General features: G+C 33.1%; 1 protein-coding gene and 1 long non-coding RNA gene across 2 annotated transcripts in view; one reads left to right on the top strand and one right to left on the bottom strand.

Moving 5' to 3' along the window:
- Positions 1-15,070, top strand: part of LOC142318076 (uncharacterized) — a 15,441-nt gene extending 371 nt beyond the window's left edge. Inside the window, exons 1-3 of the long non-coding RNA XR_012754817.1 lie at positions 1-64; positions 587-784; positions 14,359-15,070. The exon at positions 1-64 is cut by the window's left edge and continues 371 nt beyond it. This is a non-coding gene — a long non-coding RNA (uncharacterized LOC142318076). The remainder of the gene's footprint in view (positions 65-586; positions 785-14,358) is intronic.
- Positions 15,071-43,358: 28,288 nt separating this feature from the next.
- Positions 43,359-139,754, bottom strand: LOC142317468 (cholecystokinin receptor-like). Its single transcript, XM_075354035.1, has 6 exons — positions 139,527-139,754; positions 71,750-71,960; positions 57,550-57,717; positions 44,602-44,679; positions 44,414-44,565; positions 43,359-43,550 (listed from the first exon to the last, which is right to left on the bottom strand). Exons 1-6 carry the CDS (start codon positions 139,752-139,754, stop codon positions 43,359-43,361), a joined length of 1,029 nt encoding a protein of 342 aa, XP_075210150.1.
- Positions 139,755-144,179: the final 4,425 nt, after the last annotated feature.

The raw sequence follows: 144,179 nt of genomic DNA, 5'->3' as shown, positions 1-144,179 counted from the left end.
CGTATTGATGAAGATAACGCTCAATCCATTCCTGGTCCAAGTACAACTGAAAATTTGGAATCCGGTAAGTCAGAATTTCAAGTTATTTATCTGTTTGTTGTTTTATTTATTTTTAGTTTTCTTACTTTTACCTACTGTATTTTAATAGGATTTCAATAATTGGTTATTTGTTTTACTAATGTTTTGTTTCGCAAGAATATCTGTTTTTTTTTTTTGTTGGTACATATGAAAACTGAAATCAAATTTTTGCAAACCATGGCTCCCTATAATTTTTAGTGTTTCTGTACCAACAAAATTGTATGAGTTTATGAATGGCTAAGGAAACTTGAAGGGAGTCTGTATTTTTTTATAAATTAGTCTATTTTTTTATATAGGAGATTTTCCTTTGAAATCCGGACTGTTTCATCAGTAAATATATTTATGTCTTTGTACACATTTCATGTCATACGGCTGGCTCCCAGCTTTAGATTGTGTTTGTGTCAGGAATTGTCTTTAAAAATTTGTCTTAGGCCTAAGTTGACTTCTTATCTTTTAGTAAAAACTGAAAACTAACAAATTCTAATATTTTTTTTTTTTTTTTTTACAGACATTCTGAACAGGAAATAGTTCATCTTCCACCAAATATTTTAATTACTGCAGATGATACAACTGTGACCATGGATAAAAAGCAAGGCAAAAGATCCAAGAAAAGTAAAAACCAACAACCCGATTGCAAATGGAAGGAAGTAGCCACAGAGGAGAATAAATCCTCTGTTGTGGAGAATAAATCCTCCACAAGCTGAAGGTAAGAGACTGACTTGGTTTGGAAAGTATTAAGTATTAAATATTCTCCTATGTTTGAATTAATTTTCTTATTGTTATTTCTTCTTTTATTGCTTTTAAAATAACTCATTTTATACTTCTTTCTTTAAATGATCAATTTTTGTAAATATCATATTATTTATTCATCTTATAGTTACAAACCTTAGCAAATGAATTGGCATCCTACAAGTGTTTTTTGTTTGCTTGTCTTGTTCGAGTATTGTCTGCATTCTGGTGTTTCCGAAGTCATATTTTTAGATACCGCTTTCTGTCTGCTAAGTGTGAAGAAACAGTTCACTGACTCAGGGCTTGCTCATTATTGTAGGATATGTCTAAGCAATAGCTGTCTTTTGTCACCTACTATTAAAGGAAGTATCTTTCGTTAAGATGTATGATAACAGTGAATATTTAATGTTTAAATAACACCAGAATGACATTCTGGCGCCAGTGCATCCCTGGCAATTAGTAGACAGTCTGTACAATCTTGGAATTGTGATTTCAAAGTTAGAAGACTAATGACAAAAATATTATGTTAAGAAAAACAGAATTAATAAAATATCTTTTCAAAATAGGAAAAATTTAACAAATACAGCAGTACGGAAGTTTGCAGGTGTAAAAAAGATAGTATTTAATAAAACGAAACAGTTATAATGTACTAAGATTGAACCCTCTAGTAGATTTTTATGTTTGAGTGTACTTCTTTATGTTATTTATCTTCTTTCATTTTGGTACTGGTGTACCAAAATGAAAGAAGATAAATCTGATGGTACTTCCATAACTTTTAATTTATTTAAGTATGGAGGATATTGAAGATGATTACATGGATAGATAAAAAAAATGAAAAAGTAATAATGAGAGTAAAACAAAATAGAAAATCTTAGAGTAATTCAAAAGAGTAAAATTTATTGGGTGCAATGTAACATAAGGGTAGAAAATCTGATTAAAAAAATGCCAGAAGAAAAAAAAGAGAATTCAGAAAAAAGAGATCCCAGAAAGAGTAATTTTATAAACATATAAAAATAAGTAGGAGCTTTGAGAATTCAAAAGTTTAACTGGGAACAAAGAAGACTAGAAAAGGATATAATGCAATGGACATACCTATAACCAGATAACCGCATCTAAGTGTAAACAATAATAAGAAATAATATTATAATCAATAACAAAAAAAATTACATCTTTTAAAATTTTTTTTTCAAAATATATTTAAATTTTCCTATTTCTAATTTGTGAATGTGTGTGTGTGCGCGCGCGCGCGCGCGCGCGTGTGTGTGTGTATTCTTTTAACTATGTAACAATTTATGTAGTTTTTTTGTAACAAAGATGATGAATTTTGTAATCATTTATGTAAGTTTTCTTTGTAACTATTTCAAGATGAAATAGTTAGTTCAGTGTGAAATACAGTTTTGCAAACTTTTGAAATATTTGTTAAATAAATTAATTTTCTTTGCAACCATGAAAGTAGTACACTGTAGTTTTTCTTCTTCAATTTTTTGTAATCATTTATGTAAGTTTTCTTTGTAACTTTAGTTTTTTTTTTTTTTGTCAACTATAAAACAATTTCTTCTTTTAACTGTAGTTTTTTCTTTTTTAATTTTTTGTTACCATATATGTAAATAAATTTTCTTTGTAATCATTTCAGTATGATAATACTAGGCAGTAACACAGTTCTCTTCTTTTGTACAGATGTTGATAGTTTCACATTCCATAGTGATATACTGAAGTGATAGAATCAGTAAGTAAAAGGGAAATATCATCTCCTACTCTTATCCCAGTGTATATTATATCATCTCCTACCCTTATCCCAGTGTACATATATCTATATCAATATTTATCGATAATATATAAATATTATATTTGTTCCAGAATTTTAATTGTAATAGCTCTTGGTATTTGACTGATCTGAAAGACTGAGTCTGTCTTCAGTTTTGTTAGGTATCTCTGCAGCCAAACATTTTTGAAGAAATTCTATTGTGCTATGTTGGTTTTATATTTGTCGGGTATAATCCTAGAATATGATATCAGATGTGAGACCTAAAATAAAAAAAATGATTTCATTTCTCTTCTCTTAGGTTTATATACAGAACTAGGTTTGTATTTATTTTATCTATATTTTATACAGTTAAATTATTAAAGAAAATTAAAAAAACTATTTATACTTTTTTGACGTGATATAATTTACTCGTTCCTAGAATATGAATAATATTCCTAGAAAATTTGGCCCGTATTTAATTATTATTTTTAGAAAAAGATTAACAGAATTACCTATTTACTAGTCGCAGTATTAAGTGCACATTATACATTGTATTAAATTCAATCATAGCAATCTAAGAAAATTTTTTGTTAGGCTAAGTTCTGTTTGTTGATTACTTCTAATAGTTATGACAGCCATCCCTCTGGTCTACAGTAACTATCTTCAGTTAATCTTCAGTTTATACTAATATATTTAAATGATGTATTAATCGCAAATATTTTCCTGTTATTTAAGAAAACTTCATCTAAAAGATTACAGTATATTCTAAATTTTTATTATTATTATGAGGGGTGACTGAAGTCACATACAGGGAACGTATCAGAGAATAAAACGTCGCATAAAGCGACAGGATCTGCTGTGTTGTAGTTTCAGTCATCTACCGCTAACATTGCAAAACTCACAACTGACAGTATGCCTGCTTTTAAATCATGCTTATGAAATGTTTATGAAGATGAAACTGTTGATTGAAAAACAGTAAGTAGATGGGAAATAAAATTTCAGATATCGGAAGCTGTTAAAGCAAATACTGAAGATAAATCTCACAATAGTTGACTAGTTTCTGGAACTGTTGAGAAGCACCAAAGGTGGTGGATTAATCGATTCAAAATTACTATAATAATAACGCATCCCCACGTATAGATAGGCATATAAAAAGAACAAGAAGGACATTATTCCTCAACTAGGCAACCTTATCATAGTGGATGTCATGCAAACTTACAGGAAAGAACAAACTTGCAGAAAAAACATTGTGAAAGTATACTCCTCTAAAGAAGCAAATATTGTTTAATGTATCTTTTGTTTTTTTTTTTAATATTGATTTTAATCTGATTTAGTATTGCATAATGTAATTTTTTTTTTTTTTTTTTTAACCGAGTCCACAGTTAAGCATTACTTCAGAGGATGAGATGAATGATTTGTAGCGTGTGTGAAAATGCCATGCTTGACCGGGATTCGAACCCGGGACCTCTGGGTGAAAGCATAATGTAATATTACGAAATATTTCCTTTCATTCGCGAGTTATGACTGACTGTGCTTACATTTTAATCATTTTTTTTTTTTTAATTATTTTGATTTTTACCTTGCAGTAATACCTAATAATCAGTTACAATAAAAATTATACAATATGTATAATTTGAAGGTAAATATTAAATATCCAGCACCTGCTGAAACGTATTGATCTTACTTATCTTTTATTCTAACAGGGTAGTTTTAACATCCAAAGCATATTGTTGCCGTTAACATGACTAATAAATTTTATTTATACATTAATTTCGTAAAGTGATTTGAAATATGTATACCGTAGAAATAGAATATTTTCTTTTGTTACAAGAACCTTATATATGCAGTTTTGTTGTGTAATCATCTTTTTGCTGTTCTTTTGCCTCTTTGAAAAGGGTGTCCCCATTTCTTTCATTCCTACATTTCCCTTATTCTTCTTAAAATTCCATATCTATGTTAATTCATTAACTTTATTTTTATCTTACAATGTATTTTTTCAAATGTTATTTTCTTTGGCGAGATTAAATTATTTATTTTTTTACTATAACTTTCTTTTTCCACTTAACCACAATGAGTGATCGTTCAATAATACATCAATCCCATTTGTAAGTATTATGTTAGCTATAAGTTATTCAATATAAATATTTTATGAATTTAAAAAGAAAATAATAAATAAAATTCAAATTTCAAAAAAAATTCAGTTCAATTTTGCTTTTAAAAGTATGTATTAATACTATATAATTCAATTAAAAAAAAACCAGTAATACTAAAATGTAAACAATAACTTTTGTTTTTACAAAAATATTACAAACTACTTGGTTGACATAGTACAGAAAAAGTGTTAAGAAAATGTATGGAAAAAACAAGTTTTTTTAATAGAATTGGATATTATTACTGTTCAGTTGGTGGTTAGCCTGTGATAATCTCTACACCAAATTCTGAAACCATGCCACTTAATGAAATGTTTGGTGAAGGGGTTTACTAGTCTTAAAAAAATATTCCTCTTAATTTAATATATCATTAAGAGCAAATTGTAGAAGGGGTAGTTTTTCATTCTTATTTAGATCTTGAACTGTAGATCTATTTGTACATCTTAAAATTAAACTTTTTGAATTAGTTACATTAAAACCATTTAAAAATGTAACTTTGAACATTATTTTTGTTAGATTTACCAAGATTCCTAAAATTTGCCCTTTTTTTAATAATAAAAATGATTGTTTTAAAACTAAAAAAATAATTTAATGTTTTTTTTCTTATATTTTAATTATAATTTGAAATAGTAAGCCTTGTTAATTTATTTATATTATTTCTTTTTATTTAATTTGATTCATAGTATTGTATGTAGTACAAAAACAGTCAACGTATGATTACACAAATAGACAAAAAATTTTTTTTTAACATTTCTCTAAATGTGATGCCATTTCTTGAATTGCTTTTTTGCATACATTACAGATCTGTAAATACAATTTTTCTATCACCCTTAGTTTTAAATAAATTTCACTTCAAAAAAAATTAAGAGAAAGTATAGTAAAAATCTGTAAAATTTATAATTTTGCGCAGCCATACTTGTGTTAGAATGATTTTGCTGATTCTCTTCTTTTATAAATAACCTCAGGCACATCCCAAATTTATGTCCAACAGTAATCGGCTAGCATATTAGTATTCCATTTCCCTTTATAGTGTGGCTTTCCATCACCGAAATGTCTCAGTGGAAATGTTCACTGTGTTCCTTACTTCAGAGGTTGTTTGACTAAATATGGATGTTTCTAGCATGAAATGTTCATAATTCAGTCAAGAATGATATTTAATAAAACAATGAGTGTACTGTAAATATATTAGAATACGAATTTATACATGTATAAAAGACTTGAATGAATGATAATAAAAGTTACATAAAATAAAACAAATAAGATATAAGATTGTTAATGATGCCGCTAAACGGGCGAGTTGCTTACATCGCTGATATTGGGCGAGAACTGCACTGTCCAGCTAGTCTGTGTGTATACCCCCACTACTTGAGTGATATATATGCGCAAACAGAGGTTGTCCAAGAAAAAATCCAGATGGGATCAAAGACATATTACAATCCCATTGCTCTGTTTGAAGTAAGAAATTGATTAACAATATTGTGGTAATTGTCAAATTTTTGTTTGCCGAGAAAATGTTTGCAAACGTCTAAATAAAGGCCAAGCTGCACTTTCTACATTATTTAACATTGAGTTAAATACATCATCTTTGACCAGCTCTCTTATTTGAGGACCAACAAATATTCCTTCTTTAATTTTTCCTTCACTTACATTCGTAAATTTCTGTCTGATGTACAAAAATCCGGGACTACCCTTCTTCATTGCTTTTACAAAATTTTTCATTAGCCCTAGCTTGATATGAAGAGGGGGTAAAAATATTTTTTTGGGTTCAACTAAAGGCTCATGAATAATATTTTTCCCATTTGGAATTAAGTTGTCTTGTTTCTTCCACTCTTTGGTAACAATGTTTATCCCTAGCTCGGCTGTCACATTCGCAAAGAAAACACATGTACTTAGTATAACCTAAGTACATGCCTAACAAAGTAGCTATAATTTTCAAATCACGACATATGTTCCAGCTTTGTTTTTTATAATTTTTTTTCAAGAACGTCTTTCATTACATCGTATGCTCTTTCAAATTAATACCATAAGCGATTGGTATTGAAGCATCATTTGTTACCGTTGTGTAGTAGAATAACTTTTGAACTATACATGGACGAAGCTATGAAAAGGTGCCAGTCCTCAGGTTCCTAAGTGCAACGTAAGCACATCAATATTTGTGCAATAAACCAAGTTATTTTCCTTAATAAAGTAATGAGAAAGTTCTGTTTGTAGGCTTCAAAAGCCAGAAACTTTTGTATTTTTTTTAGGTAAATTTTAACAGTTCAGCTTGATTTTTGATAAATTTAAATCCCTAACCAATTCATTTAATTCATCTTGTGATATAAGATGTTAATTCATCTTGTGATATAAGATGTGGCTTATTGGAAGATAATTCAAAATCAAAATCAGTGTTGTCTTCTTCAGTACTGCCTGATTCTTCATCGCTGCTTTTAAAACTACATGCACGAGTGGCTCAGGAACTGGAATAATTTCACTGTGAGGTACAGGCCTAATTGCAGAATACAATGAAGGATATTTTACAGTACATTTAGATATTTTAGAAATTTCAGACATGCTTGTTAAATGAAAGTAACAGTCGGTTACATGATCCGTTGGTTCACGTCAAACGATAGGTACACCAAATGGTAAAGCCTTCCGTGTACCTTTCAGCCATCCTCTTATACGGAACATACATACTATATGAGGAGCCCATGTCTTATCCTGACCACCAATTTTACACTGAAAGTACAAACGATATGCTATTTTAATTAAAGGTATAATGTTTTTTCTATTTGTTTTTATGGTAAACTCACCACATACATAGCAAAAGGCATCCACCTCATTTACACAATTATGACACTCAAGGCATTATGACACTGCACTGTCAAACGTAAGACAGCAATAAGACTGAACAAAATTAATTCATTCCTAAATCCAGTGGTTACAAACATAGCTGTGTTTTCAGCCACATGTTTTGTGACCCGCACAGACATGATTAATTTTGTCTATGATGGCTCATTCTTCACTAATAGTTAGTCATAATACGTGACTATGATATGATTTAATTCTTTGTCTAGTATTGTTTTTTATAGCTTACAGGTTTTTAAAAAAGTTAAACAGTAAACAATGAGCTAACAAAATACAATATAGGAGCTTAAAATGCTAACTATACGTTGAAAAATGAAAAAAATCCTTTAATTAAAATTTAAAAATTTTTCAAAAATGGTGGGTGGTAGAAAGGTTCTGAGTTCAAATTTGTTTTCAGCATCAAAAAACAGTTTAAAATCATGTATTGCATTTTAGGAAACAAAAATTATGTTTATCAGTGTTATCATTTTCAAATTGTTTTTTTTAACTCAGGACGTCGAGAAATACAGTTAAAGAGGGAATAGATTCTGTTAGTTTGTATATGGTTGTCATCTATTTTAATTATTAACTTGGATCTTACTGCATGGAGATGTTGATGTTGAATTAATGAAAATTTTACTAGTATGAGTTTTGAACTCATAAAAAGAAAATATTTTTATCTCAAAATGGCTTATTTTAGAAACTACAAGGAGACGAAGGAGAAAGTTTGGGGCAGAAGTGGATGGAGACAGCAGTTTTATTGAAAACTAGGTATGTTGTAGCACTGTGTCTAAAGTTGTGGATGTGAAAATTTGATGAGAATTGATTGAGGTCTTCTTGAGTTGCTCTAAATATAAAATTAAAAAGTTTTTGCAGGGCAAGTTAGAAACGTGGTTCTGCAGTATCTATTGTTAGCAATACTGTTTGGCATATTTAGGTAGCTTTATGAACATTGAGGATCATAATGACTGTATGTGTTTGAGTGGGCATAAGGAAACAAAATAAAATAAGGAAAAGTCGTTCTTGCACAGAATTTTTCACAAGAATTGTTTTCTATTCTTCCAATGATATTAAATTAAAAACAGTAAATGCTACAATTTAGTTAAAAATATAAGCAAAAGAAATAAAGATAAAGAATAAAAACTTAATACTAAAAAAGTAAAATAAACTTGTATAACAGAACAAACTTGTATAACAAAACAAACTTATATAACAATGCAATCAAAAATTTCTTTACCAGCAACTGCTCGGGCTGTAAGTCATCTTTTCTGCAAGTTTCTTATAAAACCACTAGGTGGTGCCGACTAATTTGTGTCATGATAAACACATCAACCATTTCATTGTATTGCAAAACATTTGAGTGATGTATCAAGTTGATCATCAATTTGATAAGCAATGTGTGTATTATTCTAAGATGTGTGGTACTACTTTAAGGCTGGTTGTAAAATGCTCTTGATTTCTCCATCTACTTTATGTTGATGAATTTTCCATGTTTGGTAACTGTATGATGCATGGTGCTGTGGCCAAGAAACTGAGAAGTATTTCAGAGAGATTTAACCAGATTTTTACTATATCTGGTTCTGAAAATGTATCCACCGTTGATGCACAATCCCATTAAAGAAATTGATTATTCTGCTTTGGCCCTGGTCTAGTAAGGAATCAATACTGGCCATCATTTTCTTGCCTAATTCGTGAGATATTCTTTTTCTCTATCAGTCCATACTAATTTTGTTTTCTTCCTGTGTTTCTTTATAATGGACTAACAACAGTGACAGCATGATCTGTTGTAGACTGATCTGCAAAAGAAAATTGTTAAAAGAATGTAAATGACAAAATTCTGTGTGTCATTGTACTACTGTTTTCTATGTCATCATAAACATCCCAAAAACAGGTACAGTACAAAATTAACTAAAGAAAAATTTTAGCTTATGATTTAGGCTGTTTTTAATTTAGTTAAAGAAAAACCATGTGTACACTATAATTAAGATAATTGTTAATTTATAAGTAAGATATAAATTAACAATATAATTAATACAGTAGCTGTGTTTTTTTTCATAATCAATAAACAAAAGAATTAAATATAGGATTAGTCTAATAGTGAGAAATGTCCCAAGAAAGAAGGCCTTATTTTCATTATTTGTCAGCTTAGCAGCCCAGTTAGTGTAATATTACATTGTAATAATATTTTATTGAACATAAACATTTCCTAAAACATTTTTATTGAAATTATTACTTATATATATTTAGTTTATTAGAATTATTAATATTAATTAATTAAATGATTAATACTTTACAGTAAATAAAATCCGGGAAAAATCAGCACCTCAGGTGCACATTCCCAGAACACTGAGACAAGTTAACTTAGCACATTTAAGGTAAACATTTATCATGAAAATAATTTTTACTGCATACCTGTGTCATCAGGAATACTTGATGTAGTTGGTTTATAAGCTGACAGGTTTCATTTAAAACTGTAGTTTCCTTGTAATGTAAATTTTTATATTGTTTAGTTGCACCAAAATTGGTTTTCTTAAAGTCATTTATTTTCTTACGGTATCTCATTCAATTCTCTAATGTTTACTTGCTTCTTTATAAACAGTTCTCCTGGAAAAATATCTAATGAATAGGTTCTGTATATTTTCTGTATTTTATCTTTAAATTAGCTGCTTTTAATTTTAAACTGTCAATATTATGTCAGTGAATTTAATTTTTTTCAGATACCTAGCAAATGGAAGTATTTTTTCAGAACTCCAGTTTAAAGAGTTTAAAGTTTTTCAGATCTCCAAATGTTATACAAAGCATTTGTAAAGATATTTGGTTATTACTAGATTAAGTAAATATGCCGATCCCAGAAGTCAGTGATTGGATGAATGTAGCACGTGATTTTGAAAGGATCGCTAAATTTCCCTAATTGTATAGGAGCTGTTGATGGCAAGCACATCGGAATTACCAAGCCACTGGATAATGGTTCAATGGATTTTAATAATAAAGGTTATTTGTTACTGTTGTTTCATTTTAATGGCAGTATCAGTTGAAAATTATAATTTAATTTATTGAAGTGATTGCTTACAGGAAGGATTGTGAATCAAATTTATTTAAGGACACTTCATAATGGAACAACCTGCAACAAAACACACTGAATATACCTCCTCCTTCAGCTCTACCAAGTAAAAAAGAGAATGTGCTGAACGTTTTTGTGGCCGATGAAGTTTTCACATTACATTGACATTTACTTTAACCCTATATTAGTTGACAATTAGACAATCAAAAAGAATTTTCAATTACCTCTTAAGCAGAGCAAGACACTTCGTAGAATGTTTATTTGGAATAATGAGAAATAAATGAAGGATATTTCACCAGCCATTAAATATCTCTAGATTTTTCGACTTGTAATGTGAAGACGTGTTGTGTGTACTTCAAAATTTCATATATAATTAAACTAGATAGAAATTACGCCAATACCACCGTATATTTGGATTCAAACTCCCACTCCCACCATCATATGCAGTACAAGTTGGTATGAATGTGAACAAATTAAAGAAAACAAAAAAAGTGTTAATTGAAAAACAGAATTTTTCAATGCACCTAATAAACTATTTCATTTTATATTGATTATTTATTTTTGGATTGGTTTATTTATAATTTAATGTTTCTTTTTATTAACGTGTAATACATATTATCAATTAACAATATTATATTAATATTGATCAAACAATATTAAAATTAATATAACTTTGTGATTACTTTTTCTTTGTTATTCCATTGTAGCCTTGAAGAGTTAAGATTTTGAATATTTAGAATGTTTATCTTGTGGTGGATTCTTGGGCTGATCCTGTTTTTATATTCTCTTTTTTTCACAACATGCACATTTCAGTTGCATCATTCACTCTCAGTAGTTGAAGTGAGACATAAATACCTTTTGAATTTGTCTTTCTGAAGTATGTACAGATTCAGTAACAAATGGATTTCAATGTAGTTTTATTTACCATAAATTACTGTTATTTAAATGTTAATATATATCTCCCTATAGGATATTAAACATTTTTTTAATTTTCGTTTTTACATTATTATATTTTAATTATGTCATATATAATTTTACAGCTGAATATTTTATTTCGTAATTTTATAGTTGGTTAATAAAATGTTTCGTTTCTTTTTCAGATTGTGTAAATATTTATAAACATGTTTATCTGTGAACTGTTTTTGATTATGATTGTGTAAACATATTTTATAATCAGGTTTCTTATTAAACTCATATAAAATCCTGCATGTTTGGGAATGCTGGGATAACCTACATAGTTATTAGAAAAAAGTAACAATCAGAAGTTGTTTCAGGTAATTTATGTCACCATCAAGTATCAAGTATTTTCTGGTTGGATTCTTGTCCCATATTGTGCTACACGGTGTGAATTGAGCGAAGGAGGATTCCACGTGGTGCCTTGCAGTTCCCCTGTGCTTTTTATTACACAGTTTCAAGTTTACACAACTCAAAGTTTGAGTTTGAGCAATCACTGTTAGGATGAACAAAATGATATCAATGATTCATAGTGGTGAAACAGTTTCAATTCCAGTGCATCACACATTAGGAATCCGAGTACATCAATCAACCCTCATTCTGTACAATTTGACAGACAATCCTACATTAACCTTGTTTTTAATAGAATTTCAATTGATCTGTGGTAACTTTCACAATAAAACACTTGCTGTTTTCCCGATAAATGCTACTGAAAGCCCATCTGGATAGATGAGACCACCACGGTTTTTGCACCTCAAGAGCAGCATCACATTGATTTCAGTGATCATACTGTTTCTCCCAACTCTATCGTTCTTGTGCTGTTCAATATAGTTAATATATACACTTCTCTAATGAAGTTATACCAGTCAATTACTGTATTAGGATCTATACCTGATTCAGCAACAACATTTTATAGTGCCCAATTATATTAAAACGTTCGATGGTAATTAACTGAGGTTCGAATATTTTAGTAATGTACCGACACACATATTGACTTTCAACAGGCAAGTACAATGCCAAACAATAATCATTTTCCAAAAGACCTATGATGTGTTATGGTGACATGCCCTGTTTCACGGTAGATTGCCACGCTCTTTCAGAATTAGTGCGATATTCAGTGGACTATGTAAAAAAAATTGATTAATGCTTGTCATGATGATTTCCAAAGTTAGGCTATACCTTAGCCAGCCTCTATGCTGTGACTAGTAGCATCTCAGGCTTTCATCTGGAGATCCCATGTTCGAATCCCAGTCAGGCATGGCATTTTTCACACATACTATAAATCATTCATCTCATCCTCTGAAGCAATATCTATGTGCAAATTCTTCTTTGTTATTAGAATTTACATGAGAAACATTATTCGGTCAAATAGTGTTTTTCTTATAATTGGTTAAGAAAAGTTAAGTTCAAACAAAGTGTTTTGTCCATAACTAAGTTTCATTCATAGAGTGATTTTCCAACTAACAAATGGCGTGTCTTCATTTTCAATCAGCTGACTGCACATTTCATCACAAAGGAAACTGTTGCTACATATTTTCCTTTAAATTGTCTGTGTTGAACTAACATTATATTGTTTTATCTTTTAAAAGTGTATTTATTGAAATACATTTGAAAGTAATTGATATGAGTGACTCAAATGGAAGTTTACTTGGCGATTGCATTGTTGAAAACAGAAAAATTAGGTTACAGGTGGATTACAAAAAAGCTTTATAAGTAGCCAAGTATTCTGCACCAAAAAGAGTCTTTAATTCTTGCAAACATGAAAGTAATAGGTTTGCTTGCATTAAATTTAGGCCAAGAGATCTAAAAGTATTTCTCTAACTTCTTCAAAAAACCAAATAAAATAAGATAGAATTATTGGTACATTGGCCCCCACTTGTCTGGTTAAACTGCATAGGCCTAGGCCAATCGCTAAGAAAAAGCTAGTGGAGAACATGCAACTTATTTTTTACTTACTTTGTAATTAGGTAAAGTTCCAGTCTGCAAGAAATTTTTTCTCAGATGTTGGTCGTACTAGGCTAAAAAGTATTGTTAGAAAAGTTAACTCTGTGAACCCAATTGAAGAGAAAAAAGGGGGCAATAGGAAAAGCTACCCTAGTTTCACAAAAAAGGAAGAAGTGAGGAAGTTTATCAGAGATGGCTAAGAGGGACAGAGTCGCACTGTAGTAGGAAAAAATCAAAACGAATCAATTTATGTTGTGATTTGTCTATTAAGAAACTGTGTGGTATGTATAATGATCAGACATCTGAATAAATGAAAGTAAGTGGGCCAATGTTTAGAAGAATTTTTAACCAAGAATTCTGACTTCTGATGCATGTAGTACATGTTTGCTTACATAAAAAATTAAAAATGCACAATCTGGGTGTACATTAAAAATGACACGCATGGTAGAGAAAGAGAATCCACACTCAGAAATCCCAAACTTTTTATGATGATTTGAAAGCAGATGTAGAAGATTCTTACTCCCTGTGTGATGATTTATAGCAGTTGCTGTTGTTACAAAAGACTCCGATACAAGAAGCTTTCTACACAAGGCAGTTAAATTTATATAATTTATGTGTGCACAAGTGATTTCAAGATGAAATGTCCATATTTTTATTTTTGTTCATAAGACCAAGCTGGCAAAGGCAAACCAAGAAATCTTGTCTGCTTTGCTAAACCACCTGTCATTTCTTGATCTTGAAGGGAAAAATGTTCGTCTCTACTGTGATGGTTTTACATCACAAAATAAAAACAACATAGTTTTAAGAAGCACTGTACATTTCTTAAAAACTGTTAAAATGTGTATTAAAGATAATTTTTTTGTACTTTCCAGTGTGTGGCCATAGCTTCCTCCCTGCTGACAGAGTTTTGGCAGTGCAGAAAAGATTTTACGAAAAAATCAATAATCTTGACCATGGAAGAGTATTTTCAATGCTACAGAAAAATTGGACAAGTAAAGTAACTCGGTAAGGATTGGAATCTTTACAAAACTAAAAGATTAATTATATATTATGAAGTTAATAATTCTATCAGTAAGCTTAAAAGAATACAAAAAAATTAAAGAAGAAGGACATCTGATCGAAAGAACTGTCAACGATTGTTAAGTAACAAAGTCAGTTACAAATCATAAATTTGTTATTGTCAAAGGAATGAGAAACTATACACTTGAACATTAATTTTAATAAAATTTGTTTAGAAAATATTTCTATCAAACATGCTACCAGTAGTGAGAATAAAAATGATGTCAATAGTGTTCTTATAAAGATTTTTTTAATGAAAACTGGGATGGTACAAGGAAATAATTTGTGGTCATCAACAGCTGATGAAGAAGAGTGATGAAGAGTGTAACTGTCTAAAATATTTTTGACTAAATTTTTTGGCCTGTTATTCTATGACTTTCTTTTACCCTTCATTCTAATTTTTCCTTACCCTTCATTTTTTTTTCTAATAAGCTAATAATATTATGAATTGTTTCATAGGCCTGTGTGAAGTAATTTATGTTTGTCCATAATTGTTTGAATACTATTGCAAATGTACTACCTAATAAACAACTTGTTCAGACTAAGTTTTGTCCTAATGTGTTTCATTCAAAGCATGCTTTGTCTGTTTCATTCAAAACATGTTTTGCCCAATTTATTTTATTATTTTCTCAGATTCCTTTGACAGTAATATTTTAGTATGATGGTTAAATAAACTTAAAACAATGTCTTAAAGGAATGGTAGTATGACAAATTGATATTCTCCTTAAAAATATTTTTTGCGAATACTGTTGAGTACATAAATGGGACCAAACACTTTTTGAATATTACATCCTCAATTGTTTATACTCATTTTTGTTCTTTGCCTTATTTTTTATTAAGATTTTTATATTATTGTTATTTTTGGTTAATAATTAATTATTTAAGGTTCTCGGTTTTGTTTTCATTTTTAATTAAATTTCTTTCTATTTGGGATTCATGTATGATACTAAGGGTTCAAGTTGTGGCACCTAATTCTGGTTCTATAATTTTAGCTGGCATTTTAATAAAACTTAATGGCTGTGGTTTAATTCTTGATACAAAAAAATAATATCTACGTTATTTTGCGATGGAAAATTTCAAGTTTAAAGAATAAATTGTACACCCAATAAAAATAGTGTCCTAATCTAAAATAAATGCTTTGAGAAAAATCCAGTAGAAGTATTAGAACTGAAAAATAAAATACAATAAAATAATAAATAAAATAACCCAATTTTAGTAATATTTCACCAGCACCTTTTGTTGGATAGATATAAGTAACGATAGTATTTTCCCGAAAAGAACTCAGATTTCTGAATCATTCGGTATGAAAAAACACCTTTTTTAATTTTACTGAAAAATAATCTTGCAAAAGATTATTTTTAGTATAAATACTCTTTCTACAGAGTTTTTGTGAGAAAAATAAACAGATAATAATCAATTACTGATAGTTTGTCTTTATAATTTATATGAACTAGAAACAGACAATTAGACAAGGTGAGATTGACCAAATATTAAACAACATCTAAGCTTTTTATTAAACCTTATCTTTATGATTTGTCTTTATAACGTTTTTTGAGTTTGTTAGCAGTTCATATATAGTGCAACAGAGTTTTGCAAATTCTAAGATTATTACAATAGTATTTATTTATAAATTTATCTCAGATATATTAATGAAAAACTTCTTCTAATTACCTAATAATTTGATTTTCTAAAAAAAAAAATTTATAAGCTTAAAAATTCAACATTGACTTGCCTTGTGATGTTAATGTGAAGTTTCACCATAAGAAATTATTGAAATAAATAATGTAATAAATACAGACCTAATTTTTTTATGAAACTATGACATTATTTTAATAAATTTTTAATTAATGAATAATGTTTTCCAAATTATATATGATAATTTCATATATGATAATATGTTTAATCTTAATGATTACTGTGGTAATTTTAACAATTTAATAATTTTAATGGAAGATTTTTATTTCAAAATGGAGAATGAAATAAATTATTTTTTTCTTTAAGAATTAAATATATTTAAAAATACACTTTAACTTTGCAGAGGCTGTATTAAGACAAACAAAAATTAAGTTTGTTAATTAATTAAAAACAGCAGTGGAGATCCTTAAATAAGATCCTTCTTTTAAACCGAATTTTTATTTAGAGTTTTACAAAAAGTTTCTTTGTCTAGTTTTATAGAAGTGGATATTGGTTTCGGCAAAGATTGTTCATTTCTCTTCCATTAAAAGTGATACATGAAGTAATACCAAACAATTCAGCTTGTTCTTCACTATGATTAGTAATTTATAAAACAAGGGCAATCTTTTTAAACTACATATTTCTATGTGTATATATTTACCATAAAGTGAGCTCTTTTTCTTTCTTGTACTTTTTACACTACATTGTACTCCACAGTTATTCATAGCATTTCTGCCTTTCATTCAGAAGGTTGCGGGTTCTAATCTTTGTAAAGCTTCGTATCTTTTTACAGGCTGAAAAATTTGTCATGCAAATGGCTGGCAAAGTATGATGCAGTACTTTGCTAGCCTTTATAGCCAGTACAGTGTCTGTATCGTACTGACTGTGTAAGGTCATACATCATTACCTTACACAGCTTTTTCATCGCCATGTCAGTTTGCAGTTGGTAGATAACAAAATCTGTTTCAGTTCAAATATTAAGAATGTGACGTTTAGTTTTATAAAAAATAATTTCATTTTCTTACAAATCGATAACAGAAATTTAGTAACGTTTAGAAAACCTTTCTGGTAACCAAATTCTTTAATGTTGTTATTAACACAATATAATATTAAATGTAAACTTAAAAATGTATGCGTGTCGCTGAAATAAAATATACTTAAAATTTTACATTGTTTAATATCTTTTTTGTCTGTTGAAAAGTGAAATAAAAGCATTAAAACAAAACAATTTAATATAATATATGGGTATTGCTAACTTTTGAAAATTTATAAGTATCTTGTAGTATAGAGGTTGGAACTTTGTTGCTTATTTAAATTTGTAACCAGTAAATAAATAAAAAATTAAGATTAATTTTTTTATTACAATATAAGGCAAAATATAATGGAAAACATAATTATAAAAGATTAGAGAAGATTTTTTAAATATTTAATAAAATAGGTTCATAAACATTGAATCATTGAAAAACTAAAAAAAATTCCAAATTTTCTCAAATTTAGGATCCCAAATATCGATGAAACTTTTCGATTATAACATTTACTGAAATAAGATTTAAGTATCAAAATTTCCAAATTTTGAAAATAAAATCTTTTGATATTAGGTACTTTTCTTACTCCTTGAGTAAAATTTTTTATAAAGTGATCCCGAACAAAAAAAATTATTTTAAAAGAGAACTATTTGAAAATATAAAAAGAATAACTACTATTTTTATGAAAGTAATGAAAAAAATTGCATCTCTTTTTGGGCCTGGATTATAATTTTGGTGCATAGTTACTTCAATTTTAAAAGCTCTTTATGTGATTAAATTATTAATAAAAAAAATTAAGAGTTAGAACTAAAACACAAAATACATATATTTATATATATATATTTAGTGGTGGGGAATAAACTTTTTTTAAATGTTCATGTCTATGTTAACTCCTTAATAGATTTTTGCTTATTTTCTCTAAATGTAATGTTTTCTCTTCAATAGAGGCTAAAATAACAAAAAGAAAATTTTCAAAAAACTTTTCTGCAGTTTAAGTCCACAGTCTGTAATTAAAAAAAAAAAAAAATTGTCGACATTTCTTGATAACTGCTAGGTATAAAGTATAAATATTCACAAGAATTTTGAAAAATATTTAACCTGAAGGGAGATAGCAAAAGAACAAAAGATATATATATATATATTTCAAGTTTAATAGGTACGGGTTGATTCTATGATTTGTTTTTTTTTTGTTACTTATGTACACATTTTAGGTAATAAATTTGCTTTAATAAATTTTTTTCTAAAATGCCTCTGAAGAAAATATACATTTTTTTTGGCGACAACATTGAACCCTTTAATGAATTTTGTAAAAAATATATACACTTCTTATACAGAAACATTTGAGGCAAACTTGAAGAAAATCAGTTTGGTCAGTCCTGAGATACAAAGCCAAAATCATTGCGATATACAGAACCCCGACCATTTGAACATGTACAAATTGTAGAAGCATATACGAGTAACTTCATATTTGATTTAAGTATATTGTTTAATTCCACCGCTTCTCTGAACGCCGGCTGCAGGTATGGTATGTCCCAAGTGATTTTGTTATGGTCAGTCTGTACCCGTTATTGGTTTCGGTCACTAGTATTGAATTAATATCTACTTTAATAATAATTTATAAAAACAACTTTTGTATTATTCTTAAAATAAAAGACTAAAACTTATTCATTGTATTTAAGTCGTTATGTAAAATGTAAAAATGTACAACAGTGATCGTCATGTTTTAAAAAATTATGTCGACTTATCATCCAGTCCACAATAAAAATTTCCGTTATAGTAAAATTGAAAGCAAACGATATGGTCAACCCACTATTGTTATAGTTCAGAACTTGCCTGTATAATATATCATTGTCAAATCTTGTTTGTTCATTCATTAATTTATTATTATTAATATATATATGTGGTATTTTTCTAAGTTATTGGTACCTTGTATATTATTTGAAAAATCAAGAATTTCATTAAAATTTTCCGAATTATAATTATGGTTATTATTGATAATGTGTTTAGCAAAATTAGACCTTTCTATTTTCAAATAATTCTTGAATGGCATCATTTCTAACATATTTAACGACTTAAAACGTACTTGAAAGTATTCAATGAATATTCAAAGATTGTATTACTTACACTCGTCGCTAAGGTACGATGCTTTAGCTATTATTAAAAATCTTCCGATAACCAATGGAAATTATAAAATCGAGTTGCATATTTTAAATTACCCATTTTAATGCAGACCACATTTTAATAATAAAATCTTTATTATCTAAATTCATTAATGACATTTCCTCATTTGTCAACCTGAACCAATTCAAAAAGAATTCCAATCAATGCTGCTCAAGTAACTTACATGATTTATGTCAAAAAAAAACACAATACACTCATTTATAGTCTTAATAAACTGGTAAGCTTAATGATTCATTAAGTTTATCAAAAACTTAACTTGTAAGAAAACAAAGTTTTCTTTGTTAACTTCATCAACAAAGAAAGTGTTTCTTAAGGCACCTGCTCACAATAAGGCCAAGAAAGAAATTAAGCAAGATAAATTTAGATATAATGATTATTGTTCACAATCAAACAAAAATGTAATTCTTCCTACTACTGTTTGTAATGTAGATGACATTTCTGGACATAATCATTGAAGTAGAATCTTGTTAGACTCAAGCAGTCAATCAAATTTTTGCATATATAAGTTTGCTCACAAATTAGGACTTTCTCAATATTTGCCTGTTTCAGGTGTAAATAATGCATTAACTAATTCTGATTATAGTGTAATACTTACATTGCACTCATGATACAAAAACTTTCCATTTAAGGTACACTGTGCTGTTTTGTCAGATGTAACTAATAAACAACCTTCCATTACATACATTTGAAATTTCCCATCTTAATTTACCTAAAAACTTATTCTTTGCAGACTCTAAATTTAACATATCAAATAATATTGATATTTTAATTGGAACCCAATTTTGTTTAGATCTTAATATACTTTGTATTCAAAATCTAAGATATTCTATTATTCAAGAGACTAAGCTAGGATACTAGGATATATTCTTAGCGGTTGCCTTCATACTAAAATTAAACATAAGAATACTGTTACATCTCTTTTTACAAGTAATAACTCAAATCTTTCAACTATACTTGAAAATTTTTGGAATGATATTTTAGTAAATGAAACTACTACATGTGAAACATATTTCAACTTAATACTACTAGGAACAATCAAGGCAGATTTAACAGTTTCATCACCACGTAAATCTGATAAACTGTGGTTAGGTGATTCTTTCATCAACGCTAAAAATAGGTTCTTATAGCTGGAATGAATATTATGAAATAATTCTAATCTTAAAAGGGAATATTCTACCTTTACACAAGAATACTTAAGTTTAGGTCATAATGTCATCACTGAGTTCTGATGATTTATTAACTAATGAATTAGACATATATTACTTACCTCACCACCCAATATTTAAGCCCACAAGTCTTGACTAAAATGAGATTTGTCTTTGATGACTCTGCTAAGACCTTTAACGGTTTATCTCTTAATGATGCACTATTAGTTGGAACTGTTGTCCAACAGTTCTCCATATTACTCCATAATACTTAGCTTTAGAATTCATAATTGTCATTACTTCAGACATAGCAAAAATGTGTCATCAAATACTAGTTAAACATAATAACTAATTTGCAATGCATACTATGGCATGAATCTCCAGATCAGGAATTAGAACATTTTGCACTTAGAACTGTAACATATGGAACTGCTTGGGGTAAATCAAGGATTTCATCAATCATTAATAAATGTTTGACTTGTTTTCATTTCAACAGAAAAACTCAAGTGCAACAGCTAGGTCAGTTATCACCTTCCCGTCCAATGTATATCTGTGCAATTGACTATGGCTTTTGATTCATCATGGTGGGCAGCGGTCCAAAGCCTTTAGTAAATCTTATACTGCACTTTTTATTTGTCTCAGTACTAAGGAGATTCATTTAAAAGCCTCGGATTTGGCTAGTCATTTATCACGACATGCAAGAAATTTATTTCACGAAGAGGTATTCCTATCCAAATATTTTCTGATAATGGTTCTGCCAAGAATATTCTTTATGACTTACTAAATTAAATTCTTAAATTCTGAAAATTTAAAATCAAACAATCAAGTCTTTTCATCCAAACAAAACATATCATGGTCATTTACTCCACCGTCTTCGCTCCATTTTGGTGGCCTATGGGAGAGCACAATTAAAAGCATAAAATATCATTTACATTGCGTAGCAAGACAAACAAACTTACAATTTTGACACAGGTTTGAAGCCTGTCTTAATTCTTGTCCCATTTTCACTGTTTCTACAGATCATAGAGACCCAGTACCCCTGTCGTGTTATCGGCTGTCCACTTATGTCGTTGCCTGAACCTGATTACCAAAAGACTGAAATTAACCGCTTAGGGCATTGGCATTTATTCCAGAAATTCGTCCAATCCATTTGGTGGCAATGGTCTAAGGACTATCTTAATTATATTCAATAGAGAAAAATGTTTTCCTTCACGTAATCAGTCTATTAGAGATTTAATATTAATCTCCAAGGAAAACTCTTCACCAATGCAGTGGAAATTTGGAATTATCACTAAAGTTTATCCAGGTTCTGACCAATTAGTTTGAGTTGTCGATTTAAAGACTGCTAATGGTCAACTATGAAGACCTGTACATAAATTATGTTTGCTGCCAGTGTCTGACGATTAATTGAATATAGTCTATTAAAAAAAAAAAAATCTTTCATAACATATTACTAAATGATAATATTTTTAAAATAGTAATTTCATTGATTTGATATTGTACTTTATTACTGTAATTTATTAATATGTTTTTCAATTGTGATTCTTAGTATGTTCATAAATGTTGTGAATTATAATTTAATATTCCATATTTAGATCAATATATTTATATCATACTCAATATGCTCTTATACTTCTAACACTCTAATTATTATATTACATTTACTTGTACGTACTTACTATACACAGGTTCGCTCATACACAAGCAACACACACACACACACACACATACATACAACACACAAGTATTACTTTGTTATTTATTAAGATGCAATAAGTCATATAAGGTGCAAGAAGTCATTTACACTCAATTTGCCAATGGCATTATAATAATTTTAGCATCTTATCGTAATAGGTTCTCACAAACAACATACTTTTAAAAAATCCGATACCGTTCTGCATCGTGCATGCCTACTGCAGCACTCCTCCCACTAGGCAGTTAAATTACGCATTTTATTGTTGACGCGTTCATTGCATTAGTTTAGTTTTTTATTTGTTTGTGAAAAGTTTAATGTGTACCATGCCTCCCGAAATAAAGTGTCCCTTCGTGAATAGCTGACTATTCTGGAACATATTGTCGAGTTTGCGAGAAAAATATTTTGTGCACAAAAAAGTTTCAAATAGACCAGCAGGTCAAAACAAGTTTTCATATTGCAGGATTGCAAAGGAAAGGCCCACAACAACTTATAACAGCAGCAAGTAGCAGTGATTTCACTTCTGCTCCCTGTATGATCAAGGCAGCCAGAGCTCTCCAAGAATTTTTCCCAATTTGATTCATGTGATGTGCTTTGCTCACAGAGTACATCGACTCGCTGAAGAAGTACAATCCACATTTGGAAATGTAAATAAAGTGACTTCATCAAATAAGAAAGTGTTTCTTAAGGCACCTGCTCGCAATAAGGCCAATAAAGAAAGACTGCCAAATGTGTCTTTACCTCCTGAATCAAATTGTAACTCAATGGGGAACGTAGATTGAAGCTGTGCTTTTTTACAATGAACATTTTGAGGCCATCAAAGGTGGTATTAAATGACTTTAATAGTGCAGAGGCTATGGCAGTTTGTCAATCCAAGAAAGCATTTAACGATTCTAGTATAAAAAAAAAGTAGCTGTGATAAGCACTCATTTTTCAGACATACCTGCAAGTATTAAAAGGCTTGAAACTCAAGGTTTGGTGTTGACTAAATCTATTCAGTTAATGAATAAGATCCACCAAATGAACTCTGCATTGACAGAGGTATTCCTGTGGAAAATAAAAAAAAAAATTTGAAAACATTTTGAACAATAACCCAGGCTTTGAACCTTTGTGAAAAATTGATAGTTTTATTAATGGGACGGGTGAACTTTTACCAGAAATGATAAGTGCTAACATAGCACCCAAATTCAAATACTGCCCAGTTAACTCGGTGGATGTGGACCGATCCTTTTCCACTTGTAGAAATATTTTGAGTGATTGAAGACACAATCTTACTACTGAATATTTGGAACAGTACCTGATTGTTTACGTTTACAATAGTAAAAAAAATGTAAAATAATTATTAATTATTGAATTTATCGATATGTTATTTAACAACTTACTGATTGCATGCCGATTTTGAAATAAAACAAATAAAAATTATTATTTTTTTATTATTTAATGTTGCCTATTTTGACACTTTTCAAGCATATTTCAAGTTTTTTATATTGCATATAATCTAATCATTATATTATTATTATTGCTATACATTATCATTATTAATTTGTGATCACCATTGTTTAATTGCATATTGATTAAATGTAAAATAAACATATGGTGTATTCAGTTGTATTATAATATACTTGGTTTAACTGTTTGTTAATTGTAAAAAATGATTGAACCATATTATTGGTATAATTTATATTTGTTTTAATATAACATTTATGTAACTTATTATATAACTCAATTATATTAATGTTCTTACATTATAAGAAAAAAGAACTTCTTTTTTTGACAGGCAGTATGCTCAGATTCATTTACTTTCTTTTTATTCTTAATTAATGTAAATAAGTTACTGTCACGTTCCTCTTATTTGCTGAACCAGCTGATATTAATTATTATTCTACTCCATTGTTCTGTCACTATCGTTTAAAATGTTAACTTAAACATACCAAACAACCGTTCTAGCTAGACAGAATGATAAATATGTAATTTAAATGTATACTCAAACTATCTTCATATATATAAAATGCAATATAATTTAAATTTAATAAAGTTAATCTAGATACATCTCCAAATTAACTTTAATTACTGTATCATCTTTGCATATATATATATATATACAAATCACATAACCTTTCAGTGGCAAATGTGTGGTTACATGGATTTGAAAAGATCTTACAGAATTATTTTCCTTAATTGATCTATTAATTGTAATATTGCTAGCTGACTAATTGAAGGTATAGATATCTCAGAGCTAATAAATGATCAGGCAGTACGTCGTCCCACTGACATTTTAGCTTGTCGTAGTAATTGCATAGAATGCTTACATAAAAATACTATTGTGCCAAGTAAGCCTAATTCCAGCAATGACAGGCAGCACATTTCGTTCAGTAAAAAGATTACTTTTTGATTAATAAATTTGAATATCCAATTGTCACAATGATTATTCCATAAGATTTTTAATGTATGATCATTTTTGTCCTTATTTAATAGATGTTACAATTGGTATTTAATGGGAAGACATTCAAATCATTAGAGAACCACTTATGTAATGAAAAACCTTACTGGTTTAATAAATGAGTTATTACTGCCATTAACTTCTTGTAATAAGATCAGCATAAAAGCCATTTAATGTGGTTTTACAGGCAACTGGAAGTTGATCTTTATGTTATTCGTAAACTTCGCTATTTGAACAAGACACATGGTAGCTAGGAAAAATGAACTATTAGCTTTTAAAAACTTTCACAAAACTAAAGTGATGTTCTGCAATCCCTTATGCTTCTTTTATATTGCTGAGAGCATGACATGTTGAAACATATCATATGCATGCTCGAACATGAAGATCTTAAAGCAAATATTATGCAAGGAAACCAAATTACAAGGAGCACATACACATAAAGATGACCATGTAAATTGCTCCTTTCCAATGGGTTTAGTATGCATGAACTGTACAAATATGAGCAGTTTACAAGTTCTAACTTGATATGTACGTGCTCCTTGTAATTTGATCTTCTTGTGTAATATTTGCTGTAAGATCATCATGTTCGAACATGCATATGATAATTATAAAAAAAGGCATAAGGGATTGCAAACATCAGTTTAGTTTCGAATGCAAAGCGTGCATCTGGTACCTTTGTTTTTAAAAGTACAGTTTCATTGAAAATAATAATTGAGGTTTCGGTTTTTTATTATGCAGTCAACCAGTGTAATTTTAAATAATTTGGTTGCCCTTCCAGTCAGTTATCTCTGATGTCGTTGAAGTATACTGTTTACAATCTCTTCCTAAGATGACCAGGACATAGACAACTATGGGTTTTTTGTTAGAAATTACTTTTAATTATTTTAGTCTTAAATAGGATGATTAATTAGTCTTAAATATGGATATTTAGTTTTAAATAGAATGGTTTGAAATGCAAGTGTAACAAAAAATGGTTTGGAATGGTAATCAGATGATCTATATTATTAGATTTTATTAAAATGTTGTGAGTTACCTTGATTATGTCTCGATGTGACATTAGATGTATTTAATTTGTTGGCTAACATCTGGGATGTAGTTTTAGAATCTGAGTTAATAGGCATGTTTTCCAGTAAGTTGTCTACTATTTTAGAGAAATTCAACTAAATTCTGAAAACTGGGAAATTGTAAGCGAGATAATTTTTTCTTCCATATTCTGGATGTGATAGGGTCAATTTGGAAATCAAGTGCAGTGCCCTTTAACGAAGAATAAAGGTAATGTAGTTTTCGTATATCAAAAAGATAAGATCTTGAGCGGATTAGATCATTAAACATATTGAAATAATATTGCCATTCTAGTATATTACCATCAAATTCTGGTAACTTGATTGGCAGCAATTGAATTCGGTTGCCAAGCACATTAATGTATTTTGATATGAACTCTGGCTATCGGGATTATAGAAATCAATCATGACCTCAATTTACATTCACAAGCACACAAGTTGTCTTCATTATGAATCCTGTCATTAGCAAATTACGTTTTATCAAATAAAATGTTATCCCTTCTTTTGTGAAGAAAATGATAAAACAAATTCAGTTAATCTTGGTTTCCTTGGTTGGATATTTATAAAAATGAAAGTCAGAACACATGATATAAATTAGCAGTACAACCTTTAATTTTTATTTTTTTGGTTTACCAATTACATTAAATACAAAACAACAAAAAAATTGAAAGTAGGTAAAATACCAAAAAAGAATAAAAGCGAACAAAAAATTGGACTTAGCTTACACAAAGTTTCACTTAAAATCCTACAGTTATATCTCAGTATAAAAAGAAACACACACATACCAAACTACAGAGTGGCCACAAAGTCCATTTCCATAATGTATCATATAGGTATGTCATCAGGTGATTGTCAAGGTTTCAACTGCTTAATTTACTCAATACAGTGTCAGGTTTGTTCGAAATTCATGTTATTTTCAAGAGTTCAATATTCTACTAGTTTCACAAGTAAATATTTAATAGAAAAAGACTTATTATTATTATTATGTGGTTGCATAAACATACAAATACAAAATAAAACTACATAAACCTAACATGGTTTTGGTCCGCAAGTGGTAATTCTCCAAAAGTAGAGAAAAGTGGCTTTTCCACTTCGTCAGTCCTCAATTTGAAATGATCTGGTTGCCCCTCCAGTCAACTAAATATCGTTGAAGTATATCCTGAATCATTGATATCGTTAAAGTATCCTGTTTACAATCTCTTCTTAAGATGACTCCATTCAACACAACAGAAAATAATGAAAGAGGATCTCACGTTTAAACCCTTTAAGGCTGCTCTTGTTAATGAGCTTTCTAACTGGGATAGGTTGGAAAGAAACTTGTTGCAGAGCTCTTCTAAGGCATTTTCCTGATGTTCAATCACAGAAACCAGTTTCCTTCTCAGTGTACCATTTACCCATGTAATGTATTTTGGAATATGTGTTTGGTGTAAAGAAAATCTCAAAGTTTATGAGGAAATTACAGACCTTTCACTTGGAATGTAATGATGTGGACAGCACTATCTGATAGAACCATATTGTTTTTTTTTTAGGCAAATATTAACAGCTTTTCATTTCTTAACATGCTTGAAAATAATATTCTTTAGCTTTGATTGACTGGTATAGAATTAAATGGAGCTCCAGTTCATTTTGTTGTCAGTAATGGTCTTTTTAAATGAACATTTTGAAATTGGGGTGGATTAAAATTCACTAGCTATCAAAGTCCAGGATAAAGATCTGTAATGATTCCCTTTGGGACATAATGAAAGAACAAATTTCTCTTTTGCGACTAAGAATAGTTGATGAGCTGATAACCTTTGTCAAGAGACAAGTGTTTATGATTTTTATCCTTTAGTGTGGAAGAGAATGTCTAAACCACTGATCTCTATATAATTGGTTAGGATCCATGTGTTGGAATTGGTAAAATTTGAAGCGTAAACTAGTGCCACTAAATGAGTGGTAAAACTAAATAAAATGAAACGGCGCATATGCAGAGGTAGTTGTAAGAGTAGGGATAAAAATACATTTTAAACCGATATAGTATGTATTTTGAACACTAATAACTATATATACTATGTAACTGATATCTATATAAATTTTCTACAAGTGTCTGTAAATTTCTGCTTGTGTTGTGAAAATGACGTTTCTTTTGGTTATCTGACTTGAGTAAAATAAACATCCCTAACATCACGATTATAGTCTCGCAAGTGTACAATGTTTTTATTTAGTTCTCAGCTGCTCATTCTGTGGCGCTGGAGTATGCTTCAATATTGAACACTTAATTGTATTTTACGCCATAAGGATCCCTTATCCAGTTATACAGAGATCAGTGGTCTAAACACGCTTTATTACTGATAAAACTGTGTGAGATAATAAAGGATCACATACAGATGTAATTTAAAGTAAGTCTTATGTGCAAAAGAAAAATAAATGAATGACAAATAATTCGTCTATTTCTTTATATGGAAAGGGATTTTGTGGTCACAGAGAACTAGGTTTATCATATACATATACATTATATGTACATAAACCACACAAACGCATCCAAAATAGCAAACTTTAGGTGAGTTTAACTTGTTCAACTATCAACATGAACAAATTGTTGTAATTAACAGTAGTTAATTATCATGACAGTGCTAACATATTGCCTAATAAAGTATTTTATAATTCATAATGAATTAATGAATTTGAAAAGCACATGTGATTCGTTATTTTATAGTAAGCTATTTTGTTATGTTCATGGGTTATTTATAGTTGTAGAATACTGATAACATGTTCAGTAAAATTATAAATATGGTAACATAACATACATTTATAAAACTAGTTTTTTCTGGAGATTGTAAAAATGAAACTTTTTTCATTTCACTTCACTGTTTCCAATAAAACTTGAGCAAAAGCTCAACGTTTCAGCTTTTCCCATTGTCTCAACTGATGTATGTTTGTCTATGAATCAAACATGAACAGCCAAATAGAGGTTATACCTAAATTTGATAAAAAGTTTATCAAATTTATTCTCTTTGAAATCTTAGTACCTTGTACGTGTTAAAATAACTGGTGAAATGTCACCTCTAGTTAACATGTACCTTTTTTTTGGACTTATGATGATGATAAAACACATTTTGAAAGCAATCTAGAATTAATTAGTTTGCTAATTTAGACTAAAACATATCAATTTAATCTTCTGTTAATGAAGTTAATTTTATCAACATCCTTCAACAAAAAATGGATAAATTCCATAAAATGTGCTATAAATTATACATATATTTTTTTAATTTAAATAGGGACTCTCATAAAATTTTTCATTATTTATAAGTTAAAGTTTGATTTTGAGCAAAATATTTCCGAAACAAAATAAAATTTGAAACAATTTTACTGGGATCTTTTTCTAACGAACATGGATTGCATTCTCGCTTTTAAGTTTTTATCATATACTTGAGGATGTTGGCGAAAGATTTAAAAGATTTATTTTAAAAGTTAAAGGAATTTTATTTATTAACTGTTTTAGACATTTTAAATGATATTTTATTATTACTGTTGTAAATTTTTATCAATATGTGAAGATAATTGTATACAAATTATTACAGTTATGGAAATATCGTACTATTACCATACTGTTTACTATTTCTATTATGTTAAACATATGTTTGTTTCTTCATCCAATTTGGACTTTTTAAATGCAGCTATTAAAACTTATATTCATAAGAAGGATTAAGTTAAAAACCTTAAAATGATGGCTTGCATTGTAAATAATGTTACTGTATTGCTATCTTGTTTTAAAAAAATGTTTAATTGATTACACCACAGTAGGGGAGAAATAAAATTAAAATAACATCTTAAGACTTTGCTGTTCTGAAGGATCCTAGTATGAGAGTAAATGTGGTACAGAGTGTTGCTTCCTTCTTATTCTGATCCCTTTCAGACATGGTGAGATGGTGCGACCTGCACCATCTGCATATAATTGTGAATATAATTGGTGCGATCTGCATATAATTGTCATATCACCATCATACAAATTGCTTTTCCTAATTTTTTTTAATGAATAAATACTAGTTTTTATGCTGACAAATAACACACATACGTACACATATATTATATATATATATATATAAAACTTATATTCATAAAAAGGATTAAGTTAAAAACCTTAAAATGAGGGTTGCATTGTAAATAATGTTACTGTATTGCTATGTTGTTTTAAAAAATGTTTAATTGATTACACCAGATTTACATATATTTATATATATATATATATATATATATATATATATATATATATGTTTGTGTGGGGTGGGGAGGGGAAATAATTTGATGGGGACATTCTCCATAAAATTATTTAAGTTGGTATACAAAGATAAGATATTGATAATTAATAGTTATTTCAATGCTTTTTCACTCTCTTGAACAAATAAATATTTGTTCTGAATTTTTAAAATGTTTTTAAATTTTATTAATAACAATTCTTACGAAATAAAAGTAAAAAGGATAAAGATTTTATGTGTAAATGTAAACAGGTGAAGAATTATTAAAAAATATCACTGAAGATGAGCTTAGGCTCAAAAATGTTTTGAACGTAAAAAGTAAAGGTAAAAATGTTCTCTAATTCTGTACTTTGCGGAGGCTGAAAAAAATATTAAATTATATATAGTTATTTAACGTACCGAGGAAAAAGAAAGGAAAAAATGGACTATAAAAAATTTAATCTAAATAAATTACTATATTTATATATATATACATACATACATACACATGCATGCATGCATGCGCACACACACACAATATTTATAAATAATACATATTTCATAACAAAAATAAATAACTTTTATATTCTATATGTTAAAGCCCCAATAGTAATCTTCTGTTTTTCCTTTGTAACGGACAAAATTTGAAAGCATTTTTCCCAGCACTTTTAAATTGCATATATTTTACATTTGCCTATGCAGTTAATGCCAGTTGTTATCTTAATTTCATTATTAAAAAGCTTTTAAAAATGTTTTTCATCGTATTAAATGCTAAATTCAATGTAACTTTTACTTCAGAGATAAGCTTTAAATCTATGATTTATGTCTTGAACAACACAGTTGAATTTTTGTTAAGAATAGTGGTTTTAAAGTTCCCAACAGTTAACACAGAAAAGTATATCTGTCGGCACAAAAAACGTTTTTGGAGGATTTGTTTGATGCTTAACTGAGAGTAACAATGGTTTGTTAACCTTGTTTTTTAACAAGTGATTACATACTGAAGGGATAAAACAATCGTGAAACTGTTTCTAAAAAAAATGGTAGTAATCATTAAGAGTTTTTATATAGTGCTGGAAGTTGAATTAAATTTACATTTTTAAAACATCTAGGAAGTTTACTTCCTAGATATACTTCCTTTTATACATCAGTTTTTTTTTGGGGATAAATTTTTTTCTGATAGAAAAAATAACTTTTCATGAAAAAGAAATGGAAACATTATCTTTACAGTCATATGTCTGAATCTATAGCATAACAAAGCTTAGTAAAGTAAGAAGAACTGCATTTCATTTTTTTTTGGTGGTAACAATGCCATAGTTGTTTTATTTATGACTATAAATTGAGGTACTGAAAAATTTTTTTAAACTTTTCAGTTTTTAAAAAATGTTAACTTATCTCCCAAAAGTGTTAGATATTTTAATTGTAATGGTTTTCTTATTTCTATTTATTTAAATTGTCATTTTAAGGGTTACCATGTCATCCCTCTTGTATTTAAAGTTTCTGTAAGGCACACAGACAAGTCTTTCTGCTGCTGCATTTATAATTGAGAATAAATACTCTTTTTCATTCATAATTAGTGATTATTTTCTTACGATTAAAAAGATTTAAATTTCAAAATTCTCATGAATAGTATTTAAATTCAATCTTTGATAATATTTCACCCACACATTTGATAACTGATGAGTTTTTCTGTACTTTACATCTTGATATAACATCTGTGAGCTGTATTCAGCATAACATTCGTTGCTTGTCTTTTGAAAATTATCATTTGATTTTGTCTTTCTGTTATTGGATCTATGTTGCTTCTGAACTGTTTAAATAAACATTACGAGAAATATTTGATATATAAGAATACATGTTCTGTAAACATTCAAAAAAATTGAAATTTGTATGATTGATTATATATGATATCTGTTTGTGAATTGTATTACACAAAAATAAATGTATAACGTACAGTATATACAACAATTATGTACATTTATACATTATATTTAGTTTCAGTTAAAAGCAGCTGACATTGATGTTGCTTCATTTGATTGCTTACTTAGTCTGTGGCTTGTATGCCATGTATTTCGATGTCGCCATTGATACATTTCCACCTGAATAAACAAGGAAAATTAGATAGTTTATCAAGGAAAGATAATTTGGTTTTATTGAGATATTCTTAATTTTTTTAGCTGGGTATTAATTATGAAAGCAAATGATAAAATATCATTTTTATGTAATATTTCTTTGCTTTCATTTTTCTTTGTCGGTTCTATTTAATGTACAGTGTTTTTGTTTTTAACTGTGTGGTATTTATTCATGTAATAAACATAAGTAAATAAATGTGTGTAGCTAAAAAAAAATATATATATTGACGTAATATATTTTTCAAAACCAACATGTGGAAAAATTATTTAAAATAAACACATCAATAAACTTGGTAAATCAGCATACAAAAACGTTTTTTGGAGGATTTATGGGATGCTTAACTGATAGTAACAATGGTTTATTAATTTGGTTTTATTACAAGTGATTATGTACTGAAGAAACAAAATAGTTATGAAACCGATTGTAAAAAATGGTAGTCATTTGTCCACTTTGACTGAATTTTGATTTACCACTTTAAATCAAATTCTGCTATGTTTTTTTTTATTTTGAAATCTTGATACTTTAGTTTCCATGATCACCAGCATACAACACTATCATTGTCATCTGAAGTTTTACTCTGTTTCATTATTCTAAATAATTAGATATACTGCATTGCTTAAAACAATTCAGATGTTTCATCTCATGCTGTTTTCAACTGGAAACAAATTAAATTGAAGTTTCACTTTTTAATTCCATATGTTGTTTTTATTTCAACTGTTGCCATTATCACTTTATCACCCTTACTTAACATACTGCAATTTTCAGGATGCTACTTCCTAGAATGTTCCAGGTGTTATGGATGTAGAACAATCAGGTCTAAATGATGCAGTTTTAATGTTTTACAGCACTCTAAATACTGTTCATTAATAATTACTCTGTTCTTACTGGATTGGAGTACACATTACAATTAACACACATTAAAATTAAACATGGAGTACACATTAAAATTAAATAGACTGAAAAGAATATCCATTACAGTTCCATCAAGTTTAGGAATTTTGTGAAATTGCTAATAAGGAAATTGTGTTGTTTAGACTTAAAAAAAGTTCAGTTAATTCAAATCAACCATTATTTGGAAATCTCCCTCTATGAATCTTAAGACCTTGCCAATGGTGAGGGCGCGTGAGTGCTTATTGATGCAGAGTAGCTGGACCGAAGGTGCAACCATCTTGGAGAGGTATCTGTTGAGAGCCAGACTAAGGAATGATTCCTGAAAGAGGGCAGCAGCTCTTTCAGTAGTTGTTAAGGGCGTAAGTCAAGAGGACTTATCAACATTCTGAGTACTGTGAAGCTGGAAGCAATGGAAAACTACAGCTGCTTTTTTCCAAGAAAATGTAGATCTCTGCATTTTCATATGACAAAGATGAGTTGCCTTCCTTGGTAAAATATTCCGGAGGTAAACTAGTCCCCCGTTCAGACCTCCTGGTGGGGAATACTAAGGAAGGGGTCACCAGAAAATGATTAAAATTAACATTTTATGAGTCAGAGCGTGGAATGTTAGAAGTCTAAAAAAGGTTGGTAGGTTAGAAAATTTAAAGAGGGGAATGGATAGATTAAATGTAGATGTAGTAGGAATTAGCGAGGTTCGATGGGAAGAGGAAAACGACTTTTGGTCAGGTGATTTTAGAATAATTTACACAGCTTCAAATAAAGGGCAGGCAGGAGTAGGTTTTGTAATGAACAAGAAGACAGGGAAGAGAGTAAAGTATTTCAAAATGCATAGCGACAGAATTATAGTAATAAGGATTAAATCAAAACCTAAGCCAACAACGATTGTTAACATCTATATGCTTACAAGTGCCCGTGATGATGATGATGAGGTAGAGAGTGTATATGAAGAAATTGACAAAGCAATTAAACACATAAAAGGGGATGAAAATTTAATAATACTTGGAGATTGTAATGCAAGCATTGGAAAAGGCAAGGAAGAAAATATTGTGGGTGAGTATGGGCTGGGCAAAAGGAATGAAAGAAGGAATGACTTGTAGATTGACTTATATTTTTCTAATTATTAATGTATTATTCAATCTAGAATTACATTTCATTCTGTCATTATACACTCATCTACTCATATCTCTGCATCAACAATGTAATATTCATATAATATAAAACTGAAAATAAATATTAAAGGTGTAATCATTACGACATATTAAAAATTATATTTAACCATAAACTGAACAATGACTTTCATTTATTAGAAATATGAACTGGTAAATTTAAGATATAGAATAAATTAACTCAACTGAGGTATTACACCAAGGCGGTTAGTTATTCGACAGATAGTATGTGTGTAAACACACACACATATGTATATAAGACTTAAAGCACCTAAACACAGTAAACAGATGAGTTACATTTACCAAATTAATACAAAGAAAAAATTTTTACCAAATTAACTTCAAGATTACAAACAGTAACAATTTCAGTAATTTCTAAATTTTTAAACAAGTAATTTTAATGTAATTATAGAATTGAACCAATTAAAGATTTGGACCACTATAAGATTATAGTGGGATCCTATGAAACTCGATTCTTGGTATTAATTTGATGTTTAACTTACATGTTTACTCTGTTTTGGTGGTTTGTTTCATTTAATATTACAATTAGTTTAGCATAGTGGTCAATATAATATGTTAATGATTATTTGAATTTTTTACTAAGTGCTTTTGTCTTCCACATGTTATAGCGACATAAATATATCTTTCCATAATCTAATTAGATCATTCTAATTCTGCCAAACAGCTCTCTTAAACAATATTAATTTTTTTTTTTAAATATGAAAGTAGTATTGTTTATGTTTTAATGTATTTATATGCTCAGTATATATTTTTAACTCTTTATCAGTTGTTAACCATGAAGTCATAACACAGATATCATGACATACCTCTCTATTGAAGCATAGATGAACAAGATTCATCATGTCTACAATCCAGAACAACATAAGCTTATTGGCTTTGTTAGCCTACTGTTTTTAATAGTATAATCTCCTCAGTTAGTGTGATATTTGTATTAAGTGAACGGTGAAGTCTCATATTACTTTATAAGTGTGTAAATGTTTCTGACAGTTTTTGTGTGTGGGGAGTTCACTATAAAATCACATAAGAAAAACATTACTCCTGTAATTAAAAAAAGCTTATAAATTGTATTTTGTCTGTACAAAATCTGCGATCAGGATGAGACATGGCATACAATATGTAGTAATTTTACAGCAAACTTAAGAAGATGGCTAAAAGGCATACAAAATGCCTTGACCTTTTGTGTCCCTGTAGTTTGGCATGAATAAAAAGATCACTTAATCGATTGTTATTTCTATTGTAACTAATGTATCTGGAATTTAAGAAGTCTAAACTCGGTGAACAATATTCTTCTTCATTGTCAGGTACCCGTGAATCCTGTATGAAAACAGGTGTAGTTCACCGTGAATCCATTCCGGTTCCCAAAGTTCCTGAAAACTTGTTTTGTGAAAAGTAATGATGAAGAAGCAGACATAATAGAAGAGTACAATCACGATTTAAACTTTGAATTACAATGCAGTGAGCCGCATCTCATATTGTAAGGTAAGTTAAATGACTGTGTAAGAGATTTATAAACTTATAAAAAAATCAATCTAAACTTTAGGCTCAAGATTACAAGGTTGGAATTTACTTAAAACAAATACAAATCTCAGACTATCAAACCTGTCTAAAAGATTTTTGAGTACTTGCTGAAAAAAATTACTTATGTTATAATTAGGGCCAGTTCATTAATCTGATGAGTTGTGGCTTTTCATTGTACAGCCTAAAAGGAATTCCGCTTCACAGTAGTAATAAATGTCCTTCCATACTGATCTGTTAACTGTCGGGGTGTAAAGCTAGTTTGCCTCCACGTGGTGCACCCTGGGTAACACTAAATAAGCTAGCAGATACCGGCAGTCAGACAAACTAAGAAGATAGGTTCTCCTGACCACGCAGACACAAGCCTACAGTATTACGAACTGCAGGCCATGTTGTTAGATATACCCAACAGTCCTTTTCAGGATTTGCCAACAAGAAATCTTGGACCTTTGGTCCGAATTTACCACATAAATATGGAAAGTTTAAGTTATTCTAAGAGCCAGTATTTATCGAAACTACTGAAGAATGACAATATTGATCTTCTTTGTAATATGGCTTTTTTTTTTTCTTTTTTTTTTTTTTTTTTTTTTTTTTTAAACATCCCGGCCTCCGCCGTTAGGCAATGCGCAGGAATGTCGGAGTGTCGTGGCAGTCGACTGCCCCCCTGTCTTGCCTTTTCTTTGACGTCCCATCGGGGTCCTCTCAGTTTCATCAAGATGCAGCAGCCCTCCCTTCTGGACGACCACTACATCCCTCCACTGAGAGGCTACCCTTCCCGTCCCTACAATGGGTTGCCGGCTACGCTTTACGCGAAGCCGGCAAACCGCCGCGTCCCCCCTCTCATACCTAAGGGTCCCAAATGCATCATCGGAGCACCCAACTGGCCTTCATTCTTGCATATGAAGGAGCCAAAGCGTCCTCTGCATCCAGGCTGCCTCCCTGGCGCTGCACGGTGACCACGATTCGCCCCTTGTATTTTTTTTTTCACCCATCCGCAGGACACAACACAAGTAATAAAACACACTCACACCACCACTTAGCCGCCATCAGGAAAACGCACTTAAGCCTAGTAACACACCCATATAGAATACATAATTAATAAAAGTCTATTCTTCCCATCCGTCTCATTCTTCGGCTTCGTCACCGCTGGTCGTGGCCTTCCTACACACGGTCGCAGTGATCGTGTATGCCATCCCGCCAGCAATATAAACACAAAAACATAAAAAAAAGAAATGAAATACACACTACGATAAAATAAAATTCAGTAAACAAAGTATCTTCCCGCTGCTGCGGCAGCTCTCGTCGCAGTCAGCCACAACTATCACGTTGGCTGCGATTGCACTCCTCAATCAGCAGCAAAACACAAAACAACTCGATAAAATGAAATAAAATAAGATAAAATAAAACACAATCAGGATGATAGCGAAGAACCCTCCCTTCAGTTGCAGCCCATCACGTTGGCGTCTGAACTTATTCCTCCTTCCGCAATCCGCGGGCACGTTCGCTGTGAGTGCCCTCGTAGCCGTTAGCAGGAACGGAAACACAATCGATAAAATAAAATAATACCGCAATCATACGATACAAGGAAAATACATAATAAATGAAACCCACACTTCATGTTGTCTCTTCGGCGATGTCACCTCTAGCCGTGGCCCTCCTGCACACGGTCGAAGCGATCGTGATTGTCATCTCGAGCCGGCCGTAGAGTACCGACCACAGTGACAATGGAGACAATGAATTCACAAAACGATACAACACAAAAATAAAATATATAATAGAAGATACACACAGTATACTCGCTAGGGACATTGCTGCTTACCCGCGCCTAGAAGTCTTCTCCCCACTCTCTTCCATGTACCTCCTTCGTCTTCAGGATGCTAGCCACCGTGGTCTGTACCGCGTCCCATTCTCTCTTCCCTTTCGGCATGTGAGCTACAGTTGTTTCTGGAATGAGGCCATCTGTGCCGTGCCTACGCCGGACCGCAGCCCACCTTTCGCACTCGTAAAAGGTGTGCTCCGGCGTGTCATCCTGGCCGCAGTAGTAGCACCTCGGTGTCTGTCTTGAACCGATGTAGGTAGACCCCGAACTCCCCGTGTCCAGACAGGAACTGCGTGAGGAAGTAATCTACCTCCCCGTGCCTCCGCCTGACCCACGGTCCCAAGTCCGGGATCAGTCTCCTGGTCCGTGCCCCAGCCGTAGCCGTTCTCCACATCTCCTGCTAGTTGACCATCAGCTGCCTCCCGGCTTCCGCCTTCGGCGTTCCTTCGTATGTGGAGACCGGCTGCGTGGCCTGCAGCTCGAAGGGAGGCATCCCTGCGATGACTGCCACTGCGCATCCAGATACGGTGCGATACGCCGATGTTATGCGTATCGCCGCTCTTCTGGTAAGGGAGGCTAGCATCCGTACGTTCTTCTTTCTCGAAAGTGCCTCCTTCCAGGCCGGGACCGCGTACAGCAAGACGGAGGAAACCGCTGACAGGATCAGCCGTCGCTTGCTCGCCCGTGGTCCGCTCTTGCTGCCCATTAGTTTTTGTAGAGCGTCTTGTATCTGCTCGGCCCTCTTCGTGACCTCTCTGAGGTGGGTGTTAGACAGCCCGTTCTTGTCAATCCACACGCCCAGGTACTTAGCTCAACCGGACGTGTGGACCCGTACGTCGTCCAACATGAAGGACATTCCCCTCAGTCTTCTTCTGCCGGTGATCGAGACAGCCGCCGTCTTGTGCGGTGCCAGTCGTAGTCCTCTGTCCCCCAGCCATCTGCTGACGACTGCCACCGCCAAGTTTGCCTTATCTTCTACCTCCTCCTCCGTCCGTCCCGACACCATCAGCGCGAGGTCTTCTGCTTACGCGACCGACTGGCATCCTTCCGGGAGTTCTTCCCGCAGAAGGCCGTCGTACGCGATGTTCCAAAGAAGAGGCCCAAGCACCGACCCCTGCGGAACGCCTCCAAACATGTTGAAGTCATCTTCTCCTTCCTCTGTGCGCACCCGCAGAGATCTGTCATGCAGGTAGTCATTTATTACGGCGAACAAGTAGCCGCTGATCCCTCTCTCCCGGAGTATTCCCATGATCACTCCCCATGGCACGCTGTTAAATGCATTCCTGATGTCTAGGAGAATGATCAATGGGATCTTCCTTCGTCGCCACGCGCTTGCCGACTGAACTCTGGCCCACTTTAGCACCCGTCGGACGGCGTCGACGGTCGATCTTCCCCGAACGAAGCCGTACTGGTCTGGGGAAAGACCTCAGCCCGCCTCGATCTCCGACCGCAGTCTTTCAGCGATCAGTCTCTCATACAGCTTTCCCATCGTGTTGATGAGGCAGATCGGCCGGTATTTCCTGGTTTCTTCGGCTCCCGGTTTCGGGAGGAGGACCAACCTGGCCTCCTTCCAACAGCCGGGAAAACTCCCCGTGGACAATGCCCCGCTGAACATGTCTAACACCGTCCACGGATGCCTATCCACCAACACCTTCACGATGGACCCAGGGATGTTATCTGGGCCCGGGCTCTTCCGCAGGCTCATCTTCTTGGACGCCCACTGTAGTTCTTCTACAGTGAAGCGCCTTTGTTGATCACCAGCTATCGGTTCCCATTCCTGCTCTTCGACGTGGAAGAGCTCCGTTATCGCTGTGAGAGACTGTTCCCTTGTCAATGGGGTCAGGCGCCTACCAAACTTCTTGTTGACGATCTGGTAGGCCCTGCCCCACGGATCTTGCTCCAGGTCTTCCACGAGGTGTTGCCACACCTCTTGTTTGGCAGCATTAATGGCTCTACAAAGGCTTCTTCGTGCCGCGTGGAACACCTCCGTTTCCTCCTGTAGGCGCTCAGAGTCCCTTCGTCGTGCGCGCTGCATCCTCCGCCTTGCTGTTTTGGTTTCACCACGCAGTCTCGCAATGTCCCTGTTCCACCAATAAACATTCTTTACGCGTCTTCCAGTCTGTGGCCGCTGTTTCACACATTCCCCCTGTAGGATGGCCATGAATTCCTCGGGGGTGTGAACACGCCTACGGGCCACCTTTGCCGCCGTCCTATCCGCTACCGTCGCGGCCTGCTGTTCCGACGGCCTCCAGATAGGGTCCTGTCACTCTAGACCCCTTCCGCCTCCTTGTATTTCAAAAATTATGGCTTTGTGGTCGCTGGCAAAATCATCTTCTACTATCTGCCAGCCCACTATCCTTCTTGCCACCCTATCTGAGGCTGCTGTCAGATCCAACACCGATCCATCACCCCTTGCGTCGTATGTAGGCACCCTAGGCGTGTTCATGACCATCAGTCCCGCGGCCCCAAGCATTGTAGCTAGGATGTAGCCTCTCCGCGTGGACCGGCACCCTCCGAGTTCAGTGCATTCGGAGTTGAAGTCCCCGGTCAAAAGTACCGGGAACCCAGCCCTCCGTATGCATTCCTCCAGGTTTCCGATGAATTCTTCATGTCGATCCATTCCGCTGTTGGGAGAGATGTACCCATTGATCACCGTTAGTTGATTGATTGTCTACAGCCACGAATCCTCTACCTCTAACTACCTTCGTGACTGCAGACAATATTGATCTGGTCGCAATCCAGGACACACATTGTAACACTAAAGAACAATTGCAGAAAAGAGGCAAAATATCTGGATATGAATTACTTGGTACCACATATCATGATGCATACGGCGTCACTACTTACGTTAGACGTGATATAGGAAATGCCACTCTCATCTCCACCTCCACGGGCAATGAAATTCATAATGTTGTAGTTAAAATCGCAAGTATAATAGTGCACAATATCTATAAACTACCAGCTGTCTCACGGCCAATGTCAGTTATCCAAATACAACCTCATCCTGCGGTCTACTTGGGTGATTTTAATAGCCACCACGAGCAATGGAAATATAAGGATTGTGATGCGAACGATGAGGCTCTGATGGGATGGGCTAAGGATGAGAATTTTAGTCTTGTCTTTGATGCTAAAGACCGATTTACTTTTAAATCAGCAGCTTGGAGGTGGGAGTATAACCGAGATCTATATTTCAACTCAACTACAGCAAAATTCACCCTAAAGGTTCTCTGCGACTTTCTCCACAGCCAGCACCATCCAGTTATTACAGTGGCAGATAGCCAAATTTCACTCGTGACCTCTATACCCCGCCCTAGTGGAACTTCAAAAAGGCTAATTGGGAAAATTTTTCTAGGGATCTTGATAAATGCCTACGCTGAATACCACCAATCAGCAAAAACTGTAGCAGATTTATTGGAACAGTAACAAGTACCGCTAAGAAGTGCATCCCTAGAGGGTTTTGCAGAGAATATATCCCAGGGTGGTCCCAAAACAGCGAAGTTCTCTACCGAAGCTTCCTCGAGACGGGCAATCAGAAGGTGGTAGATGAGCTTCTACATAGCCTCGATGCTGCAAAGAACAGAAATGGTCAGAAACGGTAGGAAGCCTGAACTTTCAGACGTCGAGTCGTCATGCATGGACTCTGCTAAGAAAATTAGGAAGCGGATCTCCTATTCAGAGACAAAAAGCAAGTGTCTCCCCAAACATCTTAGCATCCCACATAGTGGCAACATCCAGAGCACCAAGAGACAGAGTGCACACAATTGAGATAAAACACGAACTAAGAAACTTGAGGAGGGAAGCAGGAGAGACTGAGTATGCCCACCCTTTTACACTTGAAGAGATTGAGTCGGCGCTCAAAGATGTTGCTTCAGGAAAAGCACCTGGATTCGATGGTATCAATCCGAAATTTTGATTAAACTGCGGAAAATACGCAAAACTTTGGCTGGCCAGATTCTTCAGTGACACAATGCAGACCAGTAGCGTACCCAGAGAGTTCAAGCAATCGAAGGTAATAGCCATTTTAAAACCAGGGCAATTGGCAAACTTACCTAAGAGCTGCAGGCCTATAACATTGCTATCAGTGACATATAAATTACTAGAAAGGCTTATCTACATCAGAATCTGTCAGAGGATATTTGATGTTATACCAATTGAACAAGCAGACTTTAGGCCAAAACGAAGTTGCACCGACCAAGTTTTCTCTCTCACAATGTACATTGAAGTGGGGTTCCAAAGAAATTTTAAAACCTCTGTTGCATTCGTTGATTTATCGGCCACTTACGACACTGTCTGCAGAAAAGGCATGATTTGTAAGGTCCTCCATGTAATTCCATGCAAACTAACAGCTCGCCTCCTTAATAACATGTTGAATGACAGATTGTTCCAAGTTACCATGGGATCCGATATAAGCCCACCAAGGAAACTCAAGAACAGCCTGCTACAAGGGTTGGTATTTGCGCTTCTCCTTTTCAGCCTCTATGTTGCAGACATGCCAGAGACAAGATCTAAAAAGCATGGCTACGCCGATGACTGGATGCTAACAACAAAATGTAGATCATTTGAAGAGTCAGAGGAGGTCCTGATGGCTGATGTGGAGAAACTGGGAAGGTACTTCTGGAGATGCCAACCAAGCCAACCAAATGCTAGTAAAACAGAGGTGTCATGCTTCCATCTGAGTAACAAGTTTGCTAATAGGGAGCTTAAAATTCTATTCTAGAATACTATTGCTCTTTCACAATAAGACACCAAAATACCTAACCGTGACACTTGATAGAACACTTTCATTTAAGGAGCACCTAATGAAAACTGCAGAGAAATTGAAAGCGAGAAACAACATTACACATAAGCTCTGTGGAACAACATGGGAAGCATCGGCTTCCACTAACTGTTATTGAAAAAAATTAATTATAAGATCATACTTGAAACTTGTGTGAAAAGTACTATATAGTAAAACAATGGAAGAAACTTGAAAACTTTACTTCTGGTGAAAAAAAAAAAACATTGTTCATGACCTCTGGTTAAACCAGAACAAATATTTTTATTACCCCTTTACATCAAATTAGGATTAATAAAAAAAAAAATCTGTAAAAGCTATAAAGGACAGTCAAGGATTCTTATACTTAAGGCAGAAATTCTCAAAAGTGTTGACTGATGTAAACCTCAATTCTTGGACAGTGTTTAAAAACACTTGCAAAATTTTTCTGGTTGTCCATCAATCACAGAATTATCAAAATATTTCAAATAAACTGATAAAGTCATACAGAGTTATGGCATATAAGGTCGCTAAAAGTCCATTTCCTGCATTCACATTTGAATTTCTTCTCTCCAAACTTTGGGGCAGTATGTGATAAACATGGTGAATGTTTCCATCAAGATATTTCAGTGCTGAATAACATTTACAAAGGCAAATATAGTGTTAATATGCTGCTTGAACTTTAATTTGAGATGTACCTAATATTATCTACAAAAGGAGAGCATCTGCTAAGAAATTTTAATGTAAGTATATAACATCCTGTGGCATTAGTTATAGTAACTTTTATAGACTTTTAACGTGCCCTATTAATCTGAGGGTGATAGGATGATTTTATTAGAAATTATTTTATTCAGAAATCTGTAATCTACACACAAAAAAAACAAAGCAAAGGTATCACACTTAGAGAAACATTAAAAACGTTTTATTTTGTATACCATTGTATTTATTTGTCTGTTTTGGACACGTAATCTGTTAAGTAATAAGTACTATATTATATTGCAAGTTACTTGATAAAATTGCACATTTTATTTTCAATTAAAAAATAATCTAATTTTTGAAATTACCTGGTGGAAAGGAAGTTGATGTCAGTAATTCGTTTTTGGCCGCCCTCTACGTAAGCAACCAAATAATTTGAGAAATGCTTTTCGGAACCCAGAATTCATAAAACAGTATGTTATTGAGTTACAACAACTTGATGCATATGCTAGTAACTGAAAATAACTCACTCCTTGAAAACTTAATACATTATACACCATATCCTGATCAAACAGTGCCACCTATGAACAAAATAGAATTATGACTTTTAACTGTTAATTATTTATGTGCATTATAAAAAAAATTAAATATAAAAGCTGATCTGTTTCATTGGTTTATTAATTCAGTTGAATGATTATAGTTTATTGTACTCAATTACTCAATGCCCATCCCAAAAAAGTTTAGGGACTTTTACCACAAATCTGAATTTGTGGTAAGGATGCAGAAACCTATTGTCACTGCATTTTGATATATGTTAAATTTCCATATGTCAGCCAATTGAGTTCGATTTAGTAGGAATAGTGGTGGAATTTATAGTATTGTTTTATTTTTTTGGAAAAAGTACTTTTAAATTCATTCTGGCTTGTACTTTTTCAACTCAGAACAAGCTCAAGATATTGTAATCTGACCTATTGAAGCTGGTTTTTACCTTATGCCTCCACATGTCAGATTTAGCTCTTACACCATGGAGCGTAAGAGAAACCCTTTACCAGGTCCCTGTAGTTGATTTTGTATCAGTGGAGCAATTTCACCTAGAATAATGTGTCAGGTGAGACAGATGACCACATTAAGGTATGGTTGATATTTCTACCATAAAACCAAATCTTTATGCAATTATAACCTTGGAAATGCTTCTACATATATTTTCATAAGGAAAATGAAATGCTGTTCCTATTATGGAAATTGAACCTGAGACCAGGTCATCTAGAAACCAGCTTGATACCACTACACTAAGGCTGACTACCCTCAGGTTTTGTGAGCCAGCTTCAAGTCTTCCTGTCGCTCACATGTAATGGACCTCTGCAATAACAGCTAATTAATGAATATGTCAGATGTGGTACTGCTGGTGACTTAAATTACCATTACGTACATTAAATTAGCTTACCGTATTTATAACATATAATGGTGTCCAGCAGATGAAAAATTCTAGTACAACAGCAAATAACATCTTAACAACTCTTTTCTTTTTTAAAAGTGCTTTTTCAGTGTTACTGCGACGTAACATACTTGGACTGCTTGAACCTGTAGAAATACTTGCTAAATGTGGTGGTTTGTTGCTCGTGTAAATTGTACTATTGTTACTTTTGAATGATGATCCTGTGCGTGATATATCAATGTGGCTACAACCATTATTAATTGATTCACCCATGACTGTAATTAGATTAAAAAAATTATTTTGTAATTAATTATTTATGAATTTTATTTTGAGTATTTTTAACAGATATAATAGATCACTAACATAAATATATTAAGCAATAAAATGCATAAAAATTTGCAGACTTAATATTGACTTATATGGTTAGATAGAATTATGAAGCATTATAATGTAGTTAGTTTCCTTTCCTCATCAGAATTAGTCTACAGAACACAGCTCTTTCCTTAGAAAAGGATGCATTATATTTAAATAAAAACAATATAACTGTATTTCTATTTTTAACTTACTGTTTCAGACTTTCTGTCCTATTCTTTTTATGGTTCTTATACATGTAATGAATATGAAGTATAACCACCATTAGTTAAGAGTTATTTTCACTAATATCAATGTTATTCTTTAAGATTTGGTTGCTGACATAATTTAAAAAAAGTACTAAATTTTTTAAAAACATTAACATTTATCAATATTTTTATTTTTGAACATCAAGCTACATGTAGTTTAAATGCATGTAGAAAGCATAAACTAGATGGATTAATGGCTTTATTACAAAATAAGCTTTTTTTTTTCTCAGCTCTCCTGGGCCGGACTGACTTGTTGGTATTACGCCACCCAGGGGAGTGTCTTTATACTCAAATAGGCCTTTCCGGCCTACCAGCTATATACTGGCATGGCAGGTCAGCCTACCGGTAGCTCTTTTTGAGAGTAATCTTTTATTTTATATGCCCCTTTCAGACACCATGCCATACCTGGAGTGTCATGACGTGGTGTCGAGGTATTTTCTCTATATCTTGTGTTTTATTATTCTATTATTCCCTAAACTATATCCCCAGGAGTCCCCAGTGGCTCATTGAAACGACACACCTCGGCATGCCGGCCCTCCCCACTGAGGCTGTCCTCCCTTCCCTAACCTAAATCAAAAACCCAGTCTCCTTTCGTCAATGTTTTTCTGCGATAAGATCTGTCTGGTGTAACACGCTATTTTCTTCCAGTTGGATTCCCGACTAGTCATAAAAGGTACTATAGCTTCGGGAGTCATCCCGTCGATCGCCATGTCAAATCTGAGGGCGGCCATCTCTCCTGCCAGGTAGTATTGATTTCATCTTTGGCCTCTTGATCTGCTCTGCCCTTCGATCTTTCGACTCTATATCTCACGATGAGGTCTATCGGCAGAATTCCGGCGAGAACACAAAGGGCTTCATAGGACACTGTCCTATACGCGGCCACCACACCTAGGAGCCCTCTCCTATGCACCCTCGCTAACTTCTCCTTGTTACGCCTGATATCTATAGCGTGACTCCATAGTATGGAACAGCATACATCAACGAGGATACTATCGTTGACACCAACAATCTGCGTTTTGATGCTCTAGGGCCATTCTGCGTTGCCATTATAATGTTAAGACTCTTTACCATTGCTTCAGCCTTTCTACATATGTTACTTATATGGTCAGTGTATCTACAATTCCTCTGGAAGGTAACTCCTAAGTATTTCAAACTATGCACCTCTTCTATAACTTTACCATTGATGAAAATAGTAATAGGATCCAGTACTCTTCTTCCAGTGAAGGCGATACACCTACATTTTTTCAATGACAACTGCAGACCCCTAGAAATCATCCACTCATTAATGATCTGAGTGGACGCGTTCGCCCTCTGTTGGACCTCAATTACCGTCCTGCCCTTAACTAGTATAGGGAGATCATCTGCATATGCCAAAACCTCAACTCCAGCAGGGAACATTCTGTGCACAGGAGATCATCTATAACTAGCAACCATAGCAGCGGCCCCAGGACCGATCCCTGTGGCACCCCACCTTGCATCTCAAAATGAATTCTTCCTTCCTGGGCTTCAATCAAACATCTTCTATCGGAAAGATAGTCCTCGATTTTCCTACATATACAAGGGCTCAATCCCTTTGTGGCCATTGCCCTGTTTATGTGACTCCAACTGATTGAGCCAAAGGCATTCTTTATATCAAGTGAAATCATTAATGGAATGCGTCTTGTGCGCCTTGTGCCTCTTCTGACTTCATTAGCCCAGTCCAAAATCCTACAAATGCCCTTCACAGTGGACTGCCCCCGCCAGAAACCATACTGGTTTGGGCTAATCCCGACTCCCTGTTCTAGTTCTCGAATAATATGGCCCGCCAGGATTTTTTTCCACGAGTTTCCCCATGGTATTCAAGGTATAGGCTTAGGGGTCTGTAAGTGGCGTCCTCTTCCATGGGTGCACCTTTAGGAAGGAGCACCAATACGCGGCCTCTTTCCAACACGCGGGGAAAACTCTTCTCTCCAAACCGTAACTGGCAACCTCTAATACTTCCCAGGGAGTCTTCTGGACTAAACCTTTGATCACCGCTGCAGGGATTCTGTCCGGTCCAGGGCTCTTCTTTAAAGCCAGACTTTTGGCCGCTAGTTGCAGTTTATCTATAGTAAATCTCCTGCTCTCACATGGTGTGGGTCCACAATCATCGGCTATCATGCTAGGGAACAATCTTGCCACATGCATTTCAGCATTAGCCTTATCCAAAATAGGTAATCGTCTGCCGAACTTCTTAGTTACTATACGATAAGCTTGGCCCCATGGGTCAGTATCGAGCTCACTGCAGAGATTATTCCAGCACTCTCTTTTCCTTTTCTTAATTGCTCTGTGAAGGGCCCTTCTAGTTTCAATATACCTTCTTGCTATATCCTGGTAATCTTCCCTACCATTTCTGAGAAGTCTGTTTTCTTCTCCTACGGGACTGGAGCTCTTGTCTCATATTCCCGATCTCGGTCGTTCACCAATATACATTACGTCTCCTTGCAGCATTACTTGCCACTCTATCTATCTCTTGTTTAATTATATTTGATAAAGCTTCAGGGCTCTGCTGCTGCCTATCTTTTAGTCTATCAGCTGTTCTATTGACTATTAGTTCAATTTGTTCCGCTGAAAAACTTGGTAGGGGAGGATACTCCACTCGCTCGAAATTCGCATCTCTCAGGTCTAGTATTGTTGTGCGGTGATCACTAGCTATATCGTCAAGGAGGACCATCCAGTCATATTGTTCACTTTTCCATCTATTATCCAGGATGGTCAAATCTAGCACCGACTGGTGGCCTCTTGCTACATAAGTGGGTGTGCCGTCGTTTATACAATGACAGCCAGTAGTCTCAAGCAGGTCCGCCAGGATCTGTCCTCTCCTGTTCGTGTAACTACTACCAGCCATCACCATTTTACTATTAAAGTCACCCAACATAACTAATCTCTTCGGTGAATTAGTAATTAATCCCTGTAGGATATCTACGAAGCGAGTAAATTCCGCAAGGTCTATGTTGGGTGACACATACACACCCACTATCATGACGGTCTCATTCTCCAATGCGACCATGCCCCTACCCCTAAACCTGAGTCTCCAGTGAATATTATGATTTATGACCATAATAGCAACATCCCCCTGAGTATCAGCGATCCAGCATGACTTGGCTGCCTCGTATCTATTCGGCTCAGCAACTGCAAGGAAATCAACTCCTCTCTTGACGACGACTCGTGCAATTAGATCATGAGCGAGGATACTCCTGTTCACATTAGTGAATAATGTTCTATACATGTTGGTCTTTCTTGCATTGCCAAGCACCAGTCCTATGTTCTCTGCTTCTGCAGTCGAGGCACTGCTTCGGTTCTCGACAATCAGCAATCTTATGACCTCGACCGCCGCAATTGAAACAGAGTTCCAACCTATCTGGGCCCTTACAGTCCTGACGTCTATGTCCTCTCCCCCAGCAACGATAGCACCTGTCTTCGTCCTCGCGTATATAGGCTCGGCAATTTATCCAGCCTATCCTGAGCCTTTGCTCTACGTATTTGCATGCTGCTCTATAGGAGGTGATAACCGTGACGTTCCTGGTCTCGCCAAAGCCTCTTCTGATTGATGATATCTTAAACTCTTCGTTTGGACCAACCCTGTTTGCAATTGCAGCCATCACCTCCTGTTCTGATGTTTCAAACTCTACATCTCTGATGTGGACAACAGCTCTTCTGGTGGCTCTACTCTTAAGATCAACATGCAAATCCCTAAGTAATGTGGTAAAGTACTCTGCATTTTTTGCACCCTCGATCCTTACATGTAACTCTTCATTACAGCCCTTGCGCAGTGCTATTACGTTGTTTGCCTCTCACTTGTCACCGCACCCTTCATCGATCTAAGGAGCTCTGCATACATCTTACCCTCAGCTTTGACGATTACTGTACGACTTTGATCCGCTGGTGGTGTAGCTTTCTTTATGGGTATATGATTCACTCCCACATACCTTACACTTGAATCTCCTTCAAGCGTCAATAAAAACTGGTGAAACTGGCGTTTCCTTATTCCTTAACAAATAGGACAGGATCATGTAATTTCCAATATTCCCTGCCGGCAAAATATACGCAGCATCTGGTATTTGAGATATAACCCTCCTGACCGCTCTTAACAATGTAGCAAGGGTTTCCCTCTCAGGTACGTCAGAGTTGTAGCATATCTTATATTTACTTCTCTTTTTTTCTGTAGTGCTGTCTCCAATGGCTGAAACTTCATTTTTTATAATGTCTCCTGCGACTAATTTGGGGCCTTGTTCTTGTTCTCCCATCTTCTTTAAGTCTTTTAGACTGCATGTAATTTCCCTGTCAGGAGGGAGTTCTGTCACCAAATTTAGCTTACTCCTCAAGGAATCGGGCCACCTTCTGTGTAGGAGTTCTAACAGCTCCCCATCTTCTAAATCCTTAGAAAGAATATGTTCCATGCTATCTTCAGTTATCGGCAGATCCGTTTGTGTGGCTTGCGTCACCATGTTTGCCGTGGATGGCGTTTCAGCCAGCGCGTTCAGGCCTTCATAAATTGCTCTGAGCTGCTGCTCATGCATACCAATCTATTTGCTAAGTCCAGCCCCCATATGTTGTTTTAGGGAAGCCAGCGTGTGTCCCAGTTGATAAATTAGGCTACCCAAAGTATCTGGTAGCTCCTCCTCTTCTTCTGATGACCCTTTGCGTGGTCTCTTCTTGCATTTGCCCTCTAATTTCTTGATAGGCACCACCCTCTGTTGACTACTACTTTGAGCGGCTGTTGCCTCTAAAGGGAGCGAACCTCTGCGCCTCATACTTGCACTATCAGACTACGGGGACAATTCCGCGTCCAAAAAAAAAAAAATATATATATATAAATATGATAGCTTGATAAACTAAGCTACAGCAGTCTATCTTATCAAGAGATAACAACAACCGAAATTAATTAAATTAATTCCAATATCAAAAGTTTATAATTTGAAGAATAATAAACAATATTATCCACAGTCGATGCCAGTTACAATTGTCTATGCCATCCACTACAGATAAGCTACACCCGAATTGAAAACAACTCAAGGTAAACCACTACTAACTCACACTAACCACTGCGACCAGCAGTCAACTATGAACCTTATTGCCAATAGCAATAAGGCTACTCAGATAAAAAATTCAATAAAAAGGTCACTCCGCAACCAAAAATCACCAAATTATATTAAAACACTTAAAATTTTCCACCGTCGATTCCCAATTCCAAAAATCAGATATAAAAACCGTTGATCCGAAAAAAACAGTATAAGACAGAGCGCATAACAATACGTCCGACCGCAACACAAGCTTCCACTCGACTTACAAAATAAGCTGTTAGATTTTAACTATACTTTTTGTTTTGTTTATTTTTTGGAGCAATACGATAAGCTGTTTAAAATGCACATTTGTGACCTGGCTTTCATTTGTTTTAGATCTGTTCATAGAAAATTTACTTTAATATTATTTACACATTATAAACTAACAGATATACTTAAACCTTATAAATTAATAAAAGATTTCAGAAAAATTAAATACATTTTAAATATCCAAATCAGATCAGTAAACATTTTTTAACATAAACAACCAAACAACAAATATCAGTATAATTAATCAATTAATATATATAACTAATCAATACAAAAATGTTTCTCAGTTTGATCTTTATGTATTTTTTTTATCTGTCTTATTGTTACGTTTCTTCAACTAGATCAATTTTGATGGTTTTTTTTATTTTGTAGAGGAAGTACAAAACTATTTTCTGATGGCACAAGTTTAAGTTTTTCCCTCAGAACTTAAGGAGGAAATCATTTAAAGGAAAAGATTGTATTGTTCAGTTGAAGATATGTTTTATTTTTTTTGTCATCGATGGATGATTAGTATTGGGTTATTATAGCATAAAGTTATAAACAAGTAACTCTCAAAATGTCTATGCAAAATTTAAAAGTTGCTGGAAAAAAAGTAATTGCATCCCTAACAGCAAAATTTAGTAGTTTTCTTAAAATTAACTAAAAAATTGTTATACAGTTTTTTATTTTTTTAATGAACTCCATTGGGTACTTTAATTAAGATTTGTGGTTCTTCAGAATTTTTTTTTTAATGTCATTTTATATCAGTGAATGAGGAAGCAAACCTGTTTCTACCATTTAAAAATTTCAATTTTTTTTTTTTTTTAGCCTCCCAAATACTATAAGGTATTACTTCAGAGGATGAATGAGGATGATATGTATGAATGTAAATGAAGTGTAGTCTTGCACAGTCACAGATCGACCATTCCTGAGGTGTGTGGTTAATTGAAACCCAACCACCAAAGAACACTGGTGTCCATGATCTAGTATTCAAATTCGTATAAAAGTAACTAGGATTTGAACCTTAATAGGATAAGAGTACTAGGATTTGAACCTTAGAGCTCCCAACTTCAAAATCACCTGATTTGTGATGATGAGTTCACCACTAGACTAACCTGGTGGGTTATATTTTTAATTAATTGATCCTTAAAAGTCAATTCTAGAAAAGTAGAGATCTCTGTGGAAATATTGTATGAAGATTGTAATAAAAAGATTTATTAACATGAAACAGTCTTTAATTAATTTAAATAAATAATTAGTAATACTATAAATTATTGGATTTCAGTCAGTCTAATCTTACACTAAGAAGTAGTTTCACATATTTATTTCTTGTAACAATAAAAAAGATATGTAAAAGTTGGTAGAATTGAATTCTAAGTAGTAGTGTTAGTTAAATTATTTTCGTGATTTTTTGAAAATTGTGGAAGTTATTGTTATAGTTTATGTACTTTTTGGTTTTGTACATAACATACAATAAAACTGGAATATATAGAGCTATCATATAAATATTTTATTTTAGTTTAAATCTGGTAGAAGCATAAGATATGTGATAGAGAGGTAGGTCACCTCTGACACTTCTTAACATTTGGATACTTTAATGTTTAAATTTTCTTAGGATTGACCTTGGAACCTCATATTGCCAATGTTAGTATTAGAAAGTACACTAGGAACTATAATAGTTTATTTAAAGTGCAGCAATCATCGGAATATATGAATATATGGTTTGATAATAGCATTGTACTTATCAATTAGTGGCAGATGTTGAACTATTGCCAATTATAGATTTCTTCAAGTACAGGAGGAATATTTCTCAGATTATTTGCCAATAACTGTTAACTGTTGATCATCAATAATGAACCTGGATGACATAATGCCAGTTCATCCAAAATTAAAGCGGAGAAATAAGAATTCCACAACAAAGAAAAACAACAGGTTAGAGAAAGTATTTGATCTGGAGATCCAGGTCATGATTCAAACTTATTAACAGTTATATTAATAAATAACGGAGATAGTACAAAAGCTACAAATGTAGAAAATTTTAAACAGAATAGTTTGATTATGGAGTGCTACAAATCACAGAAAAAAGTGTTTAGATTTCTTTGAATGTATAAAAGGACTAATTCAGAACATTTCAAGCACAAATATCTAGAATTTAATCAAATTTACCAAGAATTGTGCGAAAAAGAGAAAAAAGTATTGAGAGGACAGTATAGCTAACTTCAGAGAAGTGGAACTCTGGGGAATTTTGGAAGTTGGTCACCTGTTTTAAATGGAAATAATTTTGTTAAGTGAATGATATTGTAGGTCCAGAGTGGATACAGTATTTTAGTAAGCTTTTGGATCTAAATTTTGTTTTTTTTGTAGAATAATTTACTGTGAGCCTTTATTGCTTGATTAAACCTTGGATTCCCTCTTTCAATTAACAGTTGCTCTCAGTTTAATCAAAAGAAGCAAAAATAATAAAGTGCTGGGAAAAGATCGAATATCCTGTGAATTGTTCAAGAATGCAAATAGTTCTTCTTGAAGCACTCTCTTGTTGAGATTATCATCTCTAGCTAAATATTTTCCACTTCTGGGCAGTGAGAATCTATCTTTCACACCTTCTACATGCCTGCACATAACGCTCTGGTTATGTGCAGCTATGTTCTCTGCTTAACCAAGGACTTGTGGAAGTTGGATTTGGGCATGGCTTTACACAAGAGAAAAAGATTCAGTCAATACACAGCATAACCTGAAGAAAAAAATCTGTAGAGTTAAATTCTATAAGAGACGTTTTATTGGATAAGTTGTTCGATATTTATAATAAAATATATGAAACTACTAAAGTGCCTGAGTGCTTTAAGACCTTAATAATGTTCCCATTATATAAAAACAGAGATCTAAGTAAGGTAGAAAACTACAGAGGTATTTCTTTCATAAATACTATCGGAAAGTTATTCTGTAATATGTTATTAGATTGGCTTAATCTCTGAGCAGAATGACACAAGATATTGTGGGAGTGCCAGGCCAGATTAGAAGAGGTTTATTTAGTACAATAAATAATATTTATAATTTAGTTTGTCTCATTAAAAGTAAATGGTATCAGAAATGTGAACTGAGTGCATTTTTTATTGACTTGTTTATTGTATTTGACTAGTGGATCAATATGCATTCTTTTAAAAACTGTTTGAACTAGGAATGTCACTAGGAATGTCATCTAAAATGGTTAAGTTCCTTAAGGTAATGCATAGTGGAACACAGGTGGCAATATGAAGTTAACGGAAAGATTTGTAACAATAAAGGATCTAAATCAAGGTTGTCCATTGAGCCCTTTCCTGTTTCTCTTTTTGTTAATGATCTGGAAATGGTTTTGGAAGGAGTTTATATAGCAGGCATTTTAATAAAGTTGTTAGTTTATGCTGATGATATTGTGATGCTAGGTGGAGGTCCAATTTTGTTACCAATAATTTGTTATCAATAATAATTTAATAATTATAATAATAATTATAATTTTTTTTCGGCAGAGATATTTTATTAAGACAATATTTTGTTTAACCCAGAATACTACAGCTTATAGTTTGTATCTGGAAACCATACTGGAATCTATCTTTTTGCGGACAATTAGACTCAGAATTGTTTGAAGCTGCCAGAAACAAGGTTTTCAAACGTTTTAGTAAGGCGTATTATAGGAAAAAGAATATATTTTTGCAATGAATGGCAGGAACTTGTTTGAAAGTATAATGTACCACTCAATTATGTCTACCCAGAATTTACAGTGAATTCTACTGTATAAATCATTAAGAATAAAATCAAGTTAGACTACATAGATATTTTGAACAGCAGTCGCAGTTCATCTAATTTATAAAGAACTAGGCGTGACACTTAATTATGTACACAGTAATGAAAGTTTTAATTTAATTAAATGGTTTTTAAAGCAAGAGCTGAACTGATTTATCTGAACAAGTACACATGTTCGACTAATTCTCATTTTGCTCTATGTGTATTATTCAAAGAGAAGACATTGCACATTTTGTCCTATTCTACAGGAAATAAGGCTACAGCTTTTTAATATGGAATTTTTGGAAATGGAGAATCTGAAGCTGTACCTTAATGGAAGTGGTAACAGTAACAGTAGATACTGCTGTATAAACAGGTATGTTGTGTCTCTACCTTTTAGGTAAATTTCATAAGAAAGCTACCTATTGTAATGTGTACCATGATTCGACTTCTGGAAAATGTTGACATATTTTCACGTTTCACATCCCCCAGACCCCAAAATAACTGTCAGTTCAAAAGTTTATATATATATTTACATATATATTTCACTTTCTTGTGGTTACAATAACTGCCATAATTTTGCATCAATCACTTTCAAATTGTTCAATAAAAACAACTCGTCCCAAAATCTCGGTCGAGTTCGTTAACGACCAAAATCGGATCATAGGGATGGAAAGGGGGGCTTTTTAAAAAAAAAAACAAAATATTGCTAAAACTTTCTTATTAAGTAAAATATTGAATTCGTTTAAAGTTCTTACTATTCTTTGGATAAGGGTCTAAAACTTAAAGTAAGTAAACGTAAAGTTTTTTGCTATCACCAACCACTGGCTCAGGGATGAAAAAAATGGGGTTTTGAAGACAATAAAAATCATACCTCCCTTAATAACCACAGGATCAAAACAGTTTAAAGTGGTTGTTAGTCCTCTAAACATTATCTAAAACTTTTGTATGAAACAATTTTTGATATGACCAACCCTTACAGCAAGGGATGACCAAAATGTTGCTGGAATTGTAAGAAGTGGGGTTTGTCATATGCTAAACATATGAAACTTTTTTCACATGTAAAAGAAATCATTTTTATCTCCTATTTAGCACCGGTGAAATCTACCTCCGCCTTCCAGCATGCCGAAAGGAATTTTTTTATGATTTTGATCAAAATGGAAGTTTCTTGTGTTTGCATATCTAAGTGGTTTCTTCATATGGACATTGGATTTTGTTGATCTATCCAGATTTAAAGTAATATTAAAATTAACAAATAATATTTTTTTTAGATTCTTTTTATCCAGAGGTTCTGGGTTTGAGTCGTGGAATTTTTCACACATTAAAAAAAATTAGTCTCATTTTCATCCAATGGCAGCTGTTACAGGGTGTCAACCACAATAAAACAGAATTAGAGCAGTTAATTGTGGGTTTTCTCTCCTTCATATCAATTACAAAATCCTAGACATCAGTTCATTGTTCCAAGGAAACAAATTGCTGTTATTTAATTTTGACAAAAAAACATGTATTTACAGTATATATTTATTTATTCTGGAGGTAAGTTCCTCATAAAGTATATTGGTAAAAAGGTATCAAATTTAATAAACATAGGGTGAAACACTTAATTTCCACTGGTCTGTTTTTCTCAAAAGAAAAGGAGCAGGTTCTCAATTCACATATCTGAATTTTTTTCATAATCATTAGTGTATGTAAAATCTCCTTACTCATGAATAAATGTACTTATTTGTTCGTCAAATCAAAGTCAAACAAGTAAATCTACTTACCAAAAAACACAACTAGACACTTTTAAATAAATAATTATATAGTCTCACAGATGAGTTGAAGTTATTTTTAAATTGCTATCATTATTTTTATTTTTTATTTTTTATAGTGAATTTAAATAGCTTACATTCATTCTGGTATCTACATTTTTTTTCAGAACTAAGAAAATTAATTGAAAAATTGGAAGTCAGAAAATAATGAAATTCCTTCATTTCTGTACTCAATAGTACAAATTTGTATGCATACTTTAAATAAAGATAAAATAAAATATACTCCTTTAAATTCAGCAGGAAATTAAGGGTCACTAAATTGTTGATTTTTATTTCTCCCTAATCTGTTCTGACTTCAAAATGTCAAAATTTAAAGCATAATTGAATATTATTTATTACTTATCATTGCGTTTTTTTTTTTTTTTAAATTTGGCCTTATTTTTTTGACAGAAGTTCTTTTATGTAAGAGTTATTAAAAAGAAACTTATTTAAGTTTCCAAAAAAGATTGAGGTGCTTAGTAATTCTTGATACTTATGTTTACCTTGACATTCTTTACAAATAAACTAGTATGCATGTAGTAGTATCAAATTTCAAAATGGTTAATTCTTAAATTATAATGTATAGGAAGTTGATAAGGAAAATTAAAAATAAAATAGTTTGTTAGGTAAAATCTTAAGTATTTCACCATTTTTTAAGCAGAACAAAATGAACTCCATCGGTTCAGATGCAATCATAAACAAATAAAATATGACTGAAATTATTAAAGCGAGTCAACATTCAAAATTCAAAAGAAAAATTACATACTCTACTAAAGTAACAGTTTTTCCCAAGATTTCATCTACTGTACCATGAATTTACAAAAGTAGCTTGTTTAATTATTATTGACCGACAGTGCTACAGCATGTTGGTTTTGGCAGTATGTAATTTACTGAAAAACATATAAGTTGATGTAAATGTGTTGCAGTGGCGGCAATTGACTATGACTAGCCTTTCTAAACCATCTGCGCCACTCCATCTGGATTAATGATAATTCAAAACTGGCCAATCCAGGTATATTTTAATACTATTTGTTCCAAAACCATTGTTCTGTTGTAAGGTTCTAATTTAAAAAACATCTTGTCCTAGTGATCCTTGGTGTAACAGGCTATAGATACTTATTAGATACGGTTCACAGCTCCCTATTGACCCTGAATCAAAAATATTACATTAGATATCTGGAGACTTATGTAATATACAAGTCAATCAATCAGTTGATGTAAGTGAATTACGTCTGTTATTGAGGCATAAAAGTTTCTTCATTTCTACTTCGTTAAAAAATAAATAAAAATATAGGACTACTTGATGTGAACTAATATAAGAGTGTTGATTAGGTCATAAGTATTTATGTCATACCATCTATTAAATTAATAACGGATTTTTAAATTATTGATGCAAGTGGAGTAGTGCATCTGAGATTATTTCAGATGGACTACTGAAATAATTTTAGATGTTGTTAAATAAACAACACTACTGAATGAAGCAGCTATTTAAATATCTGGATGTAGATTTACATTTAATTAAAAAGACAGTCAACTTTTTTTTGTTTTACAAAATTGTTACCACATTTTCTGATAGTGGGCATTCTTCTGTAATATTGTATTTAACAACATATTTTCTATAAATACATTTTAAAGAAATTAATACCTACTCAAATTGGTATTTTGAGGTCTAATACCTCTCCATAATGTTCGTGTTATTAAAGAATATGTTGCTGTTAGAACTACTAGTGGAAGTACAAACAGTAGTACGTCTAATAATATGTTATAACCTCTCTCGTAATCTTTGTTTGGCCAAATCTCCCTACACTTACGAAGACCTATAACATACATAAACAATATTATTAGATATGTTGTATTCATTTTTATAAAGGAATTAATGAAAGTAAATATAAGTCAAAAACAAATTTAGAGTAAATGAGTGCATACAAAGATGGCTGCTCTGTGGACTATGAGTTATAATGTTGACAGGATACCATTGGATCTACAATCCATAATGTGGAGGATCTTCCACTTCTCAGAATAGTCCTTCTTGAAGCACTCTCCTGTTGGGGTTATCATCTCTAGCTAAATATTTTCCACTTCTGGGCAGTGAGAATCTATCTTTCACACCTGCTCTATAATGACCTTCTACATGCCTGCACATAACCAGAGGCTTAACCAAGGACTTGTGGAAGTAGGATTTGGGCATGGCTTTACACAAGAGAAAAAGGTTTCAGTCAATACACATCATAACCTGAAGAAATAATCTCTTAGAGTTAGATTTAATAAGAGACTGAGTATATTCTCCTACTGACTTACAGTAGCAAGGTTTGTATAAGGAAGAAGAGATGATTCGTTCATATTGTTAGGGTTGACAGATAAAATATTTTTCATGCTGAACATTTTAGGGCAGATAGGTTCCAAAGGAAGGATTGAGTAGAATTAGTTTGGAAACTCCCCTGTACATGATAGAATTAAAAGGTATACAGAAAGGTGGAAAGAATATGTGGGGTGATTGCTACCTCTCTTCTTTTTTTCTGTTTAGCCTTTGGAACCAAGTAAAGTATTACTTAAGGTGATTGCTACATGGAAAGATTCATCTGGAAACCATAAATTATAGACTGGAAGGAAGGATGTAGAGTGACTTTAGAGGAGTGAATGACATCAATTTTATAAACAGGTGTAGACTGTAATAGGTGTGTATTTCTAGCATGAACAAAAAAAGAATGTTGAGAAGATTTTAATAATAATATAATTATAAAACATTGCAAAACAATATTTCTACCTGTATTTTCACAATAAAATTAATTGTTGACTGAAAAAGAACACACAGTATTTATTGGTTTGTGCAGTTCTAACAATCTGAAATCCAAGTTGGAAATTGAAAATGAAACACACTGGCCAGCACATATATATATATATATTTATTTATTTTTTTTGACTTTTTTATTTCTATCCACTGTAAAATAAATATGATGAAAAAAAGACAGAATGCCAGTCTGTTTTTGAAGTTTTAAGTTTATTTTAAAAGTACAGTAGCATGAATGTTGAACCAGTATCAAATTATTTTCAGTGTGAAACAAAATTTTAAAATGAATTTTTAATGCGATAGAAAAAAATTATTATTTTTTTAATAAATATAAGAATTTTTAATAAGAAAGGGAGTCCGACAAGGATGTTCCCTATCTCGGTTACTTTTTAATAATCTTTACATGGAACTAGCAGTTAATGATGTTAAAGAACAATTTAGATTCGGAGTAACAGTACAAGGTGAATAGATAAAGATGCTACGATTTGCTGATGATATAGCAATTCTAGCCGAGAGTAAAAAGGATTTAGAAGAAACAATGAACGGCATAGATGAAGTCCTACGCAAGAACTATCGCATGAAAATAAACAAGAACAAAACAAAAGTAATGAAATGTAGTAGAAATAACAAAGATGGACCACTGAATTTGAAAATAGGAGGAGAAAAGATTATGGAGGTAGAAGAATTTTGTTATTTGGGAAGTAGAATTACTAAAGATGGACGAAGCAGAAGCGATATAAAATGCCAAATAGCACAAGCGAAACGAGCCTTCAGTAAGAAATATAATTTGTTTACATCAAAAATTAATTTAAATGTCAGGAAAAGATTTTTGAAAGTATATGTTTGGAGCGTCGCTTTATATGGAAGTGAAACTTAGACGATCGGAGTATCTGAGAAGAAAAGATTAGAAGCTTTTGAAATGCGGTGCTATAGGAGAATGTTAAAAATCAGACGGGTGGATAAAGTGACAAATGAAGAGGTATTGCGGCAAATAGATGAAGAAAGAAGCGTTTGGAAAAATATAGTTTAAAGAAGAGACAGACTTACAGGCCACATACTAAGGCATCCTGGAATAGTCGCTTTAATATTGGAAGGACAGGTAGAAGGAAAAAATTGTGTAGGCAGGCCACGTTTGGAATATGTAAAACAAATTGTTAGGGATGTAGGATGTAGATGGTATACTGAAATGAAATGACTAGCACTAGATAGGGAATCTTGGAGAGCTGCATCAAACCAGTCAAATGACTGAAGACAAAAAAAAAAAAATAATAAATATAAAATACTGGAAGGTTAAGATATTGGCTTGTCAGTAAATTTTCTCTATGATTGTTAATAAATTAAATTTCCTTGTTATTTGAGTTCCTGATTATTAGAAGTATAAAAAAAATTTCTGAATTCCTGTACTCAATTTGTACTCAGTAATATTTACTTAATATTCTTTCTTTGTATTATATAAAGATGCTTTTTTCTTGAATAGTTTTTCCACACAAGCAGTGCTTTTTGTAAGCATACTAATGCTAAAATGTAGATTATTTAATAAGACTGCATTATTTTGAACTGTGGGATGATATATGTATTTTTATATTACGCTAGTAAATTTATGAAAAAAATAAAATTAAAATTAAACTTTTTTTTGATTGCCCCTTTAAAAAGAAGAAGAAATATTTTTTATATTCTCCTTTATTCTCTATGAAATCTATTATGATCTTGTTTCTTTAGAATAGAATGAAATCATATTTCTTGCTTTTATCCTTTTTGAATATCTATTTATATTTTACATGTAAATTATTTTATAATTATCTGTGTTGTGTCATAATTTAATATTAAAAATTTTAATTTCATAGCAAAATTTTATATTTAAAATTTTTTAAGACTCCCATCAATAATGAATACGACTAAAAACAATATGCCGATTTTATTATGAAATTATGAGTATGGTAAATTTATATAAAGAACTAAACTAGTTTCTTTCAAGTGATATTATAAAGTCAAGCAAAAGTACACTAATATGAATACATTTTTTTCAAATAGAAACATAATGTACTAAAACTGTTAGTCAAACTGTTATATAGGTTATTATGAGACAATATACTATTGTATTTAAGAAAAAAAAACACTGCATGTCTACATAAAATTGTTTTGCAGACTGTAATGGTGTTATTTATTCCTTAAAATTTATTCTTTAATCTGGTTTTAACTTTTGGTAAGCAATTTTCATTAAAAGAGTAAATTTTCATTAAAAGAGAATACTATATTAAATATATAGAAGAAGATTTTATTATAGGGATTAAAATATATTATAGATTTTAGTATTTATTTTAGATTATTGCTGTGAAATTATTCAGGTTCATGTCATTTTAGTCAACTATCATTTAACTAAGATATCACTAGTAGTAATCTTCATATTATAGAGCCATAGAGCCAGTAAATTGCAGTTTTTCATCTATTTTTATGTGCATCCATAAAAAAATTGACCAATAAGAACTGAAGGTATTATAAGGAACTGTATTATAATTTCTCCTATTGAAGATAGTGCATGTATTCCACTATATTGTTAAGGTAACTTATTTTTTTTGTCCTAGACTTTCTTATGATTGTTTCGCATATAATTTACTGAACATTCAAAGACAATTATAATTGCTTTCTCTGAGAATATTCTATTCATTTTATAGCCAGTCCTCCCGTTGGCAAAAAGAGAGAAGGTGGTATTTATTACTTGTATAACCTCATAAGGCTAGATGATATTGGGACTAGCATCCTGACATTCAGCTCAGTGAATGTACTGTTCATTCCTTTCTTTCTCTAGTAAATCTGATATGAGGTAAAGAGTATAAAACATAGCAACTTAATAGTAAAATTTATGGTTTAGTGATAATTTTAAATCAAATCAAAGTGAATTAACAAACATTACAGCTAGTTGGTTATACCTACCCTTATAGGAATGGTATATGGGAAAAACTACGGATAGTTATATCTATAGTGCAGCAGTAACTATCTTTCATGATGCAACTTGCTCGTCGTTCTATCTGCCACCCATCCTGCACTGCCCCTCCCACCATGTAAATCTTAGCTCAGTGTGCAACCTTAGCTCATAAGGGAAGATTTTTTTATTGTTCTAGAACACACATCTTATTTTAAAATTTTATCAAGTGAAGATGAAAGGAAAGTTAAGAACACTGTGGACAAATATTTATTCATCAAATTACTCGCAGAACACCCAGTGTTGTTCAAAAAGTAACTTCCTCTTCATGGAACTCATCTTCCTCTTCACTTTCTTCCAAATCCTTGAAATAAAATAAATCTTTAAAGTGTTTGGCAACATTGTGAAGCACAGCACAGCTCACTATTAGTTTTGGTTCCATTTCTAGTAATACTTGCAGCAGTTACCAAGGATTTGGAACCTCTGTTTGAGCTGACCAAAATACTCTTTCATGTCTTAGTATGTATGCTGTTAAACTAATATTAAATGTCACTTTTCAGTGTCTTGAATGGCTTGATCAGCCACAGAGGTATACCATAATGGACTCACCTAGCAAACAAGCAGTACTGTCATATCAGGGGATTTTCCACAGTAACTTTGTGTTATCATCTGTTGTGCTGTATGGAGAAAATGAATCCAGTTGTGACCTTTTTCAAGAATATGACCCATAATGTTGTTAATACTTTTACACACTGTTGATCGGTCTACTGCAAAATTTTCTGCCACTAAACTCTGAAATCCAGGATCAACCCTGTAATGTAAAAATATTTACATTCATATCTTGGGGTTAGTGCTTTTCCACAAATTTCTTCACTATTCGGCATAAATTTGGAAGTTAGAAAATTAATATTTTCAATCTTGAAATGCATCAATGCCTACTCATAATTCTTCTTTCTCTATATTTTTTTCCTTCACTCACATGCATGAACATCGCTATGTAGAAGACAACTGACTGATGTTACTGACAAAGTGAAGTGTTCTCTACCTCAGTCTGAAATAACAAAGTTGTAACTACATTTAAATAATTGTATCTTCATTTTATTCACATCAAAAATGAAGGTATAACTAACTATCTTTTCCAAAAAATGAAGTTGTAACTACAAGGGATAGTTGTAACTTACTTTTATTCATACCAAAGGAAGTTACAACTTAAAAATACCGTAGTTGTAGTATCAATTATTTTTTATTCAGTTTTCTCATGGATTGGTTGTTATTTCTGAGAATGACTGTTATTCTCCCAAGCAACATACGCCTCATACCAGTTTGCCTATCTTTATGATAGACAAATATGTGATATTCACATATGTATTTATGTTTCAGCATGTACAATTTTAGTTTGCATGAGCATAGTAAAAAGAAAGGAAAAACTGTATCCATCCTAATAATGACATGTTGGAATAACAAATGTTCCTCTGGTAAAGACCATCAGGCTAGGAACAGAGGGGTCGGCATAGTGACTGGACTGTGGGAGTGAGGATGTCCCTAAATAAAATACAAATTTAAAAATGGTAGGTTGTTGATTAATTCACACATTTTTTAAAGACTAATGAAAATTCGTTTCAAATACTGTGAAGTGTATCCAGTATTTTAAATTAAACCATCAAATTTGGTTTGTGGTCAACATAGAATGAAATTTGATGTACCAATTTTCTACATGTTTTAGAATAAAAATGACTACACTGTTGTACAGTAAGTCACATCAACAATCAGTTTTATATAATCTTTGTTTGTTGTGTTCATCAATTATTTTAAGTTGAATACATAATACTTTGTACTTTTTTTTTAACTCTGTGCCATTGAAAAACATTTGAATTCACGTATTATGAAGTTGTAAATTTTATAAATATATCTGCTGGAACTGAAACTTGTCTTTTATTTCTACAGAGGCAATTATCTAGTTAAATGACTTTATTTCATCACTGTAAACAATCACAGTTGTATTCGACCGCTTGATATCGTTTGTATTGCAAATTATCTATTTCCTATGATGAGATGCATTACATAGACCATGTAACACATCAGAATTTTGAAATCAACATTCATTACGGCTTTCATCATTACTAGAGTTTTCCAGATTACTTAAAACAATTACATTATTTAATAAAACAAAAAAAAGGTAAAAGATAGAGTGAAATAAAGGCTGAAAATAAAGGTTTTCACTTAGATTATTTAAACTGGTAAAGTATATATAAAATTATTTTAATTCTTTTAATTTTTTCAGTTTAAAATGAAAAGTAGGAGGGCGGTTTGGAAAGTAACTTCCGTTTGGCTACAATTAAAAAATTGAATAAATAAAAACATTTTAATATATACAACTTAAAACTACAGCTTTTAAATATAGTCGCCATTTAAATTCAAGCATTTGTCATAGAGTTTCACTAATTTACAAATACCTTCTTCATACAATTCAGCCCCCAGGGTACCTAGCCAACTTTTCACAGCATTTCAAAGTTCTTCTTCGTAATCAAAGTGCTGCGATGCAAGTCATTTGACCCAAGTCTACTCCGAAACTTTGAAGAAACTTAGTTAAGCCATCCAGAACAAACGATGCGGTATGCTGTGATTCGGTGCCCTCACAGTGCCCGAAGAACTCAAAAACTTCTGAATCAATTCCAACGGGTCATTTTTGATCATCCTCCTTACAGCCCTGACTTGGTGTCGAGTGATTTTCATCTCTTTATTCACGTGAAGAAATGGCTGCGTCACAGCATTTTGATGACGAAAACGAATTTTAAAATGCCACGAAAGGTTGGGTAGGAAACAGGTGGCTAAAATTTACGTAGAAGGTATTTGTAAATTAGAGAAACGCTATAACAAATGCTTGAATTTAAATGGCGACTATGTTTAAAAATAGTTAAAAGCTGTAGTTTTAAGTTGTATATAATAAATTATTTTTATTTATGCAGATTTTTATTTATATTCAAACGGAGGTTACTTTAAGAACGACCCTCGTACGTAAGTAATTTAAATATTCACTATTGAATATGAATATATAAGTTAAATGAAAAAAAAAACAAACTAAAATGTAATAAACTATAATCGCTAAATTACAGACAATTGTAAATTTTTTTGATTCTATATTTTCAAGACGATAAGTTATATAGTTATTCAAAGGTATACTGGAGGAGTTTACTTTTTTATTTTTTTCAATACTTCAACTCATTTCAATTTATTCAGTTTGTTTTTGTTAAAAAGTGTTATTACGTTATTCTAAATGTATCAAAGATTCACAAAAAAAATTGTCATGATTGTATTTGTATCAAACGTAAACAATATGTAAAATAAAATAAACATATTTAAAAAATCTGATGTGGCCATCACATGACTTCCTTTTGTACACGTATTAAATTACAATACACATCTTTTTAAAATACAAACTATATAAAATTTTATTTCACTAATAACTTTTGATTTTTTAAAATATTTTTTTATTGTTATTATTGAATTTTTTTACAATCAGAGGTTAATAATTATTAATAAATCAATACATTTAAATTAAAAAAAAAAAAGGTTAAAAAAAGGAAATGAAATCAGATTTGAACCGATATGCCTTTGCCTTGTAAGATCCAAAAATTTCATTAATTAAAATTTTATTTAGCTATAACTCTGATAAATCATTGAAAAGCTCCCAATGAGGACTGGAGTTAAGAAAAATTCCAAAATCCAAAAAATTTGGATTTTGGGTTTTTGTGGAAATTTTTGGTCAAGTCAATTGTAATCAAAAGGGGAGGTGCACAACCAGATGTTACAGCAGTTCTAAATCCAAAATTTCAACATTCTAGGGCAAATCGTTTTTGAGTTATACGAGATACATATGTACAGATGTCATGCTGAAACTAGTCAAAATGGATTCAGAGATGGTCAAATAGGATATTTCCGTTGAAATCTGAAAACTGAAATTTTTTGTGACCACAATATTTCTTTAACTAAATACAAGGAAGTAAAAATATACACCAGTCTGTAACATTTTACATGTTATCATCAGTCTTGTTTTATCATTTCTGTTACACTAGGAGAAGTGAATAATTGTTGTAAATTTCATCAAAATTAATTCAAAAAAGAAAACATTTAAGAAAATTGGTGCATTTTAAATACAGGATAATTTTTTCAAAAGGGTTGTATAGTAATTTACCCAGTTTAACTGCAGTTAGTTTGACTTGTTTTAGAAAAGACCATACTTTGATACAGTATTTATACTGGTTCAAGTATTTATACTGCATACTTTGATTAATGATTTATCAGAGTTATAGCTAAATAAAATTTTAATTAATGAAATTTTTGGATCTTACAAGGGAAAGGCATATCGGCATAGTCTGCATCAATATAATATTAATATATATAGGCATAAGGCATAGTCTTTTTAAATGTAATTCTTATTTCTTTTACAATTTTCCAAAATTTCAGTTTATTTTTAAAATGCTACGATTAGATCCATTTTGTATTAAGGATTCAAATTATGATATTAATTAAAAGTACATAAATTTTCAAACTTTTACATTGATCTGTTTTTGTTTAGTAGATATTTAAAATTTACTTGTACATTTCTTTGTGACTTTTCATTTTGATGCTAATAATAATTAAACTAAGAATGATAACAGTTATTTTATTGATTTTTATGATAATAATTGTAGATTTTATTTATTTGTATGGTTTTACATTATGTAGAATTGCTTTTAGAAAGATACATATTTTAAACAAAACCGTCACATTTCATGGTGAAGTCTGCAACAGACAAAGTTATACAAAAATAAATTATTATTATTATAAATGATAGAAGAATAATTCTGTCATTTAACAGTATACATGGACCACGTATACTGTATTACTTACAGCTACTTGGAATTTTAGTTAGTGAACTGTAGTAATTTTTATGTAGGTGAGGGCTATAATCTTTTTCATTGCAGATGTGCAATTAGTGTTTTGATATACTGAATGGAAACATATAATAAACGTTGATTAACTGGAAAGCAGATAAAGAGTGATTTTATTGGTATTCTTATAGCTTATTACAGATCACATTAAAATTATCGTACTCACAGATGTTTTAAAATGAATAGGGTTGTTAAGTTGAATCAGTTAATGGAAAAACTTCTCAAGATACAATATTTCAATCACATTTTATTTATCCCATTCAATATCCTGTCTGAGAGTATCTATTACGTAAAAACCATTGTTATTTATTGTTAATTTCCTTGAAATTCTATCAAGCAATGAGGCCGGCTTAGAAATTTTGTTATTCTTTTACATATGCTTTTACTACTTTAGTGTACTAAAGTAGATTTAATGTTCATTATCTGGAATATTTTTGTTTTACTTTAAAAAAATTGGATTGAATACTTATATATTTAATTAAATATATTTTTAATTTCTGATGTAATATTTTTTTAATCACTTTCTTAAAGTAATGTTTAAATAATTTATCTTTTGGTTGTAGGTTCCTGATAAACAATTAAGAGGGTTTGTATTTAGGATATTTTCATATTCCTGCAAGTGCAGTGACATAATGAATACTTTTCTTTGTACCACAGCCCATTTAGTTATAGTCATCTTTGACAAAAATCAAAATATTTCTAGAAATTTTTTCTATAAATACATCTGCAGTACTGTCTAGTATTTCTCTTCCACCTTTCTGTATGCAGTATATGCTAGTGATATATCAGTAAACATATTTAATATTAATATATATATATATAATAAAAATTAATGAGACCAAGGCCTTTACTTATATTCATATATGACTAAGTAGTCGTAGGCATACTCACTATGTGCACTAAAACCGTTTGAAAAATTTGTTGTTGAATGCATTGTAAGCATTACTGGGCCATGTAGAACATTTACAACACTTTGGTTTTCACTAATTCATTTTTATAGGTCCACATTACTACATTTGTTTTTCAAAAATTCAATATTCCTTTTTTTGTCTAACGTAAATTAGATTTAATCTTTATCAAGTTTGACAATAAATAATCTAAGGATTTAATTATTAAGTTTTAAAAAGCAAATCTATTAATACAACTTTTCCTTTACTAAGCCATTTCAATTTAATAAAAATTTGTTGTAAAATGACTGAAATATTTAGAACTGCGCGAAATATGTTTCCTGTTTTTGAATGCGTAGATACAGGACTCTCTTTGAGGATTTCAGTAAATAAGTTTGATCTTTTTACTAAATCACATCTGCTTGTGAAGATGTCATGTTCAGTAACCACTATTGTAAGTGGAAGTAGTAAGTATTATCTAGTTCACAGCTAATAATTTATAATTTAGTGATTCCTAGTAATTAAATGGTTACTATATTTATTAGTTAAAGTATACATATATTCTGAATTTATCTCTTACTAAACTATAATAATAACACATACATTAACAATAAAGGTAAGTTAAGGGAAGTACTGTTGTCGAGGTACAAGAGTAAGCTTACTGAACAATTTTTATATGGCTGCACAATTACAGGCTGAGTGGAGCATATTTAATTTTTATACAATATGCTATACTAATTTATTAGAAAGAATTATGCCATTAGAAAATTATTGCATTATAAATTATGTTATGATTATTATTATGTTATTATTAACTTAAACCTCTTGAAAACATGAATTCACATTGCATTATAAGCAAAATAAAAAGTATTTGATATAAAAAATAATATTTTGTGTAACAACTGCAAACAGTTGTTGTCATAAGTTGGCATCGTGACGTGAACTCATTCATTACTATTATCAGTGTCATTTATCAATCTATATTATTATTATTCTGCATGATATACAGATTTAATCAAAGCGGGTTAGTTCTAAACAGTGTCCATGAACTTGAGAGTTAAAAATTAAAGCCTCATGCTACTAGATAGGCTATGTTTGTTGTTGTTGTTAATAATTTTATCAAAGGCAGTGGAATTAATTGGGATAAATCTGTTGGGATGTGCACAGATACCACAAGGGCTATGGTATGAAAGTTTAAGGGTCTTGTAGCATGCATTCAATCCAATGCACTGTCTGCAAAATTGACTCACTGTATATTGAGTCAAGCATTGGCCTCATGTACTATACTTACTTATATGAAATCCATTCTCGATGATGCAGTAAAACTAATACATTTCATTAAATTTTGACACCTTAATTCTCACATCTTCACCGCACTACAACAAGAAATGTTAGTGAACACAAACAAACATTTGCTATCTCATTCAGAGGTGCACTGGTTAACACAAGATAAAATATTAACATAACTGTTTCAGCTGCTTGACAAGGTGAGGACTTTTCTTCCTGACTCCAAATTTGAACATAAAGATTATCTGTGGAACTTTTCTTGGCTTGCCTATTTGCATGATATTTTTAGCTTTCCAAATGCTGTAAATTCTAGTCTTCTGGGTTTGTCTTTAACATTGTTCTTTGGTAAGGACAACATTGAAGCAACAATAAAGAAATCAAACTTATGATTATGCCAAGTTGTTAATCAAGAACTTGATTTGTCTCCCTCACTCAGTGACTTTCTTGCAACAAATTATATTCAACTCTTGTCCGATATCATTGAAAAAATAAAATAACTTCTTGGGTCACTGGCATTGAAATTAAGGGAATATTTTCTCCCTGTAATGGAGATAGTAACTGGATGAAAAATCCCTTATGGTAACAGAAAATAGCCTTCCCCACAAAATAGAAGAGGAACTGTTAGAATTATTGTGTGATTTCAGTTTTGAAAGTTGCATTTGTACTATGACCTTGTCACAATTTTGGTTGCATGCATGACATATGTATCCAGATGTTTCCTGAACTACATTACAACGCTTACTGCCATTTGCATCAACATACCATTTGAATACACATTTTCTGCTCTGGTCTTCTTGAAAATCAAGTACATAAATAAGCTTAATGTGGAACCGGATTTCCAACTTTGAGTATCTACAATTGAATCAGAATTCAGTAAAGTAGCAGTTGCAAAAGAACATCAACCATCCACTGACACTCTTACAGTAAGCATGAAAAAGTTTTTTCACAATGAGATCATGAAAAATTATGTTCATTTTTATAATATATTCTCAGATACATTTACAACCTAAAATTGGAATATAATTTCACTATTGCTTCTTGAGATGTTTAATTCACTGAATTATTCAAATATCTAATGAGGTTACATTAAGTTGACCAACATTAATTAAGAAAAAATTTAGGGGGTCTGTCAGAACATGGTATTGGCTGTAAGAGGTCTGTGGCAATGAAAATGTTGGGAACCACTGCTCTAGAGCTATGCTTCAAGAAGGAAAGTTCCCTCCAAAAAAAAAAGTGAGGGAGTAATGTTCATATGAAAGAACGTACATAAGTTTGTATGTATGTGTGTTGGCATGTTTAAAGCTTAATAAATTTTGAGTGGATAAACCAATTTAATGAAATGTGGTACAGAGACTCGTGTATATGAGACAATTTGTTGGTAAAGGGTCTACATCTCTAGGGGGTAGGGTAGACAGTTTCTTTGGATCCAATTTTCTAAAAATTTTACAAATAAAACACGCTTTATATTAAACTTAGTATGTATATTCTTATCTTATCATTTTAAAAAAAATGCTCAAATTCTCTCCCTTCCCAAAATCAGAAAAAAGTTATATTTTTATTATTGCATTTTTTTAACCACGTTTTTTTATGTCTTCCTAACCGCAGTAGTTGTACATGTGGCCCAAAAAATTACTTTAGGGGCAATATTTTGTACAGGGAGCTGATCAAATTTAAAAAATGTAGATTTTTAGAAATTTTTAAACTTTTTTTATTAATTATTTGTAATATAAAAGTAAATGCTTAGCAATATTACTACATAAGTGTGATTTACTAAAATTTATAATAATTTATTTAAGGATTTCTATTTTGTATATTATACTATTTTTTTATTATGAGTTATACAATGCTGTTCTGTACTTTTATAACACAGGATCAGAGATTAAAGGTTTATAGCTAATTATAATTATGTGTTATTGAAAGTGTACTGAAATAAGTTATTATAAAAAATCAGATGTATGAATTGAAAGCAAAAATATATTTTATTAGTTTAAAATGTGCAAGCTTAATCTTTTTCTATTTATTTTACTGTATCGTAGTATGATGTATGTGAGAAGAGTTTGGCAGTGTAAACTTGTTGCTTCCATTTTATAAAGCAATATAGTAGTTAAAAGTTATTGTTTGTATTTTAGAAGCCATATAAAACATAATGGTCTGTAATAAAAACAAAATAACACTGTTCTTCATATGAACACTACATACTATTATGATTGTACTGCCAGACAGTTGGTGAATGTGTTTTTTAACTTATTTTTAGGGGCGTTTTTCTACTTCAAAACTATAATTGAAGTAAAATTTGTTTTACTGCATATCATACAATTATTATTTAATTATATGTGCATATAGAATAAAAAAAACCATAACCTAAAAAACAAATCAAAACATAAACCATCAGGTAATGTTTTTTAAGTTGCACTTTATAAAGCCTCGCATTGTAAGCGAAATGATGTTGTGTTGTTGTTTTGTATTTTGTTTTATTTTAAGTAATAACAAAATCATAATATCGTAAAATTGTTGTTTTTACACATACACATACACACACACACACACAGGTGTGTGTGTTCAATATGAATTTACAATTCCATATATAAATACTCTCTCTCACACACACACAAGGTGTGTGTGTGTGTGTGTGTGTGTGTGTGTGTGTGTGTGTGAGAGAGAGAGAAAGAGAGTATTTATATATGGAATTGTCAGCTCTACTAGCAAATTCTGTTCTAATACACCTCAGCTGTGTTATGTAGCAGGATTGAAGAGGGTGAAAGGTATCTTAAAAGGGAGATGTTTTGATGAAGATACAGAAATCCTAACAGAAGGTTTTCCTGGTCCTTTAAACCTGACTGGGGTTAATATAAGAGACCAGAGTTCTTTTCACATGAAATTGAGGTTATTTGAAAGTTCAAAAATAACCTTAAGTAGAACTGTTACTGGTTGGTCAACAATATATTTATGATTTTTATTAATTTATCATAAAACTATAAATTAAAGATGATTTGTACTGATTTATTAAATAAAGTTGTACACTTTTTTTTTCTTTACCTTGGTTGGTTGGTATTAATCTGCTGAGTAATGATATGGGTAGCATTGTGATAAGACTGCCTAGCCAAATCAAAGCGATTAATCTATATGCATGTGATAATGTTTGCCATCTTCTTGATCTTAGTGGGTGACATATCGCATAGTATCTTTCAACTGAGATTGCAACTAGGGTCCATGCTGATACTGCTACACTGGATGCTGAAACATAAATTATAATGCAAGTTATTAATAATTTTTTTTTTTAAGATTTTGTACTAATTTTTTATATAATTTGTTCCTTATATTAATTTGATAATAATATCAATTTGACCACCATAAAAATATAAAGTAGGCCATAAACTGCAAGGTGATATAAAACCAGGAATATTAGCATACTTCAAGATTGAATTCTTAGACGTACGATTAAAAGAAATTATTGTGTTTGAGAATTAACAATTTAGGAAATTTATGAAAATTCTGTACATGCAAATAACTTATTACTGACTTAGCCCTAAAATGATCTTATAACTGCTATTTATTATCGTCTCGCCTCATTATAGTTAAAAAACTGTAATCTGTGTTGGTAGAGGACTGTGTCATTTTACATGTACGCGTATTTTCTCTATTTCAAATTTTGCATTCAAATTTATATTTTATTTAATCTTCCTTTATAAAAATGTTTACAATTTTAATGTTATTATGAAAAGAGATTTCTCAACAAAGAGCATAAAAAAAAATATTTATTTATTTTTTTCTATATTTGCATATGTAGGTGTATAAATGGTTATGTGTGTTTTGAATTGATTGATAAAATAGTATTGTCATATGTTTGTGGCTAGAGTAGGATATTGAGAGAATAACAACTGAAAATGAAATTAAAAAAAAAATTATGTAAATACAATTGTTTACTCTAAGAACATGGAAAATAAGATAAATAATTATGAGAGTAGTAATAACAACAACAATAATAACAATAGGGAATAATTGACAAACAAAACTGTATTTCAAATAAATACAAGATTTGTTAAATTATAAAAACTAGAATACAGTCCAACTGATTAAAAACATTATAATGACCGCTAATATTAACATCTAATATTACATTAACATCAATAAAATAAGTGTAGACAAGTTTAAAGTTCATACAATTCCATTCTCTGCAAATACTATTACTTTTGTTATTTCTAATAAACCTACCCTACACTTTACGAATCAATTTATGACTGTCACTGTCACTTTCACTACTGTCTACCAATAACTCATCTGCACAACTTTTTGCATTTACCCACTGCCTACATCAGTCTGGACAAGCATTCCAGAATGCTTGACGTACTCTTCACTCATTGTTACTATATGGTTACTGATAACGCTGTCACAGAATTGTGTTGAATGGCCTCATAGCACTCGCTCAATATTGACTGTTACCACTGATCCCTTGCCATATTTATATCCCCCTGCAGAACCAGTACCAGCCTCATTCCTTAACTGTTGAAGTGTAATAATTTCGTTGTCCACGCCCTTACATTTTCCTATAAATTCCTATTCCGACCTGGTAACCCTTCTAGTTGAAAAACAGCTGTTGGTGGTGTCCTATTATCAGTACAACAAAGAAAAGATTGTAACATGTACCTTGTTTACACTGGTCTTGTTACAACTGCCCCTCCTTAAACCTGTTCATTCTAAACAGTTCAGTGATAAGGTGCCATGCAACTAAATGAACCACAATCTTCTTTGTTCTTGAACTGCGCTGAATTCTGTAGACCATGTTGTTGATTCTTTTCAAGACAGTGTAAGGCCCTCCCAGTTGGTCTGAAGTTTTGGACATCTTCCAATCGTCTTCCTTGGGCAATGAAGCCAAACTCGATCTCCTTCTTGAAACCCAGAAGAATTAGCCTGCAAGTCATATCTTATGGTCTTTTATGTATTTTGACAGTCGTTGGCCATCCTCAAATGTAGTCAGGCATAATGATGTACTTCTGTAAGGTGACTAATAAATTCTGCTTTGTATTTGATCGAAGGTTGTTTTTTCCCAGGGAGTGAAGCAAAAAGCAAATCATAGGGGGTAACCTCAATTCTCTTCCGAAAATTATCTTGGCGGGTGTAATGCTAGTGGATTCATCTTCAGTTGCTCTATAAGCCAGTAGAAAGAGATGAAGTTTCTTGTCTCAATCGCGGTGATTAGCTGAGACAACCTTCTTTAGGTGCTCCTCTATAGTTTTGACATATCATTCTACCATATCAACTGACTGTGGGGATGCAGTGATGCGGTTCTCATTTTCCATACATAAAATGCTTGAAGATCTTTTGCAAAATTTGAGATTCGAAGTTCCGCCCTTCATCGCTGAGAATTTCTCTTGGTATCCCAGAACGGCAGAAGAATTTATTCACCAGAGCGTCTGCTGCCAATGATTCTTCTTGGTTGGTTCCTCCTACTTTTCAGGTAAAAGTGGTTGATATCTACATCTGCCGATTGTATTTCTACCAGCCCGTCGCTGCTATTGTGTTAATTCGATGTAGATCCGAAATTCCAGCTAGTCTACTCTGCAGCAGTAACTACAGTCGACGTTAGAGAGTCGTCTGAAAAGCTTGTCCACATTTGAATGCTTCTTTTCTGGCGATGTTCTGCCTTGAAGTTGTATTCTTGAAGGTACCCAAGTCTTTCCCTCGAGATTTTAAAAACTCAGCAGCCGCGTAATCGCCGAATGATCAATGCGAATTGTGAAGTGCTTTCCATACAGACATTTGTGGAAGTGTTCTAGTGTCTTTAGTACAGCAAATAATTCTCGACGAGTCACACAGTAGTTTCTCTCTGGTTTCGATAGAGTTTTGCTGAAATAATGGATTACTTGTTTTGAATTCGCAACTGTACCCCGCCGATTCCAACGTTGCTCGCATCCGTATTAACGACGAATCAATCATCCGACCGAGGATTGGAATTGAGCATAAATTCTTCTTCAAGAGTTCAAACGATTCAGCTTCTTCTTGACCCCATCTGAATTTGTTGTTTTCTGTCGATTTTGTCAGAGGCTTAGAAGTCGGATAAAACGACGAAAATACGAGCATAGATCAGGAAAAGTTCTCACTTCCTGTTTTTTCTTTGGCGGCGGCCAATCGCGTACAGTTTTTAATTTTTTTAGGTCTGTAGACACTGATTTCGCTGAGACATGACCCAAGACCTGGACTTCTTCACAAAAGAGATCACATTTCTTCGGATACAGCTTCAGATTTCCATCTCGCAGCCAGTCGAAGACTTTTCGTAAGTTCTGAAAGTGCTCTTCTACAGAACGACTGTCGAAATCACATCATCAATTAGACTAGGCAGGATTCATAGGTTAAACTACACAATATTGACTCTAATTGTGTTCAAATGTAGCTGGTGCATTGCATAGACCAAAAGGCATCACAGAGAATCGCCACGGACCTCGTCCAGTTGAAAATGCAGTTTTCTCATTGCCTTCTCGGTGCAAAGCAACTTGCCAGTATCCACCCTTCAAATCTAGCGTAGAAATCAATCGCACTTTTAAGTGTGTCTAGAGTGTCATCAATTAGTGTTAGAGGAAAGCAATCCTTATTCGTAAAGTCGTTCAGTCTTCTGTAATCCACGCAGAAATGCTCAGCATTCTTTTTGATTAGAACAACTCAGACTGTCAAAAGGAGGACTAAGGACTGTCAAAATCTTTAGTGACTATAAGATCTCTAAGGATCTTTCATATTCTTCACCAAATTTCTCCTTTGAATTCCTGGGAGTTGCCCAGAATACACAGGTATGCGTGTGTCTGTGCGCGGGTAGTATATACGTGTTGGTATGTTTGATGTTGTTCTGTGCTGGTCTTTTGTCATGTGTGAGATGTTTGTGTGTGTGTAATGTGTGTGTGTGTGTGTGTGTGTGGGTGTGTATGTGCCTTGCTATTTGCTTTGTTGTTTGAATGTGTATGTGGGTGCTTACCGCCCTTCTAAAGTAATGCTTTACCAGCTATTCCCAGGAGGAGCGGGTCACCAGGGTTGGAGGTTTAGTCGGTAATGCGCAGGAATACATACGCCTTTTTTACTATTTACTCGCTAACAGGTTCCGCTTGTTAGCGAGTCCGACACTGCTTCGGCGCCCGTAAATGGAGTTCCTCCATCTCTTAAAAAAAAAGAATACACAGGCTCGTAATTTCCCAAAGCGGTACTTCATAACACAGCTTGTTCAGTCGTTCCGAGGTTTACCACCAGGACGGGAGCCTTCCTCGTATTCGAAACTAATGAACGGTCGAGTTGAATGTCCTTGATGGATACCGCACTGCCAGGTTCCATAACTCCTTCCACTCCCCTGAGAGGATTTCGCAATTCGCACTTTCTCACTCCGTCTCGAAATCGTCTCGTCTTTTAACAGTAACACTCTCGCTGAACGCGGTTCACTTCCTGACTCTACATCGCTATTTCTTCGTTGTCCAGTCGCAGGAGATGTCGTCCGACGTCTACAGTCGCGTTGTAAGCTCGGTAAGGATGTCCACACCAAGGATAAAGTCATCCTATTCCCGGCGAAGAATACCCGTACTCGAAGACAGCAGCGACCACATTGTAAATCTATGCGGGACACGCTGATAATAGGTAGAATATCTCCAGATGGAGTATTAATGACATAAGGCCGTTCTAGCTTCTTGTTTCACAGATGCTGACGATGTCTGGTTTAGCGACGAATATCGATACTCCCGTGTCTACTGTTATCTGATTCGGACCATCTTCAATTACATCGTCGACGAACAGGCTATCGGATCTTCTTCTTATTGTCGAGACGTTCAACAAGACTTGACGAGAGGAAGGTGATGATACCCCTGCTTTGACCAGCGCGTCTTAGTTTCCCTGAGGCTGAGCGAAAGTCTTAGACTTCTTCTTGCAGTCTACCTTTAAGCGGCCTCGTTCACCGTAGTTCTAGCAGACTGGTCGACCGTTGTTCTTCGATGCTGGAGTAGGCATTTTTCGTTCTCCCGTTGTAATCGGTCTGGTGACTGGCGCCTTTAAGGAAGTCTTGATGTCGTCTCCAGACTCTTCGTTGCAGTCGGCTCCCATTCTTCGAAGGCGAGAAGTATGACGAGACAGCACGTCGGCTACCTCCAGTCGCAGTCTTTTTTTTTTTTTAAGAGGTGGAGGAACCCCATTTACCGGCGCCTGGGAAGTATCGGGCTCGGTCGCAGGTTCCGCAAGATGTTATTAAATGCGTATGTGTTACTGCGTACTACCGAGTAAACCTCCACCCCTGGCTACCCACCCTACCTGGTACAGCTGATATGCATTACTTCAGGAAGGGGGGAATACACACTCAGACACAACACTACCTACACAATACACAATACACCTACACTAACACAATATCACACACACTCAGACATAACAGTCAACAAACACGGACCTCACACCCAAGAAACCAAACATCAGACTAAATCTCACCACACATCACATCAAAGCCAGTCCATCCAATAACGTAGACAAACACCCCTTACAGACAATCGAACACTATAGTATACTTACCTTACTGGTCGCCATCGGACGCGGGAGCGGAGTGACCATGACCTCATCGCACCCAGGCGATTCCCACACGTACGGGGAACCCCCTAGGCTCTCAGCCGCGTGCCTATCCGTCTCCGCACCATCCGACGACCCCTTCTTCTACCTCCTGTCACCTCCACAGACATATGGTTAATTGAAACCCAACCACCAAAGAACACCCCTATCCACGATCTAGTATTCAAATCCGTATAAAAGTAACTGGCTTTACTAGGACTTAAATCTTAGAACTTTCAACTCCGAAATCAGCTGATTTGCGAAGACGCGCTCACCACTAGACCAATCCGTTGGGTTAAGTCGAGAAGTGACTGTAATGTCTTTTCCTCACTTCCTAATATTTTACCTTTGCTGTATTTAACTATACAGCAAGGAGTCTTGGCCATGGTTATTAAATTTCACGATACTTAAAAATACATATAAACAAAAACTTTATTATTTAGCATTCTAACAAGCCAAATTAGTCATAAATTTCAGTATGATACTTATTTAAACCAGGTTATTGACAAAAACAATCTCACTCAAAATAGCTTCTATAACGAGCAATTAGCAACGACACAGTTAAAGTAACAATGAAGTTTTTACAGACCAAGTAATTGTTTTTAACATAATGTCGGAAATATAATAATTTAACTGTCATAAAATTATAAATAGCTATCAATTATTGCTGTTGTCTATAATAACATCGTACATGATATGTGTTGTGTATTTACACGCACCGTAGATTTTTTTTTTGTCTTCAGTCATTTGACTGGTTTGATGCAGCACTCCAAGATTCCCTATCTAGTGCTAGTCGTTTCATTTCAGTATACCCTCTACATCCTACATCCCTAACAATTTGTTTTACATATTCCAAACGTGGCCTGCCTACACAATTTTTTCCTTCTACCTGTCCTTCCAATATTAAAGCGACTATTCCAGGACGCCTTAGTATGTGGCCTATAAGTCTGTCTCTTCTTTTAACTATATTTTTCCAAACGCTTCTTTCTTCATCTATTTGCCGCAATACCTCTTCATTTGTCAATTTATCCACCCATCTGATTTTTAACATTCTCCCATAGCACCGCATTTCAAAAGCTTCTAATCTTTTCTTCTCAGATACTCCGATTGTCCAAGTTTCACTTCCATATAAAGCGACACTCCAAACATACACTTTCAAAAATCTTTTCCTGACATTTAAATTAATTTTTGATGTAAACAAATCATATTTCTTACTGAAGGCTCGTTTAGCTTGTGCTATTCGGCATTTTATATCGCTCCTGCTTCGTCCATCTTTAGTAATTTTACTTCCCAAATAACAAAATTCTTCTACCTCCATAATCTTTTCTCCTCCTATTTTCACATTCAGCGGTCCACCTTTGTTATTTCTACTACATTTCATTACTTTTGTTTTGTTCTTGTTTATTTTCATGCGATAGTTCTTGCGTAGGACTTCATCTATGCCGTTCATTGTTTCTTCTAAATCCTTTTTACTCTCGGCTAGGATTACTATATCATCAGCAAATCGTAGCATCTTTATCTTTTCACCTTGTACTGTTACTCCGAATCTAAATTGTTCTTTAACATCATTAACTGCTAGTTCCATGTAAAGATTAAAAAGTAACGGAGATAGGGAACATCCTTGTCGGACTCCCTTTCTTATTAGGGCTTCTTTCTTATGTTCTTCAATTGTTATTGTTGCTGTTTGGTTCCTGTACATGTTAGCAATTGTTCTTCTATCTCTGTATTTGAACCCTAATTTTTTTTTAAATGCTGAAAATTTTATTCCAGTCTACGTTATCGAATGCCTTTTCTAGGTCTATAAACGCCAATTATGTTGGTTTGTTTTTCTTTAATCTTCCTTCTCCTATTAATCTGAGGCCTAAAATTGCTTCCCTTGTCCCTATACTTTTCCTGAAACCAAATTGGTCTTCTCCTAACACTTCTTCCACTCTCCTCTCAATTCTTCTGTATAAAATTCTAGTTAAGATTTTCGATGCATGACTAGTTAAAGTAATTGTTCTGTATTCTTCACATTTATCTGCCCCTGCTTTCTTTGGTATCATAACTATAACACTTTTTTTGAAGTCTGATGGAAATTCCCCATTTTCATAAATATTATACACCAGTTTGTATAATCTATCAATCGCTTCCTCACCTGCACTGCGCAGTAATTCTACAGGTATTCCATCTATTCCAGGAGCCTTTCTGGCATTTAAATCTTTTAATGCTCTCTTAAATTCAGATCTCAGTATTGTTTCTCCCATTTCATCCTCTTCAACTTCCTCTTCTTCCTCTATAACACCATTTTCTAATTCATTTCCTCCGTATAACTCTTCAACATATTCCACCCATCTATCGACTTTACCTTTCGTATTATATATTGGTGTACCATCTTTGTTTAACACATTATTAGATTTTAATTTATGTACCCCAAAATTTTCCTTAACTTTCCTGTATGCTCCATCTATTTTACCAACGTTCATTTCTCTTTCCACTTCTGAACACTTTTCTTTAATCCACTCTTCCTTCACCAGTTTGCACTTCCTGTTTATAGCATTTCTTAATTTCCGATAGTTCCTTTTATTTTCTTCATCACTAGCATTCGTATATTTTCTACGTTCATCCATCAGCTGCAATATATCGTCTGAAACCCAAGGTTTTCTACCGGTTCTCTTTATTCCGCCTAAGTTTGCTTCTGCTGATTTAAGAATTTCCTTTTTAACATTCTCTCATTCTTCTTCTACATTTTCTACCTTATCTTTTTTACTCAGACCTCTTGCGATGTCCTCCTCAAAAATCTTCTTTACCTCCTCTTCCTCAACCTTCTCTAAATTCCACCGATTCATCTGACACCTTTTCTTCAGGTTTTTAAACCCCAATCTACATTTCATTATCACCAAATTATGGTCGCTATCAATGTCTGCTCCAGGGTAAGTTTTGCAGTCAACGAGTTGATTTCTAAATCTTTGCTTAACCATGATATAATCTATCTGATACCTTGCAGTATCGCCTGGCTTTTTCCAAGTGTATATTCTTCTATTATGATTTTTAAATTGGGTGTTGGCAATTACTAAATTATACTTCGTGCAAAATTCTATAAGTCGGTCCCCTCTTTCATTCCTTTTGCCCAGCCCGTATTCACCCACTATATTTCCTTCCTTGCCTTTTCCAATGCTTGCATTCCAATCTCCAACTATTATTAAATTTTCATTTCCTTTTACGTGTTTAATTGCTTCATCAATCTCTTCGTATACACACTCTACCTCATCATCATCATGGGCGCTTGTAGGCATATAGACGTTAACAATCGTTGTCGGTTTAGGTTTTGATTTTATCCTTATTACAATGATTCTATCGCTATGCGTTTTGAAATACTCCACCCTCCTCCCTATCTTCTTGTTCATCACGAAACCTACTCCTGCCTGCCCATTATTTGACGCTGAGTTAATTACTCTAAAATCACCTGACCAAAAGTTGCCTTCCTCTTCCCACCGAACCTCACTAATTCCTACTATATCCACATTTGTCCTACCCATTTCCCTTTTTAAATTTTCTAGCCTACCAACCTTTTTCAAGCTTCTAACATTCCACGCTCCGACTCGTAGAATGTTATTTTTTAATTTTCTGGTGACCCCTTCCTTAGTAGTCCCCACCCGGAGATCCGAACGGGGGACTATTTTACCTCCGGAATATTTTACCAAGGAAGGCGCCTCCATTATTGCTATGTGAAAATGCAGAGAGCCACATTTTCTTGGAAAAAAAGCAGCTGTAGTTTTCCATTGCTTTCAGCTGCGCAGTACTCAGAGGACTGAGTGATGTTGATATGGCCGTTTAAGTCATTGTGACTTACGCCCCTAACAACTACTGAAAGAGCTGCTGCCCTCTTTCAGGAATCATTCCTTAGTCTGGCTCTCAACAGATACCTCTCCGATATGGTTGCACCTTCGGTCCAGCTACTCTGTATCGCTGAGCACTCAAGCCCCCTCACCAACGGCAAGGTCTCATTATTCATAGAGGAGGGCACCGTAGATAAAAATTATAAATTTGTTAAAAGTATTTTTTGCTAGATAACGTATGAACAAGGTGCATTTTTTCTTTGTAAAAACATTTTTAAATATTTTATTCAGGAATGTTTTCTGATTCTGCTATAAAATTTCATTCTTGGCTTTAGGAACGTTGAACATACACACTCTTCATTTGTAATTACATCTTACACGAAGAAAAACCACATATTCAAACATAAATTTATAAAATTGTTTTGTCATAAATTTATAAAATTATTTTGACTCTACCAAAACATGGGAGGATTAAATACACTGTGTGTCAAGCAATATTTATTCTTTTGGTAGTATGAAATAATTAAGACCCTATGTTTATTAATAAAATCGTATCCCTAAGAATAAATTGAAATTATTTTTGTCATAATAAATAGAACTAATTGATCAAATTGTCAGGTATCAAAGCTTATTAACTGAAAAGAAATTCTTAAAAAAAATAGAAGTTTCGCAACATATTTATTTACATTGTTTAAAATTTTTTTTAAAAATAATTGTTGTTGTCTCCTCTGAAATTTTTATTAAAATTTATGTATAGTGAGTAAATCGCAAAGCAGGTGGTTTTCCGCAACCCACCGGGTTGGTCTAGTGGTTAACGCGTCTTCCCAAATCAGCTGATTTGGAAGCCGAGAGTTCCAGCGTTCAAGTCCTAGTAAAGCCAGTTATTTTTACATGGATTTGAATGCTAGATCGTGGATACCGGTGTTCTTTGGTGGTGGTTGGGTTTCAATTAACCACACATCTCAGGATTGGTCGAACTGAGAATGTACAAGACTACACTTCATTTACACTCATACATATCATCCTCTGAAGTATTATCTAAACGGTAGTTACCGGAGGCTAAACAGGAAAAAGAAAAAAAAGAGGTGGTTTCCGCAAAATGAATGAAGGGACCTCTGATTAAAAATTAAAAAAATTAACAGAGTTATGAAAGTTGTTAACAATTCTGTTCGGTTTAATTTTCATCACTTGACGTTTTTTTGTTAAAATACATCTCGGTGGTTAACTAATAATAATAGTTATGCTAATAAGAAAGGTTGAACTTCTGTTCCTCATTTTAAATATATGGAAAAGTTACTGGGAAAATTGTTTCAAACTTTATTTACATCTGTTTTTTATTTTTTAGATATATCCTGATCATGTAAATTATACAAAAGTTTTTATTAAAAAGAAGAAGGTTTAATTTTATGTACCATAAATTTTTTTCATGTGTATTCTGATCAAGGGTAAATGCCAAATATTTATTTTCTATCAAGAAAGGGCGGTCTAGTGACCTAATCGTACAAATTATTATGTATATTAAAATAAATTTATTTTTCAGATTTCATAGGAACATTTAACTTCGTTTATTTGTAATCCTATACAAACAATAAAACAAAACACAAATCAAAATAATGGACATAAATTTAAATAAATAAAATCATCGAAGTAAACATTTTTATGCTGGAATTTAATATGAAATGTATGAAACGCAACATGTTGAAGGTATTACACAAAAAAAATCATTACCTAGTGTCTCAGATAAGTTAACATGTGTCACTGCTAATAAAAAAGTCTGACAACCTAGATAATGTAATTTAAAAAAAAATCTTTTTAAAATTACTAAGTCGAACCTAAAAACGAATCAAATGACCTGTCTGTTAATTTCAGTTTTATTCAGTACAGTTATTTTATAAAAATGGCTAAAATTAAAATTCTTAATGTATTTTGTGAAAGAGATATAACAAAAATGATGTAAATTAAATCGTTTTTGTCTACGAAAACTAAAAAAATTACTTGTATTCATTTATAAAAAAGCGCATTTGCAATGCATTACTATTTATATCGTTATGCCGACAAAAGATTTGCCGCGTTCGATGACTTCATTGTTTTACTATTTAATACGGGAAAGGAAAAAAATTAGTATACGTTACAATGTAGATGAGTAGCGAAGTAAATTGACTGATGGTTATTAAAGATTGAATTAGATTGTAATTTTGTCGGTAGAGCTCGTCTTAGTAATGTATCGTTTTCGAGGGAAGAGACAGTTTACTATGGTCAGTTAAAAATGTGTGTGTGTGTGTGTGTCGTTCCTAACCTTTTCATTACAATTTTTTTATTATTTCCGTTAAAAAATGTGATAATACAATATTTTGGGATTAAAATCAAGGTAATTAATATTTTTATAAAGCAGGTGGTTGTTTTATCCATTTTTTCAACTAGTGTATCTTTTTATTAATTATAATAATTAACTTTAGATACTGTATTAACGTAGGTAGAAATTAGGTGAAACTCGGTTATTCGATGGGCTTTTAGATTATTAGTATTTCACTGTTTGAACTAATAATAATGATTATTACTTGTACAAAGTAATAAAGTACTTCAATTGTTCACTATATTTTAATATCCTAAATTTAAATAAAGAATTTTAATTTTTAATAACTGAATTTCTAACTATTGTACTTTAGTTTAATCGTAAAGGGAATTTGTTGGGTTATTTGTCTGTTTTATTACATAAAAACTTAAGTAATTAGAGATTATAATGTCTAACTTCCGATTTCTATGAAACTCGAAATATATTTTATTATTATTATTATTAATCATAGTAGAATAATAAAAGCGACATCAGTGGCCACAAAAGCAGTTTGTTTTAGACAAGCTCTTCGATTTGCGAAATAACGGCAACTTTATGTTAGCCTACTCTTTTATCCAACTTTGTTTAAATACGTTAACACATTAAAATAACTAACGTCAATATACATGTTAATTAATGTATAAAAAAAAAACATTTTAAAGATTATTTGAAATCAACATATTGTTAATTCGTTAATAACATGTTAGGTCGTTGAAAGTCAGTCAATCACGACATTTGATCCTGAAGAAACCAAAGAATATTTTCTTGTATTTATTTTAGATTAATGCCACTAATAATTTAATAAATGTAGATTATAAATATACCCTAAGATTATTATGGAACAGAATGGGGGTAAGTTTATTTTAGATTAGTTATTGTTATTAGCAAAATAAGTGAATGTAGGCATCGAATAGTGTACAATTATGCACATTCTTAAGTGCGTTCGTTAGTTTTTTAATTTGTTACAATGTTACATTTTTTTCTACCATCCGTAGTGCTAATTGTTTGCTTTTCTTCTTTTTTATTACATAATCTTCATGGATGATCTCTATTTATTGTTAGAATTAAAAAAAAGTTTTTTTTTTGTGTGTGTGTGTGTGAACAAATATACATAGAATGTTAGTACAATATGGTACTCCTTAAATAATTTTTCAACGGTTAAACAAATAAAAATAAAAATTTACCCCCAAGCTTCCATTGCGGAAGGGGACAGCTGAAACATTTTAAGTTGAAAGCGTGGATTGTGACATATCATTTTACATGGGATGGAAAAACCAAACGTTTAACGTAAAAAACTCTGGTCTTTGACATATATAATAAAACTCGTCGCCATTTAATTTTCTTCAAAGTTAATTTAAAAACAAAAATGGTCAACGGTACCTCTTAAATAATTACTCAACAGTTAAAAACTAAAAAAAATTTAGCAAATGCTCCTATCTCAAAACAATCTATTTTTCGGTATGTGACCATTGCACTGTTAGCCCCTATGGAAGGTAACTAAAAAAAGTGTAATAGAAAAAATAGAAATGTCCCATATAATTTTAACCGGTATTAAAAAAAAAAAAAATGTCATTAAAACGTCGAGCTATGACAACCCTAATCAAAATGGCGACCATTTTATATTTTTCACAGCTAGTTTCAATATTGGGTTACATACAGTGTACCAAAGTATTGGTGTAAACAGTTAATTTTTTCTTTTAATTAATAAAACTTTTTTCACCTAATTTATAGCAAAAATCGTAAGTCGGGACTCCAGAGGAACTTTCTCCGCGAAATAAAAAGGAATACTCGGAATCGATCCGTTTAGTGATAAATAAGGTGCAAACAAACATACTTATAAAACAACATATATGTTATAATATATATATTTATGTATTCGTTGCAATCTGTTCAACCTGTGAACAATAAGGAACCCCTCCAACGGCCCATTGAGTTGAGGATGATGTGTATGACATGGAAATGAGGTGTAGTCTTATACAGACTCAGACTAATCCTGAGACGTGAACTCATGTGGTTAATTGAACTTCAATCACCAAAGTACACCGGTATCCATCGTTTAGCACTCAAATCCGTTTAAAATTATCTAATTTATATTCTTATTTGAACTTCAGAACTTTTGACTTCAAAAATCAGCTCTTAAACAAGTGATTTGCAATGACGAGAGCACTAGACCAGCTCGGTGGGCTATAACGCACACACACACACACACGCGCGCGCGCACACACACACGCGCGCACACACACACACATACGCACGCACACACACATACACGCGCACACACACACACACATACGTATAGCTCCTGTAAAAGGAAACAATGCAAATGCATTGTTTCTCAACGGAAGATCACGTTATCTGTCCTACTTTGTATCAATCAGTAAGAATTGCTCTTACTGAATATAATGAAGTTATTACGTCTGATGAACAGAGAGTCTGTAATTATTGCTTGTAGAGCCGAACATCACTTGCATTTTGGTGGGTTGAAATAGCTTTTGGTGGGTCGAGTAGCTTTTAACTCAGTGAAAAAGGTAACGGGAAACCACTTCACTTCTCAGTCTCTTCAGTAAGGCTGGCAAGGAATTCTGTTGTTTTGACTGACTCTGAAGTAACAAAAGATGACCTTTTGTTAGGTCGCCTACAATCGTTCTAGTTATGAACCTAATGTATTTATCTACATGTATATACGGATTAAAATTATAATCTTTCATTAGAAGTTTGTAAAAGAGCTAGAATTTTATAAAATGAAAAATTCAAAACTTAGTTCTTGAAAATCAGAAATAATTTTTAGTATCTGTTTTAATAAAAAAAAGAAAATTTCTGTAATTTTTTTCCGATATTGTAAATTTGAATAAATTTTGGTAATTTTTTTTATGGAATAGCGGACACATCAACAGCTATAGCCATTAGCCCGGTCGAAATTGATAGCGTATTAAAAAATGCCATGCCTGACCGCGATTCGAACCCAGGACCTCCGCACGAAATGCCAAGACGCTATGAACTCAGCCACGGAGGTCGGCTATTTTTTTTTTTTTTTTTACTTTCAAGGCCGCAAATGACCACTTTAGACACAATAATTCAAGTCTTTTTTTGCCGATCTTTTGGCCTTTAAGTTCTTACCTTTTACTTTCTCCCAATATTTAGTCATTCTTAATGATCTTGCTTTACGATCCTCTTCTGAATAAACCCTTTTTGTATAATTACAAGTTCTTACTTTAAAGTTGATATTCGGATCTTTAATAACAAATTTTAATTTTTCGGATTTATTAAGTAAATCTTCGTAAGTCAAATTTAATTCTTGTATGTCTTCTTTAATTTCTTTGATCCATAATGGCGGATTTTTTAAAGACCAGAATTGATCGATAATTCTCTTAGTAATCCTATCCTGCGGTAATCTTAACAAGTGTGCATATTATATTCGTTATTCATTATATTATTATATTTATTATATTCGGCTAATTTTATAATATGAAAAGTTTTCATTAAAATAAAAATTATATACGTGTATATATATATACGTATATAAGAGGAAATTTATTTATTATTACTATTTTAATCATGAGATATTCTTTCGGGTGCAGTTGACGAGTGTATTTCGTTTGATTTTTGAAGAACGAAGAGGTCTTCGGAAGAAGAAGAGGGAGAAGAAGAAGGAAGACCAACCACTCGCCTCAACATCACGGACTGGAGTCCGGAACAGAGCCCAGCAGAGATGCGTCCTGAAGGGCAGCCATACCAGAAGCGGATGAAGAGCTTCTACACAACCTCTCCTATTTCAAAACTTACAGTAAGACAAAATAACCCAGCAATAGCGACTCCTCCGGAAAAGGGGACGCATTGCTCCATCCTTATAGCTAGTGTCCCGTTGTGGCGTATTCCTGCTAGCCTATTAAAGAGTTAGCACCGAAAGGACTTCAGTGGACGGTCTGAAGGGGAATTACGTCGGGGGCTTTATAAGCCTAGCCTTCCGCGGTCGGCCCATGAAATGGGTTCGATAACGCTGGTTTAACAACGGATTGGAATGCAAATTAAATCCGTCTTAAATTCACTAAAATAATAATAGACAAAACTTGAAAAATTAGATCCGAGATTAAAAAAAAAAAATAACCTTTTTAAAAAAACAAGCCCGATTAGAATGATCCAGCAGCAAGGGACTTTGTCCAGGTTCTGCGATAAAGTAGGGAGTAATAGACTCCTGCCAACTTTGCATTCCATTCCATTCCATTTGATTTTATCTTTGTGGATCTATTTGTACTTGTGTAATTTCTCAAGCGTTGCTTATTTTTATTTTCAGCAACAGCATTTATAAATTATCTTTTGTTTTCTTACTTTTATTTTCTTTTATTAATGCATCTCCTTTCCGTGTCTCTAAAATTATTTTTTCTATTGCGATGATTCACGAAGTCATATTTTGTTTTCGCCCTTATCTAATAATTTGTTTTTGATTATGTTTAAGAGTTATATGTTTAGTAATATGTTTAACAGTAATCCGTCGTTTAACAATTAACGTATTATCCGGTGTTAACGTTGTTTGAAGATTTAGAAATTGTGTTAAGGAATAGCAAGTAGTTATATCGATATACATAAGAAGTTGACATTTATATTGTTGATTTATTTTTGTAATTCAATGGTAAATAAACATAAAATGAATCGTACTTTCAATTTTGCTGCCACATTTCATCATGAACATTATAACATTTCAAATTAACATTAAAAATCTAATTTTATTAAATTTAATGGTTTCAATGATTATTCTAGGGAATGTACATCTAAATTGTTTAACTCCTGAAAAAATACTGTCTCTATTCAAGATTGGAACGGTGATCCTTCTGAATGAAAAATATAGAAAATTTCAAAAATGTTAATTTAATATTAAATTTTTTTATATATTATTTAATAATAACATAATATATTTTAAGTTTTTATATCGTAGCACCGTTGGTAAAGTTAAAGTCAACGTAACTACGCGTATTGTAATAGTATCACAATTTGTTTAACTTTTATAAAATGACGATCAGTTGTTATGTATATAATTTAAATATGCGAGTTTTATATTTTCATATAATTTAATCATAAATTATAATCCCTCCTGAGGGATGAGGGACAGCTCCCTTCCGAGCTGCTATTCGTTTGTGTATGCACAGATAGGTAGCAGTGATGATGCGCGGGGACTCTCTCGTCTTCTTGTACAAAAGGCTGTAGTCCCGGCTAGAATGCTCCTTTGGGTGTTCTCGTTTGAGGCAAAAGGCATAAAGACCGAGTCCCGGCTCTTAGGGTGGGGGAACAGGATCGAAATAATCGGGCACGGTAACCCTACTCTGGGAATTAGAGGCAGGCATTAGTAGATAAAAACCAGCCGGCTTATAAAAGGACACTCTCCCGGATTGTATTATGCTTCACTGTGGAATCCGATTCCGGGGACAGGGGAAAAAAGATAAATATCTTGATGATTACCCGGTGATATATCCTGTAAAAAAATTTTGCGTTGTACGAATAAATTATTACTTATAACATGTACACCTGATATGTTTCACTTTTTTTTCTCTTTTTTTTTTGTCTTCAGTCATTTGACTGGTTTGATGCAGCTCTCCAAGATTCCCTATCTAGTGCTAGTCGTTTCATTTCGGTATACCCCCTACATCCTACATCCTTAACAATTTGTGTTACATATTCCAAACGTTGCCTGCCTACACAATTTTTTCCTTCTATCTGTCCCTCCAATATTAAAGCGACTATTCCAGGATGCCTTAATATGTAGCTTATAAGTCTGTCTCTTCTTTTAACTATATTTTTCCAAATGCTTCTTTTTACATCTATTTAGCATAACACCTCTTCATTTATCACTTTATCCACCCATCTGATTTTTAACATTCTCCTATAGCACCGCATTTCAAAAGCTTCTAATCTTTTCTTCTCAGATACTCCGATCGTCCAATTTGTTTGGAGTGTCACTTCCATATAAAGCGACACTCCAAACAAATTATATTTCTGACTGAAGGCTCGTTTCGCCTGTGCTATACGGCATTTTATATCGCTCCTGCTTCGTTAATTTTAAAATAAAAGAAACCAATCATTTTATTTTATTTGATTTTTCTTCACAGTAAAATAGTTTTAATGTGCACGTGTGACTTTTGGCAGTAACTTTCGTTGGAATTTTGAGTACAATTTGACATGAACTCGATTAGTTGATGAGTATTATTCGTGCGTAGATGAAAAGTCATAATTAACATTTTGTTCAGTTTATATTTTATATACCTTAATGTAGTTAATATATTCATTTTTCAGTTACTCTTTATTGCTAACTATTTATGATGATACTGAAAGTATCTTTTTTCTTTCAGGTATAACGGGTGTAACTTTTTTTTTAGAAAATTGTTGACTTGAAAAAACTTTTCAACTGCTTTTCTAACAGTTTATTTTACGAGATCACTATGGATTAGTTGGCAATTTATCATTATTTTAATAGTCCTTTAATTAGTCCCTGTTTTTTTTTTTATGTTAACAATAGTTATTTTTTTATTTTATTGATATTGTTTTACAGATATACATATTTATTTAATTATAATAGTTTTTACGGTTTAGTTTATTAATTTTATAGTTCGTGTTTAATTACTTTGTTTAATTAATTTTTATTTTTAGATGGTCGTTTTCTTATGAATGTGAATATTGTTAGTCTGTTCATATATAAATCATAGTTATGTAAAATTTATCTAATCGTCCTAAAAAAAAATTAACCGAGTAATTTCTTCAATATATTCGAAAATAATACCTTTTAATTAATGTAATTTGATAATACATCATTTATTCATTATTATATATTAATTAATTTATAATTAAATAATATTTTAATTAATAAATGTATATTTTTTATTAATTTATTAATCTATATTTCTATTTATTTATTAATCTGTTGAGATACGTGTGTCGTAAATTTTTTTTTTAATTTCGTTTGTTGAGCTAGGATATTATAAAATATATTGGTGAGGCTACGTCATGTGTTAAAATACTTTCTAACAATTTTTATCAATTCGGGGAGGCGTGGTGAAGAAAAAAGATTAAGAACAGGATTAACTTAATTAATTTCATTTTTGAAAAGAAAAATACTTTCTGTTTCTAAAATCATTTTGGATTAAACTGAACTCATTTACCCCCTTTATAATAGTCGAGTTGTATCTTTAAAAGTTAGTGTAAAGCTTAATAACTTTCTTTAGAGTAAAAGTGAAAAATTGAGGATCGTCTTACTTTATTTCCTTATGACGTTTCTGTTAAATTCTGTAATTTTATACAGTAATGAAATTTCTTATAAAAAAAACGAGATGACTGAAAAATAGCCATTTTGACGATTTTTAAACATTTCTCTATTCCCATGTAAAACTCACGACAAAAAATTTCTAAACGTGCTTTATATAAACTACCTATTAATTTTTACTTCTATCTTCGAAGTGAAGGAAGTATTGTGATCGCGAAAAATTTCGGTTTTTAGATTTCCACGGAAATTTCCATTTTGACCATCCCTGAATCCATTTCGACTAGTTTCGGCGTAACGTTTTTACGTTCGTATGTATCACGCATAACTCAAAAACGATTAGCTCTAGGATGTTGAAATTTTGGATTTAGGACTGCTGTAAAATCTAATTGTGCACCTCCCATTTTGATTGCAATCGACTGAACCAAAAGTGCCCAAAAAAGCTCAAAATCCTAAAAAAAATTGGGTTTTGGACTTTTTCATAACTGCAGTAATAAGCCCTTATTGATAGCTGTTCAACGATATATCATAAGCGGTATTTATTTTCATCGCTTCCATAGTTGTAGCCAAATAAAATTTTAATTAATGAAATATTTGGAGATCTTATAAGGGAAGACACATCGGTTCGAATCAGACTTCATCTCCTTTTTTCTTTTAACTTTCTTTTTAAAATTTCTTTTTTCACTTTTTTAAAATTTAAATATATTGATTTATTAATAATTATTAACCCGTTATTGTAAAAACAATTACAGTAAGTAATTATTCAATAATAATAAAAAAAGTCAGAAGTTATTAATGAAATGAAATTTTATGTACTTTTAAAAATATGTATATGTAATTTAATAGGCTTTATTACATATGTGTATATGTGATAGATTTTGTGAAACATCCTATTATTTAATTTTTTTTTCTCTTCAGTCTTTTGACTGGTTTGATGCAGCTCTCCAAGATTCCCTATCTAGTGCCAGTCGTTTCATTTCAGTATACCCTCTACATCCTACATCCCCAACAATTTGTTTTACATACTCCAAACGTGGCCTGCCTACACAATTTTTCCCTTCTACCTGTCCTTCCAATATTAAAGCGACTATTCCAGGATGCCTTAGTATGTGGCCTATAAGTCTGTCTCTTCTTTTAACTATATTTTTCCAAATGCTTCTTTCTTCATCTATTTGCCGCAATACCTCTTCATTTGTCACTTTATCCACCCGTCTGATTTTAAACATTCTCCTATAGCACCGCATTTCAAAAGCTAATCTTTTCTTCACAGATACTCCGATCGTCCAAGTTTCACTTCCATATAAAGCGACCGCTGAATGTGAAAATAGGAGGAGAAAAGATTATGGAGGTAGAAGAATTTTGTTATTTGGGAAGTAGAATTACTAAAGATGGACGAAGCAGGAGCGATATAAAATGCCGAATAGCACAAGCGAAACGAGCCTTCAGTAAGAAATATAATTTGTTTACATCAAAAATTAATTTAAATGTCAGGAAAAGATTTTTGAAAGCGTATGTTTGGAGCGTCGCTTTATATGGAAATGAAACTTGGACGATCGGAGTATCTGAGAAGAAAAGATTAGAAGCTTTTGAAATGCGGTGCTATAGGAGAATGTTAAAAATAAGATGGGTGGATAAAGCGACAAATGAAGAGGAATTGTGGCAAATAGATGAAGAAAGAAGCGTTTGGAAAAATATAGTTAAAAGAAGAGACAGACTTATAGGCCACATACTAAGGCATCCTGGAATAGTCGCTTTAATATTGGAAGGACAGGTAGAACGGAAAAATTGTGTAGGCAGGCCACGTTTGGAATATGTAAAACAAATTGTTACGGATGTAGGATGTGGTGGGTATACTGAAATGAAACGACTAGCACTAGAATGGGAATTTTGGAGGGCTGCATCAACCCAGTCAAATGACTGAAGACATAAAAAAAAAAATAAAAAACTCTTGGGTTCAAACCCTTTAGGTTGCTCGTATTATTGGGTCATAGCTTTAGGGGAAACTTGTGCAAAGCTCTTTTAAGCCGTTTTCTCAATGTTTAATCACAGAATTTAGTACTCTTCTCTGAAGAGGGCCATTTGCCTGAGTAATTGATCTCAGAACAAGTAGTGCAAAGAAAATCTCCAGTTTTTTGAAGAAATCACAGATCACTCCACCATTTGTAGTTTTGTGAATAGCACATCTGACAGGACAATACGTTTTTTGAAGTGAAGTGATAACATCATTTCGTACCTTAACACGCTTGAAAATTATTTTATTTTTCGGTTTGCATCGATCGGTTTGAAATTAATTGCCATTTTATAGCAAGATAAAGGTCCAGCTTAAATTCTCAATCGGTAAGGGACTTTTTACATTATTATTTCAAGGTCAGTGGATCGGTAAGGACCCCAAAATTACTGGCCGTCTAGAAGTCCAAACTTAATAATCTGTGGAAATTTCCTTTGGGGGAATATTCAAAGAGAAAACATATATCCAATTTGTTATTAACGAATGTTGAAGTGACAACAATTGTCAGAAACTGTTCTTAACTGACTTGGCAAGAGAACGTCTAAACGCACTTGGTGACTGATAAAACTGTGTGAACAATAGAAGCACATATAGATTTAATTTAAAGTAAGTTGTATGTATAAAATATATATATATATATATATATATATGTGTGTGTGTGTGTGTGTGTGTGTGTGTGTGTGTGTGTGTGTGTGTGTGTGTGTGTGTGTGTGTGTGTGTGTGCGCGCGTGCATACGCACGTTTGTGTTTTTTTATTACTGAAAATTTATACTCGTTAAGATATGACCCTATCCCACAGTTCTAAAACTTTTAATTTTTCCTTAAGATGGGAATTCCGTTGAATCATTATAAATCTTCTTTTTTTTTAAAAATCCATTCTTAAAAGACGATTATTTTTATAATTTAATTATCAGCGGCTATAAAATTCCTAAAATTTTAAAAATTAAATATCTTCTGAAATACTTTTTTTTAAATTACCAATTTAATGTAAAACGTTTTAATTGTTAAAAAACGCCTAGTGAAATTTATTTTAAAAAATAAATAAAAAACAATTCATAAAACTTATATTGTTAATGCAGTACCTTAGTAACGTATATTTTGTTTAAAAATTCAGTCTACAATGGAGCGGGTTTGTGTGAGGTAGGGAAGGCGGGAGGGCCCTACCTCAAAAATAAATAAATAAATAAAAAATGAAAGAATATTCATAGAAGAAAATTTTATAATTAAAACTTTTTTAAATTTTTTATTTTCTTTTGAATCTAAGTATTATTAAAAATACGGAAAATTGTTTTTGCGAGAAAAATAACCAGTTTCTCGCAAAAGTAATTTTCAACTCCAAAAATTAATTGTATTAATTTATTAAATTATAAGTTTCTTCGATTCCTTTCAAGTAACAAAATTTCAACTCTACAAAAGGAAAAACAGATAAGTGTACATCGATTACATAAGATAGGTGTACACAGACATAAATAAGTGATTAAGATAAGTGATTACATATATAGATAATTACATGTACGATTACATACATATCGATTACGTACATCGATTAATAGGAAACTCTAGGTTTTAAAGGTAATAATAAAATTAAATATTGTATCCGTAAGCATCTGTGAAATCACCGTAAAAATTACAATTTTTTTCTATGCTTCTAAAGAAGCTGGTGTCAATTCTCCACACCTCTTGATCGCAGATATTTTATCTAATACTGATTTTTCTTTATATAACAAATGTTGAGAATAATAGGTACGGGCACGGGAATTTATATCATTTGGCCACAATTTTGAGGAGGACATCGCAAGAGGTCTGAGTAAAAAAGATAAGGTAGAAAATGTAGAAGAAGAATGGGAGAATGTTAAAAAGGAAATTCTTAAATCAGCAGAAGCAAACTTAGGCGGAATAAAGAGAACCGGTAGAAAACCTTGGGTTTCAGACCATATATTGCAGCTGATGGATGAACGTAGAAAATATAAGAATGCTAGTGATGAAGAAAGTAAAAGGAACTATCGGCAATTAAGAAATGCTGTAAACAGGAAGTGCAAACTGGCGAAAGAAGAGTGGATTAAAGAAAAGTGTTCAGAAGTGGAAAGAGAAATGAACATTGGTAAAATAGACGGAGCATACAGGAAAGTTAAGGAAAATTTTGGGGTACATAAAGTAAAATCTAATAATGTGTTAAACAAAGATGGTACACCAATACATAATACGAAAGGTAAAGTCGATAGATGGGTGGAATATATTGAAAAGTTATACAGAGGAAATGAATTAGAAAATGGGGTTATAGAGGAAGAAGAGGAAGTTGAGGAGGATGAAATGGGAGAAACAATACTGAGATCTGAATTTAAGAGAGCATTAAAAGATTTAAATGGCAGAAAGGCTCCTGGAATAGACGGAATACCTGTAGAATTACTGCGCAGTGCCGGTGAGGAAGCGATTGATAGATTATACAAACTGGTGTGTAATATTTATGAAAAGGGGAATTTCCGTCAGACTTCAAAAAAAGTGTTATAGTTATGATACCAAAGAAAGCAGGGGCAGATAAATGTGAAGATTACAGAACAATTAGTTTAACTAGTCATGCATCAAAAATCTTAACTAGAATTTTATACAGAAGAATTGAGAGGAGAGTGGAAGAAGTGTTAGGAGAAGACCAATTTGGTTTCAGGAAAAGTATAGGGACAAGGGAAGCAATTTTAGGCCTCAGATTAATAGTAGAAGGAAGATTAAAGAAAAGCAAACCGACATACTTGGCGTTTATAGACCTAGAAAAGGCATTCGATAACGTAGACTGGAATAAAATGTTCAGCATTTTAAAAAATATAGGGTCAAATACAGAGATAGAAGAACAATTGCTAACATGTACAGGAACCAAACAGCAACAGTAGCAATTGAAGAACATAAGAAAGAAGCCCTAATAAGAAAGGGAGTCCGACAAGGATGTTCCCTATCTCCGTTACTTTTTAATCTTTACATGGAACTAGCAGTTAATGATGTTAAAGAACAATTTAGATTCGGAGTAACAGTACAAGGTGAAAAGATAAAGATGCTACGATTTGCTGATGATATAGTAATTCTAGCCGAGAGTAAAAAGGATTTAGAAGAAACAATGAACGGCATAGATGAAGTCCTACGCAAGAACTATCGCATGAAAATATACAAGAACAAAACAAAAGTAATGAAATGTAGTAGAAATAACAAAGATGGACCACTGAATGTGAAAATAGGAGGAGAAAAGATTATGGAGGTAGAAGAATTTTGTTATTTGGGAAGTAAAATTACTAAAGATGGACGAAGCAGGAGCGATATAAAATGCCGAATAGCACAAGCTAAACGAGCCTTCAGTAAGAAATATAATTTGTTTACATCAAAAATTAATTTAAATCTCAGGAAAAGATTTTTGTAAGTGTATGTTTGGAGTGTCGCTTTATATGGAAGTGAAACTTGGACGATCGGAGTATCTGAGAAGAAAAGATTAGAAGCTTTTGAAATGCGGTGCTATAGGAGAATGTTAAAAATCAGATGGGTGGATAAAGTGACAAATGAAGAGGTATTGCGGCAAATAGATGAAGAAAGAAGCATTTGGAAAAATATAGTTAAAAGAAGAGACCGACTTATAGGCCACATACTAAGGCATCCTGGAATAGTCGCTTTAATATTGGAAGGACAGGTAGAAGGGAAAAATTGTGTAGGCAGGCCACGTTTGGAATATGTAAAACAAATTGTTGGGGATGTAGGATGTAGAGGGTATACTGAAATGAAACGACTAGCACTAGATAGGGAATCTTGGAGAGCTGCATCAAACCAGTCAAATGACTGAAGACAAAAAAAAAATGCCACAATTTATAGAAGATGGCTATCTAAGAAAAGAAAAGGTGAAAAAATTAAGAAGAATTCTAGTTTATACCAAAATGTCATAGCGCAAAGAAGTGCTTTTAAAAATTAATTGGATTTTTATAGAAATACTTCATGGAATTTCTTAAAGGGCACTGTATTCCTATACCGTTAGAAATTAACGGTGAAGACTTGCTGCATTATTGTTGTCATCAAAGAGAATTTATTTGACACCGACGCAGTATTGATAATTGTATCCCATTATCTGTTTATTTTTTAGCCAAAATAAATAGTCCATTGTTAATTTCTAGCAATCTTCATTAATTTACTCACCGTCCATCGAATATTTTCATTGCCATCAACATTTATTACGGTACTGTCAATAAAACTGTCTTCACTGCTTATCTCTGTTAGTGAAAAAATATTCTCCCGTAATTTTTACTAGTTCATATATTAATTTTAAATTTTAAAGGAGTCATGTTTTCAAACTTCTCCTAAAAAAGCTTTTTTTTACAAGATCTAATATGTGTTGTGTTACACTCCAATATTACATTTCATTAGCGACCAAATTTCAGTCAGATTCAGTTCAGGATGGTAGATGGCAGTCTCTCTCTTTTTTTGTTTAGCGTCCAGAACCAAAGTTAGGTATTACTTCAGAGGATGATATGTATGAGTGTAAGTGAAGTGTAGTCTTGTATAGTTTCAGGTCGACCATTCCTGAGATGTGTGGTTAATCGAAACCCAACCACCAAAAACATCGGTATCCACGATCTATTATTCAAATCCATATAAAATAGTCTTAAATCTGAATGACTCTTAAGGTGAATTACGCTATTTGCGAGAGTCGTTCAAAAGTCAGAGGTAAGTAACTGTAGAAAAAATATTTTTTCTTCAATGTTAATCTAACTAACGCTATTACGGTCAGAACCAGTAAATAAATTACACCATGGTCCATACGGATAGGAACGCAAATTACCAAATTCGTCCATAAATAAAACTTAAAATTTATAACCGCCACTAAATAACCCATGAAACTCGCCCGATAATAGAAAGATACAGCAGCAAGGGACATTGTCCACGCTTTGTGATCTGTAGGGAGAAATATTGAAACTCCCGTCATTCTTGCGTTCCGTTCCATCTGCTCCTGCTTTTTTTGGTATCATAACAATAACACTATTTGAAGTCTGACGGAAATTCCCCTTTTTCGTAAATATTACACACCAGTTTGTATAATCTATCGATCGCTTCCTCACCTGCACTGCGCCGTAATTCTGCAGGTATTCCGTCTATTCTAGGAGCCTTTCTGCCATTCAAATCTTTTAATGCTCTCTTAAATTCAGATCTCAGTATTGTTTCTCCCCTTTCATCCTCTTCTTCCTCTATAACACCATTTTGTAATTCATTTTCTCCATATAACTCTTCAATATATTCCACCCACCTACCAATATATATTGAATCTATTGAAAGGAAATGGAACGAAGGTGACATAAATATAGTAGAATTGTTTAGAGTAAAACTCGCGATATAAAGTCAGGAATAAAAAACAAAACGCATGAATGAAATACGTAGAGAAATGGGAACAAATAACGCTAAAATTAAATAGATGCAATATCTGATAGGAAAATTGCAAAGAGAAGCTAAGACACTAATGAATGGACCTGGTACGGACAATTTAAAATAAAATTGGTTTGGAGCAAGAAATTAATCGAATGAAAAATATGAAAATAAATTTCCACTGCACTAATTATTTAGTTGATTTTAAAATATCATTTCGTTATTTTAAGTCCAGTTGTTTACATTAACAATTGAAAATCAGGACTAGCTATTCTTAAAAAGTTTTTAAAACTACCAACACAGGAATTTCCGTTGTTAAAGACAATATCGTATTTTTTCAGGTCAATTATCAAATCTCCTAAATCTTTCCGGTTTTGTATTCAAGGCCGCGCTAAGTATTTTCGTTTTTGCCTCCCATTTAGCTAGAATGCTACATAGATTATTACATACATTATGTTACCTAACATAAATTTTGTAAATCTTCCTTAAGAAGGAACAGTTTAATTTATTTTACGTCACTCTTTTCAGTTGTTGAATTTAGTTATTTCGTACATTTACAATATCAACATGGATATAGCGAATGGTAATTACCGTTTCGATGACTTAATTGTGTATTTAAGCTTTCAGTGAATTGGAATTTGGAACTGAGATACAAAATAAATTAATAACTATACTGTATTCAGTTAGTTGTAAAGTGAAGAATAAACAAATATTGCGTTTACGTTAGTGATATAGTCATATTTCTGCTTGTATTTGTGCCGATTCACAACGCGGCTTTAATTATATACAATACAACAATCATTATTCATATTAGTCGCCGGATAATTAACATAATACTCGTGTAATCAAACGGTTATAATTTATAATAGAATGTCTTTCAGTTTTATTAAAACCCCTTGATCTTTTCATATGATCACGCTTTTGTTCTCGTGATTCTGTTAATTTATTTATTTACTCTTAGTTAAAGTATATATGTACCGGTAATGCAATTTCTTTAAGTTTACTGGAACGTGTGTAGTATATTCCTAGATGTGTGTACCTGTACAACATAAAATATATCATTGTTTAGACATCGTGTCTGATACCGATTCAGCTGATGTGCACGATTATTAATACCCCCTCCGAAGAAACGCCTACAAAAACGAATTACAGCGTAATTCAACGGCATTGATTTCGGATGTTGTTAATAAAAAATGATAACGTAAGTGGAAGTTGTGTTGCTTCAGTGTACAACGTGATTCGCGAGTAAAAAATCTACTAATGAATTACGGTCTCCTAAGAAAACAAAACCCCGCAAATCGATCGAAGAAAAAGTTGACGATTTCGATTAAAAACTTGATACGTAAAAGAGTAAACGGATTTTATTTTCCACGTCACCTTAATCGCGTCGAACTTCGTACTCGCTAGAAATTCGCTCCTTCACTGACCTCCTCGCTGACTGATATCTCGCAGAATTCTCCTCGCAGACTCGCATCATAACGTCTCACTAAGACTGATTCGCGTAACTGATTTTTAACTCGTCTTCCTCTGAAATATTTATACTCCTATCTGCTTTACCTGCCGGACCGGACCCGACTCAAAGCACTAGAATGATCATTCGCCCTCACGCATTCCCATAAAATTCCTACCCTGGTCCGATAACTCTTCTCACTTAACATCTAATTAGGTGTTTCAGTGGGCAGTATTACAAAGAACAGTTGTTAAAGAACAATTTAGATTCGGAGTAACAGTACAAGGTGAAAAGATAAAGATGCTACGATTTGCCGATGATATAGTAATTCTAGCCGAGAGTAAAAAGGATTTAGAAGAAACAATGAACGGCATAGATGAAGTCCTACGCAAAAACTATCGCGTGAAAATAAACAAGAACAAAACAAAAGTAATGAAATGTAGTAGAAATAACAAAGACGGACCACTGAATGTGAAAATAGGAGGAGAAAAGATTATGGAGGTAGAAGAATTTTGTTATTTGGGAAGTAAAATTACTAAAGATGGACGAAGCAGGAGCGATATAAAATGCCTAATAGCACAAGCTAAACGAGCCTTCAGTAAGAAATATAATTTGTCTACATCAAAAATGAATTTAAATGTCAGGAAAAGATTTTTGAAAGTGTATGTTTGGAGCGTCGCTTTATATGGAAGTGAAACTTGGACGATCGGAGTATCTGAGAAGAAAAGATTAGAAGCTTTTGAAATGCGGTGCTATAGGAGATGTTAAAAATCAGATGGGTGGATAAAGTGACAAATGAAGAGGTATTGCGGCAAATAGATGAAGAAAGTGGCATTTGGAAAAATATAGTTAAAAGAAGAGACAGACTTATAGGCCACATACTAAGGCATCCTGGAATAGTCGCTTTAATATTGGAAGGACAGGTAGAAGGGAAAAATTGTGTAGGCAGGCCACGTTTGGAGTATGTAAAACAAATTGTTGGTGATGTAGGATGTAGAGGGTATACTGAAATGAAACGACTAGCACTAGATAGGGAATCTTGGTGAGCTGCATCAAACCAGTCAAATGACTGAAGACAAAAAAAAAAAAAAATATTAAATAATTAAAAATTAAATTAATTTCCAAATTAAAAACGGTTAATGAAATAAAATAATTGATCTACGTTAATCATATTTTATAAGCTTAAACTGAATCTAGTTAGAAGCAACTTCACTGCTCTATCTACCGCTCTGATGCTGGCAAAAACGAATACTAATACGTTTTAATATTGATTAAAAATTTTATTGAATTTTCATCATCAAAGGAAAAGATTATCAGCTATACCAATTTCAATAACATTTATTTATATGTATTACAAGTCACAATGCGATTTTGATGATTAAAATTTTTGCATAAGTTTCTTGGAGTTACAAAATTTATTTTTTCTTTGTCATCGCTAATTAACACTGGATTATAGTAATGAAATTGTAAAATAAATCTTCGTTTCTTAATGATTTTCAAAGTTATTCTTCACGAAAATTTAAGTAAGTTGTGGAAAATTTAAAGAAAATTTTAAGATAAAGTACATCTCTCCTAGTTTGTATTCTGTAATCCCTCTATCTCGTTTCTCCACACTCATTTTTTTGTTTTTACAGATTTATCGGCTTTGCGTTTTGTTAACAATAAAAATAGAATTTTACTTACAATTTGAAGAATTTTTTTTTGTAAACTTAACAAAATTTTAAAAAAGACAACCATAGTTTTTTAATTTATAATATAAGCTCTTTTTTTTTTAAATTGTTCTGAGAGGATCTGATGGTCTTGATTGGGTAGTGATTACGAAGGGAGAAAAAAATAAAACAGCACGTCAACATTAAAGTTTGTTAAATTTATAATTATACCAGAATAGCAAGAAGAGTTTATGTATCAACTACAATAAAGGAAAACAATACGGTAAATAACATTTATGCTACAAGAACAGAAGACTTAACTGAGAACAATTGAATAAACATTGCATTCACAAAATAAAAAAAAGTACAGGAATTCAAACACATAATTAACTTACTACGCTAAAAAAACATAGCACGACCAATCTTACCGAGCACAACATTTTACATTTTGCTTAAAAAATAATCTAATTTTAGTATTTTATATTATATCCGACAATACAGAAACAGCCGCGAGCAGTAAGTAAAAATTAAATAAAGTCTTTAGATAACTTAAGTCTTGTAAAGAACTTAAGAGGTATTGCGGCAAATAGATGAAGAAAGAAGCATTTGGAAAAATATAGTTAAAAGAAGAGACAGACTTATAGGCCACATACTAAGACGTCCTGGAATAGTCGCTCTAATATTGGAAGGGCAGGTAGAAGGAAAAAATTACTGAAGGAAAGAGATACTGAAATGAAACGACTAGCACTAGATAGGGAATCTTGAAGAGCTGCATCAAACCAGTCAAATGACTGAAGACAAAAAAAAAGTAAAGAGCTTGACCCGACGATTTAATAACAAACAAAAAATGTACACACCACCAAAGCTAACACGCCCAAGGCATGAAGAGAATAGACTGACAAAACAGCTGATATCGTTATTCGCACACAGATCAGATTTGTAATAATAAATAACCTTGTGTTATGTTGTTTATAACACCATTAACTGATTTGTTGACAAACCCTAGCCCTTCAGCAAAACTGTGGTTTCTCGAACAACGTTGTGTCTACGATCTTGAACAAATACTGAACATAGATAATTAAAGATTAAAGATTATCTAATGATGTCTTCGAGTCTTTACCACTTACAATAAAGCGTGTAAAATTTGCAATTAATCTGGAGATGTGTAGGTTTACTGAGATAGAAAATAGATCACATTTTTATATGTCATGAATTCAGTAACTTAAAAGGACACTTATATTACAGAAAAAAAATGTTTAATTTCTCGGTGTTTTATTTTCATATAAAAAAGTTGGCAACACAGTTCTAGGACTTTCCCGCCACGCGGCTTTTTTCTGATGCACGGCTCTCTCTCTCTCTCTCTCTCTCTCTTGCGCGCGCGCGCACACACATACACACCCACAAATTTAAAATATTTGTCATTTTAACTGAAACGCGCGCGCAAACGATATTTCATTCGTGCGGGTGTGACTGTACTAGCGGCCACTTTAAATACTTTTTTACACTTGAAATATTATTCATTTATTTAATTCTACCGCTCATCTGTGACGTTACAACGTAGATGACTGCGGCAGCTGTACGTCAGTGCTACAAAAGCGCTCCTTGTAGCGACAGAGGGGGTACTAATGACACACTATACCCACCATTTTCTTGTTTAGCCACTAGTTTATTTAGAGCATTTTTAGGTTAGGGGTGAGATTTTTCAAAAAGTGTTTTTTGTAAATATTATTTTTAATTGATAACAGAGGTGCCTAAAAAAATAAGACCTTAATTAGGTGAAATCTTGAGATATTAAGGGTGACCTTGGTGAACAGCCTCACTCCCTTGATCTTTTAATTTGAAAATTTAACGGCATCAATGCCCCATATATAGACGTAATCTGTCCAAGTTTGTCAAAATCGGTCGTGTAGATCAGGAGAAATAAGGTGATTTAGAGTGCATCACTTCACACCGAACACACACACGTACATACGAACATCCGGAAAATCTCCATTCGGGTTTTTGGGTTCCTTAGGTGTAACAGCGTAAAGATCCGGTGAAAACCGCATACGCCCAAATTGGACCGATTATCACACTTTCTCTTCTACAGCTATAGCTCTACTATAGCGCTAGGCGGGAAAGTAAGAGTGATTAAATTACACTTTTATTACAGCAGTATACATATATACGTAAGGTACAACATTTTTTTTTTTTTTTTTTATGAATGAGGATGATATGTATGAGTGTAAGTGAAGTGTAGTCTTGTAAAGTCTCGGGTCTGAGATAAGTGATTAATTGAAACTCAACCACCAAAGAACACCGGTATCCATGATCTAGTATTCAAATGTATAAAAGTAACTAGTAAGCCTTTACCAGGATTTGAACGTTGGAACTCTCGACTTCGAAATCACCTGATTTGCGAAGATGCGTTCACCACTAGACCAACTCGGTTGGTTAAGTAAGATACATCTAAAGTTAAGAAATGTAACACGGAGTAATCGTTTTATTCTTGAGTAACGATCGGTTGAAATGCGTTGTAATTCGATAATATTTACTTAAAATCTCAATAGATGTATTTTATTAGCTTTTGCATTTTATTACGTACTTGTTGGAGTTTTAAAATTTACGTTTATTAAGAAATACTAAGTGGATTATACCTTTGTATTATATTGTGGTTTATTATTTCATAAAATGTCGTTTTTTTTTGTTTTTTTAAAATCTACTTAAAAGAACGAAAACTCTTTTTTTAAGTTTAACAATGCAAATTTTGAAAAGGTTAACTCTTAACTAGGTGCCAAAAAAGGTAAAATATTTTTTTTTTTTTTGTCTTCAGTCATTTGACTGGTTTGATGCAGCTCTCCAAGATTCCCTATCTAGTGCTAGTCGTTTCATTTCAGTATCTCTTTCCTTCAGTAATTTTTTCCTTCTACCTGCCCTTCCAATATTAGAGCGACTATTCCAGGATGCCTTAGTATGTGGCCTATAAGTCTGTCTCTTCTTTTAACTATATTTTTCCAAATGCTTCTTTCTTCATCTATTTGCCGCAATACCTCTTCATTTGTCACTTTATCCACCCATCTGATTTTTAACATTCTCCTATAGCACCGCATTTCAAAAGCTTCTAATCTTTTCTTCTCAGATACTCCGATCGTCCAAGTTTCACTTCCATATAAAGCGGCACTCCAAACATACACTTTCAAAAATCTTTTCCTGACATTTAAATTAATTTTTGATGTAAACAAATTATATTTCTTACTGAAGGCTCGTTTAGCTTGTGCTATTCGGCATTTTATATCGCTCCTGCTTCGTCCATCTTTAGTAATTTTACTTCCCAAATAACAAAATTCTTCTACCTCCATAATCTTTTCTCCTCCTATTTTCACATTCAGCGGTCCATCTTTGTTATTTCTACTACATTTCATTACTTTTGTTTCGTTCTTGTTTATTTTCATGCGATAGTCTTTGCGTAGGACTTCATCTATGCCGTTCATTGTTTCTTCTAAATCCTTTTTACTCTCGGCTAGAATTACTATATCATTAGCAAATCGAAGCATCTTTATCTTTTCACCTTGTACTGTTACTCCGAATCTAAATTGTTCTTTAACATCATTAACTGCTAGTTCCATGTAAAGATTAAAAAGTAACGGAGATAGGGAACATCCTTGTCGGACTCCCTTTCTTATTAGGGCTTCTTTCTTATGTTCTTCAATTGTTATTGTTGCTGTTTGGTTCCTGTCCATGTTAGCAATTGTTCTTCTATCTCTGTATTTGAACCCTAATTTTTTTAAAATGCCGAACATTTTATTCCAGTCTACGTTATCGAAAGCCTTTTCTAGGTCTATAAACGCCAAGTATGTTGGTTTGTTTTTCTTTAATCTTCCTTCTACTATTAATCTGAGGCCTAAAATTGCTTCCCTTGTCCCTATACTTTTCCTGAAACCAAATTGGTCTTCTCCTAACACTTCTTCCACTCTCCTCTCAATTCTTCTGTATAAAATTCTAGTTAAGATTTTTGATGCATGACTAGTTAAACTAATTGTTCTGTATTCTTCTTAGGTAAAATATAAAAAAAATAATTGTAAAATAATGATTTTGTAATTTTAGTAGTTTAAGTCAGTTTTATTTTATAATTGATCTTCTTTATTTTTACATTATTTAATTTTATTTTCATTTTCTTTTAAATATGGATAAGTCTGTAAAATACGCTCTTCGCATGGAAAAAAGACATTTACTAGAAATGAAAAAGCGAGAAAAAATGTGTAAATGAAAATTAGTATAGTCAAGATTCTCCTTAGATTTCGTCAAAATACATTATCATTCTTATGTGGTACTTGATTGGACGTATAGATGGTGTAATAATCGCAAACGGAAAAGTAATCAAAACACATAAATATGAATTCCTTTGATATAATATCAGTATTGTTTTATGTAGTATAAGTATACGTGGGGCCGGCCTCCGTGGCGCGAGTGGTAGCGTCTCGGCCTTTCATCCGGAGGTCCCGGATTCGAATCCCGGTTAGGCACGGCATTTTCACGCACGCTACAAATCAGTCATCTCATCATCTGAAGCAATACTTAACGGTGGTCCCGCAGGTTAAACAAAAAAAAAAAAAAAAAAAAAAAAAAAATGTATACGCATATAGTATTATAAAACAAATTTATATTATAACTAGAAATAAATTTTGTAAAACCAAGCACTGATTCAAAAAAGAAACACTTTTATGAAAGAATTAAATATTTTAACGAAATTATTTCTTTTATTTTAGCGCATTTTGATCAGTTCCTTTCTTTTAAATAACTATTTTTTCCTACAGTTAAAAAAAAAGTTTTGTATATTTTCCTGCAAAATATCTAGAATATTTGAATTAAATCTCGCTATTTATCGTTAAGCTATAATAATACAATACGAAAGGATGACGATCATAAAAATACATTTTTAAATAAAATAATTTACTTTAGATTAATTACTCGTTAAACAATTTTTTGTGGAAATAAAATCTACTGGACCTGAAGAGGCGATTTCCCGACAAAATAAACAAATAATCATTGAATATGACACGTTTTGAGATTAATGAATAAACCCTACACAAGCGCATCAAATTTCAACTCCCTCACTACTGCGTTTCACTAAATAAGCGCGTATGAAAAATACACCACTACACAGTCAAATTTGAGGTTATATTTGTTGCCGACATTAAACTGAGGACAACTCAAGAATAACGACCAATTGTCATCAAATTTTAACATCCGCAACTTTAGGTAAACTACTACCGCATATCTAAATTTCGACGAAATTGATCTAGTGGTTTACAACATTTTCGAGTTATAAAATCGTATTTATGAATCATATTTTCTGTTCCTCGTACCTCAAAACTAAAGAAAATTCATTTTTACCTTCCAATCCCACCATGCGACCGAACGTAATACCATACTTTTAGAAAAATCGGTAAAAAACACAAACAAGATGAATTGGAAAACTACTTTTCTGTTTTGAAGTCGATAAAACTTGAATTTAAATTACCGATTCTATCACTAATGTATCATTTTTAATTTATTTGGTCTACTTGATCATTTTCTATGCTAAAATAGTGTCGTAACATTTTTATGTTCAGAGTCAGTCTCAGATCTAGAAAAACGGTGACTGATATAAGTTAATTTTTTTTTTGTAAGGTTTGATAATGGATATCTTTACTTATTTTCTTAGTATTAATTCATTTTTAGTTGTTTCTTAATGAAAACAGTTCAAGAAAATGTCTTTATCGTTTCTTATTAATATGATTCCTCACTGAGATTTCTTAATTACGTATTTCCCAATATATTCAGTAGCCCATATAAAACTGAATTCCTAATGTTTACAAACATCTAATTTTATATTCAAATAGAAAAAAATATATCTCATCCTGACCCCCATAGAAGACATCCGCCTTTTGACGATTCTGGTCGACATACTACCCCCTTCGTTCCTTGGTCTAATGGGCTTTACCAGAGGTCGTCTTTTAGACTCTTGAAGCGCGATCCCCGCTTCTTCCTCTAAGACCGATTGGTTCAAACAAAATCTGTTTCTATATCTACCTTCATTCAGACTATGCGCTTAGATCATTACTTGCTTGAGTCTTTAAACACTAAAAATAATGTCCTCGTACCAACAAAACAAGTGTTGTCAACGACAATTATGTCCTACAATTCAATTAATTTAAAGTCCTTTCTAAGGAAGTCAACATCAATGTACCATTCCCTTTCGGTTTTCCAATTAACTTGCAGATCAAATGTCCACAATTGATCCTCGCAAGCTCTCTAGCGACTTTGGATCTACTACAATGAATTTTATTTGCCAGAAATGCTTAATATTGGCATCATTTTCCTCCAGGCGAACCTGAATGTGTTTTAAAATATACGCTGATCAAAGGATTGATGACATTTACAAATTCAATTATGTTATATTTTAGTTCATTCAGGGTATAAGGATCGTTCTTGTAAACAGATCCTTCCCGTAATAAAAATCTGTAGATGTGCTTTGAAATGTGCCTATCCACGAAAACGTTAAGCAGCAAACTTCGCGAAACCTTGTTGGCGGGTGACGTTGATCCATCCTACTGGAAATTCGCTGCACTGATTTCTTCTTCATTTATTTGATCGAAGAATGGATAAATTATTTCATTACAATAACGTGCTGTGTTTACTGTATTCTGGAAAACTGAATGATAATTCGATTAAATATTGTATAATACACCTTTGTTAATGCAATTACTTCTTTGCTGATCAAGCGTGTATTTTCAAACATGCTGAAGCGTTTCAGTACAATCAGTTTGTATTTTTATTTGAAAATCCTTACCTACCGATTGATGTTTTTTCCATATGTTAGGGATGATGAGGGAAGCTTAACTCCAAATTTTTAACATCCCCCTCCCATAGATTTTTGAAAAACCCAAAAAGTTTTTGAAATGCGTTTTTCTCTGAATCTACGCATTTTAGAGAAAAGTTTTTCAAACAAAAAATGTAGAGGACATTCTCCTCTACGATTAATCTCTTTGAAGTTATGCCGTATAATTTGAAATTGAAATACTAGGTGGCGCTGAAATTGTAAAAAACGTTGTAAACGACTAGACCGGTAGAAACTATATGTTGTCGTTTTTTGTTGAAGTGAATATAAATGAAAATTTTGGTAGTTTGCTATCTTGATAAAAAATCTTCAGATTTTGTCAAAAAGATTTTTTGCTGAAGTGTCCCAGTAAAGATCTTAAAATTTATTTAGGTCATATACTCCTTCCCCTCTACCAAGTTTAGCAAAAATTTATTACGTTCTTTCCCCTGGGGTAATACATATCTACCAAGTTTGAAAGAAAATCGGTCAACGGGATCCAGAGTTTAAGACCAAATATAGGCCAACATACACCCAAACGTCCGTCTTAGAAAAATAAATTTTTTGAATTTAGGGTCATTGGAATAGAAATTTTTTCGCAGATATTTATAATTTATTTGAATTTTTTGTTAATTTAAAAAAAAATACATCTGTTTTACCGGCCTATTACAAATATATCGGAAAAGTAGTTGAAAAAAAAACAGTAAGGGGATGATTTTTTGGATCTTTTCCGGAATTCCCCCTCCCACAAAAAAAACAATTTTTTTAACCAATCGGCCAAAAATCGACGTATTTTTAATATCCAGTAAGAATGAGGTGGGAATATGAATGATTCAAAATAAAAAATTCAAAATTGGTAGTATTTTGTTTCTCCCCCCAAAAGTTTGTTTTCACCTGAATATAACTGAAAATAGCAAGAAATATTGATATTAACAATAACCAGGTTGGAGAAATAGCCCGATAATCAGATATAACCATTTATATTTATTTATTTTATAAATAAATATAATCTAACCAAATTTAACCTACACTCGCTTCGCTCGCTAATCTTACTAATTGACAGTAATGTTTTGAACGTTTAAATTATAAATTCAGTAATTACTGCTGCAATTATAATTTTTATTTTATTTATTTTTGGTTTTTGAAAAGCCATGCCTGACCGGGATTCGAACCCGGGACCCCGGATGAAAGGCCGAGAAGCTACCATTCGTGCCTCGGAGACCGACAATTATTTATTATTTAAGTTGGATTGACTATATTTATAATTTATATGTATAATTATAAGCAAGAATGCTTATATTTGTAATATGTAAAATATGTTAATATTGAGAATGTTTAAAATGACTGGTATAAAAGAGCATGGAGTGTTGTCTCCAACAGGGGTATTGTTAATATCAACATTTCCTGCTATTTTGAAACATGCATATTCCCACCTAATTCTTACTGGATATTAAAAATATATCGATTTTTGACCCATTGGTTAAAAAATTAAGTGTTTTTTTTGGAGGAATTCCAAAAAAAATATCCGATTTCATTTTAGCTAATTGTAATAAATTTCAGTTTTATTAGAAGTAAATCTTAGGAGAAAAAATTTAAAACCGTTTAAAATAAATACTAAAAATTCAAATAGATAAAAAACAAAAAGCAGTTCATTCACTGTGTTTCTAGCATCATTATCTTCGTCCTAACTGCTCTCGTTGTTACTATTTACTTTTCCACAATGAGCCAACTTGGAAACTATCTGAGTTACTGTAAACTACTGCTTGTGCTCGTTTTAATATGTTTAGCAGAAATAAGTTTCTAGGCGTTGAAATTCAGTTGAAAATTAACATTACCGACGGCGGCTTCTTTTTTTCGGAGTAATATCGCGAAGATATAAGAAAAGTAAACAACAAACTTTTTTTATTTTTCTTTTGGTTTTCATTTACCTTTAAATAGATTCTCAATTACAACGTCTTGTAATTGTAATTGTAACGTCATCAACGCAAAATAATTATTAATTTTTTTTTTTTTTTGTCTTCAGTCATTTGACTGGTTTGATGCAGCTCTCCAAGATTCCCTATCTAGTGCTAGTCGTTTCATTTCAGTATACCCTCTACATCCTACATCCCCAACAATTTGTTTTACATACTCCAAACGTGGCCTGCCTACACAATTTTTCCCTTCTACCTGTCCTTCCAATATTAAAGCGACTATTCCAGGATGCCTTAGTATGTGACCTATAAGTCTGTCTCTTCTTTTAACTATATTTTTCCAAACGCTTCTTTCTTCATCTATTTGCCGCAATACCTCTTCATTTGTCACTTTATCCACCCGTCTGATTTTTAACATTCTCCTATAGCACCGCATTTCAAAAGCTTCTAATCTTTTCTTATCAGATACTCCGATCGTCCAAGTTTCACTTCAATATAAAGCGGCACTCCAAACATACACTTTCAAAAATCTTTTCCTGACCTTTAAATTAATTTTTGATGTAAACAAAATATATTTCTTACTGAAGACTCGTTTCGCTTGTGCTATTCGGCATTTTATATCGCTCCTGCTTCGTCCATCTTTAGTAATTCTACCTCCCAAATAACAAAATTCTTCTACCTCCATAATCTTTTCTCCTCCTATTTTCACATTCAGCGGTCCATCTTTGTTATTTCTACTACATTTCATTACTTTTGTTTTCTTCTTGTTTATTTTCATACGATAGTTCTTGCGTAGGACTTCATCTATGCCGTTCATTGTTTCTTTTAAATCCTTTTTACTCTCGGCTAGAATTACTATATCATCAGCAAATCGTAGCATCTTTATCTTTTCACCTTGTACTGTTACTCCGAATCTAAATTGTTCTTTAACATCATTAACTGCTAGTTCCATGTAAAGATTAAAAAGTAACGGAGATAGGGAACATCCTTGTCGGACTCCCTTTCTTATTAGGGCTTCTTTCTTATGTTCTTCAATTATTAAATACGGTTTTATAATTTTTATCTCCGTTTTAACTTAGCGGTTTAATTTTCTTTAAGAGTAACTAAAAATGAACATTGAAAGGAGTTGATTCAATTTTATGTCTTGCCCGCACTACTTTTAATCAATCAGCTTCTAGTTCTTTGTTCATCCAATCTTTTTGTATAACATATCGTAATTATTCTTAAAATTTTTATGGACGTCGGCTTACTAAAAAGTCGAGTTTTTAATACTTTTTTACTTTTTTTTTTTAGTATTTTTTAGTAAGCAATCGAGTAGTTACTTACATACCTGACATTGCAGTTAATGTAATTTCTTTTTTTTTGCAAAAGTTATGCAAAAAGTTTTTTTTATTCATCATAATACTGCAAGGGATATCAAAATATACTGAGAGATTTGAGCAGAATTTCCTATTAGATGGATTAGACATTTTATTTATATGTCTGTATAAATAATATGTCGCTGTAAAGATATTAATTTTTATTTGTCGTATTCTATTTGAGATTATTAACTTGATTTTATTTTTTATTACATCGTTTATATCTACACCACCCCGTTCTCGGATTATAAAGTAATTTTTCCCTGTTAGATAACAGAGAAAAAGAAGGTTTTAAAATAAAATGAAGAAATAAAAGAGTAAAGAATTTGTAAAGGTTAAGAGAAATCGGGAGGACGTAAACTCACTTCATTATGAATACGACATTTCAGTATTATTTTCTGTGTTTGTGCGCCGCGGGTGTGCGTGCTCTTTCTAATATTTCTTTCATTTTAAATATTTCACCTTTCATTTTTAATATTTTTTTCTTTCATTTACAAGGCTTGTTTCGTTTCCTAAAAATTCTTTACATCTTTCAGTGATATAATTTAATTTCTTTTTTTTACGAGTATAAAAAGATACATTAGTATAAATTTCATTGAATTATCCTAATTTCTGTCTTTTGTTCAGCGGATTGAAAATTACAAACTATGGTGCTAATCTAGTCGGAACGTTTTTACGACAGTAATGCTTAGTGCGTAATGATTCAAATGGTGTAATATGAAATTTGTTATGTCAAAATATGTTGCTCAAAGTCCAAATGTATATTTTAAATTTGTATATATAGGATATTTCACGGGAACAGGATGTTTTTAAAATAATCATAAAAAATTGAATATTTACTTTAAAAAAGTTTTATCGATATTGAAACACTTGTTAAATCAAAGTATTTGTTACTTACTCATGAACGAAAAATTATGTCCGGCAAGTGATGTCCATTTTCGGAAATACATTTTTGTAGCCTTCCACGGTAATCGGCCTCAATTCTTTGCAGGATGTCTACATCAATCTGGGTGACGTGATGACGAATTGCGATCTTTAGGTCCTCCGATGTACGCGGTTTATTGCCGTACACACGCGATTTCAGAAACTCCCGCAGAAAAAAATCACAACTACTCAAGTCGGGGGACCGAGGGGGCCAAGGAATGTCACCGAATCTGGAAACGATCCGTCCCGGAAACAAGTTACGGAGAACAGCCATCGTTACCCTCGCTGTGTGCGCTGTAGCTCCATCCTGCTGGAATAAGCATTTTGAAAATCGATTCCCCGGTTTCGTAACTCGGGGATGAAAAACGTATTCAACATCGCAATGTAACGATCAGCTATTAAAGTTAAGGCAGCGTCATTTTCTTTAAAAAATACGGTCCAATATCACCTACCTTTCCTATTGCACACCAGACAGTCACCTTTGGGCTATGAAGTGGTCTCTCGTGAAGCCGATGCGGGTTTCTTTCTGCCCGATACCGGCAATTCTGTTTGTTGACGAAGCCATTCAGATGAAAATAGGCTTCGTCACTCATTAACAATAACAAATTTTAATTTTCTTCGAAAATGGTAAGCATTTGTCGACAAAATTGTAATCGCTGTGTGAAATCTTGCTCGTTTAACTGCTGCACGACGGCTATCTTGTAAGGATGGAAATGCAGGTCTGTATGCAGAATACTTCTTACCGTACTTGTGCTCATTTGAAGCGCTGCTGAATGCCTCTGAATAGAGCGGTGTGGGCTTCTGACAATGGCTTCCCTTACTCGTTCGATGTTCTCCGGAGTGCTAGCAGTTCGTCGGGGATCCGGTGGTTTTTTCTTCAATATTGAACCGCTTGTTCGAAGGTTGTTTACCCGTCGCAATATTGTGTTACGAGAAGGGACGCTTGCATTACGATGGATATTAAAATGACGGCGGAAATCTCGCTGAACAACAGTTACGGATTCGTCATTTCGCACAAAACTGTCATACGCGTACAGGCGTTGGTCTAGCGTCCACGGCTCTATCTCAACGACTAAAATGTAAATGCTATGAACAAAGGAAACATCAGACACCAGCCACGTGCCCTTCCCACCACGAACACCCGTGTACAACCCACTTCAAAAACATCCGGTTCCCGTGAATGACCCTGTATTAAAATAATTAATTCTTTTTAAAATATATCACTGACTGTATCATTGATTTAACGTCATCCGATTAAATTCTTTAAAGTTTTGAAGAATGAAGATATGTGATGTCGCTTATAAGGGGATTTATAATTTTCAAACCGAATTAAAAAAAATATATTCCTTGGATTTTGACAATATGTTAGTAGGCTTTTGAATTATATGTAAGGGAACACGTGATTATTCCTTAAAGAAAAGTCATCGAACGCAAAATATTATAGATTTTTTTCAGCAACAGATGAGGTAATTTTTCCAAATTATTTTTTTTTAATAAAAAAACGTTTTTGAATAATACCAAGAATAAATAATAATAATAATTGAAACGGTGATATAATACAACAATTAATGTCAATAATTAAGACTGCCCGTAAACATCTGTGGAGTCTTGGGCAATGATAATGAAGTTGTAGACCAGATATCTTTATTTTTGCGTAATGCTGATTTTATACAAAAAATTTTATAGTTGCGTTTATGTTTGGTATTGGAAGAGTTTTTAGCGAGTTTGTTTTTTTTTTAATCTTTGTGATCCTGCGTTTAATTTTTGATTCTGTTATCCGAGAAGGGAGCCTTTTACACTCCTTATCGGACTTTGTTAAGTTTTATACAGTTTTTGTTAATATTTTTACTTTTATGTTTCTTTTAAATAAATTTATGGTATTTTTAAGACTCCGACTGTGATATTAGTTTTAAATTTTATTTCATTTTTTAATTTTTTCTAACTTAGTTTTCGTTTTTATTAGTTTTAAGTTTTATGTTAGTTTTTCTTTTTAGTCTTTTTGTTATCCGAGAATGGGCCCTTTACACCCATCTCGGACTTAGTTAAACTCTATTTAATTTTAGTTTTTATTTTACATTTAGCTGCGAGATTAGTTGTAAGTTTAATTTATTTTTTAGACCAGTCTTACTTTCATTTATTTTTTTAATAAAAAAAGAATTCCGGGCGATGATAACGCGTAAGCGTTTTTCGCCCTCAAAAAAAAAGATAGTTTTGAAATAACATCTTATGCTATATTATTTTGCAAAGGAAAGCAAATACACATCTCAAATTGTTTACTTAGAATAAATAATAAGAATTATTTTGAACTATTCTATTATTTTGCACAAAGTATTATTGTCACGAGACAATTTTTATTACTAAAAATATTTTTAATTGTTTGTACTATTATTTAATAACTATTTTTTTGTAATAAATCTGTTAAATAAGTATTCGCATGTGTGTAGTTCAGTGCTCAATATTTATTTTAATGAACACAACAGAACAATTTACACAATCCTTTGTATGGAACTTACAAACATCTTATGTTTGGAACTTATATAATGAAATGCAAAGCAGATTAGATTTAAAATTTTTGAGATAAATTCAACTTTAAGAAATATTTTCATTCTTTATTTTTCCTTTTTTCTTCTCGATCAGGGAATAATGCAAACAGTGAGGTTCATTTCCATATTGCCTCACAAAAGATCCTCTTGAACTCATTTTCATTGATTTTTGGGTCGATTAACTACCGTTATACACCTTTCATTAAGTGACAAATCAGTTTTTAGACGGGACTGAAAAATCTTATAATTTCTTATCGGGGACTGAGGCACTCATAGTAAAATGTACATTTTTTTGTTCTACCTTACCGTGGAACAGCAATAAAAATACATTCCAGAAATGACTTGTATCAACAAGAGAGGAACGTCAAATTGTTGACGGATACATTTTTTCTTCACAGATGGCAGGAAATTGAAATTTCCTCTTAAGCCACGAAACATACATTTCCTGAACACTAATTATAATAGAGGTGGTATATTCTCTGTCTCGATTCAGATGACTGTACAATAATCATGATGAGACCTTACAACTTATTTATATAGAAGTACACAGATGTTTTCGCTTCTAAAGTTACGTGCTATACATTATAAGAGACGAAGGTTTCTCCTATTTTTACGCAATATCCTCTCTATGTATTTTACTAAGAGAAGGTTAACATCAAACAAGATTCCTAGATCCCTCGCTACATATATTCCATTTATAGGTACAACACTAATGCTGTAACTGTAATACGAGGCGGAAGATTTCCTTGGGAATGGTACAAATTGAGTTTTTTCCACATTAAGCGGTATAAAGTTCGTTTGTGTTCAATCACAGATTTTATTAATATTATTTTGTAAAATATGATGATAGTCTTATGTAAATATTATACTATATCCTTTCATATCGTATGCATACAGTTGGAATTTGCAATTAATTAACATCAACAATATCATCAATGAATAAAAGGAACACAAGGGGACCAACATTATTAGATCCTGGGGAACCCCGAAAGACATAGAAAAAGGACGAGAGACATTGTCAGCATAACAAAACCAGAAAGTTTTACTTTGAGGTAAAACCATATCCAGTTGACATGTATTTGGGCAAAATATTAATCCAAATTTGGGTAACTTTTGAAGAAGTAACTGATGGAATACTTTATCAAAGCCTATTTGTAAACCAAAGTACACATCGTCTACTCGTTTTTGTTGTTGAACTGCAGAGTGTGTTGTCGCAAAGAATACTACAAGATTGGATGATGTTGATTTGCCCTTGCTGAAACAGCATCAGAGAAAGAATGTGTTGGACGTGAGAATAGATGTTTCCGAAGAAGATTTTTTCAAAGACTAGATTTATTGGAAAAGACCGATGTAAGAAGACGATTCTTCAGTAAAGGTATCCCGTGCTTGCAGATAGGGTTTTCAAGGCCGAGGGGAAAAAACCACTTGCGAGACTCTAGGGAAAGATAGATACAAGAACTGGATCGATGAGGTCATCGATGCCCTTAATTATGAATGCCGGTATCCCATCAATACCTACAGCATACATTGATCTCTTTCCACAAACTATGTCGATAGCCAAATATGTCAACTACTAAGTCAATAGCCAAAATAGAAGAAACGGTAAGATCCGCAACGTTTAAAGCTGCAAATGCCAGAAAATGTTCTTCGTCAACAAAATAAAACTTCTGATAGACTGACTCTAGTGTTCTCTAAACGCCGTGCACGCCATCCGAGAATCGAGCACGCTGTTTTTAAAGCTGATGGTAATTATAGTGGAGTCATATGCCGAGGAGGTGGTGTTTTACTGGCTGTACATAGAAGCATAAATTGTTTTAGGAGAACACACCTCGAGTTGGTGGATAAGGCGGTATGAATCTAAGTTCCCTTCTGAGCACAAAAAGCAGTAAGTGGACATTTTTTAAAATCTATTCTCTACAAATTTAGTGACTTTTCTGCTCCTTCAAAACGTATATATATATATATATATATATATATATATATATATATATATATATGTATATATATGGAAAAGTAAATTAAAAGCTTATTTAAAAAAATTAAATACTAAGTTAAATTAAATATTAAGTTTATTATCTCTTAGTAAAAATACAGAAAAATAAATTTTCTTATTAATCTTTTAATCTGAATTTCCATAATTACATTATTACGTCTCCAAACTAAAGATCTCTGTGAAAGCGTTAACGCAGAGAAAAATAAATAAATAAAGTATACAAAAATTTATTTTTATAAATAATTTACATTGTGCCGCTACGATGTAATTTTTTTTTTTTTTTTTTTTTTTATATTACCACAATAAGCCTGAAACCTGTGCGTGTGATATAGAAACGCAGCGTATGAAAAAATGCCATGCCTGACCGGAATTTGAACCTAGGACCTCCGGGTGAAAGGCCGAGACGCTACCACTCGCGCCACGGAGGTCGGCGCGAGTTGTATAATACATATATACATATAATACAAAAATTTGCTAAAGTATAATACATATATACATTACTGATTTCATGTATGAAAATACACGCATTCAAAATTAATGAAGTAATGACGACGCATTCAAAATTAATGAAGTAATGACGACTAGACAATGTATATATAATTTTTTTTTTCTTAATTCTATTTTCCAAATGTATACGTTGCAATCTGTTCAACTAGTGAACAATAAGCAACCCCTTCTACGGCCCATTGAAATGAAGATGACTTGTATGACCTGTAAATGAGGTGTAGTTTGTACAGATTCTGGCCGACCATTCCTGAAACATGTGGTTAATTGAACTCCAACCACCAAAGTATACCGGTATCCACTGTCTAATATTAAAAACCGTACAATAATAACTAACTAACTTTTACCAGGATCTAACCTCAGAGTCTTCGAAAATCAGCAATTAAATAATTGATTTGCGACCGGTTAACCAATAGGTGGGCTGACAATGTATATGAATAATAATTATTAATTCTGTTTCTCTCAGGAATGTAGGTTAAATCTTCTCAACATTTGACACCTTTTGTATTTATACAATTTATATGGAAAATAGAGTATCCGATTATTAACAATTGTGAGTATTAATTATTCAAGAGCTTTCGGATTATTCTTACATCATCGGGATTATTAATTTTGAATTTTAGAGTTACGCATTTATAATTTTTATAAATAAGAATTAAAGCGATGATAAAAATTAAAATTATTGTCGTCATAGCAGTCGATTGTCAGTAAGAATTTAACAACTGTTAACACAGATAACAGTAGTGAACATCTTACTGACAAGATGTTTTCTTTTAACGCATGACTTATTTTAACATTTGACAACTGTTATGAACATAATAATTTTAATTTTTATCTTCGCTTTAATTCTTATTAAAGCATAACTGTAAAATTCAAAATGAATCCCTGATGATGGAGGAATAATTCGAAAGCGCTTGAATAATTATCACTCACGACTGTTGTTAAGTGCATACTTTATTTTTTTATATAAATATATAATGTACCTCAAATATCTAAACGCGTTAAACAAATAATCAGTTTTAATACTGATAATGGTGAAGTAAATTGTGATTTATAAGTTGAGTACTGTTTACCTTTCTTAGGTAAACAGTACTCATTGGAGACGGTGCAGGTCCACCTGACATGTAAGAGGAAGGTGGTTCGGCGCCACTCGATGAAGCACTGGGGACCCTCGAGGAAACGAGATGGGTCGCGAGAGGTAATGGAGACATGTAGAGGACATGTTGCCTATTATAGGGTATGATGGTGAGTGTAGTCCGGCGGGGGAGGGGGTCATGGGCATGCCAGAAGAGGGATGTCTGTGATCTCTGTCGATATCATTTGGACCCCGTTGGGAGAAGCCCTAGTAGAAGAGCCAAGCCAGGAGGTGGTAGTCTGCTGCCACGGCATGCCTATGGGAACTGCGTTTGCTTAACGGTGGGGACCGTTTACGGGTGCTTAAAAAGGAAAAAAAAAAAGGTTACCTGTACAGGAGTACCTGTATATACCAGTACAGGAATACTCCTCTTACCTTTCTTCAAAAACTTACTGTACTGGAAAGACCGAGTCCCGGCTACCTAGGCGGAGCCGTGTTCCCTTCCGAGGTAGTTTTTGTCTGGGAGGCGATGGCAGCCCTTGGAGACAAAAACAAGGCACGAGACAACCAAATTCAGTGTAGTTTTAAGATATTAGTGATTAAGATTTGATTATAACTATTAATAAATATCATAGATTTACAAAAATAAAATCAATTAATACAGTACATGAGTAACAAAGCAATTATAACCAAATTTCATTTATTCGAGCTCTTAAAATGAATTTATTTCTGGAATCTCTATTAAGTCATCTACTAATTTTCTCTTATTTTCTGTCCATTATTTGCTCTTATTTCATAATAAATAAAATGTAAATTCATTTAACCGACCTATATCGTATCATTACAATTGGATAAAGCGTTAATTAATTGAAATCCTAACAAATATCGACATATTCAAAATTAATAAATTAAAAATTAATATAATCCACCTTACTAGCACGTTGATATATTCTCTAGATCTTTCGACTTACTTGGAAGCCATCATCAGGAGTTAAATTAATGCGTTAAAGTCAAGATGGTTTCCAAGTAAGCCAAAAGATCAACTAAGCACGTCGATCTTTAAGATCGACGTGCTGGTAAGGTGGATTATATTAATCGTTAATTTATTCATTTAACATATCAGCGGTACCATGTTTGAGATATTAATATTCAAAATTGTTGCATTATCTTAAAGATATATGTTAACGTAATTATATTTATTATATGTATATCAGTATAATTTGGCGTAAGAAGCAGCGTACAATTAGATCGAATAATGAAAGAATTTCTAATAATAAATATTTTAGATCGATAAAAATTATACAAAATCTATGAAAATTACTATTTAAAAAAAAAAATTATATTAGTTTTTAATAAAATATTATTCTATTTACGAAACAGTGAAAGAAGCAGTTTCAAGCTTTTCAGCAAAGAAGACATACCAGCATGAAAAATAAATCAAACTGCGAGTTTCAATAATAATAAACAAGCCTTTTAGAAGTGAAGTGCGACAATAAAATTTTCATTTTTATTTGTATCGATTGATAATTATTCATTTTAAATGGAAAAAAAGTAAGGTTTGGATTGAAAGAAACTTTATTAAGATTTGTCACATTTGTTTATTTTTAAGAATATTTTAATTAATAAAACGTAATACAGAACTGTCATAACTTTTTGATTAGACTAAAATTTGTAGCAAGAGAATACAAAAAAAAAAATTTCACAAATAAAAATAATTAATTATTTCTTAGCTATTTCCTTCTGAAGTTGAGAGAGCGACTCAGATATTCAAGGGTTTTTAAGTCATCGGCAATTCGTTTTAAAGTAATCTCATTTAACCTTATTATTTCTCTTATAACACCGCATTGTGAATTCAAGTATATTTGCATTAAATTACCTAAATAAGAATTGATTTCTAGCAATGTACTTTCTAAACTAATCATTTGACTGTTAATATTTAGGAAAAGAGAATAAACACAGATTTTTTCAGTCCCAGCAGAAATAATTTCATCCGTTGTTTCCGTTACATCAACGAATTTTTCCATTTGAAGCATACAGTTGCGGATGAAATAAGCATGTGATTCTAATAATTTTTGTTTTTCATTAATTTTTTGTATAAAACCAATGAGATCGTGGACTAATATTTCATTATATCTTATTGTAGATTCTCTGGATTCCGTCTCATGGTATTATCTCCAGAAAATATTTTCCTTTGAATTAAAAAAAAGAAAAAATAATTAAAGAGTTACACGCAATTTTAAATTCTTGATTTTTTTAACATAATTCTTAATGTTAATTCTTGACATTTGAATTAGAAGATTGTAGAATCTTCTAAGTAAACTTACATTTTTCAAATTTATACAAGCTAGTATATTAACCCTTTTGATATACAGAGTGATTCAAACAAAAGGGAAAATTTTGAAAGTTGTGTTGGTAGCCGTGGGCGATTGGTACCACTTGATAAGTGGCGCCAGCCTCTCTAACCTAACCTGCTATTTAGTTGTCATGGAACCTTGGAGTGGTGCGCAACGTGCATTTGCTATCAAAGCGTTTTACGAAAACAATGACAGTGTGAAGGGAGCGCGTAGAGAATTACGCCGTCATTTTAATCTGGGACGGCACGACCGTGTCCCATCAGCACGTGCAATTAAAACATGGATATCTAATTTTGAGGAAACCGGTTCGGCAATGAAAAAGAAACCTCCAGGCCGTGAGCGAACCGTCCGTACACCACAGAATGTTCAAGCTTTACAAGATGCTGTCACACGAAGTCCACATCGGTCAATCCGTCGTCTCTCAGCATCTTTACAATCGCATAGTTCAAGTGTTCGAAGAATGTTAGCGAAGGACTTGCAATACCATCCGTACAAGTTGCAGATCGTCCAGGAACTGAAACCGAACGATGCAGTTGTGCGAGCACAATTCTGTAATGTAACGCTTCAGAAGATAAACGATAACGAAGAGTTTGTTCACGAACTGTGGATGTCAGACGAAGCGCATTTCCACCTCAGTGGATTTGTTAACGAGCAAAATTTCAGATACCGGGCACAAGAAATTCCTATGCAGCTACACCAGTGTCCGTTGCACAGCCAGAAAGTGACTGTGTGGTGGGGCCCTTATTTTTTTGAGGATGACAACGGTCTTGCGATTACAGTGACGTCGGCTCGTTATGTACCCGTGCTTGAAACCTTTGTTGTGGAATAACAAAAGAGATTTCCACCGATTCTTAACACAGCCTGGTTTCAACAAGACGGAGCAACGTCACATACTGCACGAATATCGATGGTATACGCCGATTGTTCGGACAACGTGTCATTTCACGAAACGGTGACATTAGATGGCCTCCCAGATCGCCTGATCTCTCAGCTTGCGATTACTTTTTGCGGGGTCACCTTAAAAGCAAAGCGTTCCACAGTAGACTTGCTACAACGGAAGAACTGAAGGCAAAGATCCGAGAAGCGATTGCGGAAATTCCAGTTGAGATATTACGTCAAACCACGAACAATTTAACGAAGAGACTTCGTGATTACGTAGAAGAGGAGGTCACCTGCAAGATGTCATCTTTAAAAAATAAACTAAAATTTATGTATCCTAAAATGGCAACATTTGTACAATTACATGAAATAAAATTCATTTTCTAAAAAAAATTTTTCATTAACGTTATTTAATTTTTTAAATTTCCCGTTTCTTTGAATCACTTTGTATAATGAGAATCATTAATGCCCCTAACTTCAAATACCATCTCAATGTAAAAAAAAAAGTAACTGTTCAAGTTTGAAAAATGCTCACAGCTTGTAAATTAAGAAAACTAAAAAAACATCCTCAATAGTAATCTTAATGAGATTTTCTTTATGATACAGGTATTCAACCGATCAAAAACCAACTCTTTTCAATCACTGACCAATCATAAACGATTATTGTTTAATGTATCAGCTATCATTTTTATTACTTTGATTTTAATCCGATTTAATAGTTAGCAAGCAGAAGTTAATTTAAAAATACACCTATATGTAACCAAGTTTCTGTATCGCCTTGTTTATCCTTTTGTTAAACATGTCCGATTTTGAGGACGAAATGTCTTTAACATCGACCGATATTAAAGAAAAGGAAGAACTTATGGCTACAAACCGATTGTAACGGAAATGTATAGCCGTGTTAATGTGTTTTTGAAGAACCAAAAAAAAAATTCCGTAAACAATATATTCTATCATTGATTTAAATCAATAATCCCAATATTTTCTCAGAAGTAAAAAAAAAAAAAAAAAAAACGCTGTGCAACTCTATAATGGCCATTAATGAACTCTTGCGAAGTATATATCTTGGGAACTTCGCACTAGTACATTTGCGTTAATGGTTATTATTATAGGCTCGTCGCATAATGTATTATTATACAGTTTTGGAAAATACAGAGTAGTAAACTGAAACGAATAATTATGATTATTTATCAATAGATTTTAATTATTTTTTTATCGAATTATTACATCTATTTAAGTTAAATTCATTAACTAAAAACCAGTTTTGTATTGAAAATTTATATTTTATGTTAGTTTCTTTCTCTGATGCCATTTGGGGATTTTTCTTAATTCAAATATTAATTAGTTTAATTTCAATATTTGTAGCTATTTCGAATAATACTATAGTTGTTTTTGTTTTAAAGCAATATGTATTTGAATAAAAAAAGCTCGTGTGTACGTAAGTACACACGTAATAAGTTATACTTCTTTGGCGTGAATAAAAAAGAATTTTTTTACGCACCGAGTCTAACGATCGTTAGACGACATTAAATACCATGAATAATATAGTTTAAATAAATAACACTTACATTAAATAAAATAATATTTGTATTTTATGGAGTTTAAAAAGTATTGAAATATTCGTTGTCATATAAAACAAAGTTCATCAAATGTATTTCGATTAGTTTAGTTCCATTAATTCATCAGATGACGATCAAATAGGTACGAGGGTTATCAACGGCTTATGATATGGAAAATATGATGCAAATAGTTTTATTTTATATCTAGCAGACCCGGCAATGCTTCGTTATTGTTAGATTTGAGTATATATTTATATATATATATATATACATTATTGTTTAATGTATCAGCTATCTCTTTTATTACTTTGATTTTAATCCGATTTAATAGTTAGCAAGCAGAAGTTAATTTAAAAATACACCTATATGTAACCAAGTTTCTGTATCGCCTTGTTTATCCTTTTGTTAAACATATCCACCATAAACAAAATCACAAAATCTAACTTTTCCCATTTTAATTTTTATCATATTTCATTTCCCCCACTTTCCCCTTTCCCATTCTCTTTTCCTTATTTCCCTTCCTCTCTTTGTCCTTTTCTTTTTTCTCCTTTCCATTTCCTTTTCCCCCGATTTTCCTTTTTTATTTTTCCATTTTCCCGTTATTCCCTTATACCTTTTCTTTTCCCCACGCATAAATCGGTTCAGTAGTTTTTTAGTCTATAGCAAACACACATATCGGAAACATCGAAATGGAATCGTAATATTTACATTAGCGTGTGTTGCATTTACTTCTAACAGATAACACTGTTTTTAAAAAAAAAAAACATGTTTTTACCTGTCACAGTTGTGACATGTTAGATATAAAATAGTAGGTATATAAAAACACGTGCGTATTCAAATGCAACGTTGTGTTGAAATTTCAAAGCAGTCGGTGAAGAACTTTCGGAGATTTAAAATTTTTAACAAACGAACATTTACATTTTTATTTACACAATATATTTTAACAGAAATTTTGTTTTTGGTAAATTTAAAATTATGCAAAATCAAGAATTTATTTGAGGTGTGCTATTTTCTGTCATTAAAAATATATAATTTTACTAATAAAAAATAATACTTATATAAATATAACCTCAAATCTTAATACATAATTTTTATAAAAAAAAAAAAATAAATAAATAAATATACGCTATAATATAAATAACATTTTATGAATATGAACAACAATATTCACAGTTTAAAATATGCGTCTTCTGAAATGTGTGTATATAAATACACATGTAAAATATATTTATTACGACTCAATATCTGTAATGTTTACAACACGTGTTAATCACCTGCGTGCAAACTGATCCACTTGGGCCTGCGAAAATCTACATGTTGTGTTACATCGGCGCGCACAGCTTCCGTAACTTGTTGAAATTACACTGATCGGTTTCTCCTAACGCGCCAAAAGAAGTATAACTTCAAAAATGATATTGCTTTAAAGTTCTTTTATTTAAAGTGTTTTTATTTTATTTTTATTACACTTTATAAAGTGTTTTTATTTAAGTTTAGGAAGATGTACTGAACCCACTAGGCAAGGGGTCACATCTATCATTATCTAGCAACCAATTACTTACTGTACTCAGCATTAATGAAACCGATTTTGATCTACGGAATCCAACATCGCGAGAATATTATTCGAAGTCGTAAATCGATTTCAGAACAAACTATTGAAAGATATAACAGAAATGCCGTGGTTTGGGAAAAACACTAAAATACACGATTATCTGGGATTGTAAAACGTTCCAAAGGAGATACGGCGATTCGGTACAAGATATAAAATGAGACTGAACAAACATGTGAACGACTCGCGATTAACCATCTGGATAACAATTAGGACGTTAGGCTCCTAAAACGACTGCATATATTAGATTTGTATGTTCTCCGAGATTTGAGGTGAATCATCTACCTTTGTAAGTTGTGTATCGTCAAAATTATTCATTCCATTCCGCCACTTATTTTTTATCGGTTCTTTGATTTGTTTCGCGGTTTTTTTGTTTGATTAGTTATTCTTTGTGTGCTTGATAACACTATTTTTTGGTGTTTTTTGTTTTTTATATTCTTAATTTTGGATACCGATTGATGTTCTTTGGGCTCATCTTCGTATGTACTTATTTATATTTAGTATAATATATGTGTACATATGCATACAGTTATTTAAGGGATTTCAGTGAAACCCCTCTTTGCATGTCTTTTTTTGTATTCAGATTTACTTATGGTTAATTGGTACTTATGGTAAATTATAACGATTGTAAATTAAACAATGTAGAAAAAAAATTTAGGATAGATACATTTATTTATTTTGTTGTTATTCGATATTTATAACTATATAAATTGTTTTATCTATTAAAAAAACGAATAAATAAAAATTTGTTCTTTCACACAAAACACGAAGATTAAAAGTAATTTATAAAATACTATTATTTCGTAATTACGATGCTTATAATTTTATTAATTATTTTTTCCATGACGGTCGCAAATGAAAATTACGTAAAACAGTCAAATTTTTAATGAACATAGTAAACTTTTTTCAACAAAGTAAACTAACTCTGTAAATAAAGAGATTTTGAAATTTACGCGTCTGTTTCAACCTAGTTAAATGGTTGCTTAAATGATTGACGATACTTTCTCACAGCTCACAATTGCGTTTTTTTTTTTTTAATTACACGCATTGGACACGCATTTAGACTGTAATTGAGATCTACAGGGTGTCCCATATAAAACGCAACCCATCAATCACTCATCCATGAAATTTGAAAAGTCAAGCTTAATCCCCTACTCGTTACTGATATGGACTCATCCAACATCTGAACATCGCGGCGACGCAGTAGAACGCTACCGATAGTAACAACAATGCAATCACAACGTTCAGTGAATCGCTAGAGACAAGATGGTGTTTTCGCTAGATGAACGTGTTTTCATTGTCGAGTCGTACTTCAGTACGAAATCAGCGGTTGCAATGTAAGATTTGTTTCGCGATAACTACCCAGATAAACCGGCTCCTAACAAAACATCAGTATTAAGGTTAGTCGCAAAATTTAGAGCAGGTTCTGTTAATAACAAGGAACACAAAAGATCTGCGTCAGTGTTGAATACAGGTACAGTCGCTGAAATCAAAGACCGATTACTTCACTCGCCAAATAAATCGATCAGACGTTTGTCTGCTGAAATTAATTTGTCTAAATCGACTGTTCATCGGGCGACCAAACAATTACAATTACGATCTTATCGCATTCAAACGGTTCATCGACTTCTTGAGCCCGACAAAGAAAAACGGCTACAATGTTGTCAACGGTTCCGTCGATTTCCGCGCGAGGGAATTAATGTTATTGGTTCGTTATTTTTCACAGATGAAGCACGGTTTTATTCGGATGGCTACGTAAACAGCCAAAACAGTAGAATTTGGTGCGCTGAAAATCCCCACGTTTATCACGAAAAACAATTACACCCGCAGAAGTCTGGCGTGTGGTGCGCGATATCGCGGAAGAAAATAATCGGTTCTATTTTTTTCGAGTACACCATTAATGCAGAAGGATATCAGGATATTTTATTTCGGTTCATCGCACTCTTGGAAGAGGAAGACAGACACTGCTGGCTACAACATGACGGTGCGACATCGCACTACGCAGGTTCAACTTCTGATTTCGTCGAGGAATTCTTTGGTAATCGTGTTATCGGTCGAGGTTTGTGGCCACCAAGATCTCCAGATTTGACTGCGGCGGATTTTTTTCTACGGGGTTACCTCAAAGAAAAAGCCTACACCAACAAACCACGAACACTTGAACAATTGAAAGTCAATATTGAACAAGCTGTATTAAATATCTAGCCACAAACCTTGAAAAACGTTGCAAGAAAATAATTGAAGCTTGTATTCAAGAAGATGGCGTCTTCTTGAACATTCCAACATTTACTCTAAATGTAAGGTAATGGATGGTAATAATAAAAATTACATTTACATATGCTTTTTTATTATTTCAATATCTACCAATATAAGGTTGGGTTGCGTTTTATATAGGACACTCTGTAGTTCAACACGCGACCTCGAAGCAATAGAGGTACGTTTTGTGTGAGCTCAGGAATATGAAATGCTAAAATTGGTATATTATTTGATACCTATATTTTTGTTTGTTTGTTTGATAGATTGTATAAGTGTTTATTGTTTGTTTTTTCGTTCTGTTTACTGGGTATATTTCTATTTTATTAATTATTTATAATTTTTGTTGCTTGGGTAGCCATTAGGCTAACTAGGCCATATTTTTAGGTGGGTAGTTTGTTTATTATAGACTGCCCTCCTGGGTTGGTAATTTATCAGGGCTGCTTTCGTGGTCCTTGTTTATTGCTTATGACATAATTTATTTAATTATTCTAGTTTTAATTTTTTTTGTAAAAGCTGTTTGTTTAAAACAGCTGTTAACTTTCCGACATTTTGTTTATTTTTATAGAGGTCTGCCATTGGTCGGATCTTATTAGTAAACAGACATAGTTTCGTTTATTGGTGTTTGTTTATGTTTTAGTGTCTTGAAGTTTATGCTTTTATGTTAATGTCATGTCCGAGCAGGAAGGCAGATGACAGAGTTTGCCGAGGCGGGGTAAACCCAGTGAGGTCGTTGCTGAGATGCGGTTCGACGATTTGTCCTCTTCTGGAGAGGAGGAGCCGCAGGCAGGGGAGTCAGGACGTCTGTACGGGCTGGCAAGAGTGTTTACAACCAAGATTTTGAGTAAATGGCTAGGGATGTCTAAAGTTCAATTGTGCTCATTAGGACATTTAATGTACGCTTTGTTTAGTTGCTAAAGATTATAGAGAACTCTAGAACTGCTCGAGGAAAAATCATTCCTAATTTAAAGGAGCGTAAGTCAATCATGACTGCCCTGGCAGAGGGGTATAAGCGGTTAGCTGCTAAGCCGGCTGAGACTCCGGAGGTTGTGGTAAGGGAGACTGTTCTTGTTCGGTTCCGGCTCAACAGACGGTTACATTTCCTCGGTGTAAAAGAAAAGCAAGTCATATTTTAAAAACAACCGGAGGTGGTCTTCGTAAATTTAAGGGAGGGGGCAACAACTAAATCCAGCAAGGAGATGAAGAATAATTTGAGGTGGTCCTCGCTCCTTGACAGCAAGAACAAGACAGAGAAATGCCTTTTTCCCGGGTTCTGAAGATGACCTCCTCTATGGGTTCAGACCCATAAGGACTAAGTACGGATGAGGTGGCGTGGTGACCGAAACGAACACAATGAGGGTGCCTTCCCCTACGGGGTCAGGATATAATTGAGAACTGTATGGAATTTTAATGGTTTATTTCGATAGTCGATTTATTTAGTCGATATTAGCATTAAGTTGTGGTCTTTTTTGTGATCTATGTAAAACACTGCGCAGTCAAAGCGGTTCAATTAATACATTTCATGTTTAATACATTTTCCAATTAATTTTTTTTTTGTCTTCAGTCATTTGACTGGTTTGATGCAGCTCTCCAAGATTCCCTATCTAGTGCTAGTCGTTTCATTTCAGTATACCCTCTACATCCTACATCCCCAACAATTTGTTTTACATACTCCAAACGTGGCCTGCCTACACAATTTTTCCCTTCTACCTGTCCTTCCAATATTAAAGCGACTATTCCAGGATGCCTTAGTATGTGGCCTATAAGTCTGTCTCTTCTTTTAACTATATTTTTCCAAACGCTTCTTTCTTCATCTATTTGCCGCTATACCTATTCATTTGTCACTTTATCCACCCATCTGATTTTTAACATTCTCCTATAGCACCGCATTTCAAAAGCTTCTAATCTTTTCTTCTCAGATACTCCGATCGTCCAAGTTTCACTTCCATATAAAGCGACACTCCAAACATACACTTTCAAAAATCTTTTCCTGACATTTAAATTAATTTTTGATGTAAACAAATTATATTTCTTACTGAAGGCTCGTTTAGCTTCTGCTATTCGGCATTTTATATCGCTCCTGCTTCGTCCATCTTTAGTAATTTTACTTCCCAAATAACAAAATTCTTCTACCTCCATAATCTTTTCTCCTCCTATTTTCACATTCAGCGGTCCATCTTTGTTATTTCTACTACATTTCATTACTTTTGTTTTGTTCTTGTTTATTTTCATGCGATAGTTCTTGCGTAGGACTTCATCTATGCCGTTCATTGTTTCTTCTAAATCCTTTTTACTCTCGGCTAGAATTACTATATCATCAGCAAATCGTAGCATCTTTATCTTTTCACCTTGTACTGTTACTCCGAATCTAAATTGTTCTTTAACATCATTAACTGCTAGTTCCATGTAAAGATTAAAAAGTAACGGAGATAGGGAACATCCTTGTCGGACTCCCTTTCTTATGTTCTTCAATTGTTATTGTTGCTGTTTGGTTCCTGTACTGTTAGCAATTGTTCTTCTATCTCTGTATTTGAACCCTAATTTTTTTTAAATGCTGAACCTTTTATTCCAGTTTACGTTATCGAAAGCCTTTCCTAGGTCTATAAACGCCAAGTATGTCGGTTTGTTTTTCTTTAATCTTCTTTCTACTATTAATCTGAGGCCTAAAATTGCTTCCCTTGTCCCTATACTTTTCCTGAAACCAAATCGGTCTTCTCCTAACACTTCTTCCACTCTCCTCTCAATTCTTCTGTATAAAATTCTAGTTAAGATTTTTGATGCATGACTAGTTAAACTAATTGTTTTGTATTCTTCACATTTATCTGCCCCTGCTTTCTTTGGTATCATAACTATAACACTTTTTTTGAAGTCTGATGGAAATTCCCCATTTTCATAAATATTACACACCAGTTTGTATAATCTATCAATCGCTTCCTCACCTGCACTGCGCAGTTCCAATTAATACATTATACATACATACATTATATACATACATTATACATTATGTTTTTATTTTTACACACGATACACAATTTCTTGATTACGGTCAGCTTTTTTTTAAAGATATTCTCTCTTAGTTTTTATTTACTTATGTTAGCTAAAACTGTCATTTGTTTCATTCATCCTTATTTTTACTTCTACTTCTGTTTGGTTTGTGAAGAACCGATTCAACATGTCTATTATTATATCCGTTATGTGTACTAGGTATTTTATTCTGTTGAGATATTTTGTATGACGTTTGTACCCTGTATTAAGGGGAAAAAATCACATTTCTTAAATATTTAAATTCCCGCTCTTCGAAACAGTTGCTTTTAGAGTGTAAAGGCCAATTTCCATAAATTTTAAAATGTAAAATTTACATATGAAATTGAAATTAAACAGATTTTACTAGTTCTTGAATTTAAAATTAATTTGTAAAGATAATAAAATCACTTTTGGTATTTACAAAGAGTACGCATATTGGAAAATCATCGACGAATTTTTTCAGCTTAATGTCGCATAATTACGGTTCGACAAGGATATTGAGGATAGCCCTCGGTAAAACATTTGCAAACATAATTTATGTTTTACTTACCGTACATCTGACGATAGTAAGTAGAAACTAATACAGAATTAATAAGATATTACAACATAACAATCACAAAATCAACAGTTCACATTATGTAAGAGTTATTCACTTTTAATGTTTACAAAAAGGTTTACCTTCCACTTTATAAATGAATGTCACTTTGATTCCTGTTCACAAAGATCTCACCGAATAGCTTGTCGATTTTAAACCCGCTGTCCAAAATGGGATACTCGAAACGCACTCTTCGCTTGTTTGTTACCGCACACTCGCTCCGAATGTTCTCGGCCGCTTGATCGCATTTATAGCAAACCATACTCGTTTTTACGGAACCCTACTGAACTGATGTTCGGTATTTCTTTCTCGTTAACGGGCGGATATTTTAAGTTTTAATGGCGGTTGTATATTTTTTTTATTTTAAAATGGACAGAGTTGGGCAGTGCTTTCCGGTCTTTTGTGGATGTGTTTTAAAATGTTATTCCTATTTGGGTTATTCCTTGAGAGAAATTAGCACGTTATTTGCACCTTTCTCCCGACGCGATTATTCTTCAGTCCGTGCATTGAAAGCCTTTCGGTGCTAGTGTATTTCAGTTTAGCAGGAATCCGACATATGGGATCCTAGTTTTTGGAGACTGCAATGCGCTCCCTTCGTGGATGTAGTCGCACGTCTTATATGTAATTCAATCATTTTAAGATGGAGGAAGGAATGATGGTGAATCCAGGTTTCGTAGATTTTTTTTTTCTTCCTCTTGTTCTTACATCAGCTGAGTCGCGGCCGGGCCGAGTTCGCTGTCGAGGAATGTCCTTCCTGCTTCTTTCTTCTTTTTGCCTGACTTTCCGTGTTTGTTGGTTATAAATATGTACAATCCTAACTCTAGTAAAATCTGTCGGTGCTGAGAATCACAGTGGAGAGCGCAGGCCTCTTCGTTCTCTACGTCGGAAGGTTCCTGGATTTTTTCTCCATTTTCCGATGCTGCCTTCCGTCTGTCTGAACTGTTATTCTCTGGTACTCGTTAGTATTTATATCTCTGGGCCTAGAACCTGACCTGCAGTATCAATATATAGAATCTAGTACCATACCAAGCGGATCGGCTAATGGTACCCGACTCGCCCTTATTGTTTGTTCAAGAATAATGATTTTTACTATCCCCTTTGTACGCCTATCTATAAATTCTTTCTATAAAGAATTCCTTTGTCGTTTCAGATTTTTCTTTCTTAATTTTCTCTTCTCTTCTAGAAGCTTCTCTACCTGTTATTATGTATAACAAAAGACGGTAGACGACGGTTACAATGAAAATCTAGTGCCGTTTAACATGGTAGTTCATCGTACAAGAATTTATTAATTTGATTAAAAATAAAACCGGCTGGGCTCATCATTTTCACTAAAACAAAACCATTAATAATAAAACAAATGTATGTTTAAAAAAGTTTTTACGTCTACATTTAGAAAAGCAACCGTTAATTAGTTGATTAGAAACAACGTTTTTAAAACATTCCGTAATAAATAGGAAAATGATGAATAGGAAACTCACTTGCTGGTGTAGAAACTTCATTGTCGAATAGAGATAGGGAATAGATATCTTATAGCCTTTTAAAATTTACGACTAATTAAATATCTTCTCGTGAAAATTTTCAGTCGTTAAGAATATTAAACGGTTTTTCTGCTTTAAATTTTGTAGGTGGTAGGAAATATATCTGCATTTGATTTATTTAAAATTGATCTTTCATGAGATAAAGTTTTATCATAATTAGGTTGCGGCGAGTAATTGTAGATTTCATCGGTTAATATATTTTAACCAAATTTTATTCTAAGGGATGACCCAAAAATGTTTTACATATTATTATTTTTTTAACCTACAAACACTGTTGAAATACTCATGAATTTAGAAAGTATTGTTTATTACGTATTATTATTTCTTCATTTTTCCCAATTTATTTATTTATTTTAAAGCTTTTTTCTTCTATTCCTAATGATGATGATTGTTTAACTGCCGATATTAGTCATATAGTTTTAAATTATAAGCAAAATTATTTGAAATGTTTGTTGACCGTTTTCGAATATTCAGTTTATTTCGATAACAGTTTTGCAGAGTTCTTTGTAATTATAATAGAAATAAATTCAGAGTCGGTCAATATTTTTGTTTTAAATTAAAGAACCAAGTAATTGGCCCAGGCGATGTCTATTATCGCCTATGTCTATTATCTTTTTCTGTATGAACGCTTAATTTTTGCTTTAATGTCTCCGAAATATCATCAGAAATGATTACTTTGTTATGCGCCAGTTGTAAAAGGTGTGCTTAAACTTTTAACGAAATGTAAAAAATCGCAAAAATGTGCATTTTTTCCCTACTATTTCCATAGATAACTCGATAACTGTTCATTTAGAGAAAAGATTGAGAGAGAAAACAGTTTTGATATTAAATTTTGATCCAAATCGAAAAATACGTATTTATTGATGCAAAAATAGCAATAAATAAAACAAAAATGGGAAAAAACAAGAGTTTTTGGGAATTTTTTTCTAATACTTATATTTTGCATAGGACCTTCAGATTTTGCCTCATAGGAACACAATTTCAGCGAAAACGGTTTGACAGTTTTCGTACAATAATTTTGCAATCCAGTTTTAAAAAAAAAATGCGATTTTTCCAAATTGTGTTAAGCCTGAAATAAAGTCTCTAGATACTTCAAACTTTAATCACATATAAAAGAGTTCAAACTTTCATAAGGATTTTGAAAATTTAAATCGGTTAATTAAGAGAGCCTAGGGAATTTTTCAACCATACTTGAAATTTTTTTGCTTTCAAACAAATCGTATATCTTCACGAAATTTTATCTAAATTAATTTTAAAAAGCACCGCTTAAAAGTACTCGGAAAGACGTTTCTTTAAAAAATAAAATGTTTCGATTCGTTAATCGGAGATTTAACCGATCAAAGTTGACCACCATTGTGTAACTTTCGGAATTAATTTTCATCGATACATTAATTGACTGATATTTAGCAATAATTCCCGTTTGTCAGTATGATATTTGGGCTTACAAAATCGATTTAAAAAAAAGAAATTTGTTTGTTAAATTTCCAATTTTGTTAAAATTGTAAGTATGTTTGAAAAATTCCCTAGGCTCTTTTAATTAACAGATTTAAATTTTAAAATCCATTTGAAAGTTTGGAGTGCTCTTATATTTCTGATTAGATTTTCAAGTACCTAATGACTTTATTTCAGACTCTACACATTTTGGAAAAATCGCATTATTTTTAAAATCTGGATTGCAAAATTATTATATAAAAACTGTCAAACCGATTTTCTTGAAATGTGGTGTGTTGCTTTAAATACCACACAGTTCTTTTAAGCAAAATCAAGGACCTATGTATAAAAAGTACTCGAAAAAATTCCCCAAAAATCGTTTATTTTTACTTTTTTTTGACAGTTATTGCTATTTTGTTTCTGTAATAACGTATTTTTTAATTTGCAATCGAATATATTGTGTGAAAAATTTAATAACCAAACTTTTCTCTCTCTCTCTCTTTCGATCTTTTCTCTAAAACGAACAGTTATCGAGTTATCTAGGAAAATAGGAGTAAAAAGAAATTGATATTTTTACAATTTTTTTTGTAATAAAAATGTACGCACGACTTTTTCTTAACTGGCCTTAACGAAATAATCATTTCTGATGATATTTCGGAGACATTAAAACAGAAATTAGCTATCTTAAAGAAAAAGTCCAAATCCTTTATAAAACAGATATCGCATGGACTAAATATAGGTTGTCGTATAATATTAAAAAAAAATTTGTAAGTAAATTAAATCGACTAAAATATCATACCTCATCTTGTAATAGAGCATACCATTTATCCAGATTCATTTCAAATTGATTATATTTTAAATCGGGTAAAACAGGCGTAAAATTGAAAATACCTCTATTTGTGTAATTTGCATTATTTGGTTCAATTTTAATTTTAACTGTTACATTATTTTTTTCTTGTAAATTATTTTCTGTAGAAGTAACACTATCACTAACCTCAATATCTTTGGCAAATGTTACTTTCTTTGTAGACATTGCAAGTTATTTTAGACGTTTAATTTCTAATTACCGAGAATAATTTAAACAGTAAATAAAATCACTATAAATGATATAAATATTATAAAATTTAATAAAATATAAAAAAAGAAACGTGAAATTTAATATCAGATTTTTGTCGAATGAATAAAGTATATATACTATTCTTGTTATGTTAAAATTAAACTTAACCTAAAATAAAAACATATGTTTTGGTTGAATTTGTTAACATCGGCCCGTTTTTTTTTCTTATTTTTGCGTCACCAAATTACACCTGCTTTTTTTAACTTTTTTATGAAATGATATGTAATGAGTACCATAATTCTACTTCCGGAAAATTTCAACATATCTTCGCGTCTCACATCCTCCAGACCCCAAAACCATCGTCAGTTCAAAAGTTGTTATATATTCATTTTTATATATGTATGTATATACGAGGGCTATTCAGAAATTAAGGAACTTTTACAATTTAAAAAAAAACCAAGTACAAGAAAAACGTTTTATTATATACACGTGAAAGAGGGACTAAAATACTACTTTTCAACATAATCACCATACAAATTCAGGCACTTATCATAGCGGTGGACAAGCTTTGAAATTCCTGTCATAGAATTCTGCCGCCTGTGATCTGAACCACTCAGTGACGCACCCATCTTGCACAAAATTTGTGGTAGCCTAGCATCTGTGAAACAATTTCAAACAATAAAGTCCATGAAACTTGTGGGAAACATAGAGATAGCTCAGTTATTGTGAAACGGCGGTTTTCAAGAATCTTTTCGTCAACTTTGGAGACCAGATCGTCAGTCACAATGCTCGGACGTCCACTCTTCTCTTTATCGTGAACGTTTGTTCATTTTTGTTAAAAATGTACCATTTTTAAACTGAATGCACCACTTTCAGTCATTACGTTGTTTCCGTACACTTCACACAGTTCCCGATGGATTTCCATTGGTTTTACGTTTTTTGCCAACAAAAAACGAATCACAGACCGCACCTCACAACTGGTGGGATTTTCGATTGCAGCACACATTTCAAATTTGTATATTAAAAAAAAACGGGCAGTGCGGAGATGTTCCCGTTGTCACGGCTGGACGCTGACTGAGGTGCCGAGCACGAGCACACCAATATATACGCGATTGGCGTGCGCCTGGCGGCGTCAGGTGGAAACGTTCCTTGCTTTCTGAATAGCCCTCGTATATAAAAATGTAATATATATATATATATAAAACAAATATATATATTTATATTTCAATTTCTTTTGGGTTAGATAACTGCCGTAATATTGCGCCAATCACTATAAAATCGATATAAATAAAAATGTAAATATTCGTTCGTTCAAAATCTTAAATCTCCGAAACTTCTTCACCGATTGTTTGAAATTTTGACACAACGTAGCATTCGAATACGCGCGTGTTTTTATGTACATACTATTTATATACCTAAGATGTTACACCTAAAAATATAGACTACAAAGCTACTGGGCCGATTTACTCGCCGGGAAAAGTGAGAAAGGGAAAAATTGAAAAAGGTAAAAAGAAAGAAGGTGTAAATGGGAAAACGGAGAAAAAGAAAACGGGAAAAGGAAATGGAAAGGGAAAAGAAGAAGGAAGAAATGGAAATAAGGGAAAGAGATGAGGGGGAGGAAAAGGGGAAGATGAGAAAAGTGAAACGGGGAAGGGGAATATGGTAAAAATAAAAATGGGAAAAAGTAAAAGGGGGGAAAGGGAAAAGGAAAGGTTAAATTTGTGAAGTTCGGTGGTGTTCATTTTGTTAATGTTTTATAAAACTTTCAATTGTATTCATTTAATCTATATACACTCAAATCTAGCAATAGCAAAGCATTACCGGGTCTGCTAGTTGATACATAAAATATAACTGCCCAAAATCTCGGTCGAGTTCGTTAATGTGCAAAATCGGATAATGGGGTGGAAATGGAAGCCTTTTCGAAAAAAAACTTAATATCGATATAACTTTCTTACTAAGTAAAATATCGAATTCGCTTAAAATTCCTACTATTCTTTGAATAAGGACCCAAATCTTATCTAAGTAAAGTTTTTTATGTCACCAACCACTGGCCCAGGGGGTGGAAAAAATGGGGTTTTGAAGATAAAAAAATCATACCTTCCTTAATAGGCGCAGTATCGAATCGGTTTAAAGTGGTCATTAGTCCTGTAATACCTACAAATTTTGTCTGAAATAATTTTTGATATGACCAAACCTTACGGCAAGGGATGGCCAAAATTTTGCTGGAATTGTAGGAATTAGCTAGTTGTATGCTAAACTTTTGAAAATTTTTTAACGTGCAACCATTGTCGTATTGAGTAAATTTGAAGTTTTTCATAACTTTAAGGTGGAAATCATTTTTATCTCCTAATTTGTACCGGTGAAATCTATCTTTGCCTTCCGATGTGCCGAAAGGGATTTTTTTACTCATATTTTTTAACAATGAATTTATATGCCTAATACATTCCGTAGATTCTAATCAAATCCAACTGATTCCGAAAACAAAATGCTCATTTTAGAGTAACATTTTCAGAATTTTACTTTACTTCCAAAAATAAGCTGCCATATTAAAAGAAAAAAAAAATCAAATTGTTTTGGCTTCAGAAACATAGTTTTGATATTGTTTTTATAAATAGAAATCTCATATGCGTATATTTATAACGCGCCCAAGTTATAACACATGCGCGCACGTATAAAATAACATATCGTGAATCATTCTTCATCGATGCCTAGCATAAATTACTGATGATAATTGATAAAAATTTGTGTACACACCTTTTTACGGTGTGTGTACTAAAAAAAGGATTTTTTGACAATTCGAACTTAAAGGGTTAAAATGGAGTTTGTTTTAAGTTTTCGGTAACAAATGCAGATATCAACTTGATTTTTACTGTGTGTAATCTTCATAAATAAAAACAATTTATTTTTTATGTGTAAATGTTTAAATTTGTAGATTTTTTATAAATTCGTTCTTGAAAAGGGTGAAGAACGGTAAACAGATTTTGAACAATGATTGCAAATTTTACACATTTCTGATTATACTAGACGAGATATTCAGCGGATTTGTGTGTTGGCGGCTGGAGACTCCAGGGGTCCGTTAGGTTTTTTCGTAGGAGGAGGAAAATGCTCTGCCAGCCACCTCCAGGCTCGTTCTGACGGCAAGTGCGGGGCTCTCACCCGTTAAAAAACCTCCCCCTCTAGTCACGCAGGGGACAGACCTAATCCACATGGTATGTAGACAGCCCCTGCGCAACCACCCGGCGCTCTTGTCACCGAATTAGAATAGGCCGAGCGACTTCCTCAGGGGATCATCAGCGAACGACGATTCTCGGGAGTCCCCGCCGCTAACCCACTAATGCTGGCCGTCCGACATCGGTCCCTCCGCCACAGGTCAACTGAAGTCTTCCAGTCTGCCTGCCCCTCTCCGCCAGTGCCTTGTTTCTAATTATGGCTGACACCACAGTCGTCACTCACGTCCAAGCATCTCTGTCACGCAACATCACACTTACTACATTATCCACGTTTACTGTGCCGTAGCTCATCATGGCAGCCCTCAAATCTCCCCACCTCGTGCATTAAAAACACTACGTGTTCTGCCGTATCCTTTTTTTTTTTCTTTTCTCTTTTCTCTACTCCCCTGGGCGGGACCGACTTGATGGTATTACGCCACCCAGGGGAGTATCCGTTACTCTAATAGGCCCTCCCCGCCTACCGGCTATATACCGGAATGGGAGTTCAAGCCTACCGGTGGCTCTTTTGAGATTTTTTATTCTCTATTATGTCCTCTATGGAACCACATCATACCTACAAGTCGTGATGTGATCCCCGGAACTTTCATAATACTCTCTTGTCCCTACAGCACACCCCAAGGAGTCCTCAGCGGATCATTGAAACCAGCACACCTAAGCATGCTGGCTCTCACCGCTGAGGCTGTCCACCCGACCTAACATACTAGAAACCCATACTTCTTTCATCTTCATTCTTCTGTTTTAGTACTGTCTTTATATAATCAGCGACCTTCCTCCAGTTCTCCTTACTGCTGAGCATGAAATCCACGGTCTCCTTCGGCGTTTTTCCATGAATACGTCGTGTCTTAGTCTTATCTATTTATTACATACTAAAAACGTATGCTCAGAATCATCGTCCTGTTCGCAGTACATGCACGTGGGTTCATTCCTTCTTCCCACCTTATGGAGATAACCATTGAAACACCCATGTCCCGTCAGGAACTGGGTGATCCAATAGTCAGTTTCTCCATGCCGCCTGTTTATCCATCCTGTTAATTCTGGAATTAAGGTTCTTGTCCATCCAGCCACTCCAGCCTCCGCCCATGTCTCCTGCCAGATTCTACGTATGTTTTCCCTGACTTCATTTTCTGCTCTCCCTAAAAACCTGTCAGTTCTATATCTGGCGATAAGGTCAATCGGTAACATTCCCTAGAGCACACAGACGGCGTCGTAAGGAACAGTTCTATAGGCAGATTCTACTCCCAGTAGTATCCCCCTATGTGCTCTCTTCAACCTGTCTCTATTTCTGCTAATAGTGAGAGCACAACTCCATGCCGGCACGGCATACATCATTGTTGACACTACGGTTGTCGCTAAAACTCTACTTTTTGATGCCCGAGGAGCGCTCTGCTTTGACAAAATTATATTTAGGCATTTAGTCAGTTTCTCCGCACTCTGACAGACACTTAGTACCTGCTCAGTAAATCTGCAGTTTTTCTGTAAGATGACTCCAAGATATTTTAATACTGTTACTTCCTCAATATTATAGTCTCCAATTCGTATATCTACTGGCTGCAATATACGTTTTCCAGTGAATTTAATGTATTTACATTTTTCAATCGAAAGCTGCAATCCCCTATCAATGAGCCATCTACCGACTGTCTCTAATGCAGCGTTTGCCTTGTTTTTAACTTCATCGATCGTTCTGGCCTGCACAAGGATTGCCAGATCATCTGCATATGCTATAGTTTGTACACCCTCAGGAAATGTTAGCCGAAGCATACCATCAAAGGCAATGACCCATAAAAGTGGTCCAAGCACTGAGCCCTGCGGTACTCCGGCGCTCATACTAAAGGATATCTCTTGCTCTTGCGCCTTGACTTTACAGCTGCGACTTTTGAGGTATTCCTCTACTTGCCTTCTCAAGTACGGACTAATTCCCTTTTCAACCATGGCCGCATTAATATGTTTCCATGGAATCGACCCGAAAGCATTCTTCACGTCTAAAGAGACAAGCAAAGGAATGTTTCTTGTCCGCCAAGTACCTCTTCTAGTTTCGTTAGCCCAACTAATCACCTTACTAATTGCCTGAACTGTTGACCTGCCTTTCCAAAAACCAAACTGATTAGCACTTATTTCCCACCATCTTCCACCTCATGCCCTATGCGGCCAGCCAACATTTTCAACCACTTTTCCCATCGTGTTGAGGTGGCTCAACGGTCTATATGTCAATTGTCCTGTATCATTTGTGCCTTTAGGCAAAAACACAACTTTTGCCTCCTTCCAACACTCCGGGAAAGTTTTGTGAATCAGGCCGTAGCTGGCCACCTCGAGTATCTCCCAAGGTGCTTTCTTGATGAGATTCTTAATTAATGCAGCTAGTATTTGGTCCGGTCCGGGGTTATTCTTAGTCGCAAGCATGCTGCCAGCACATTGCAACTCGCATAATGCAAATCTTCTGCTATCGCATTCAGTGGGGTTGCGCTCCTCAACAGTTATATGCGGGAAAAGACTAGATACTTGTGTTTCGGCCCAATCCTTGGAGAGTATCGGAAGCATTCTGCCAAACCTCTTTGTAACAATTTTAAAAGCCATGCCCCATGGGTCACTGTCTAGTTCAGCACACAACCTCGACCAGTGTATTCTCTTCTCTTTCTTTATAGGTTTATTGAGAGCTCTTCTAGCCTCTTTATAGTTGCTAACTGCCTCCTGATATCTCGAGTCATCCGCGGGTCTGAGCTTTTGAATTACATGTCTCCTGGTTTGTAGCTTCTGTCTAAGGAGCGCTATTTCACCTGTCCACCAATAGACCGTGTGTTTCCAGAGGCCATTGCGCGATTCTCTATCCATCTCTTGCATAACAATATTGGTCAAAGTATCTGGCGTAAGATGTTCAGCCGCTTCTAGTCTTGTAGCCACTCTATTGGTAATTACTTCTATTTGGTACGCCGAAAATCTAATCAACGAGGGTTGTTCATTCGTCTTGAAACTGACATCGTTCAATGATATCATCGTGGCATATCGCTAGCTATATCATGCGGTATCACCTCCCAATACCACTGCTGACTCCTCCATCTATTGTCAAGTACGGTGAGGTCCAGGATAGCGGTATGTCCCCTGGCCTCGAATGTAGGCGTCTCATCATTAACGCAATGGCAGCCAACGGTCTCCATCAAGTCTGTTAATAATTTACCTCTCTTATTCGTACATCGACCGCCAGCCGCCACCAGCCTACTGTTGAAATCTCCTACCATGATGATCTTCTTATCCGTGTTACTAATTAGCTCTTGTATCGTATCAAGTGTGTCAATTATCAATTATAGCGCCACTGTCCCCTTGCTTCTAAAATTTAATCTACTTGCCACTCTATTACTGATATCTTTAATCACTACGTCACTCTCAGTGTCTGCATACCAACCAGACCTAACTGCCTCATAAATATTTGGCTCGGTAATAACCAATATGTCAAATTTCTTCTGTATAACCGATCTAGATACCATGCTGTGTGATAGCGTGCTCCTGTTTACATTTGCTTGTAATACTCTAATCATTTTTATTAATATCGCATTGCCATGCACCAGTCCTATGCTCATGGCTGTTACACGTCAGACATTTCTTGGGTTCCTGACAATTCGCAATAAGGTGGCCTCTGCCACCTCAATTAAAACACAATTCAGATCTGTCAGGACCTTTACAATCCTGACGACAATCCGTACCCCAGCATCTGTAACATTTTTCACCATCTTCTCGTATGAATGCTCGGCAGTTCACCCAGCCGATACGTAAACGCTGCTCCACCATCCTACAGGCTGCCCTATAGGATGTGATCACCGTAACATTCCTGGTCTCCGCGAATCCGGGTCTTATTGAAGAGATCCTGACATCTTCCATATCACCAACTCTTGCCGTTATAGCCGCTAAGATTTCTTCTTCACTGGTGTCTCCTCCGACGTCTCTAATATGTACAATAGTGCGACGCCCGGCTCTTGTTTAAAGATCCACTTTTAGGTCAGCAACTTTATTTTTTAGAATACTCGTAAATTCTTCAGCGCTTTTGGAACCCTTTATTCTTACCAGTACCTCCTCATTTCTTCCTTTTTTCAGTGAAATTACATCTTTAGCATCATCTTTTGCAACCGCCGTCTTCATGGCACCCAGAAGCTCAGCGTATGTTTTGCCCGCAGCTTTGACGACTAACGTTCTACTATCCTCCACAGGAGGGGTTGACTTCTTAATACGCATTTGCCCAGGCCTAACCTGAGAGTCTGCAACGTCCGTATGTAGGGTCAGAACTTTAATAGCTTCTTCTCTTTCCCTATAGAGGTACGACAATATCTTTTTAGTATAATTTCCTATACTATTGCTCGGCAGTATATATGCTAATTCATTAGTATTTCCTTTAATTCTTCTCAGAGCTTTCAGTATAGTAAGCATAATGTTCTTCTCTTCCACGCTAGAGTCGTAAAAAATTTTATACTTCCTCCGCTTCACTTCTGTCTCCTCTCCGAAGACAGTTTGCTCATCCCTCATAATATCTCCCGCCTTATATTTGGGGCTCCTTGTGGTCGTCATCTTCATTCACGCGGATTCTGCAAACATCTCTCAGGCTACAAGTACCTCCTACTCCAGCGGGCAATTCAGAAACCATACTCAATTTAGCCCTAAGTACGTTCAGCCATCTCTTATGTAGTAACTCGATAAGTTCTTCATCCATTAGCTCTTTTGTGAGTATTTGTTCTACATCATCTTCTCTATAGTTGGACATCGTCTGTGTGGCCTGCGTGATTAAAGTCACAGGCGCCGACGGCTCGGTCAAAGCATTTAAGCCTTCATAAATCTTCTTGAGTTCCATTTCATGGGTGCCTATATACTTAGGCAAACCGGGTCCTATACGTTGCTTAAGTGCCGCTATCGTGAGCCCTAGTCGGTGAACCAGACTACCCGATGTCTCTGGCAAAGGATCCTCCTCAACTGTGGACCCTTGCCTCGCCCTCTTTTTTCCCTTAACGTCAGTTTTCTTGACGCGATTGAACTTTTGTGCACTAGTGCTTTGCGTCGCTGTAGCTTCCAGCGGGAGCGATCCCCGTCTTCTCATGATGTGTCACTGAGTGATTAATAAAAATAAATATATTATAATAATTTAAAAAAAAAAAAAAAAAAAAAGCAGCTGTAACAATACTATCTACTAAAGATAATTCCCCGAGCAGTAAACAAATTAATCTACTGACACACTACAACCCCCACTAACTTGCTACTGCAACCAGCAGACTTTTTTTTTTGTCTTCAGTCATTTGACTGGTTTGATGCAGCTCTCCAAGATTCCCTATCTAGTGCTAGTCGTTTCATTTCAGTATACCCTCTACATCCTACATCCCCAACAATTTGTTTTACATACTCCAAACGTGGCCTGCCTACACAATTTTTCCCTTCTACCTGTCCTTCCAATATTAAAGTGACTATTCCAGGATGCCTTAGTATGTGGCCTATAAGTCTGTCTCTTCTTTTAACTATATTTTTCCAAACGCTTCTTTCTTCATCTATTTGGCGGAATACCTCTTCATTTGTCACTTTATCCACCCATATGATTTTTAACATTCTCCTATAGCACCGCATTTCAAAAGCTTCTAATCTTTTCTTCTCAGGTACTCCGATCGTCCAAGTTTCACTTCCATATAAAGCGACACTCCAAACATATACTTTCAAAAATCTTTTTCTGACATTTAAATTAATTTTTGATGCAAACAAATTATATTTCTTACTGAAGGCTCGTTTAGCTTGTGCTATTCGGCATTTTATATCGCTCCTGCTTCGTCCATCTTTAGTAATTTTACTTCCCAAATAACAAAATTCTACTACCTCCATAATCTTTTCTTCTCCTATTTTCACATTCAGCGGTCCATCTTTGTTATTTCTACTACATTTCATTACTTTTGTTTTGTTCTTGTTTATTTTCATGCGATAGTTCTTGCGTAGGACTTCATCTATGCCGTTCATGTATAATAATGTACCAGTTTGTATAATCTATCAATCGCTTCCTCACCTGCACTGCGCAGTAATTCTACAGGTATTCCGTCTATTCCACGAGCCTTTCTGCCATTTAAATCTTTTAATGCTCTCTTAAATTCAGATCTCAGTATTGTTTCTCCCATTTCATCCTCCTCAACTTCCTCTTCTTCCTCTATAACACCATTTTCTAATTCATTTCCTCCGTATAACTCTTCAATATATTCCACCCATCTATCGACTTTACCTTTCGTATTATATATTGGTGTACCATCTTTGTTTAACACATTATTAGATTTTAATTTATGTACCCCAAAATTTTCCTTAACTTTCCTGTATGCTCCGTCTATTTTACCAATGTTCATTTCTCTTTCC

This window comes from Lycorma delicatula, chromosome 1 (genome assembly GCF_047948215.1).
Source record: "Lycorma delicatula isolate Av1 chromosome 1, ASM4794821v1, whole genome shotgun sequence".
NCBI classification, from domain to species: domain Eukaryota; kingdom Metazoa; phylum Arthropoda; class Insecta; order Hemiptera; family Fulgoridae; genus Lycorma; species Lycorma delicatula.
The sequence above is the reverse complement of the archived record's forward strand: the minus strand, read 5'-3'. Positions and strand labels throughout refer to the sequence as shown.

Excerpts from the sequence above, each read along its gene's own strand:
- LOC142317468 (XM_075354035.1), bottom strand. The coding sequence starts at position 139,754 with ATGGTTGAAAAGGGAATTAGTCCGTACTTGAGAAGGCAAGTAGAGGAA. Across the intron at positions 71,961-139,526 it reads TAGCATATGCAGATGATCTG|ATTTATGTTTCAGCATCCAG; the intron begins GCAATCCTTGTG and ends ACTTGCATTATA. Across the intron at positions 44,680-57,549 it reads ACCTCAAAATACCAATTTGA|TCATGGGTGAATCAATTAAT; the intron begins GTAGGTATTAAT and ends ATCTAATTACAG.